General features: G+C 37.9%; 1 protein-coding gene and 1 long non-coding RNA gene across 2 annotated transcripts; one reads left to right on the top strand and one right to left on the bottom strand.

Moving 5' to 3' along the window:
• Nucleotides 1–27,772: 27,772 nt before the first annotated feature.
• LOC126954514 (uncharacterized) lies at nt 27,773–53,938 on the bottom strand. Its single transcript, XR_007725623.1, has 4 exons — nt 53,562–53,938; nt 38,071–38,513; nt 36,443–36,581; nt 27,773–30,633 (listed from the first exon to the last, which is right to left on the bottom strand). It is a non-coding gene; the product is annotated as an uncharacterized LOC126954514 (long non-coding RNA).
• A 34,576-nt stretch (nt 53,939–88,514) lies between these two features.
• On the top strand, nt 88,515–142,089 carry NEIL3 (nei like DNA glycosylase 3). The gene is made up of 10 exons (XM_050790004.1): nt 88,515–88,784; nt 100,846–100,958; nt 114,540–114,674; nt 114,962–115,175; nt 118,640–118,714; nt 120,351–120,517; nt 130,577–130,746; nt 132,464–132,884; nt 139,583–139,757; nt 141,422–142,089. The coding sequence occupies exons 1-10, from the start codon at nt 88,629–88,631 to the stop codon at nt 141,602–141,604; spliced, it is 1,809 nt and encodes a 602-aa protein (XP_050645961.1). The 5' UTR covers nt 88,515–88,628; the 3' UTR covers nt 141,605–142,089.
• Nucleotides 142,090–144,179: the final 2,090 nt, after the last annotated feature.

The raw sequence follows: 144,179 nt of genomic DNA, 5'->3' as shown, positions 1-144,179 counted from the left end.
ATTGTTCAAAAATGGGTATCAATCTTAATGTCTTGGTTTTTCATCATTGTACAATGGCTATGTCAGTTGCTCACATTCGGGAAATATGAGAACTCTGCATAATTTGCACTTTTTCTGTACGTCTAAAATTATTTCAAAATAAAAAGGGATTTGTTTTTGTTTTGTTTTGTTTTTGTTTTAATGGTGCTCATCACTTGTTTAGCATTGATAGCCAATCTATATGAAGGGAATTTACAGTGATGAAAATCTATTCTATTAAGTACTGTGGAGAGAACAGATAAATGAAAAGCACTTCAAAAAGTGATTTAGCAAAACAATGAATAATGCAAATTGTATGTATGGGTCGACAGCTGAAGTGCTTCAAGAATGATCTTAACAGAAGAATAAATGTTGATCATTTTACTGGAACAGTAGACACAAAACTATCCATGTGCATATAACGATAAAATAATTAATAAAGGTAGCTAATGTTTATTGAATCTTACTTGCGAGGCACATAAAATCTCCCGACAAGCTGATGAGTTAAATATATTTTTTGGCCTCTTCACACAGTCAAATAGCTTCCCCAAGGTTACACAGATAATAAGAGGCTGAGCTGTGATTTTAACTCGGGCTGATGAAGCTCCAATCCAATGCACTTGACCACTAGGCTACATGATATACTTTTGATCTCTGAGCTTTAAGTTTATTCTGTGGCAGAAATGCTAGGTTTGCATTTTACCACTTTCTATTGCTACTAATGAAAAGCAGTAGGCATCCATGACTAGAGAAAGAGCTCCTGTTAGTGATTGTAAAACAGTTTTTTCTCTTTGAAAAGCAGAAGATGATCACAACCTTGAGTTCACAGTTACCACTCTCTAACCCTTTCAGCTACATTGATCAGATAACTCTAATGTCACAGATGTGCTGTGACAGCAGCTTCATCCAACTGAGCAATAGGCCCTCTCCACAAGTGAAGCTCAGTCTAATATTAGAGGGTGCCATGCTTGACCAATCAATACAAGCAGAGGAATAAGTCCTAGCCAATTTAGTGGCCATTCAGCTGATTGTAGTTTGCCTTTTGTAATTTTGTTATTTTGGGCTTTGTTTTATGTATATAAAAACTTTAAAATGGCCCTAATTTTCCAGTCCCTGGAATTTCAAAAAGAGCATGTGAAGGTTTCCAAAAATGCAGCCTATAATTGCAGTCGTAGTGTTGTGCTTTAACATACAAGCACATTCATTAATGAGAAATTTGAAGGAAATAAATGTCTGGTCCTCATCTCTACAGAAACAGCACACAAAAGTTATAATAAATGCAATATTTAATATAAAATAATTATATCTTGTTCTACTGCTATTATCAACATTAGTCTTCTCCATAGGTAAATTTGCAAAATATGCCATTAATCTGTTGAATAATAATATCTTTTTAAATCTAAACATCTGACTTTTTCCCAAATTCATAAAATGAAAAATCAGAGGGGTTTTCCAGTCTGTAAAATGTGGGAGAAAGAAGAAATTAACACGAGTGCTTAGCCACAAGCCCTCTGAACATTCCTAACCCACTGGACTAGAAAATCTTGAGAGGGCTGACTTCTAAGATATGCAGTACCTAGTGGTGAGGGCCAACCCGGAGAAGTCATAAAAATGCTAAGCCAACTGTTAATTCCCTAATCAACCCACTATTTCAAGCTCTGGTAGAGGGAATAGAGAAGGGTCATTTCTGACCATTGAGGGACTTTTTTCTAGTAGTTTCTGCCAAAGCTCGAAATAGCAGTCACATGATTTCTGGTCAAAATGATGAACTTGTGTGAACCTCAAAAACATTGCAAGTTCATCTCAGTTTGGTGATCTAACTGTAAATAGTTATTAAATAAGAAAATAATTTTAAGTCCATGGAAAAACACAACTCATTCATGTTTCATTTCTCTTTCATAAAAAATGTGATATACGAAAAACTGAGGGTCTGCTTTAATTTGACAAGAATATATTTTCTTTAGCTTTGATTTGATCTGTTCTAAAGATCTGTATACCTAGGACTCAAGAATCTCTGATTCAATGCTAATTAGCTGAATGCTACAGGCAAGGCGTTTAACATCTTTGGCCTTTGGTCTGTGTCTGCAAAATGAGAGTGTGTAAATAAATTCTAATGCACAGTTTAGTCACCAAAAAAGTTCTAAATTTAAATTTTGTATTTGCAGAAAATAGACATCGACATTTTAGTGTTGATGGGGATGAGTTCTTTTAAAATTTTATAAGTTATGAACTACAGCTTTGTTTTTGTTTTTTCTTAAGTGGTTAGAAAAAGAATTTTACAGGTGACTTAAAGTGGTGTCAGTTAGTTCATCCACATCAATAACTGCTGAAAGAAAAGCAGCTTTCAATATTAAGTTGAAAATTGGAAGCTGTAGGTCATATTGACTGCTTTACTTTTCTCTAATGATTCTGTTTTGTACTATGTTGTATGTAAAAAAAGACCTTTTTCTAAAAGTCTCTCTTGAGTACTAAACACACGGTTGTTGAAGCTTTATCATGAGGCTCTCAAGAAAAAGAGGGTAGAGGAAGTATTTTATTTATAATTGAATCACAAAAGGTTATGCACATTTGTAAGGGATGCCTTCTAAAAATCTGTTTTGCTCTTAATATTTATTAAACTCATCCACACATAAAACTCCTTGCTCTTCTATCTTATCTGTCTCTATTTCTTCCTATAATTCCCTATCCTAATGGCTATGAAAATACGGGCACATGACTGGAAATAAATCTTTAAATAAAGAAAGAAAAGTCATTCAAAGGAGAATGGAGATTAATAGACAGCATAGTTGGTTTCCTGCTTGTAACAGCCTCAGCAAATTTCTTTTTCCTCCTATTCTCTCCTGAAAAATGGAACCACAGAAGACCACTGAGGCTCAGTGAATATTCTTTATGTTTTTTCATGTAAAATAAGTAAGAAACTTTTTGATGCCCATTAGCTTTAATAGAGGGCAGAACTTTACTTCTACCGATCATAATTCTTTTACTTTTAAGTGAGAATTCGGACTGACTATACCATATGTGAACATTGACACAGATACTGCCAGATGGCAACCACATCAAGGTTCACTGTAGTCATTGTGGTTCTGAAAAGTCCGTTGGAGTGATGGCCATGCCCACTTTGATATCTAAATGTACTTCCAAATTCAATCAATGTAGGCCGGGCGTGGTGACTCACACCTGTAATCCTAGCACTTTGGGAGGCTGAGGTGGGTAGATTACTTGATGTCAGGAGTTCAAGACCAGACTAGCCAACATGGTGAAACCCCATCTCTACTAAAAATACAAAAATATTAGCCGGGTGTGGTGGTGCACATGTGTGGTCCCAGCTACTTGGGAGGCTGAGGCAGGAGAATTGCTTGAACCCAAGAGGTGGAGGTTGTCGTAAGCCGAGATCGCACCACTGTACTCCAGCCTGGGCAATAGAGTGAGACTCCATCTCAAAACACATACACACATACACACAAACACTAAATCAATCTATAACTAGATGTATATTTTTCCCTACAAAATAGCTCATGTCTTTTGACTCCCCCAATAATGTTGATTCCACTACTACTCTTCAAATCAACCAGGTGGTTAAACATTGAGTCATCTTTGATTTCTGCCTTTCCCCAACATCTCAAAGCACTGCTCATCAAGCCCTGTGTCTTTCCTCGTGATATCTTTATCTCTTCACCATATTTCTTCTTCTCCAGCCACTGTGTGAATTCAAAACCAAATCACCACTGAGTTCCTGGCACACTGATTTATTTACCTATTCATGTAGGAATGCCAGTAAAAAGTAAGCAGTCAGAGCAAAATAAGAAAAAATGTAAAGACTACGTTATTTGCAGAGATATAAAGAGAGGTAGGGGGAGGGACCGAGATTTTAAATGATGGACGTAGAGATTAAATAGAGGTAGGGATGGGTTAGGGACACAGATACGGTGCAGATACAGATTCCGGTGGAGAGATTTTCAACAACTTGGTACCTACAAAATTGTAGCAGTATACTTGATAATAGACATCTTTATTTTTTCAAAGAAAACATTAATAAGTAAGCTTGAAGATTCCTGGAAAAGGGATATTCAGATTTAAATAAGATCCCAAGGTCTTCTGGAAGGGAAAAGATCAAAACTCAACATCTCCCAAAAGTTTTTATGCAAATTGGGATGGACAGAGAAGGCCCAACCAGGACCCAGTGGCAAAGAAGCAATAAAGAAAGCAAAGGGCAACAAATTCCTAAGATAAAATCCCTGTGAGAATCGGAGTCAGGTAACAGTGGCGGTCCCTGAACCTGGATGTGGCTATTATGAGAAGCTATCTGTCTGAGTCTATGGCACATCCACTCTGGCCCCAACTCAGACCTGTGAGCTGCAGATTTTAACCACAGAAAGTTGGTAGTCATGGGGCCAGAAAATGTACCCCAAAGTGAAGGCCTCAGAAGCAAAGTTTCTCTTTGACTCTCTTCTGCCCTCCTGTGTCACTCTCATTCTGCCCTGAGGCAAGGCACAGAAAATAGAATTTCTCTTCCCCAGGGTAGATCATACAAAACAGAACCCTTTTTCCCCAAAGGCAGCCATAAAGTGAAAAATAGTACTCTAATTTTCCTCACCTTTCTGTGTCACAGCTGGCGATAATGAAATTCTCAGCCTGGGCAACATATCAAGAACCCACCTCAACAAAAAATAGAAAATAAAAATAAATTAGGCAGGTGTGGTGGTGCATGCCTGTAGTCCTGGCTATTCACGAGGCAGAGGCAGGAGGCTGGCTTAAGCCCAGGAGTTCAAGGCTGCAGTGAGCAATGATTATTCCATTGCTCTCTCATCTGGGTGACAGAGCAAGACCCTTTCTCTAAAAAAACAAAAAAAAAGCCTATAATCCCAGCACTTTGGGATACCAAGTTGGACAGATCACCTGAGGTAAGGAGTTCAAGACCAACCTGGCCAACATGGTGAAACCTCTTCTCTACTAAAAATACAAAAAATTAGCTGGGTGTGGTGGTGAACGTCTGTAATCCCAGTTGCTTGGAAGGCTGAGGCAAGAGAGTCATTTGAACCTGGGAGGCGGAGGTTGCAGTGAGCCGAGATTGTGCCTCTACACTCCAGCCTGGGTGATAGAGCAAGATGCCGTCTCAAAAAAAAAAAAAAAAAGAAGAAAGAAAGAAAGAAAGAAAAGAAAGAAGAGAAAGAAGAGAAAGAAGAGAAAGAAGAGAAAGAAGAGAAAGAAGAGAAAGAAGAGAAAGAAGAGAAAGAAGAGAAAGAAAGAAAGAAAGAAAGAAAGAAAATTATTTGACCTACTTTGTCGATTATGAGTCATAAAACCCCATTCCAGAAGAGTCAAGCCCCAAAAGTCCAGGAAGAATCCAAACCGATGGGCCTTGCTGGGTTTCCCCCTCATTCCACTGCTGTAAGATTAGACCCTTTTTGGCTGGACACAGTGATTCACGCCTGCAATCCCAGCACTTTTGGAGTCTGAGGAGGGAGGATCACCTGAGGTCAGGAGTTTGAGACCAGCCTGGCCAACATGGTGAGACTCCACCTCTACAAACAAAAAACAAAAAAACCAATAAAAACAAAAATTAGGTGGGTGTAGTGGCACGCACCTGTAGTCCCAGCTACTCAGGAGGCTGAGGCAGGAGAATTGCTTGAACCTGAGAGGCAGAGGTTGCAGTGAGCACTCTAGCCTGGGCAAGAGAGCGAGACTCCATCTCAAAAAAAAAAAAAAGATTAGACTCTTTTTGTTCAATTGTATTTCTGCAAAGTTGTCTCTGCTTCATAGAATCTAAGCATCAAATCACATCAGATAGCTTCTAGTATCTTTTGAGTCTTCAATCTGAAAGCTCCCCTGTCATATAAAACTATGATGAAATAAATGTGTTATGCTTTTCTCTTAATTGTCTTTTTTTATAGGGGATGTCAGCACCACCTTTGTGATGAGGAGGAAAGGGATCACCCTTATCTGCTTCTACATTCTCCTCATGAGCAACTCAAATTACAGTTTGATTAAAAACTAAACGTTGGGAACTCATCTATCTGGCACGGAGGGACAATACCTGCAAATGAACACCAGGAAAGAAGCATTCTTCTTCCCCTCTGAGAATTCACAGCCGGGGCTGAACTAGAAGGATGTTCCAGTAGATGCCAGAATGTTCATTTCAGTGGCTACACAGGCCTCATTTGCCGCAGGGTCCACATCAGACCTGCGAGTGCTGGCAGCACAGGAAGAGTGGCAGCTGCATTGAAAGTCAGCCCCACTTCGCGAACAAAGGTTTCCTTCCCGTGCCCTTTCCTTTTCCCTTTTCCTTTCCTTGTCTCTCCTTTCCTTTTCTCTCATTCATAACACAATAGTAATCAAGACTGCTTGCAGACCGAGTAAGTCTTGGGGTAAGAAATCGACAGATTTCCTGTTAATGGAAGGAAAAGGAGATCAGGGAGAGAGAATGCTAACTTTGTATTTGAGAAGTCTACCTGAGTCAACTTTCACACCCAAAACGTTAAAAATGGGCCATTTGACATAAAGAAAATGTTAAAACCCTCCTGGGAAAATGGTGGCAATTTGCACATTGCAAATAATGCAACTTTTAATGCTGAAGTAACGAAGATGTTCTATCGAGTCTGAAGACTTGATTCTATTCTTACACATGACAAACTCTAACGGATGACCTGAAAGCTTTGATATTTAACCTATGGTTCTCATTTAAAACAGAAAAAAGTCATTACTGGATAATCAGTCAGACTGTTTTTTTATATGCCTTGATCAAGAAAAGTTAGATGTTGTCAGTGCCTTTGAAAGTTCTGCTAGAAAGCAAGATGTTCCCAGCAGTTTACTTGAGCAAATGGCTTCTGTTTAGCCTAACGGTTTCTTAGGTTTCACTTTTAAATCCTCTCTTAAACAAAGCAAGTCACTGTCATTCAAACTTTCCCCAAGTTGTGTGGGGCTCTACTGCTGTTGTTTAACGAAATTCAGAGGCTAGTGTATTTAGATCGCAGGGAAGGTAGGTCAGGCAGAGCAGTTAACTTGGCTGACAAAGTTGATGGGTCAAAAATGTTTTATGTTTTAAATGTTTCTTCTTTCTCACTAAAAAAACTCGGTGTAAAAATGTTTTGCTTATAGTGCTCTTCTACTCATTTTGCATAAACATTTGTATATTTTAATTCTGTTCTAAAATTCTAATTTCTTCTATAAATTAATCAAATATGAAATCTAAGCCAGCAAAGTATGTTAGAGGAACAGTGAGTCAAGTTTTATAAAAGTTAGGCAAATATGAAAGAGAGCTTTAATAATGTATGATATTTGGAGGGAATGGAGTAGGAAACAGTAACAGCAACCACTTCTCTTAAGGGTATTTATTAATCGTTATTATTATTAAATAAACACATTATTGTATGTTCTGTGTGCAGTTCTTTCTTGATGGGAATACTGACAATACCTATATTATTATGAAATTAAACTTACCTCTTTTCAAAAATAAATTCACACACCGTGACCCTGAAGTATGAAAGATCACAAGATATGTGACAAAAAATGCATTCAGCAAGGACTGGTAAAATGCTGGAAACCCCAAGGGACGTGAGTTGTATTTCATGGAACTGAGTCTAGGATTTGGAAATTATTTTGCAATTATTTATTGTTGGTCTCAGGAGTGTATGTTTCATGTATTTCTTCCTTTTTACCCAGAATGTAATTTTGCTTGGTGGTGACCATGTGAGAAAAATAGCACTGTGGGAAGCGTTCTTGTGCAGTTTTCATTGTAATCTGATCAATACAATAAACAGTTTGAAAGCTATTCATCATACAAAAATAAACAACTATTAGGTAGCTGTTGGTCCAATGCTCATAAATGTGAACAATTTACACAGGAAAGAAAGTACACTAACAGAGGGGAAAAAAAAAAAAAAAGCCATAGACTAATAACAAATTATCTCCTAAGAAAATGTTTTATTTGAGATCCCTCCCCCAACACACCTCTGTTACTCCTAGAAAATTCTAGGAGTACCTGTAGCAGTACCTCTGTTACTCCTAGAAAATTCTTTCTCGTTGTGTAAGTCTCAGCTCTCCTGTCAGCAACCCCAGGAGCCTTTGCTCATCAAACTGCTCATCACTCACAAGCTGAATTCAATCTCTCTCCTCCATACTCACATCCTACAGTATGTACATTTCTGTCATTAAAGCATCAGGAAAAATGGCAATGAACCAATCTTCATGAATGACTTACATACAAATTAAAACCTGGATTAATCATGGGGAAAAATCAGGTAAAAATTAAAGCAGGATTATACTTGGGTTTTCACTGGCAGGGTGTTCTAGGATGGAATTATGTGTCGGTCACCAATAAGTAGCTCTGGCATGTTCACCCCGTGCCTGTCACCTGAATGTTGTTCGCCCCAGACTCACATTTATCATTTTCATGCTTTGATATCAGAAACTGGGAAGTCATATTTGACTCTTATTTTTTTCTTGCTCTATCTCATTCAAGCATCACTTCTAATTTGACTTCTCTACTATTTCTTACAAGTGTTTCTGCTTTTCTGTATCTCCTGCCACTTGACTGGCTCACGCTCCGTTATATTTTACTTCAATGGCCTGATTCTATCTAGCACCTTATCTTCCCTAATTCATTTTGAAACACTCAAACATCTCCCCAATGTAATACAAATGTACAGCCGGGAGCGGTGGCTCACGCCTGTAATCCCAACACTTTGGGAGGCCGAGGCGGGTGGATCACGAGGTCCGGAGATCGAGACCATCCTGGCTAACACGGTGAAACCCCGTCTCTACTAAAAATATAAAAAATTAGCCGGGCGTGGTGGCGGCGCCTGTAGTCCCAGCTACTCAGGAGGCTGAGGCAGGAGAATGGCGTGAACCCGGGAGGCGGAGCTTGCAGTGAGCCGAGATCACACCACTGCACTCCAGCCTGGGGGACAGAGCGAGACTCCGTCTCAAAATAATAATAATAAATAAAAACTTAAAAAAATACAAATGGGCAAACGTCAGCATACCCTTGTTTAAGACACCGAAACGACACATATATAACACTTCCGTGATCTGGCCCATGTCGTTGTCTCTTGCTACTCTGTCTCAGACGTTAATTTATCAACTTAATAAGTTAAAAAATTAAAAAAAGTTAATTTATCAACTCAAAAATACAAGTTAAAAAAAAAATATGTGCCAGGCATTGGGCCATACATTAGAGCATCTTCAGAATTTAACATAGTGTTTTCAACATAAGAAGAACTCAATACATATTCTACCCCCTAAATATTTCTTGAAGGGGCTGTTTCCATTCCATGCACACTGATGCCAGGCCGCCCAAGTCAGGGTCTTACTGGGATACTCAACAACTTCCTATTTCTAACAGCTGACTCTGATCTAATCTCTACCTCCTATGGCCAGAGGGATCTTTTAAAATTAAAATTCTGCTCATGTCATTTCCAAACCTAAAATTTTGCAAAGGGTCCCCAATGCATCTATGAAAAATTATAAAATCCTAACCTGATTCATAAGTCTTTACATGTACCTTCCTTCAGGCTTACTCTCAGTTTCTCTTTCTCCCTCTCTGCATCCCTGCTATCCTGGAATAACGGATATTCCATTGCTTCTCTTTCTTCTTTTCTTTATTAAATCCTACTTATCCATCAGGTCTCAATTTAAACACCAATTTCTTTGTGTGACAGTCCCTGGCCCTCTTGACTAGGTTAAATTATTTCTCCCTGCATTACCACAGCATCGCTTCGTAGAGCTCATCACACTTGTAATTACTTGCTTAATGTCTGTAACTTCCTCAGAGATGCTTTCCCTAATCCCCTTGATAAGGGGAAGTGTAGGTAATAAGCACTCTCAGAGGTCACTGTATTTCTCCCTAGCATACACCACAGCTCAATAATTGTTTTGTTGAGTTGAATTTCAGATATATCTCCAGTCCTCAAGGAACTTTGAGGCTTGGCTGTAGCAGTACCTCTGTTACTCCTAGAAAATTCTTTCTCGTTGTGTAAGTCTCAGCTCTCCCGTCAGCAACCCCAGGAGCCTTTGCTCATCAAACTGCTCAATACTCCCAAGCTGAATCCAGTCTCTCTCCTCCATAGTCACATCCTGCAGTATGTACATTTCTGTCATTGCACTTGCCAGAATCTACTATAGTTATCTGTTTATGGGTCTGTCTTCTTGGAAAGCAGTCTCCTTGAGATAAGGGATGATATCTTATGTTTTACATTCCATACACAATAAATATTTATTGAATGAATGCATGAGTGAGTACATGTAAAATAGGAATTAGATGACCTCTTGCTGCCAAGTAATATGCACCTTCTAATAGGAATGAGGACCATCCCCACGGCAGTGCTGTGTGGAATGATGGACAGGGCCTTCATGGACCCACCCTAGCTTTGACATTGTGTAGATATAACCCTGACTAGATTGAAATTGTTTTTGAGTCCCTTATAAAATGAGTTACCAAAAGAGCATTTAAACTGAATTATAAAATATAAATAAAATTATACTAATCATAAATCTGTACAATGAGAATTATATTCCCCAGAGATATACATAAACACATACCAATATGGATATGGAAACAGATATACGTATAGGTATAGGTATAGTGGTGGTAGAATCATAACCCCCAAAGATGGGGGTTCACATCCTAGTCTCTTGTGCTTTATATGGCAAAAGGGACCTGCAGACATGATTGTAGTGACGATTGTTTTGCAGATATGGTTATGGTAAGGATCATGAGATGGGTAGGTTATCCTGGGTTTTCTAGGTGGGCCCAATATAATCACAAGGGGCCCTATGAACAAGAGGCAAGAATGTCAGGGTCGGGGAGAGATCTGAGGATTCTACACTGCTAGCTTTAAAGGTGGAGGAAGGGGCCAGGAGCAAAGGAAGGCAAGTGGCTTCTATAAACGTCAAAACACAATGGAATAGATTTTCCCTGATAACCTCCAGAAAGAACACAACCTTGTGAATACCTTCATTTTGGCCCAGTGAGACTTCTGACCTATAGAACTGTAAGATGATAAAGTTGTGTTGTTTTAAGCTGGTAAGTTTGTAGTAATTTGTTACAGCAGCAACAGGAAGCACATACATACATGTATATGTCAATGCATGTGTATTTGTATATGTGTATATAGTGCATATTTGCTAGTACTCCAGTACCATTGCCTTTACTTTGTTTAAGAATCTAGAGGCACCAGGCACAGTGGCTCATACCTGTAATCCCAGTAGTTTAGGAAGCAGAGGCAGAAGGATCGCTTGAGCCAAGGAGTTCAAGACCAACCTAGGCAATATAGAGTGTGAGACTCCATTTCTACAAAAAATAAAAAGTTAACCAGGTGTAGTGGTGTGTACCTTTAGTCCCAGCTACTCAGGAGGCTGAGGGGGGAGGATCACTTGAACCCAGGATGTCAAGCCTGCAGTTAGCTATGGTTGTGTCACTGCACTCTAGTTTGGGTGACGGAGTGAGACCCTGTCTCAAAAAAATAATAAGATCTAGAGAAAGAGACAGATAACAACAGTACATGTGTCATCACATACTTAGACATGTGGTAGGTGCTAAGAAAAACCACAGTGACCAATGTGAATATTGAACATCCACCGTGCTTTCCTTGTCAAGAGAATTAGGAATTACATTTGCATGTACACACACTTTTCCCACTAGTCCAAAGTTATAGATGCAGAGCTGGTCATGAGGTTGATTTTGTATCATTTATACACATTCAGTAAATAATTGTTTGAAGAGAAGTGAGAGCACAGGAATTTTTGAATATGCTACTTTACTTGCAAATATATTTTACTTACGTTCACATTGCCAAGGCAGAACTAGAGAGTCTTCAATCATGTTTCTAAAAGAAACTACTGCTGGGCACAGTGGCTCATGCCTGTAATATCAGCACTTTGAGAGGCCAAGATGGGCGAATCACATGAGGCCAGGAGTTCGAGACCTGCCTGGCCAACACAGTGAAACCCTGCTCCTACTAAAAATACAAAAATATTGGCCGGGCATGGTGGCATGTGCCTGTAGTCCCAACTACTTGGGAGGCTGAGGCACAAGAACTGCTCGAACCCAGGAGGTGGAGGTTGCAATGAGCCAAGATCACACCACTGTATTCCAGCCTGAGAGACACAGGGAGAAACTGACTCAAAAAATAAATAAATACATAATAAAGAAAAGAAAAGAAACTCATGGAGATTATAAAAATAAACGTTTGAGCCTAGTAGAATCTTAAGAGAGTTTATCAATTTGGAATATTTCAATATCTATTATGAGATATCCTCCAAGTCTCCATATATTGCTCTATGTCCGAATATTATGCTAATGAGCACAATTAATCTCCTTTCCATCTAAGAAATTTTATTTTTAACTCGTTAAAATATTTGTGGTTATTCCTCATAGAAGAATTAAACATAAACTCCTTTATATATTTTAAGGTAACATTGTTTCAAAAACAGTAATAGTTACATAGGTAAGTATTTCTTCATTATATCTAAAATATCGTGACTGCTTTTGTTGTGAGAAATAAAACCATCCCCCTTGCTGACAACGAGTCACATTTCTTCCAGGGAAAAACTACCCACAACCCTGCAGAACTGCACAGTGTGTGTTAAATATAACACAGATCATTAACTCAGAGTACTGACAGTCATTTGTTGGCATTCTCAAATAAAAACTGTAGCATATTGACGAGTTAATGGGTGCAGCACACCAACATGGCACATGTATGCATATGTAACAAACCTGCACGTTGCACACATGTACCCTAGAACTTAAAGCATAATTAAAAAAAAAAAAAACTGTAGCATACCTCTCACAATCCCAACCATCTGCACTATTTTATAATGTGTTGCGAGTTCTTGTTGTTTTTATTGGCATAATTAATTACTTGTTGTATAACAGGAAATGTGCAGGAAACACACATGGACCATTCCTCAGAACTTGCATCACACATTACTTTTTAATACACTCATTCAGGAGATATGTAGTGAAGACCACAGAAGACAGATACTAGAAGAGGTTGTTTTTTGTTTTTTGTTTTTTTCCACAGTTTGCTCAAAAAAGAAACTATGAGCAATTGAAATGATGGTCTTTTAATATATGTTAACATTGTGGGTCAGAAAGTCTGAGGCTAATCTTTTATGCCCTGCAAGGGTTTTGTGATTAAAGGAGAAATAACTACTTGATATTTTTTCTGGTCTTGTAAGATTGGATTTATATTCCCAAATAATATCTAGGAAGAAACAGCCTTTAAAGGATTTAATCTAGAGAAATAAATCAAAGAACTGAAGTCCAACTTAAATAGTTGATTGAATTTGAGATATCTAAGTCTAATCTTAATTCTGGTGTAGATCTCTTAAGGAAAAGACCAAATCAGTAATTCTTAAATGTTACACAATATCTATGTTTAATGACTATGTTCACTAGAATATTCACCCAAATTTTCTAAAACGATCTGAGAGTTACGTTCTTACATCTTACCAGGAATTCCAGGTACAGAGAATACTTGTTGGAATTGAGTTATGGATTTAAACTGAAATTAACTTCAGTTATTTATGAACCTACAGAGCATTCATTCATCCTATGTGGGACTGACTCCTGATTTTTGGAAGCGTCCTTCTGTTTTAATTACCTCTTATTTAGAAAACAGTAGTTGATTTGATCAATTCATAGTCAATCCACACATCTCTATACATAACTTAAATAAATATCATCAAATCTTTTAAAACACCCTCAGCTCAATACTATGAAATGAGAAATGATTTTTTAAACTCTGAGCAGGCAGGTGGCACTTTTTGTTCATAAAGAAGAAGCCCGTGTGGTAAAGTGAAGGACAAATAAAATGTGATGACTGTTGCTCAACAGATAACTTGGAAGCACAAGTAAATCAAATGTTAGAACTTGTATTTCCAACTTTGAATGTTTTCTTAAGTAAAACATTAGCAGAATTATCAACAACATCTACACACTCTTGGGTATTTCCACCCAGATAAATCCTGCAACTCACAGCCACTCAGCAGTGACTTGAAGCAGCAGAGCTACTCTTAACATTTACACTTGCTTGACTAGAAGATGTTGAAATACTCACAAGATATTCTCATAATATTTAAAACAAATTTTTAAAAATATAACTTTCTATAGCAGCAGAATATATTATTCAAAGATGTTATATTCTATTAAATTATTTCCTAAATATTAATAGATGATATGCAAAAATGCATTCTGTGTCAAATATGCCTGGGAAAATCTTCATATAAAATACTGATTTTTTTTTTTTACTGCAGGACTTATTAGAGTCTTGAAATGTTAATGAGTATAGTGAATTTCCAAGAAAAGAAAAGATATAACATGCAGTGCTTCATCAGCTAGGACAGTCAGCCCTAGTTCTCTTGACTCTATAATCCTGCCTTCTGCATCAGATAAAGGGCTCCACGTTGAAATCATATTGCTTCCAAGTACAGCCAAATATTCTAAAACGATCTGAGGGTTACATTCTTACATCTTACCAGGAATTCTAGGTACAGAGAATACTTATTGGAATTGAGTTATGGATTTAAACTGAAATTAACTTCAGTTATTTATGGACCTACAGAGCATTCATTCATCCTATGTGGGACTGAATCCTGATTTTTGGAAGCGTCCTTCTGTTTTAATTACCTCTTATGCGCCCCATCGGGGAGGGAGGGGTTCCTGTGCTATGGTTATGGGGAGGGCCAAACACACAACAGCTAACACTAGTTGGACAAACTCAACAATTGTGCATGGGTCCTCTGAGCTCACAGCCTGTGAAGCAGGGCACTCCCTTCCATGCAGGACCACATGGGGGTGGAGCTTGAGAGCAGAGGGAACAGCAAGGGACTGGCGGAGGCAGATTTTGCAGTATCAAGATGAGGTGCCCCTTGGTTTCCACAGGAGAATGCGATTGGCTTGTTTGAATAATTTTGCAGGCTGGCAAAGAACTGAAACCCACTACTCAAGGATAAGCAGGAGCTGTGTCTGGGCCCTTTGGTAAGAAGGGTTGCTTGGCTAAGACCTTATCTGCAGAGCAGAGTCAGAAAGGAAACTTGCAGTTAGGCTCTTCAAGGCCCACCTGGCAACACACGTCAAGGCAACACCTGGGCCTTCCACCACACCCCCTTTCATCCACACCTGGTGCAGGTGGTTCGGTAAGGCTTATCCAACCCCTAGAACCAGACAGGGGTGGGTGGCCTTCGTGTAAATGCATCACAGCCGCCACCCACAGAGATTAGTTCAGGAATAAATTTGTCAGCCAATTCATGCCAATGAAAGTCAAACTGAGAATTTTGTAAGGGGATTTTGTAAGAATAGGAAGGAGATGTGCTATTTTCTGATGAAGCAACTGCTCTCGGTGAGAGTGATGTGAGCCTGGTGTTCTGAAAGACCTGATGCAGAGCCTGAGAACGAAGCCACCACGTGAAAAGCAGCGCCTAGAAATGGACATGGAAATAGAACAAGGTCAGCTGACCTTGCTAAATCTGTATCCAGTCATCCCTGAAACCTTTACATCTGGACTTTCCAGGCATGTAAAACATTCCTTTTCCATTTCTGATTAAGCTGATTTGAGTGGAATTTTGTCACTTACCATTTTAGTAGTCCTTACTGATATATGAACTAAACTGAGTTAATGCCTGTACACCTATAATGAATGGTTTTGCATGAGGACCACTTCACCATGTTCCCTCTGGAAATATTTTAGAGAAACTCTTCAATTTCCTCACTCATAATCTGAACTAAATTATGGTTCCCTTTCCAGGTCACCTCATTAGCTATCTCTTTGAGTAATATTATTGTTATAAAAGCTAAAGCAGCATTACCACTACTACAAAATAAACAATCTCTGATGGCCACATGCACAAAAAAATAAGAACATGATGAGAAAGAAATGAAGGATAACTACCCTAACGTGAGTCCCTTTTAGAAGATAGTAGTTGATTTGATCAATTCATAATCAATCCACTAATCTCTCTATATAACTTAAATAAATATCATCAAATCTTTTAAAACACCCTCAGCTCAATACTATGAAATGAGAAATGATTTTTTTAAACTCTGAGCAGGCAGGTGGCACTTTTTGTTCATAAAGAAGAAGCCCGTGTGGTAAAGTGAAGGACAAATAAAATGTGATGACTGTTGCTCAACAGATAACTTGGAAGCACAAGTAAATCAAATGTTAGAACTTGTATTTCCAACTTTGAATGTTTTCTTAAGTAAAACATTAGCAGAATTATCAACAACATCTACACACTCTTGGGTATTTCCACCCAGATAAATCCTGCAACTCACAGCCACTCAGCAGTGACTTGAAGCAGCAGAGCTACTCTTAACATTTACACTTGCTTGATGAGAAGATGTTGAAATACTCACAAGTTACACTTACTAAATCAAAGAAATGGCAGTGCTCACTGGCTACCTCCAAATGTTGACAAGGGACACAGAGGTAAATGTGGCAGATGCTTTCAAAATGCTAAGCTGTACATGAAAAGAAAATGAAGCCAGGTTTCTAGTGTTTCTTTATGCATCTTGATCTACATTGGCTTATCTATCAGAAATACAGTTTATAAATATAAAAGAAAAAATATGCTGTCAAAAAGCAATTAATTGAGATTAATCTGAATTTAGAAAGTAACAGTATCAGATGACAAGGAGCCTTAAGGCCTGACTTAGTCATTCCTTAATATTTTACTCTGGTGATTATGAGCACTGAGTCAGTAACTTATGAAATATATTGATCTGCTAATTTTATCATTTCCTTGATGAATGTGAGAGAATTTCAAAGGAAGGTTATAAAGGCACTCACATATACTTTGTCAGTGTACCAGAAGGTTTGCAATAAATGCAGTGTATAGCCAGGTGCAGTGGCTCATGCCTGTAATCCCAGCACTTTGGGAGGCCAAGGCAGGAGGATCGCTTGAGCTCAGGAGTTTGAGACCAACCTGAGCAACATAGCAAGACCTCATCTCTACTAAAATGTTTTTAAAACAATGTTTAAGGTAGCCAGGCACTGTGGTATGAACCTGTAGTCCTAGCTACTCACAGGCTAAGGTGCGACGATCATTTGTACCTGGAGGTCAAGGCTGCAGTGAGCTGTGATGGTGCCACTGCAGTCTAGCCTGGGTAAAAGAGCAAGGCCCTGCCTCAAAAAATAAAAATAAAATAAAAATTAAAAATATATACATATATATACACACACACACACAGCAAATATAACATATAACTTTTAAAATACATTTTAAGTATTAGAAGCCTAATTTATTAATAGCACTATAGAGAAAGGAGTGAAATTTTTTAAGTACTGTTTATAGGTGCAAACTATGTTATTAATGTAATCTGAAAGCTATAAAATGGGAGAATGAATGGGAAATATTCAAAATGTACCTTCAAAATACATTCAAAATACATTCAAAATGTATCTTCATTTCTCTCCCTTCATTCATCTGAGTTCACAGAGGGTGGAGCCTATACAGGCTTGGAGTGAAGAACTGTGATGAGGAAATCCCTGTTGATTCCCTTTAACATTCATTTACAACCAAAAGTCTCTGAACAGTTATTTTCTTTTTCTTCACAGAATAAGAGTTTCATAATATATAAAGCCCTTTTTTCTTTCTCTCTCTCTTTCTTTCTTTCTTTTTTTCTTTCTTTCTTTCTTTTTCTTTCTTTCTTTCTTTTTTTTTAATGGAGTAAAAGTGCTAGCCCATGATGTTAGCCAGTAATTCAGTCGGTATGTTTGAAAAAAATCCTCTGACTTCACAAACTTTTAAACCAATACTTATAAGGTAATATGTAAAGTGAAAATGCGCCTGTTGCATGAAAGCTAACTGCATTGTCTCAAGTATAGAGCTGATTGGAAGGTACTGTTTATTGGCTGAATTGTTACATTATATTAAAACCTATACTGCAAAAGAATCACCATTTAATAGTAACACTACATTCTTTCAATTGCTCTAGAAACAATTCAACTTTATATTTTTGTTACAGATAAGATGTTTGCAGTCAATTTTTATATCATTATTGCTGCTGGATTAACTCTTATATTTTTCTCAAGTAAGGCTATGGTAAACCGGGGATCAGATCCAGCAGTCTTTCTGTGTTTAAATCTAGAACAGTATTACTGGGATACAAATGAACGCCTTCCACCTAGCTTAATTATGTTTGAGCTGCAAAGGAATGCATATGCTGTATCTATGAATTTGCAAATACAAAGCAGGGGCTCCCTCTGCATAGCCATCTCTGCACTGCTTTTGTCTCTTGGATTTTTTTATATAGATAATAAAGCCTGATCCTCTTTAAAATCAAGAGAAGATAATTGGAACGTGAGGCTAACCACATGTAATGCAATGATATTATTTCCTAACTACTCATAACTTTGAAATAATAGTAATAGCAGTAATAAATGTGTTTTTATGAAACAATCTATTAGGCCACAATTTAAAAGTTATAAAAATATAAAATATTATAATTGCAAGTGAAAATTATAGCAAAGTTCCTAAACTGAGGACACATTGAAAATATCACCAACTAAGCAATCTTTTTTTCCTTACTTTTTTTTTGTTGTTGTTGTTGGAAACAACGTGCTGCTCAACCTCATGGACTCAAGCAATCCTACCTCAGCCTCCCAAGTAGCTGGGATTAAAGGCACAAGCCACTGCCCCTGGCTAATTTGTGTGTGTGTGTGTGATTTTTTTGTAGAGACAGAGTCTTGCTACGTTGCCTAGACTGGTCTCAAACTTCTGGCATCAAGCAAAACTCCCTCCTCGGCCTCCTGAAGTACTGGAATTACAGGTTTGGGCCACCATGCCTGGCCAGTTATGAAATCTCCTTGTTACATTTGGGCCATTGAAGAGATAAAATGCAGAAAGAATTCTGAATGTGTGTCCTAAGAATGAGAAGACTATGTATTAATTACATCAGATCCTACTGTCAGCACCAAACAGCTGACTTCTGCACATGAATCAACCAATAGCCTAGCTCTGCCCGTGGTCATCCTCAACTCCAGTGATAGGTATTTTGTCTTAATTTCTACAACCCATCCCAGGATTCTGCCTCCAAGCTGCTGCATCAAATCTTTCCTGAGTTTCTAGCCCACCTCCCTGCCCTGTGGACGTCAACCTCAAGACTGCAGTATCAGTTCTCAACCCAGTTTCCAGCCTGCTGGTCCACCGTACAGATTTCAAACTTGTAATACTCCACAATCACAGAAGCCAGGTCCTTAAGGGGTGTGTGTGTGTGTGTGTGTGTGTGTGTGTGATGTGTGTTAATCTCCTCAGGCTGCCAATAAAAATACCATAGATTGGGTGGCTTAAATAATCAAAATTTATTTTCACATAACTTTGGAGACTGGGAGGTCCAATATCAAAGCTCTGGAAGAGGTCAGTTCTTGGTAGGGTTCTCTTCCTGGCTTGCACGTGGCACCTTCTCACTGTCTCATCACAAGGAGGGGAGAGAGCAACCTCTCCGGTGTTCCGTCTTGGAAGAGCACTTAATCCCATCAAGAGGGCTCCACCTTCATGACCTCATCTCAACCTAATAACCCACAAAGGACCCATCTACAAATACCACCACACAGAAGGTTAGGGCATCAATATCCGAATCGAGGGAAGTGGGCACAGTCTAGTCCATAGCACACCGTCTCTCTCCCCGCCTCTCTGTCTGGATGAAAGGTAGGTAGACAGATACACCAATATGCTATGGTTTTTGTTTCTCTGGAGAACCCTGACCCCTACATCTCGCGCACTTTATCCTCTCTGAAATCCAAACTCCATAATAGCATCCTCTGACCAAATCAGTGCCTCAAAGTCATTCACTTTTTTTTTTTTTTTTTTTTTTTTTTGAGACGGAGTCTTGCTCTGTAGCCCAGGTTGGAGTGCAGTGGCACCATCTCAGCTCACTGCAACCTTCACCTCCCGGGTTCAAGCAGGTCTCCTGACTCAACCTCCCAAGAAACTGAGATTACAGGCGTGTGCCACCACGCCCAGCTGATTTTTTGTATTTTTAGTAGAGATGGGGTTTCACCTTGTTAGCAAAGATGGTCTCAGTCTCCTGACCTCGTGATCCACCCGCCTCAGCCTCCCAAAGTTTTGGGATTCCAGGCGTGAGCCACCGCGCCCGGCCTCATTCACGTTCTTACTGCCATTCCAGCTGCTCTTCATCTTCAGCGAGACCTCCAATCCTTAGGCCACTTTACTTTTTGCAAAATGATCAAATGCCATCCAGCTTCAGTCCACCTTCAGCTGGGTACTCAATGCTGACATTGTCACTTTCTCAGAAGTTACTCCAGATTTTCACCTCAGTCTGCAAATCACTAAAGTCATCAATGGCTTTCATTTTGCCCAACTGATCACTACTTTCCTCTTCTCATTTTAAGATTTTTGTGCCTTTTTACTCTATTGATTACCCTGTGTCCCTTCACATTACATTTGCAATAAATATATTTTAAACAATATGTGAAGATTACTTTTACTACAATATATGTGCTACAAGAATGCCATGGCACTCCATGGCCACTTATCTTACTTGGCACTCCAGCGACTACCACAGTTTCTGGTCAGTTGCAAATGGTTAATAAAATCTTGTTGAACGAATAAGCCCTCTCATGAGGAAACATTCTACATAGACTGACAATGACAGTCAAATGACAGGGTGAGAGAAAGGGGTTTTTATTAATTTATTAATGTAGAAAGTGGAGGAAATGCTGAGGCCAAAGTATTTACTTAAGGGTAATTCTGCCTCCTTTTATCTTCAATGAGTGGCAGCAAAGAGTTCATTCAGCCTTTACGAATGATGAAGTAGAGATGCCAAACCTCCGTTCCATCCTACAAATTGAGGGAAGGATCCATAAACTTTTATGTAGAATGAATCTTGTAGTAAAAGTAACCATCTCGTGTTTTTGAAAATCCATTCTCAGCATACAAGGTGTCTAGAGACACAGCCCGCTTAGGGGGAAGACTTGACAGGAAACAGCAGATTTCAATTGTAGTTCTGATTCTGGCTAATTTGTTGTGCTTTCTAAGAGAAGTTCGTTAACTTTCTTAGAATTCAGTTTCATTACTTGTGAAAGGATTGGATTTGATTATTTCTAAGGTCTCTTTGAGCTCTAAATTTCTATGCTAGTCTGATGAGATTTAAATTTTTAAAACTCTTACTTGTTACTCATTCTTTAAAAATGTAAAAATTATCATACAGCACTTTTTCTTGCCAAAAAAAGTTTCTTTGTCAGCATTTCAAGATGCTTGCTTATACATAAACCTTTATACATCCTAATGCAAAACACTGCTAATTTTTCAGTTACTTAAATCTTTCTAGTCTTCATAAAGACTAGGCTGTATTATTTATTATTTTAGTGGGACTAGTGATGAATAATGTAAACTAAGTCTTTAGAGTTGGGATGAATTTTACCTAAGTTTTTCTTCTTAAATTGGATGTTACAGGGATTTATGCTAGATTATTATATGAAACTAAAACAATGCAAATACAGGTATATAACATCTATTAGCACCTTGTATTTATAAAAAACATATTGGCTGGGCACGGTGGCTCACGCCTGTAATCCCAGCACTTTGGGAGGCCAAGGCGGGTGGATCACAAGGTCAGGAGATCAAGACCATCCTGGCTAACACAGTGAAACTCCATCTCTACTAAAAATACAAAAATTAGCTGGGCGTGGTGGCGGGCACCTGTAGTCCCAGCTACTCAGGAGGCTGAGGCAGGAGAATCGCTTGAACCCGGGAGGCAGAGGTTGCAGTGAGCCAAGATCATGCCACTGCACTTCAGCCTGGGTGACAGAGCAAGACTCCGTCTCAAAAAACAAAAAACAAAACTGAAAACAACAAACAAACAAAAAAACCTTATTTTTAGAGTAATGTCCATTCACTCTACTATTTTAATCTTCTAAATTGAGGATTAACATTACCACCAACATTAATACATGGTGCATTTCAGCACTGCGTTTCCTTTCAGATCTAAAAGTTGCACACTATAAAAAACAATCCCAATACAAAAAAGGAATTCTAAACCTTCGTAGACAGACAGTTATTATAAGCAATATTTAATAGAGTCATATTATACAAGTATGTTGAAATTAAATTTTTAAAAGTCAGAACAAAATATGGAATGTCACATAAATTAATTTCATAATCTTGATTCAACTCTCTTAGTCTCTTTTCCCCCATTTGTCAAATAAAAGGGCTTAGATTCATTGATTTGAGAAAAAAATATTTTGCAACTCCATGAGGAGAGGAGAGTAATGAATAAATGACCTGGAATTTAAGCTAGACCTGAAATGCATAGGGTCATCACAGGAGAAGACAGAGAAACAGGACTCCCAGGCAGAAAGTCCAGCTCAGATGTGTCTTGAATAGTTTCTTCACTACCCAAACCACAGAGCATTGACCAGGCCTTCAGCAAGGTAGCTTGACAAGTCCCTGTGTTCATATTTTGCAGAGAGCATTGCCTAAAAAGAGCCACATATTTTGGTAGTGGTGTCTCCATCAACCCACAGGGATGCCCCAGGGACAAGTCAGGGAAATAAATACGCCAATTTCAGTCATGGGCACAGACAGGGTGGAGAAGGGGAGAAAAGAGACCTGGGGGGACAACAGGAGACAGCATCACAGAACAGGGTGAAAATGCAAAATTAGCCATGTTTGTTTAGGATGTGCAAATAAATAAACAAAAAGCATTGCTTGAAAAGTAAAAGCAGGCTGGGCGCGGTGGCTCACGTCTGTAATCCCAGCACTTTGGGAGGCAGAGGCAGGTGGATCACGAGGTCAGGAGATCGAGACCATCCTGGCTAACACGGTGAAATCCCGTCTCTACTAAAAATACAAAAAATTATCCGGGCATGGTGGCGGGCGCCTGTAGTTCCAGCTACTCAGGAGGCTGAGGCAGGAGAATGGCGTGAACCCGGGAGGCGGAGCTTGCAGTGAGCTGAGATAACGCCACTGCATTCCAGCCTGGGCAACAGAGTGAGACTCCATCTCAAAGAAAAAAAAGTAAAAGCAATAGTCATTCATCAACAACTGGCAGCATCTTGGTGTACAACTCCCCACTGCTAAATTTGTATGGCAAAAAAAAAAGCCCAAAAAACAAAAACTGGTAGAACCAAAATAAACTCTATAGAAATGAAAAGTGGAAAATTAAAGAAAATTGAAAACTGGCATAATTGAAATAAGAATAGGTAAAAATCCTGAAAATAAAAAATATAATCAATGAAAAGTTTAAATCTGAATAGCCTAGACAAACTATTATAGAGATTTTTTATAAGTTGAAAGAAAGTAATAAGAAATTCACACAGATTGATTCACAGAGAGAAAAACCGATTATGATCATGTGAGAAGAGTTAAGAGGCCCAAAAGATGGATTATAAAGAAATGGCATGTATCTAATTACATATGCTGAAGAAGAGAGTAAAGAGAATGGTTAAGACCTAACTTTTCAAGAGGTAATAACTCAGGATGTTACAGAATCTACAGAAAAAAACAGGAGTCCTCAGATTCAAAGTACAGTGTGAACAATGTTCACACTCAATAATCAGTTATAGTTCCATGAAACAGGAACAATTAGAAAATGGAATTTGTAAAAATAGCCTTTAAAGTGGTATTAAAAAGTCAAGTGTGTGGAAATAAATCTAATGAATGTATAAGGACTGCATGAGAAAATCTATAATGCATTACTACTGAGAGAAATCAAAGAGGACCTAAATAAAAGGAAGAGCATGGCATTGTATCATTTCTATTGCCACAATAATGTTGCATCAGAAACCGCCAAAAGCTTTGTGGCTTCAAAGGGCATGCGTTCATTTAGCTAAGTTCCCACACTGGTTATTTAGTCAGATGAGACCTTCTGGGCCAGACGGAAGTCACCTGCATATCTGAGGTTGACTGGCTGTAAACTAGGGTAGGGATTCACATACTTGGCGGTCAGGAGGCTGCCTGTTGGGATGACTTAGTTCTGCTCTGGGAGTTTTTTGTATCTCTTCACTGAACTAGCTTGAGCATGTTCTAATCATAAAGGGAAAGGAACAACAAGGAAAACAGAAAGGCAGAAGTGCTTTTCAATCTTCGGCAGCAAGTTTGCTAATATCGCAGTAAATGAAGCTATTTACCACTCTAACTCTTGAAAGGAGCTGCAAAGGTACATGGCAAAGAGTGTGACTGCAGGGGGAAGCAAGGAGTTGGTGCCATTAATGTCATCAACCTACCACAACCATGATCGTGGACAAGAGGACTCAAATTATAAAGTATGTCAGTTCCCCCAATGCCACGGTGTTCTAGGATCATCTTTTATTTCCCCTGCCACAGTCCCAGACCAGCCACTTCAACAACGAACCCTGAGAATGGATTTGTAAAATTATTTTGCAGTATCCATTGCATGCCTACTTTACAAAGAGTGGAATATGTAAGTGTACACGTAATGTTTGACCTCACCAAAAAAGCCTCAACAAATTTCAAAGAATCAGTGTCAAAGAAAACATGTTGACTAACAAAAATCAATACAGTATTGTGCTTTTGAAAAGTAAAATTTTTTTCCAGCGATACTTAATAAGGAGAAATAGACCAAGTTATTATTATCAATAAAAGGAAATATAACTACAGATACAGTAAGATTTTTTAAATGTAAGTGAATGCTACGAACACCTTTATGGAAATGTATTTGAGAACCTAAAAACAGTTATAATTTTCCAGAAAATATATAAATGACTGGGTTTTTTTTTTCTGTATGAAATTGAAAAGGTGAATGTACAATAGTCATTAACAACACTGAAAATAATCAAAACTTTTGCCTTGTTCCCCCCTAAAATCATAAATACTTTATAATCTATACCAACTGTTCTAGGGAATCAAAAAAGATGAAAGATCCTTCACAAATACTATTTGGCCAATATTAACTTGATATGCAAATTACACAAAGATAACACAAAAACAGCAAATATTTTAGACAAACTGCTTTGTGACCATAAATGGAGAAATTCTAAATAAAATATTAGTAAACTAAATTCAATACAGTATATTTTTATTTTTAAAAAATCCATGATTACTAATAGGCTATACACAATCAGATTTGACAATAAGATAAAAGATTAACATATGACTCAGTAACATCCTAATAACAAACTAATAGACACATAATTTGAAAAATAAGATTATATTAACCATAACAGTCAATACATCAGAGTATCTAATAGAGGAACACCAAATACATATTTTGGCGAAAGGCCAAGTGCCCAAGTGTTAAAATCAATACGTGACCACAGCTGAGATAAAGCCAAATATGATTACCATGATGAACTTCTAGAATGCAATCTGAATAAATCCAAAACCTCACAAAAAATATAAATTTCATTATAACTTTATTATTTAAAATGTTTTTATCCAGGTAATAACACGGATGAAAAAACTGTAAAAAATAATTTGTAAAATATTTGTTGTCAAATTTATTTTTTATTTCATACTGTAAGAAAAATTATTTCTTCACACTTTCAGCTGCTCTGTTAGGTTGCTTGTACAATTGTAGTTTAAGGGGAAACATTCAGGTCCTAAAGGTGGTTAAGTATCTAAAAATTAGAGTTCCTAGGTTCATTCCTTCAATTTTTTAAATACTATGCACTAAACAATTGCACAAAGATTAAAATTATTATTTAATCTCTAGCATTCTGTCTTATAGTATTTAAATTGTGTGAACATTTGTTTGTTCAAAAGTATTGATATTAATTATTTAATAGCTAACATGCTTTCTGTTAATATTCTAACTTTATTTTCAAATTCTAATTTAATTTTCAAATATATTTTTCTACGTATCTATTTGAAAGTTTATAATAGCTTATTCATGACACTAACATTTTACAGTCATTATTAATTGCTATAGCATTGTACTCTTGCAATAATTTAAAAACATTTTACTTCAAAATAACACAGCATTTTACCACAAAAAGAACATGAGAATTTTTACTCTGAGTAACATCTAGAATGTTTACATATACTTGAAAATGAATATTCAGATATTCACAATAAATACATAACATGTCTTCTTTGTACTACTGATGTGTAACTTTATTTATATATGAAAGAAACCTTTGAGATCACAGAATTATTGATCGTACTCAAGTTCAAGTATGGAAGAAATTATATCGAAGGTGGCTTTAAGGTATTTTGTCTTCTAAAAACCAAGGTTGAAGCCACCCTGAATAGCTGGTTTGGCCAAATATCAAAGCCAAACAAAATATCCAAGCAACTCTAATAACTAGAAATAAATTTAACAGGAATTGTCATCATAACTTGTTGAGTTATGAGGTAATTAAGGACATGAATAGATAGAAATAAATCTTGCTCATGGATGAAAAGTTATAATATTATGAAAATATAATTCTTTCCAAATTAATTCATAATTTCAATCCGATTTCAAGCAAAATTCTAATGAAGGTTTTCATAGAACTTGACAATCTTATCCCAAAATTTACATGGGAGAGCAAGAGGGAAAAATAAGGTTAAAAAAACATAAGAAAGACCACAATAGGAGGCCATCTTGAGGAAAGAAAATCTTTTTCTCATTTGGAACGATGGTACCACATGAGTTTGGCCATCATTCTATGGGTTTTGTCCTAACAGATATCAAGCCTTAGTAGACAAAGATAAATTAGACCAATGAAATGGAATGCAGGAGGAAACTTGATGTAGGACAGAGGAGGCATGAAAAATAAGTGAAGACTAGGTTTTCCAATAAATGTTATCAGGAGAATATAGTAAAAGTATGTAATGAAAATAAAATTAAGATTTTGTACATGATAAAATATAAATAGAAACTACAAATAGAATGGATCTACAATCAATTCTAAGTGAATTCAACACCTAATCTACAAAGCCTTGAAAAGAAAATATAGTGGAATATCTTTATGACTGCAAGGTTGAGAAAGATTTCTTAAATAGGATCCAAAAAGCTCAAAATATTGAAGAGAAGGTTGATGAATTTAAATACATAAAATTTTTAACTCTTCAAGTTGATACCATTCACAAGTAAAAAGACTAGCCACCAATTGGAGAAGTTATTGGCAATTCATGTAACTAACAAAAGAATTAGATACAATAATATATAAAGAATTCCTACTAATTAATAAGAAAATAGGCAGAAAAAATTTTAAAAGGATATAAATAATTCAGTGATGAAACCAAGTGTGCAATAAGTGTATGAAAAGATAGTCAATTTCATTTCTAAGTAGGGAAATGAAAAAGAAAGCAATAGTGAAAAACATATCCATCAGATTAATAAAACTTAAAAATATTTTATAATATCATTGACAAGGTTGTGGAAAAATAGAAAACTTACACACATTGATGAAAAGATAAATTTATTTAAAATACCCTGGAGGGCAATAGGGCAATGTCCCAGTGAAGCTGTAGATACGCACAACATTTAAATTTCCAGGTGCATACTCTTCTAGAGAAACGGAGCACACATGCGTAAGCAGACAGATGGAGGGATATTAACATATCATGTTTATAATAGTGAAACATTGGACACAGGCCTAACAGCTCATCAAAAATAAAAAAGAATGGAAAATGAACTGTGGTATATTCCATCAATAGCATAGTATACAGCACTTAAAAGGAATGAATCAGAGATCTACGCATTAACATGGTGAAAACTCAAACATAGAATACTGAACAAATAAACATAAATTAAATAATATGCATACTCTCATTTTATTTTTATAAACACTGAAAATAGACAAAAATGTTACATTATATTTTTGGATCAATTATAGAGTAACAGTATAAATGCATATGTGAAATTAATAAACACTCTAATGATATAAATATATCAGGATATGAATGGAGGGAAGGGAGGTAACCAGGGAAGAGTAGCCAAGGTACTACAATTCTTTCTGTAATATTTTATAGCTTTAGGCTAGGCACAGTGGCTCATACCTGTAATACCAGCACTTTGGGAGGCTGAGGCAGGTGGCTCACTTTGAGCCCAGGAATTTGAGACCAGCCCGGGAAACAGAGTGAAACCCCGTCTTTATAAAAAATACGAAACATTAGCCTGGCATGGTGGTGTGCACCTGTAGTCCCAGCTAGTTGGGAGGCTGAAGTGGAAGGATCACTTGAGCCTGGGACATCAAAGCTGTAGTGAGCAGTGGTCACAGCACTGCATTCCAGCAGGGTGACAGAGTGAACACTGTCTCAAAAAAAAAAAAAAAAGGAGTTGTTACAGTAAACACTACATGGTTTCCCTCCTACATGTCTGTAAAACGCCGCCTTTGATTAATAAGCAAGGATACATAGGAGTAACACTTAGCTCATTTAAACCAATCAGTAAACTAAGAGATGAAGTCATTTCTATTTTGTTGCGTTCAGAAAATAATTTTCCTACCAAAAATAAGACTTGTCTAAAATAATAATAACCTGGACAAAATGTGGCTGATGGCTTAATGAATCTAATAGCAACGATTAGAGATTCCTTTGAAATTGATAAATTATCAAATTTATGTATAATGCTTCTAAATTTATGTTTAGGTAAAAATTATAAGACTTGTTTTAGAGAAAACCGAGGGTTAAAATTGAGTTATTCTATTAAAACATGTTATTTAAAAAAATAACTTGTAATCATTTAAATAGTTGAAACACAATGATTTTAATTTACAAAATTATTTATCTTGTAAGTAACTATGATTATTTTCCCTAGACTTCCAGCTGCACTTTCAACTACGAGTTCAGATATTAGCTAGTGCCAACATTTCATATTTATAAAATCGCATGCACCCTGTTGCCATTTAGCGTAGTGAATACCCATTTGTAAACAAAGTGGTGATACATTATGATAGCCAAAGGGCAAAGCTTTACCTGAACAGAGATTCATCATTTTTTAATGCAGCACAGCTTGATACTTGCGATATCATCAAGCACTCTGAAAGGTTCTTGTCAGAGATTGATGACCTAAACAATTACTGAAACTTAATAACAGCGTTAACAACTGCAGGTCGATCTCACACACCACAAAATAGTGCTTGTGTTTTTCTCCATGCTTCTTTTTAGCCAAGTTATATTAATATTTTGACCAGAGAAAATGTTGGACAAAGTTACAGTTTTTTATTATTCCATATTAATAATCATAGAGGGCATAGAGATTGCTGTATTAGCAGTACCACAGCAAAAATAATTCACTTGCAAAGCAACTATAAAACATTATGCAACAATTCGTTAATGGGTTTATCAAGATAGCTTTACATTGACTCTCTGACACATGGAAAGCACTAAATGGAAATCTAGAGAGAAAATAATATGATGCTGGCCAGTATGTTTTAATGTTAATTATGTCCAAAAAGTTTATGTAGTATTTTATTCATGCCACTGGTAACATATGCCTATGAGATAACTGTATCAAAAAAGATGATTTTCTGGTTGTCTTTTCTTTTTCTTTTTCCAGAAAATGCTTTGTTTCCTATTATGAATTTGATAGTTTGATGAAAGCATATTTTGTTGGAAGGTACCTCTACTTGAACTAAAAAAAAAGTCCATGTATATTTTATGTAGCTGATTTCAATAATGTCACTGAGAAGTATTAGAAGTAACGGTGTGACTCCTATGAACCAAGCATTATTAGCTAAAGACACAACTTCTGCAATACTCCAAAAGCAACTGAACTGTAACCACCATGGTTGATTCACACTCAGTTCATAACTTATTGTTTTTATCCTTTTTCAGAGCTCTGTGCATGTACATAAAATTTAAGAGCACAATGGAATAAAATACAAATCACTGAGTGACTATTTAAAATTTAAATTTTGTTGTGAGCATTATCAACAAAGGCGGGCCATTAAAAAGATTATTTCTTTACTGGTGAATTAATGATTGAAGGACAACCAGTGGAAACTATTCTGCAGACAGGCCAATAATGAAAATATAGCTAAAGCAGTAAAGCTTGCCAACTACTGATGAGACTCAGGAGAAATTTCTTAACAGATGTTTCCCTGAGCAAATATATACTTTGCCTACTCTGATTATGGTGGCCTTGAGAATTCGTGATTTGATTCAACACTCAGCTACTCTTCAGCAGCCTCATAAAAATATGACTCGTACAAAGGATATATTCTATATTTTCCTTTCCTAAGAACCAATATCTAACATATTTACAGTTTTCAGTCCCATATGGTGAAGCGGTGGTCCAACAGCACTGTTTACAACACTATAATTAAGGTGTGTCAGCATTTTATTATGAAAGGAAGGAGGCAAAGCCTTTTTGGATTTTTTTGTGTGTTTTCATTTTATAAGCTTCCCTTAGTTGAGTGCCCACTGACTGCAAGCCTGCTTTGACCTTTCATTTGCTTCCTGCTAAGATTTTTTTTTTTTTTTTTTTTTTTTTTTTTTTGAGATGGAGTCTCGCTCTGTCTCTCAGGCTGGAGAGTGGTGGTGCGATCCCGGCTCACTGCAAACTCTGCCTCCTGGTTCAAGCGATTCTCCCACCTCAGCCTCCTGAGTAGCTGGGCCTACAGGCGCCCACCACCATGCCCAGCTAAATTTTGTACTTTTAGTAGAGATGGGGTTTCACCACGTTGGTCAGCCTGGTCTCGAACTCCTGACCTCAGGTGATTCACCCAAAGTGCTGGGATTACAGGCGTGAGCCACTTGTACCTGGCCGAAAGAGGGGGAAAAAAAAGCAAAACAAAACAAACAGGAAATTGTTACTGATAGATACTTTAATCTTGCAGATTCATGTCTAATCATTATTATATTCTGAAGACTTCTTTCTTTTTTTTTCTTTTTGAGACGAAGTCTTACTCTGTTTCCCAGGCTAGAGTGCAGTGGCGCAATCTTGGCTCCATGCAACCTCCGCCTCCCAAGTTCAAGCAATCCTCCTGCCTCAGCCTCCCAAGTAGCTGGGATTACAGGTGTGCACCACCATGCCCGGCTAATTTTTTGTATTTTTAATAGAGACGGCATCTCACCATGTTGGCCAGTCTGGTCTCTAACGCTGGACCTCAGGTGATCCACCTGCCTCAGCCTCCCAAAGTACTGGGATTACAGGCATGAGCCACTGAGCCCGGCCAAGACTTCTTTCTAGAAGGAACATGAGCAGGAAAATATTGGAGAGGTTTGTGATAGCAATAAATGTATACAGAGAAGAGTGAGGGAGTCCCCATTGCTGAGTCTCATTATAATGCCTGTCTTGGGCATCTCTGCATTTTTACTAATATCTATTTGTATGTATTAAAGCCCTAGTAGTTTTAATCCTTTATTTCTAAAAATCTTTCTCATTGCATACAAAATTGTCTAATTTTGTATGCAATGAGAAATATTAAAATATGCACTTACTAGTTGTGGGACTTTGGGCAATTTGTTTATTTGTGCCTCCACCTCAAATTCTCTGAGTATTGAATGTAGATAGGAAGAATATCTACTTCATCAGACTGCATGGAAATTAATCCTGCACGTGTTCATGCTCAGTGTCTGGCATATGATTTTCACCCATATCCTCTCCATCCTTACCTACTACGACTCCATTGTAGTTACCAGCAAGGTCTCCCCATTCTGCAGTTTTCTGGCTTAAAGTGCAGGTATTGAACTCTCTATCCAAAGCCAATCCTTGATAAACATTCTAAACTGTTCTTTTTTCTTTGTGTTCTAACACAAACTACAAATTAACCAAAGCAATGGTTAATTCGATTAATACATTATCCTCTAAGATTAATCATTAATAGGCCGGGCGCGGTGGCTCAAGCCTGTAATCCTAGCACTTTGGGAGGCCGAGACGGGCGGATCACGAGGTCAGGAGATCGAGACCATCCTGGCTAACACAGTGAAACCCCGTCTCTACTAAAAAAAAAAAAATACAAAAAACTAGCCGGGCGAGGTGGCGGGCGCCTGTAGTCCCAGCTACTCGGGAGGCTGAGACAGGAGAATGGCGTGAACCCGGGAGGCGGAGCTTGCAGTGAGCTGAGATCCGGCCACTGCACTCCAGCCTGGGCAACAGAGCGAGACTCCGTCTCCAAAAAAAAAAAAAAAAAAAAAAAAGATTAATCATTAATAAATTATCCTCTAGGCTCTGCGAAGGGAAAAGACCATGTCTATTTTACTGACATAGCGCCTCATGCCTGGCATAGAGGTATGTGTTTCATAAAATATTAGTCTTTAGAGCTATCGAATAGATTTTTTTCATTTGTATCCTCAAATTTAACAGGCAACAGATTCAATAACATAACGTTTAGAAAACTAGCATTAGTGCATTATAATCTCAGAATCTAACTATTTCAGTGTGTCCTGATAAGCAAGAACATTCAGATCTTTCAAGTCAAGGATTTGCCTCTTACTAAGAGATAATTCACATGTGCCATCCTCCCTTGCCAATTGTAACATTCTCAGCCGTGGAAAGCTGCCAGAGTCATTAACCGGCTCTGCATTATGCTATTTCTCTTGCTGTCTACCCTGTCACCTCCATGCTTTCTTCAGTCTTTCCTCGCCTTCAGACCCCCCTCACACATATGCTATCAGTAACCGGTGCCTCGTCTTCCTCCCGCAGCCTAACAGGCTGCTATTCTGCTATTGCCCTCCTGGGAGCGCTGCTGGACCGTGAGCCCGCTCTGGATGTTTCCAGCCGAGTTCCTGCCAATCTCCAACCAGCCCAGGAAGAGAAATAACGCACTCTGTTAGAGCAACGGTGTCTGCTTTTAGCCGGTGCTATAGGCCATGGATTTGACTTCTGATTCCAAACGACAGCTTGTTTATGTGAGATACAAATGCTGGGCACCCTAAAAGTAGCTAAGTTCTTTTTTCTAGGTGGTAGTTTTGCAAAGCACATGCATTATCAATGCAAACCTATTAGTCTTAGCTCTTCATTATACAGGACGATGTAAGCCTCATTTTTGACTAAATTTTATTAAAACACTGGTGCTTTTTTTGCCTTTTAATTCATAATATTTTAAATACAGATGAAATAGTAACCAGTTTGTTAATTCTATCATAGAATTATGTATTAACAACAGTTTGCCTCTGCATTTCACTGCATTAGTAGTCCTCATAGTAAATATTGTCCTAAATATCTAAATATGTGTCTTTTAACATTTACATAGCCAATGAGCGTTGTGTAGCTCTAGAAAGGTTCCTTTTGGTAACTTCAATCAACGACACTGTGCAGCACTTAGTATCCCTGTCACATGTCTTTGCCTTTTCTTCCTAGTAACAGAGTGTCTAAATTTGCTCCTTTTACATATTATATTTATTTACAGTAAACCATATTTTAATTTTAAATACTTTTAAATGTAAATATGGTTTCTGTTGTCCACATGGTATCTGTGGTACAAATGAGTTAGTTGAATTAAACAAGACAACATTTTTTAAAAGGAATAAATATTCTTTCATAAGTGAGCTATGTATTATCATGACTATTGCTATGGAAGTGCAAAAAGCAGACTAACATTTCCAAAACATAAATAGGGTAATGCCACATCCTTGCTAAAATCTTACAGTGACTTCCCACTGAAATTAAAACAGTGTGTAAAATTTTGCATGGTTTACACTATGGATGTGATGTACGCCCCCCCACCTCACTCTCCAGCGTCTTCTTGCTGTGTCCTGCGTTCCTTTTTCCTGCCCTACACCCAACTCCTAAGCTCACACTGCGATGCTCTTCTTCCAGTTCCTTCCAAAGTATGAGGCCGCACCTGCTCTGCCTCAGCCCTTGCACAGTTTCCTGTATCTAGAATGCCTTCCCCGCCCTCTCCTGGCCAACCACTCACCTCCTTTCAGGTCTCAGCTTAAATGTCATTTCATCAGAGTCCCATTCTGACTTCCCCTCCACCGCCGTCCCTCATAACACCCTCTGCTGCTCTGTCACAGCACCTGTCATATTTGTGGGGTTTGGTAGGCAATGGTGTGAGTAGATGCCTCTCACTTCCACTAAAGTTGAAGTGGGGACCATAGCTTACTGTGAAAACTTGGCTTGTAAACAATGGCTAATTAGGCTCATAATGGCCCTCTGCTAACTTTGTGGCCCTATTTTTCTCATATGTAAAGTGTGATGATGGTTCAATGAGTATATATACATATTATTTATATATATACATTTTTATAGATGACATATATACACATCGTGTATAGCTTTGGAAAAAATACCTTTAGTAACTTTTATCAATGATACTGTGAAGCACGTCATGGTGCCTATCACATATGTTTTCACATACTGTGTATATATAATATGTATATGAGAATATAAATAAATATACACGCATCACTTATAAAAGGTCCATAGTAATTATTACGCAAGTGCTTACTTATATGGTATTTTGTTCATTACCAAATGTCCAATGGCTACCACATAGTAGCCTTCGAAAAGTGTCGTTAACTGAATTCAAGAATGACAATATTTTCCCTGTCCTTATAGGAAACTAGATACCAAACATTTCTAATCCACTGGGACAAGAATCTTAATTTTCTTGAGAGTTGTGGAGTAAGAATAGCAGTGAGAACAAGTGGGATGGGGAATGCAGAGGACAGACCTTTGAAATCCGTTTCCATTCCCCCTCGCCATTCTCTTCTAAACTTCAGGGTTCAGAGCAAATCTGGTATATAATCAGGTTATGATCTGTGATGGCTATTTAATGCAGTTGTTTATCTAATATCTTTTGAGCACCCACTGTGTTCTAGGCATGATTCTAACTGTCACAGCTATAACATAGAATGAAACCAACAAAAATTCCTACGTTTGCAGAACACGCCCTCAGTAACAGTGGGAATTAAATGAGAAATCTTTAGCCCATTCCCATCTCTTTGTGGATTTCTAAAGTAAATGTGATGGAATATCTTAAAACTCCTCCCTGGAAAATTTCAGACCTGTTTACTCAAGGCTCCTAAAGGACTCTGGAACTTCGGAACTGAGGTCTGGAAGTACAGTCATGGAGAATCTAACTAAATTAATGAAGCGTTTCCCAAAGTGTACACTGTAGTAATGGGTGTTACTCAAAATGCACTGTCTATGGACAAGTATGAAAACAACGGTTTAAACAAGAAGCTTTTTGATAATTATTATTACAGCTTTTCTTCCTTTGTTGTGATTCACTTTATGTTAACTCTGGGACTTTTCTCACTAATGTATCTATTGAAATACCAGTTCCGCTTTTTCCTACTGTGTGCACTTGGGCAAATTACTAAACCTTCCTGTGTTTCAGTTTCCACATCTATAAAATGGGAATTATAACAGTTTTTGCCTCATAACATTATTCAGGATTATATGAGTCAATACATGTACATTGTTTCGTACAGAACTTGGCACAAGGTAAGTACCTAATAAATGTTATTTTTATTATTATTTGTTTATTATTTATTTATTTATTGGAGACAGGATCTCTTGCTCTGTAGCCTAGGCTGGAGTGCAGTGGTGCAATTGTAGCTCACTGCAGCCTTAAACCCTGAGCTCAAGCAATCCTCCCACCTCAGCCTCCTGAGTATCTGGGACTACGGGTTCATGCTGCCGTATGCAGCTAATTTTTAAATTTTTTGCAGAGACAGGGTCTCACTCTGCTATCCATGCTTAAGTTCCTGGCCTCAAGTGATCCTCCTGTCATGGCCTCCCAAAGTTCTGGGATTACAGGTGTAAGCCACAGTCCCTGGCCAACATTTGTTATATGTGTCCTGATTACACTGATAAAGTCTTTCTTACAGAAGTTGATTTCTATAGAATATCCTTGAGAGATATTGAACTTCATCAGGACATAAAACATGCTGAAAAAGCCAATGAGGTTCATTCTGGCAACTTCAAAAAGGAAGCCTAGGACAAGAGATTCAGTCAAATCAGCCTTTGTAAGGAAGGCAAGCGGGGGGGAATCAGTCACCCACACTACAGCCAAGTGTGAGGGCCACTATCGTAACAGGAAAATCCTGTTCTAATCCAGACAAACACAATGACATTATAGTAAAATGTATTTGCACATATTATGTGGCAAATGTCTGCACAGGCTGTCTACATTTAAGTGTAAGAGATCTAATATTACCCTAAGATCTTTCATGCTTTCTCCAAAAGTTGTGAATATGAACATATAAATGCAAATAGAATCTTTACAGTGACTGTCACTAACCCTTAACCTGGTTTCTATATATAATTAATGAATTTAAAGTGAATACTCCACATCTATATGACATTTAAAGCAATTATTCTCTTGTCTCCTTCCCAAGGAACTCGTTTAAATTCCTTACTCCCAGATCTCCATCCTATGAACTTTAACTTCCAAACAAGCCACCAAATATAACATAAACATCTTGCAGGTTGCTATGGTTTCAATGTTTGTCCTCTCCAAAACTCATGTTAAAATTCAATTGCTATTCCAAGAGTTTTAAGAGGCACGACCTTCAAGAAGTGATTAGGCCATGAGGCATCCACTCTCACAGGTGGAATCGGTGCCTTTATAAAAGAAAGAATATGGCCCCCTCTTGCTTTCTTGCCCTCTCTTACCTTTCTGCCATCTGCCATGACATGACACAGCAAGAAGGTCCTTGCCAGAAGCCAGTCCCTCAGTCTTGGACTTCCAGTCTCCAGAATCATGAGCCAAATTACCCAATCTCAGGTATTTTGTTATAGCAGCACAAATGGACTAAAACACAGACAGAAAAGATGTAGATAAAGTTTTATATCTTTCATTTTCTTATTTTCTGTACCAAATCATTATAATAGCCAGGGTGGTTGAGAAAAAAAGAGTCAAAGGTGTAAATGAGTTTGAGAATAGAAGTCAGATAAGGAATCCGGAATCCAGAAGCACAAACATTAGGAATCAAAACAAGAGAAGTAAGAATACAGAAGCAACAGAGATGAAGGCTTGGTTATGTGTTTATATAGGGTTTGGAAAAGAGCACAGATTGATAGCTTATGCCTGCTTTAACTTGTCATACACCCTGGCTTCCCCTATGTGGTCTGGGGTATATAAGTCCCCCTGTAAACCTGTGCTTGGGCTCTGCCAACACTAAGATACCTCAGACCAATCTTAGTGATTGATAACCAAAGATGAACTACATCCTATCTGAATGAGGAAGAACATTACAGGGCTGTCGCTGGAAATATTGGAACCTCTCTATGATCAGTTATTGCCAGTGATTTCTTTCTCCTGCTCTTCTATACTCTTTACACATATTAGAAGCTTATGAGTAGATCTTTGGGATATTTGTGAGTCTTATTAAATCATTGCACTAACTTTGCTGAAGCATTTTTCTCCATTACTAATATCAAAAGCAAACTATGATGTTTAGCTCTTTTGGTTCTCAAGCTCTTTTGTCCCAGAAATGCAAATTATAGTTATGTACTCCTTAGATCTAAATTCTACTGCAACAAAAACCAGATACCTCTTCTGGTTCATTGTAACAATATTTTTTATCTGTCATATTCTGTTATGTAGTTGGGGTCAGATGGTTGTTAGTTCTGTGATATCATTGGAAGTACCCATTTTCAATAAATCAGACAATATGTGAAATAACGTGTAAAACGTTGCTCCATATTCTATTAAGGTTATCATATCACTTCTGAAGATTAATGTATATTGTTCAGAGAGATTTGGGAAAGGTGCGAATCTTCTAGATACTCATCAGATGTGAAGATGTATTTTCCCTGTGAAGCCATTGATATTCATGACCCCACATACGCTTACAAAAGCAGTTAGAGGGCTTCACCTTGAAAAGGTGTTTTTAAGTGCCAACTAATTCTTACACAAAAGGCCAGACAATAGTTGAAAACTCGACTCTAATATGTAGCCACTTTATTTTCCTTATTACCTAGATGGAAGAGATTCTTCTCTCATTAATGCTTGAGGAATAAATATTTTTAGGCAAGAATTAAAGGGACTAATGTATCAAATAATAAAAAACTTGCAAGCATAAGTTAAAATGTAAAATTTAACAAAATAATTTACCACACAATGAAAACCTCTAAATAAGATATCAGAAAGATGTTTTTTAAAAACAGCTTCTTCTCTTATCTAAGCCTTTTCCCCTTTTATTGACTTCTTTTTCAAGTAATGAGTAAGTCCTTGCTTGGAAGAGATAAACAAGCATAAATAAAACAAACACAATGAAAGTTAGTTTATGTATATATACCTTTGAATCAGATAGCATTGCCAGCCAATTGAGCTTTCTCCTGTGGTTTCTGTGGGGTCGATATTTTTCATGCTGTGTATGTGCATTTATCTTCCAGTTGATCTTCCATAATAAAATGAATCCCCCAAAGCTTCAAAGCCAATTAACTTACAGTGATATTTTTCATTTTTTTCCTTATGAACTTCTACTTCAGTAAAAATACAGTTACTGATAAAAACAACAAAATACAAAAAAAGGGAAGGAGCTATGCTTCCACCAGAATCTATATTAACACATCTGTCCAATCAGCCATGCTGTTGCTTAGCAGGCATCAGTAGATCATATGACCAGCATCCTCCATTTGGCCCAGTTTTCTCAAAGAGAAGAAATGATGCTTTCTTACTCGGGGTGAACTGGATCTTCCACACCATACTGTTAAAAAAATCAGCTAGGTCTTGCTATATCTAAAATACAAATATATTAATGAGTCATATACAATTATTGATTAATTGATGATAATATAATAAGGCTTTATTAGAACAGAAAAATGCATTACCATAATGTGTACAACTCAATCTCAAAATCACTTTGGACATGAACCAGCTGCCATTTATTTTCATGATTTAAGAATATTAAAAAAGGGGACAGTAAGTATCATAAACTTCATTCTGGGGGAATCAGAATCATCCACTTGATGAGTTTTTTTTTTTTTTTTTTTTTTTTTTTTGAGACGGAGTCTCGCTCTGTCACCCAGGCTGGAGTGCGGTGGCCGGATCTCAGCTCACTGCAAGCTCCGCCTCCCGGGTTCACGCCATTCTCCTGCCTCAGCCTCCCGAGTAGCTGGGACTACAGGCGCCCGCCACCTCGCCCGGCTAGTTTTTTGTATTTTTTAGTAGAGACGGGGTTTCACCGTGTTAGCCAGGATGGTCTCGATCTCCTGACCTCGTGATCCGCCCGTCTCGGCCTCCCAAAGTGCTGGGATTACAGGCGTGAGCCACCGCGCCCGGCCCACTTGATGAGTTTTATGAGGTATGATTTATAAATACACACTATGAGAATTAAGCCAAATATTTACTGCTTATAACTCTCATTAACAACAGATCTGTCCATGGGTTTGCTTGTTCCTGATCTAAATGTGGCAGTTCTCACTGTTGGGCTCTGTTAAATATTGTCGACTAGTTTGTTCAACCTCGATTCCACCCTATCTCTAACTGAGATCTGGGGAAACTAAACAATGTTTATCTATTGCACTAGGGTCCTTGATACAAATCAGATTCCTCAGATTAAATGCATTTGAGTGAGGTGTGGAAGGTGAAAGCGACGCCAAAACCATTTTCTTGTCTTTTTTTGATGTTTTTCTACAAAGAACATGGAAATTTGAAGATTTTCGGCTTCAATCACCGAATGTCTTTTTCTTTGCTTCTTTTGTTTTTACAGGAAGTTCTGTCAGAGGCAGCAGTGGCATCAGCCTTGAAATCCTCATCCTGCGTCATAGGCACTATCAAGCCCAGCAGCTGTCTAGTAGAGCAGGTCCCCTGTGGATCTTGATTGAAGAAGTCATTTCTGGTGGCGCAACTACAATCTATCCTTCCAGTATTCCTTAATGGAAGCCTACAATTTTCTGTGTTTTTTGTCTTTTATGTTTTCTCTTTTTTAAATATTCTTTTTTTATACTTTTTTTTTTTTTTTTTTTTTTTTTTTTTGATGGAGCCTCACTCTGTTGCCCAGGCTGGAGTGCAATGGCACAATCTCAGCTCACTGCAACCTCCATCTCCCAGGTTCAAGCAATTCTCCTACCTCAGCACCCCCAGTAGCTGGGATTACAGGCACGTGCCACCATGCCCAGCTAATTTTTGTATATTTAGTAGAGACAGGGTTTCACCATGTTGGCCAGGCCAGTCTCGAACTCCTGACCTCAGATGATCCACCCGCCTCAGCCTCCCAAAGTGCTGGAATTACAGGCATGAGCCACTGCACCCTGCCTTTTTATACTTCTATTTAAGTTCAGGGGTACATGTACAGGTTTGTTACATAGGTAAATGTGTGTCATGGGGGTTTTTTGAACAGATTATTTCATTATCCAGGTTTATTTTATTTATTTATTTATTTATTTATTTATTTATGTATTTATAGATGGAGTCATACTCTGTCACCCAGGCTGGAGTGCAGTGGCGTGATCTGGGCTCACTGCAACCTCCACCTCCCGGGTTCAAGTAATTCTCCTGTCTCAGCCTCACGAGTAACTGGGATTACAGGCACCCACCACCATGCCCAGCTAATTTTTGTATTTTTAGTGGAGACAGGGTTTCACCATGTTGGCCGGGCTGGTCACGAACATCACTCAGGTATTAAGTGTAATACTCATTAGTTATTCTTCCTGATCCTCTCCCTCTTCCCACCCTCTACCTTCTGAAAGGCCCCGGTTTGTGTTGTTCCCCTCTAAGTGTCCATGTGTTCTCATAAATTAGTTCCCACTTACAAGTGAGAACATGCAATGTTTGGTTTTGTGCTCCTGCATTAGTTTGCTAAGATTAATGGCCTCCAGCTCCATCCATGTCCCTGCAAAGGACATGATCTTGTTCTTTTTATGGCTGCATAGTATTCCATGGTGTATATGTACCACATTTATCCAGTCTACCACTGATGGACATTTAGGTTGATTCTGTCTTTGCTATTATGAATAGTGCTGCAGTGAACATATCCATGCATGTGTCTTGGTAACAGAACGATTTATATTCCTTTAGATATCTACCCAGTAATGGGATTGCTGGGTCAAATGGTATTTCTGTCTTTGGTCTTTGAGGAATCACCACACTGTCTTCCACAATGGTTGAACTAATTTACACACCCACCAACAGTGTATAAACATTCCTTTTTCTCCACAACCTTGGCAGCATCTGTTACTTTTTGACTTTTTAATAACAGCCATTCTGACTGGTGTGAGATAATATCTCATTGTGGTTTTGATTTGTGTTTCTCTAATGATCAGTGATGCTAAGCTTTTTCTCATATGATTGTTGGACACATGTATGTCTTCTTTTGAGAAGTGTCTTTTCATGTCCTTTGCCCACTTTTTAATGGGATTTTTTTTTCTTGTAAATTCATTTAAGTTCCTTATAGAGCTGAACATCAGATCTTTGTTGGATGCATAGCTGGCAAAATTTTCTCCCATTCTGTAGGTTGTCTGTCTATTCTGTTGACAGTTTCTTTTGCTGTGCAGAAGCTCTTTAGTTTAATTAGATACCATTGGTCAATTTTTGCTTTTATTGCAATTGATTTTGATATCTTTGTCATGAAATCTTTGCCCATGCCTCTCTCCTGAATGGTATTGCTTAGGTTGTCTTTTAAGGTTTTTGTACTTTGGGGTTTTACACTTACTTCTTTAATCCATCATTAGTTAATTTTTGTTTATGGCATAAGGAAGGGGTCCAGTTTCAATCTTCTACATATGGCTAGCCAGTTATCGTACCACCATTTATGAATAGGGAATCCATTCCCCTTTGCTTGTTTTTGTCATGTTTCTCAAAGAACAGCTAGCTGTAGGTGTGTGGCCTTATTTCTGCATTCTCTATTCTGTTTTACTGGTCTATGTGTCTGTTCTTGTACCAGTACCATGCTGTTTTGATTACTGTGACCCTGTAGTATAGTTTGAAGTTAAATAGCGTAATGCCTCCAGCTTTGTTCTTTTTGCTCAAGATTGCCTTGGCTATTTTGACTCTTTTTTGATTCCGTATGAATTTTGAAATAGTTTTTTCTAGTTCTGTGAAGAATGTCAGTGGCAATTTAATGTGAATAGCATTGAATCTATAAATTGCTGTGGGTAGTATGGCCGCTTTAATGATATTGATTTTTCCTGTCTATGAGCATGGAATGTTTCTCCATTTGTTTGTATCATCTCTGATTACTTTGAGCAGTCATTTGTACTTCCCCTTTTAGAGATCTTTCATCTCCCTAGTTAGCTGTATTCCTAGGTATTTTATTCTTTTCATGGCAATTGTGAATGAGTTGGTTCCTGAGTTGGTTCTTGGCTTGACTGTTGTTGGTGTATAGGAGTGCTAGCAATTTTTACACATTGACTTTACATCCTGAGACTTTGCTGAAGTTGCTTATTAGCTTAAGAAGCTTTTGGTCTGAGACAGTGGGGTTTTCTAGACATAGGATCATGTCATCTACAAACAGGGAAAGTTTGACTTCCTCTCTTCCTATTTGAATGTCCTTTATTTCTTTCAATTGCCTGATTGTCCATAACTTCCATTACTAGGTTGAATCGAGTGGTGACAGAGGGCACCCTTGTCCTGTGCCAGATTTCAAGGGGAATGCTTCCAGTTTTTGCCCATTCAGTATATATTGGTTGTGGGTTTGTCGTATATGACTCTTATCATTTTACGGTATGTTCCTTCAATGCCTAGTTTATTGAGAGTTTTTAACGTGAAGGGATGTTAAATTTTATCACAGGCCTTTTCTTCATAATCTTCTTGTTTTTGTCTTTAGTTCTGTTTAGGTAATGAATCACATCTATTGATTTGTTTGTTTGTTGATTGATTTGTATGTTGAACCAACCTTGCATCCCAGGGATGAAGCCTACTTGATTGTGGTGGATAAGCTTTTTGATGTGTTGCTAGATTCATTTTGCCAGTATTTTGTTGAGGATTTTTGTATCAATATTCATCAAGGGTATTGGCCTGAAGTTTTGTTTTCTTTTCTTTTTTTGTATCTCTGTCAGATTTGGGGTTTGACAGTAGACCCTGTTTTTACATTGAGTTCTGACTCATACAGTAGGACTAGAAGTAGTTGTACTTGAGAGATGGGAATTTGGGAGTGACTGGAAGACTAGTTTTGTGAAACAAGGATGATCCCAATGTCATTCAAAAATGGAAAATGTGTAGCACATGACACAGAGCCACTCATAGGATCCCCTTCAGTCACTTGAAATAAAGTGCCTACTGAAGGGAAGGTTTTGAAATGAAATGACCATTGTGATAGAGCATCCCGGAGAGTAAAAAGAATACAGAACTCTGGCTGTTTCTCATTATATTGGACAATTTTTAAATTAAACAAAATAAAAGACAAGCTCTGGGTTTTCAATTGTTAGTCCAACACATGGTTAGAAGGTTGGGAAACATCTATCATGATCTCTGGCCGTCACATAACCAACATAGCCAGAAATCAGACATGGAGTTTGATGTCCATAATTTGCTATATCACAACAAAAACTGAATGCAAAGCCTTTCCACATCTCTTACATCAAAGCTGGAGTATTTTGCAACAGAAAGTGGAATCCGGATGGGGAACATTTTGATGGATTCTGTTGAACCTGACCACTCTGCATCCCTAAAGACCAGTGAATATCTCTTCACCCACAGAAACGGTTCTTTCTCCCCTCTGTGATGGAACAAGCCCTGGTTTGTTCGGAGACCCTGGCCACAACTGCACCTCACAGACACTACCCCTATGACAAGAGTTAGATCCCAGGTTGTCCTAGGGAAGCAAACAGAATCTGACATGGAAAGAGTTATGTTTCCATATCAAATAGATCCATGATTTTGCTAATATATATATATATATATATGCTGGAAGCTGAAGGATATATGTAAGAATGGGTTCTAATAAGGATAGACGAAGGAAAAAGAAACATAGATCAGACAAACTGTATCAATATAGGTATACCAACCAGAGATTATAGACTCAATGTGCCAGCTGAATCTTCTCACTGTGGTATAAAATGTTGACTTGGTTAGTGGACTAAATGGTGTTCTGCACTAAATGAAGGTGACATGCCTACCCTTATTTAGTATAATACAGAAAAAGGGATTTTAAGACTTAGAATGATAAGAATGGAAAGAGTTTATTTTATGTACTAAATTACTCAATCTATAGAAATTTATCCTGAGGCCCCTCAGAGGACCCTCCATTTACCTAGGCAATTTAAAAATCAATTGGTAAACAAAAATAATTAAAGACAGAAATATGGGCCAGGCATAGTGGCTCATGCCTGTAATCCCAACAATTCAAGAGGCCAAGCAGGAGGATCATTTGAGACAAGGAGTTCAAGACCAGTCTGGGCAACACAGTGAGACCCTGTCTCTACAAAAAATAAAATATTAGGTGTGCATAGGGGTTTGCATTTGTAGTCCTAGCTATTTGGGAGGTTGAGCTGGAAGGATCGCTTGACCTAGGTTTTTGAGGATGCAGTAAGCTGAGATTGCACCACTGCACTGCAGCCTGGGTGACAGAGACAATTTGTATCAAAAAAAGAAAAAATAATAAAATAAAAGACAGAAATATGTTATAAGCCACTAGGGAAAAAAATGAAAAACTGTGAGTTTATACCAAAATATGTATCTCTATTATACTCATATTTAAAATATATATACTTATGAATACAAAATACATAAATAAATAAAGTAAATAAATAAGAAGATAGGGGCTCTTGTTTTATAAGAACACCAACTGCTGACTGATAAACCCCAGAGGGATTGCTGGAGTTGGAAAAAGGTCATCATTTTTGTCATCATTACAGTAAAGATTGAGATAGGCAGAAATCATCAACTGATGCTATAACTAGGGGGATAAATTTTTTAAAGAGGCAAAATATTTGTGTGATCTTAAATTGTTTTCCTATAGATTATTCATTACAATGTAAAAAAATAGTAACTCTATAGTATACAAATCAAATGCCTTGACCAGATGATAAGGATGCAAACGGATATTGTGTGACTCTCGATTTGATACCCTGAGAAGGCCATCAAGTCACAATATCCCTTATGTAGTATCCCAGTTGGGAAGACATAACCCAAATCTAAACATGAGTAAACATCAAAGTCAAAATGAAGAACATGCTGTTTTATTTTTTGAAAATGTGGGAGAGGACTGCACTCTGCATATAAAGGAGGCAAAGAAAGGCTTTAGACATCTTTCAAATTAAATGAATCTAAAAAGACATAATTAAGTGCAGTACCTACGCCTAGACTACATTTTATACTGGAAGACAAATTCAATGAAGGACGTTACTGGGTTGCTTGGTAAAATAGAATGTAGATGACAGATTAACATATGAGTTAGTATTACATTTACTGAAGGTGATAACCACACAGTTGCTACACAAGGATACATTTTTTTCTTAAGAAATGAGTACTTAGTGGGAAAGGACCAGGAGGTATGCAACTTATTCTCAGATGCTGAGGCCGAGACAGAGTCGCTATGATAAAGCAAATGGAGCAACATGTTAAGAAGCGAATCTGGGTAAAGGCTGTACCATTGTTCTTTGTATATGCCTATTTTTGCAACTTTGCTATAAGTTTGAAATTATTTTCAAATAAATTTAAAAATATATGTTAATAAAGATATACATAAAACACCATGAAAGGTACTATACTGGGTATCCTGAGTAGGTCAGCAAGGAAGGTGGAAAAGGCTGCCCTTGACACAGGCTTACTGACTTCAGTGAAGACAATTGGGTCCCAGAGTGGAGAAGACTAAATGGCAGCGCTTAACTGCTAGAAACAAGATGCTCACGATTACAGAAATAGGCAGCAGAGACAGAAAGATCATCAGAATAATTTTTCCCATAGGAATCTTTGGTAGTTACTAATTAACCATGGTGTCTCTTGGACGGAAATAGGCAGACTACTAGAGTCCTATTAGATCTGAATTTAAAGACTCTAGTGTTGTAAGCAGAAGTCTGATTTTCCCATCATAAAAGAGTAAAAGACCCTCTCCTCTAATTCTTAGACATAAACTACTTCTCAAGACCAAAAGTCCCTCAAATACAGAGTAAAACAAATTCCTAAGGAAAGACTTTTTGATATTGCCAAATCTTTTCTCTGGTCTCCCTGCAAAGGACACAGAGCCCCTTACCATGGGCCTGAAAAAGGAAATGCCCAGGCCTTTCAGGGATTACTGAGCTTGGACTAATGCGTGGGGTCGTAAGGACCCCAGTATATTACACATCTGTCTTCTCTGCCCAAGTTTAGAGTCACTGGAGATGTAGACAAAAGACATTAAAGAACATTTTTGATATCAATTAATACAATTGGAGATTTTTTGTCGGATATGGTCAAGTAGGTTAGGGAACTTATCATTCCAGGTTCCCAACCCCAGAAATACCCGGACCCCAGCATAACCTCCCCTCAAGCTCATATGTTATTACATGACAGTGGTCTAATTAACAGCCCAATTGGAGGCTATTACTTCAGCTGTCTAAAGGTTTTGCGACAGCCAGGTGGGAAGGGTTCCCTCGCAACACTCCATCTGGCCTGAGCACCGCGGTGAAGCCACAGAAGTTCATGCCATTTGCAGTGGAAAGGAGCGTGGCCCCTTCTCTTCCCTCATAAAACCCGGGATTCAAGCTGCAAGGTGGGAAGCTCACCAGCAGCGACTCTGGCTTTGCGGAAGGTCCCTGTTTTCGCTTTTTTCCCTTTTCACCTAACAAAACCCTTCCTTACTCCCCCTTCAAATTGTCTGCAAACCTAAATTTCCATGACCGTGTGGCAAGGTCCCTGTCTTTAGCTGAACTAAGGAAAAGTCCTGCAACACTTTGAGACTAAATTCAAGTGACTATTTTATGACCTGCTTGGCCACTTGGCCTTTTAATATGAATTGCTGATTAAATAAATTGACCAGACGTGGCATGATAGCCATTTGAATGGTTCACTGAATTTTTTTAAAAAGAGCTACAGAATTGATATTAAAGCAACAAATGGGCACTGTTTACCTGTGGAAGGCTGCAAATTCTGTTTCATTTTCAGGCCAGGGAATACGTGAGGAGCTATGAATCATGTTAAAGATATAAAGGGATTACTGATAAGGCATACATTTTTTTCAACCTAGCAGCTGTACAGAAAAATTTTCTTAATAATGCTTGCATTTAATTACATAAAGAGTGGTAAAGTCTCTTTCACTTTATCTCAGTAATGAAGGCTTGATTCTGAAGATAATCCAGACTCTTTCCCTGTCAAGGCCAGCATGTGGGTAACAGTGAATTCAATTCCCAGGCTTCACTATCCTTAGACGATAAAACAAGAATAATTTTTCACATGCATTATAAAGATGAAAAATAGTACCGTAGGGCATATTTTCTTTAATATACTCTAAAAATATAGAGATAGCATGATAGACAGATGTACAAAAGAAAAAAAATTAGCCTCTGAGCCATTTCTAGAGTTCACTGTAACACCATTCAACAAAAATTAAAAAACATGAAAGAGTCCGTTCCTTAAAAAAAAAAAATTAGTGTGTTAAATTTTCTAGTACTGAGGCTTATTTGTGTGGGATTTAGCCACAGCCTCTGATGGCTTGCAAGATTACTGGTTTTATGGAAATAATTAGGAAGCCCAGCTCTGCCTTGTAAACTAGAGTCTTGAGGTTAATTAAAGTAAAATGAATGCTGCGTAGAGGAGAACCACCAATAAAGCTTGACGGTCAGGTGTGTAGAATTCTGTCATCTGCTGAGAATACAGGCAAAGAAAGCCAGCATCATAAATTAACTGGGTATATGTTTAGACTTTTTATAATAATCTTCAATCAACCTTGACATTAGATACATTATGTCGATGGTATATAGTTGTATGCTACACTGATTTTATTCACAGTGTTTAGACATTTCCAAAATATTTCTATGGAGTCGTAATATATGGTGAATATTTTTCTCTATTTTTTTAAAAGAGAAACTGATGTAAAGCTTTTTGCACAGGCTCACTGATTTCAGTGAAGATGTCAAAGGTTAGCTAATTTAGTTGGCCACCTCTAACAAAAATTATATTTCAAAAATGGTTTATTTCCAAAAATCATTCAAAAAGATGGTAGCACTACCCCCAAAATAGTGCAAATGTCCTACCCCCAAAACAGTGCAAATGTCCTACCTCTGGGAAAGACTGAGAGTCAGGAGACTTGGGTTTAGAGCCAGAATCTGCCTATTCAAAGGAGAGTGAACTGAGCAAGTCTCCTAAACTTTCTGAGCCCCTGTTTTTAAAATACGAAATAGATACAAAAAGCAGTATCTTGTTGACTTCCTGAAGTTTTTATGAAGATAAAATAAGAAATATGAGTGCACTTTCTACTGTAAAGCACTATGTACATGTTAGAAATTTAGTAAAGAAAACATATTCCCTTTTTTCTTTTAAATAAGTAAGTTTTCTATTAATTTGTTATATGGAAGCAGCTTTGTGGGAGGCAAGGAGTTATCTGTTGTCTCTTTACAAATGCAGTAAGTTATAGCCCTCTGCCAGACAGTTGAAAGTTCACAATAATAGACAGAATAACACGAGATTTCATAAACTAACCTACAGTAGAAAGTAATGTAAGTCAGAAATGGATGAGTGTATGAAATGCCCATAGAAAGTACTATTTGTGAGATGTAGACACAACTAAAAAAATAATCATCTCAATCGTAGTTATTTAAAAGATTTCAGAAAATATGTAATCAAACTAAATGAATGTTAGTTTGCGGCAGAGTTTTAATAGTTAACACAGCTAACCTAGAGTCAATAGAAGTCTAAAGAGTATTAACTCTGTACTTAAGAGCCCTGGGAAGTTTCCTATATGGCAGTGAAAATGCAATATACCATTCTGGGATGCCAAAATGCAGAAATAAGGTAAAATAATATTACACTAGCATTGTATTTCTATCCATTCTGAAATAAGCATTGAGGGAGGAATGTGAGGGTTTAAGAGTATGAACTTTACAGTACGGATTTGTAACATCACTATTGACAGATCACAAGCATTATTTTCCTTAATTCCTAGTCTAGTATATTCTAACCAATATCTAAGTGAAGCACATGCATTCTATGTTTACACTGTGAAAACACATACAATTTAAAAGCTGTTGGAACCCTCAAAACTCTTTAAGCCTTGAGAGAAATGTGACTGTGATCTGAATCACATAGAATGTAGTTACAGCTTCTGCTTCTTAGATTATAGAATAACTCTCTTTCTCATTGCTTTTGTGTTGTAAATGACTAGGAGAGACCAGAGACTACGCCTCTTCCTCTTCTAATCATTGACTTTTGTTACAGATTAACTGCCTCCTTTACTGTCTGCACCTAATTCAGACCAGATCATGCAAAAAACCCCATGACTGTCACATGTTCAGTGTGGAAATCAAATATGCCTTTCCTGAAAGAAAAAGACCACCTCAACCAATCAGATCATTGTAACCATGCATTAAGCCTTATAGTCAAAGATGTTGAAATTCTGTTAAGCTTGCCTAAGTGTTATCTACATAGATGACCCCCAAAATTCCACATTTTGGAAAGCTGATTTCCATTTTTTGGAATCTTTGCTTCCCAGATGGCCATCCTCAAGCTTAGTGCTTGAATAAACTCTACAATTAATAATATTTTCTGAATCTCATTACAGTTGTCAATACTGAACACACAAATGCATAAGCACACCCACACACACTTCTTAATCAGATAAGAAATTAAATTGATTTTTCATGGTTGAATTCACTCTGCTCTCCAAGTGGTTACCTTTCTCATATAAATTCGAACCAAAATGGCTATGTCCAAGATTGTGCAGTACCAGGTTACACTAATCCCTGTCTGGATAATACTATAACCAATTAGGACTCCAAGTAATTTGAGAGTTTCTCATTTAAAAAAAAAAAAAACTTCAATAATTTCATTGAACTCATTATAATAGATCTAAAAACTGAATGAATCAGTATATTTTAGCAGAAAGTATCAGCATACAGAATTAAAAATAGCCTGAAGCATAAAGACATGATTTTTTTTTATCTTATCACAAGTGTAATGGCCCAGTGGGTTCACCTTGCCCACTGCCTAGACAGAGCCAATTTATCAAGACAGGGGAATTGCAATAGAGAAAGAATAATTCATGCAGAGCCAGCTGTGCAGGAAACTGGAGTCTTATTATTACTAAAATCAGTCTCCCTATGGGTTCGGGGGATCAGGGTTTTTAAGGACAAGTTGGTGGGTGGGGGGAAGCCAATGAGACAGGCGTGCTGATTGGTCAAGTAAGAGATGCTTCTTGTACTTAGTTCCTAGGTGGGAGCCACAAGATCAGATGAGCCAGTTTATCGATCTTGGTGGTGCCAGCTGATCCATCAGTTGCAGGGTCTGCAAAATATCTCAAGCACTGATCTTACAAGCAGGTTAAGGAGTGTCAGAATCTTGTAGCCTCCAGCTACATGACACTTAAACCGTAATTTCTAATCTTGTGGCTAATATGTTCAACCTACAGTGGCAGTCAAGTCCCCAGGCAAGAAGGGGATTTCCCTTGGTAAAGGCCTGTTATCATCTTTGTTTTAAACTATAAACTAAGTTCCTCCAGAAGTTAGTTCAGCCTATACCCAGGAAAGAACAAGGATAGCTTGGAGATCAGAAGCAAGATGTAGTTGGTTAGGTCAAATCTCTTTCACTGTCTTAGTTACAATTTTGCAATGGTGGTTTCATAAGCAGGCTAGAGATAGGTAGTTATGATATAGAAGGGCTGGGATCCCAGCTAAACCCCACCCTTAAGCCTGGAACCGCAGCCCTAAGTGAAAATAGCCAACCCCATTTTTCTGCCAAAATGTCGTTGTTTTTCTTTTTGGTCTGCCCTACCCCTATCCTGTGCCCATAAAAAGACTTCAGCTGGCAGAGCAACACAAGCAGCTGAGGATGAGGGAAACAAGTGGCTGAGTGTCAAGCTGAGAAGCATGCAGAGAAGCAAATGAGATTCAGAGACTACAGATAGATACAGCTAACTTCAGATGGCGAAGCTTCAGGGAAAGATGACCTTCCCACACCATCCCCTTTCCAACTTTCCATTCTGCTGAGAGCCACTTCCATCACCCAGTAAAATCCTCTGCATACACTACCCTTCAATCCATTCATGTAACCTGATTCTTCCTGGATACTGGACAACAACCTGGGTGCTGAGAGGGCAGGGGCTGCGACACTGCTGTGGGGCCTGCACAGAGCCTGCTCCTGCCAGAGAGGACCAACTGGCCGGTTCCAGCGTTCATTTGCTTTGGTCCCACACTCACTTGCTTGCATGCTCCCTCTTGCAAGGAGTGGACAGCAGCGGACTGAGTGAAATGAGTCATCCAGTTCCCACCCGTGAAGAGGGTCAAGGTCAAGGAAACAATCTCATCTCAGTTGTAGGGTCAATTCAACACCACAACAGTGACAGAATGTTAGCTCAACATCACTTTGAATCATTTTGGCTTTCTTTCTTGGTCAAAAGAGGACGGTCAAAAGAGGACTGCCAAAGAGGCAAAACACAACCTCACATAACTAAATCCCAAGCAAGAAAGAATTGTTGAAAGAAAAACCTTTAGACAAATAAAATTTAACAGAGTTGAATTGAGCAAAGAACAAGTCATGAACTGGGCATCCTCCTGAGCCAGAGTAGACCCAGAGACTCCAGCACAAGCATGTGGTGACATAAGACTTATGGACAGAAGGAAAGTGACCTACAGAAAATGGAAGCAAGGTACAGAAACAGCCAGGTGGGTTACAGCTCAGCATTTGCCTTATTTAAAAATGGTTTAAACACTTGCCCCCCTATGATTAGCCAGAACTCAGTGACTGGCACAAGAGTAGATTTGAGTCCATTTACACCTCTATTTAGGTTATAGTTCACTATGTACAGAGAAAGCCTTAGGCTCAATTTAAAATATGTAAAGAGGCAACTTTAGACTAAATTTCATTTAACAGAATGGAGTGGAAGCAAACACATATATTCCTTTATGTATGTTTGCCTTTAAAAGAGGAGTGAAATCCTTCTCAGAAATCTATCTGGTCATTTCCCCTTAGGTTTCATCTTCCAGAGCTGAGTCACATGCTGACTCTAGACAAATCACTAGGAAAGACAAATGAAATTGCCAAAACTGGCTTTGACCTGCCATGTTTCATCCATAGCAGTTCTGTTGTCAATCAAACGCAATAGGGATTCTGTTAACAAGAGAGAAAGGGAGTGAATTTGAATAGCCAATTAGTAGAGTCCACCTCCATGGATAGCCTCACTCCAAGACTGGTCTGAGCTCTGACTGAAGTGTATGTAAAAACAAGAGTATATTTAAGAATAAAGATAGGTCTGAAAACATTGTTCTGTAAAGGGCCAGATAGCAAATATTTTAGGCTTTGCAGGCTATGTAATCTCTGTTACATATTCTTTGTTATTTTTACAGCACGTTAAAAAAATGTGCAAAACACTCTTAGCTTTCCTGGCATATAAAAACTGGTCATGGACCAGATTTGACCTTACTGTGCCAGCACCTAGACAGACACATGATATAATCATTGCCTTTCATGCAGTTAGTTAACAAAAATTTATGGAGTGTCTAATACGGTCAGTCGCCAAACTAAGTGTTGGGGATACAGATCTGAGCAACATAGAGTGTATTCCCTGAAAAACCTCATAATGTAGTGGTATCTCCTCCCTCCCCACCCAGGAAAAGTCAAAATGTAAGCCTACCTTTCATTTTTACACAGTAAATATCCCAAACAGTTTTTTCTGCAAGTGTGGTGCATAATTTTACAGATAAATATTTTTAAAATAGTACAAAGTTAGTTACAAAGTTATTAAGCTGAGAAAATCACAAGTTTCTAAAAAAATTACACATATTTAAGGCATGTATGTCCTACCTACAAGGAATATATATGAAGGATACAAAGTAGCCAAAACAGCATAAAAATATCCTATGATACTGATGTAATTTCTAGCCCTGGTACTATTTCCTGTGTCAAAAAAACACACAACATATATATATATAAAATATATATATCAAAAACATATTATATATACATATTATGTATGTTATATTATACATACATAACATGTATAAATATATTATATTTATACATACATAACATGTATAAATATATTATATATTATATATACATTATATATATATTTTTGTCAACTGCATCAAAGGCAATGATTATATCATGTGTCTGTCTAGGTGCTGGCACAGTAGGGTCAAATCTGGTCCATGACCAGTTTTTATATGCCAGGAAAGCTAAGAGTGTTTTGCACACGTTTTTAATGTGCTGTAAAAATAACAAAGAAGAATATGTAACAGAGATTACATAGCCTGCAAAGCCTAATATATTATATATTATATATACATATTATGTATAAATAATATATTATATATACATATTATGTACAAATATAATATATTATATGTCTATGTTATTCATACATATATGCATATGTAATATATTATGATATATAATATATATTGTATCTTATAAAATATGTATCCTGAAACCTAATATCATGAGTTTTAAAACAGTAGTTGTCAAAAGAAAAAAATCTGTATACTAAACATAATAGAACCCAAGATTGTCTGCTATAAGTAAATTTCATCCAATTCTTAATGTAAGAGATTAACATTTTATTATGGGAATTTCAGCACCTTTAGAGGGATTTTGCAAAATCAGTATGGAAAACAGACAATCTTTAGGGGGAAAAAAAAAGCATTTAATCTGAATCCATCTGACTGTGTCAGTGTTTGAGGAGTATTTGAGCCCGATTTAAAAAGTCTTTACCAGTCTTACCTAGAATACCTCCTTGTACTTAAGAGATATTCTCAATCCACTGCCTTGAGGCCATCAGAGGATCCTTCAGTTACTTGTTCTTTTCTTCTTTTTCATGTTGACTAAAGAGGCACACTAAGCAGTCCTTCTAAGCAAAACGAAACAAAACAACAAAAAATAATCACCAAGGCATTTCTGAAAAAGAATCAAACTGTCCTTTGGAAAACTGAAATTGCACTTGGGAACTGCGTGTTTCTGTCTTTAAATGTAGTCAACAAAATTGTTGCTCGCTTAGAAATGATTTGTTTGTGATAAGTGAGCTTTCTTTCCGTAGATGAAGTCCCCAGAGTGAGTTTCTGTCACCAACATTTCCCTTCCTTGGACTTGAGAAATTACAGTCTGCAGATAACATACTTGCCTAAGCAGCACAAAAATGTTCCTGACTGCGAGGAACTTCTGAACAGCTTTGCGAAATAGGATTCCACGAAACTCCCTGGGGAATGCCCCGGAATGTTTATGGGGACCCTAATCCTCTGCAGATGCACATTAAAATTTGCAGCAGGTTTCTCAATGGGCCTTTCTGGTGTTTTTGTGCTGAGGAAGTTTAAGTCTGTCTTATGGTTCTAAATATCATAAAAGTGCTAAAGTATGAAGTGTTTATCATAAAATCTTCTGAACAAACATGATTTGATAGATCAGCTCTAAAAACATGTACAACTTTAATAGAAGCAGCAGGCTGGAGTCACTGAAAAGATTAGGGCTCTCCAGTCAGAAGATCTGGTTTAAATCTTGGTGTTGTTGCTTATCATCTCTGTGACCTTGTGCAATAATCCTTTAATGAATCTTTCTTTCCTCATCTGTCTAATAGGAATAATGTGAGCATCAAATATGAGCGTGCTTTCATTCATTTTGTCATGAAGTGAGTATTTGTTGAATCAGGCATTATGTGTGTGTGTCAGGCTCTAAACTGAAAAGGAGCAGAGACCCCCCTCTTAGGGGCCTGCACCTCTCCACACCCAAGCATGGAAATAAAGGGAAATCTTGAGCTCCTTCAAGGGAAATTCAAGTGCCTAGCTAGTCCTAAGAAGTAAATAATCAACTTGAAAAGCAAGAAAGTAATAGTAGCCTAAAACAACAGCCAAGAAAGCTTCAATCATGGGATGTTTGGTTCTCCTACAGAAACTGAAGATAACAACATATGTCTCTGAGTTGTTTTCCAGAAACCCAGACCCCCACCAAATGAACCTGCTGGCATGTAGACCTCAGATAAGAAGGAACTGAAGTCTGAACTCGGACCACTGTTCTTTGTTTTACATTTCATTCTGAGGGGCCAAGAGGGAGTCACATCCGGGAGCCAGAGCTAACGTTCCAATCTGCTGACCCCACATTTTTAAACAAGGTTTTTCTTACTTATCTAATTGCAAATTAGAAAATCTTTGAATCTATTTATGATACGTAAGCCCTCTCTCCCTTAAAGCTATCCATCTTTTTAAGGCCAAAACCAATGCAAATATATTGACATACCATGTTGCCTATAACTTCTGCTTTCCTGAAATTTACCCCGCCTTTAAAAACTCTTACCTGCAATCCATCAACGAGGCTGAGACTTAAGCGTGAACTGTCTAGTCCTCATTGCTTGCCGCCCTACAAATAAACACCTTCCTTTCTACTGATGCAAACTGTGGTGTGGCTATCTGGTCTTACTGTGCTGGACAAGAGGACCCCAGTTTGGTTCTGTAACAAGACTAGCTGCTGGGATACACAATAGGAAGACAGCCATAGTCTAGTCTTTTGAAAATAAAAGTGCCTGGGAAACTGTAATCTACACATGCTGGTTACCATGATAAGAAAAACGATGTAATGGGCTAGGCGCGCTGGCTCATGCCGATAACCCCAGCACTTTGGGAGACCGAGGTGGGTGGATCACAAGGTCAGGAGTTCGGGACCAGCCTGGCCAACATAGTGAAATCCTGTCTCTACTAAAAATACACAAATTAGCCAGGTGTGGTGGCACATGCCTGTAGTCCCAACTTCTTGGGAGGCTGAGGCAGGAGAATTGCTTGAATCCGGGAGGAGATTGCGGTGAGCCAAATCACACCACTGCACTCCAGCCTGGAGACAGAGCAAGACTCCATCTCAAAAAAAAAAAAAAAGAAGAAGAAGAAAAATGATGTAGTGTATTTGAGGTGCATAGCAATAACCAATTCCTTTTCCAGTAATAAATAACAAATAAAAGTCACAACTTGACATTGAAGTGATTTTAAAAAATGCATATCCACACCAGTTTAGAGTTTTGCGTTAATATATGAGGTCCCTCAAATAAAGCAAAATTCCAAGAGGTAATAAAGAAATCAACTTGGCTTCTTCTGCCAGACTGATCATTCCTTCCTGGTTTTGGTTACTGATTACATCACTGAAAAGTCAGTTAAGACACTGCTCTTACTAGCAGTGAAATTTGGATACGGCTTAAAAAATTGCAATTCAATAAAGCATTAAATTAGATTGCTGATGAGGTATATTCAAGGAGACAATTTACCAATGTTTATTAATCATATCTCAAAATAAAAAAATATGTTTCTACCAAAAAACTTAAGGACATCTTTTATCTACTAAAGAAAGAGTGAAGATATTTTTAAACACTAATTTTAATGTATAGATTATTTTTCAAAAATCATAGGTAAATACTACAGAATCCATTATCAAAACTAAACTTCATACTTTAAAAACTATCATAGAATTTCAGAATTGAATTTGACCTTAAAGGTCACTTTTTAGAAAGGGTAATAGAATTGAATTTGCCTTTAAAAACCACTTTTTAGAAATAGGAAATAAAGGAAAGGGCGTAGTGACTCACGTCTGTAATCCCAGCACTTTGGGTGGCTGAGGTGGGTGGATCACGAGATCAGGAGATCGAGACCAGCCTGGCCAACATGGTGAAACCCCGTCTCTACTAAAAATACAAAAATTAGCCAGGCACGATGGTGCGCGCCTGTAATCCCAGCTAATCAAGAGGCTGAGGCAGGAGAATCACTTGAATCCTGTAGGCAGAGGTTGCAGTGAGCCAAGATTGTACCACTGCACTCCAGCCTAGGCAATAGAGTGAGACTCAATCTCAAAAAAAAAAAGAAAGAAAGAAAGAAAAAAGAAAAGGAAAGAAAAAAAAATAAAGGGAAATATAAGAAGAAAAAAGTAAAATTTTCGCATAAATACACATAGCTTTTTAGCTTTCTTTTCTTTTTTTTTTTTTTTTTTTCTGTCATCCAGGCTAGAGTGTAAATGGTCTGATCATGGTTCACTGCAGCCTCAACCTCCTGGGCTCAATCAATTCTCCCACCTCAGACTCCTGAAAAGCTGGGACTACAGGTACACACCACTATGCCTGAATAATTTTAAAATATTTTGTAGAGACGGGTCCCACTATGCTGTCAAGGCAGATTTTGAACTCCTGACCTCAAGTGATCCTCCTGCCTCAGCTTCCCAAAGTGCTGAGATTACAGGCATGAGTCACTGTGCCTGGCCACACACAGCTGTTTAATGGCAAACTAGGGGGTCTGAACATGATCACATGTTAATTCAAGTTATTTTTTTCTATAAATGATTTATTTTGGTTTATAAATAAATAATATAAAAAAGAATGTGAAAAACATGACTGCAATGAAATAGCCTACTGAAAAGCTTTGAAATTAGTAACGAATATTAATAAAAATACTTTTTTGTTTCTGTTATAATCTTCTTTCATTTGTTAGTTGATTCAATACTTTTATTTTGAATAACTACTAGTATTAATCTCTGTACATACCAAAATAAATAAGGCACATTGCTGTTTTTTTAGGATCACCCAATGTGGAAAGAGGTAAGCACAAAATCAGACAATATAAAAAAAAGGATAATAAAGACTTCATTGCCTTTAGAAACTATTACAAAGTCAGAGGAATAGCAAAACCCATGAATCACGCTCTATATGCTACCAGTGTACACCATGGAGAAAGGAAGAGATGGGATTAACTGGGTAGCCCCTGCATACAGCTGGTGAAGCTGGATTAGTTTAGCATGGGCAGTAGGTGAAGATGAATGGAGCAGATTCAAGGATGACAATATTAATTTCCTTGTCATAACATGGAAGTAATGCCTATCTCATAAAGTGGTTATAAAGAATAAAAAAGGGGCCAAGAGCAGTGGCTCATGCCTGTAATCCTAGCACTTTGGGAAGCCAAGGCAGGCAGCTCACTTGAGCCCAGGAGTTCAGACCAGCCTCGATAGCAAGGTGAAACCCCGTCTCTACTAACATCGTGAAAACCTATCTCTACTAAAAATACAAAAAATTAGCCAGGCATAGTGGCACGTGCCTGAAGTCCCAGGTACTCGGGCAGGAGAATTGCTTGAACCCGGGAGGCAGAGGTTGCAGTGAGCAGAGATTGCACCACTGCACTCCAGCCTGGGCAACAGAGTGAGACTCCATCTCAAAAACAAAACAAAACAAAACAAAACAAATAGTTGGCTGAAAATACTAAGTAAACCATGCTGTAAACAGATGTGTTGTCATCTACACTTTCTTGTTCCAAGAGAGTCAGCCTGACATTTGAAACTTTGAAGCCAGGCTTTAACTTCTCTCTAGTTAGGAAAGTCCTAGATAACATCTTTTTCTAATAGAAGGCTGTTTCATTTACATTGAAAATCGGTTATTTAGTGTAGTCACTTTCACTGATTATTTTAGCTAGATCTTCTGGATAACCTGCAGTAGCTTCTCCATCAGCACTTGCTGCTTCACCTTGCACTGTTATGTTACGGAGATGACCTCTCTTCTCAAACCTCATGAACCAACAACCTCCACTATCTTCCAACTTTTCTTCTGCAGTTTCTTTACCCTTCTCAGCCTTCACAAACTTGACTTAGGGTCTTGCTGAGGCTTAGACTTTGATTTATATATACATATATGCAAAGAACCTGATGTTCAATGTCCATGAACTTTATAGACAGTTATTGCTGTTTGACTATTTCTTTACATAAAATTCATTTTGTGTTTCCTTTTCTTGTCTTTAAAGTGAGTTTTCTTTCCTTCACTTGATCTATTTATTTCAAAAGCACTTTTAGATGTTTTTCTACTTAATTTTAGTCACCATCAGATTAAATTACACAGCTGACCTTTTTTTTCCTACTAGCCATATAATTGTAGGGAAGTACATGTGCCAAAATATTACATTACTAAATATTTGTTATTATCTAAGTCAATGCCAGAATGTCAAGATGGTATGAGGCCAATGAGAAAAGCTTGGAAAACTTACAAATGTGAGGTGGATTTCATGTTACCCGGTAGGAAATGTGTATTAAAGTCCAGGCCAGAGAGTATGTGATAAGAAGGAGAAGAGATTAATGCAACATATTTGGGCTTTAGTTGTTAACATAAAACATAAATACTTTCAATGACTGAGACTAGTTAAAAGAAAGATCAGCTTCTGTACAATAGATTCTATAAAGAAAAAGAACACACACAAATGATATGCTAGATTCCCTTGCAAAATTCTAATAAAGATGAAAATCGCCGGGCGCGGTGGCTCAAGCCTGTAATCCCAGCACTTTGGGAGGCCGAGACGGGTGGATCACGAGGTCAGGAGATCGAGACCATCCTGGCTAACACAGTGAAAATCTCTACTGAAAAAATATGGGGCGATGTGTAGTCCCAGCTACTTAGGCAAAAAACCCGGGAGGAGCTGGCAACTGAGATCCCTATCCAGAAGGGGGACAGAGAAGACTCCGTCTCAAAAAAAAAAAAAAAAAAAAAAAAAAAAAAAAAAAAAGATGAAAATCATTATGGATGTAATTATTAGAAAAAAGGAAAACTGGCACCTATGAAATAGAAGTCACAATTATATTCAATAGCAATCACAATTTGCAAATTTTCAGGTTCTTAGTGAATTGTTATTTAAGTGAGTGGGAACAGCAAGCTTTAAGAAGTAGAGACTGAGAAAATAAGCATACTACCAAAAAAAAAAAAAAAAAGCCATCTGCAATTGTAAACTACAGAAGGAAGATTGAGGATTCTAAAACAAACTCAGGAAATGTGCAGTTAGTAGCACTCAGAAATAATGCAAGAGGAGAATAAGGCTGATGTGAATGAGTATGAAAATTATGAAAGCCCTTGAACAAAAGTAAGAAAGCATGTGTCAAATAAAGCATCACACTAGAAATTGCTACTAAAACAAAGAGCTAAGAGCAAGAATAAACTATTAGAAAAACTATCATTATGATGGAGAACTAACTTATAAAGTAAGTAAGCAGAACAAAGTTGTAAACATGTTCAGGGCAAATAAGCTATGTTGAACAAGAACATAGTGTAATTTCAGTTCCACTATATTAAAAGAACATAGTACATAATATACTTTGAAGAAAATAAAATACCTTATTCGTGAATTCTGCTAGACTTTTTAAGTACCTTCATTTACCTTGTGAAAGGACCTATTCTTTTTCATGCACAGTAACAACTGATGGCAATAAAAGGTATGAGTTCTTTAGAATACTTTACGTTTAGCCAGGTTCACGAATGAGGATTGGGTTTTACGATCTTTTCGTGAAATATTAGAACACTTATTAAAGGATAGTATACTGTAGTTGAAAGATAATTAGATTAGGACCCAGGTTCAAGTTCAGTTTTAATCTTTTATCAGCTGTGTGATTTTGGACAACTTTTTTTTTCTTTTTCTTTTTTTTTTTTTTTTTTTTTGAGAGTGGGCCTCATGTTGTCACCCAGGCTGGAGTGCAGTGTTGTAGTCATAGCTTACTGTAATGTCAAACTCCCGGGTTCAAGCTATTCTCCCACCTCAGCTGGCTGAGTAGCTAGGACTACAGATGCATGGGACTGTGCCCAGCTTCTTTTCTTTCCTTTTCTTTTCTTTTTCTTTTTTTTTTTTTTTTTTTGTATAGACAGGGTCTGACTATCTTGCCCAGCAATTCTCCCACCTAGGGCCTCCCAAAGTGCTGGAATTACAAGCATAAAACGACCATGCCCAGCCTGGGCAAATAATCTAATCTCTTTTAGGATCAGCTCCTTCGTCTACAAAGTGTTTGTACTAATGATTCCTTCAGACAGATACCTTCAGATTTAAATATAAAGCAGTTCTGCACTATTCCCAGGACTGATGCATAGTGACTCTCTCTTTTTCCTTCAAATCTTGATGGTTCTGGCAAAGCTTGAACTCAGCAATGTCATCGCTGAGCTATATAAGAAAGAAAAGAATACCTACGAATAGGCGTGTTGAGCAAATCCATTAATGATGAAAACACATCGCCAAAAAGTGGTAGTACCGCTTTTTCATCAGATTCCTTAAGGGGATGTTCACAGTATAAAAGGCTTTAACTTTTGGTAGCTGACAGCAGTGGACAGTATTGCTTGCAATCAGAGATAAGCTCAGTGTGAACAAAACATCTAATGATTCGGAAACAGAAATAGAACAGTAAACATTATGCAGAGTATAGTGCCTTGCCCCCTGTAGGCACTCAAAAAAATAATCCATGGTGATTATGACAATGATGAACAGGACCAGGTCCCGCAAACAGTGTCTAGAGCCATTGACAAAAGGCCATGCACTTAGGAGGGGGATTGCTGCCTTTGTGGCGTTTACTGAGTATATTTCCACTCACTGGGTTACAGGGCAGTGATGAGAGATGCGTAGGGCTTTGAGAAGACAGGAAATGGCCTGTTTTGTGACACAAGTAAAATGTCGACAGCCTGTCATAAAACCATTTTCAATTTCTGGCCTGAAACCTTATTTACATTTTTTTTCTGAAAGATACGTTTTTTTTCTTAGAGATACTAAATAATTTTAGGAAAAAATGTCTTCTGCAAGTTATTTTTATCAGAAAGCTAGAACACAGTTTATTTAAGGACATAGTTTGAAAGTTGCTTTACCTATCTGAGGGAAGGCCAGGAAAGGCTCTATTTTCCAATAAGGAACTGACCCGAAGAAAGTGGGGAAAAGGCTGAGTAAAGAAATAAATGGAATTAAAAGAATCAAGAGGTGCTCCTTTGCATTTTGTAATTTTTCTGCAGTAAGCGAATGGTAGAAACTTGTCACTTGCCACTACCTCTTCTCCCCTTCTTCCTGGATAATATAACTCCAATTTTGTTGGAGGTTATTATCAACGTTCCAAGTTTAATATGTAATATGTAAATATATTCACTTTCACAAATGCCTTTGCCGTTAAGGGAAGCCATGTTGCCAGTTCTGGCTAATAAGATACAGACAGACATGCCTAGGGCCAGCATCCTTGTCAAGATAAGACAGAGTCTTGTGGGAAAGGGTTATGTACCGATCCGTTTCTTTCTGCCTGGAATGGGAACAGAAGGCCTGGAGAGGCAGCAGCCAGCTTGCAAACATGGGCACTGTCTTAGTCCCTTAGGACTGCTATAACAAAATACGCTAGACTGAGCAATTTATAAACCACAGAAACGTATTGCTCACAATTCTGGAGGCTGGGAAGCCTGAGATCAACCACCAGCAGATTCCACGTGTGGTGAGGACCCATTACTCATCAATGCCACCTTCTAAGAGTTCTCACATGGCAGAAGGGCAAACAGCCTCCCTCAGGCCTCTTTTATAGTGGCACCAAGCCCATTTGTAAGGGCATAGTCCTCACGAGCTCCCAAAGGTCTCACCTCCCAAAGGCCTCACCTGTTAATGCTATCACACTGGAGATTAAATTCAAACATAAAAATGTTGGGGGGTACACAAACATTCAAATCGTAACAAGCACAAAGGTAGCAACACCCTGAGGAGGGCAGAGTAGAGAAATAAAAGGAGTTGGAATCCTTGATAATTTTGCAGAGCTTCAGTAATAGCAGCCCTGGACTACCTATCTCTACCCCGAAGTGTACATGAGAAAAATTTACACTTTCTGTGTTTAAGCCACTATTCATCAGGATTTTTATAGTTCAAAACCAAACATAATACTATGTCCAGTAAAGGCCTACTTCATTTTTGTGTTTTGCTTTATTGTGCTTCAAAGATAATGCATTATTCTTATTTTTCTTCTTTTTTTGGAGACCATGTCTGACTCTGTCACTCAGGCTGGATTGCAGTGGCACAATCATAGCTTACTGAAGCCTCAAACTCCTGGGCTAAGGTGATCCTCCTGACTCAGCCTCTGGACTAGCTGAAACTACAGACATGCACCACCATGCCTGGATAAATATTGCATTGTTTACACATTGAAGGATGGTAGCAACCCTGCCTAAAGCAAATCTATCAATGTCATTTTTCCAACATCATGTGCTCAATTTATGTCACATTTTGGTAACTCTAACAATATTTCAAACTTTTTTGCGATTATTATATCTGTTATCGTGATCTGTGACCAGTGATCTTCGAAGTCACTACTGTAATTATTTCAGGGCTCCACAAATTGTGCAAATATAAGATAACAAATTTAATAAATGTTGTGTGTGTTCTGACTGCTCTACCCACTGGCCATTCCCCCATCTCTCTCCCTCTCCTTGAAATTCCTTAAGATAAAACAATATTGAAATTAGGCAAATAAATAACCCTCCAATGGCCTCTCAGTATTCAAGTGAAAGAGTCACGTGCATCTCATCTTAAATCAAAAGCTAGAAATGATTAAGCTTAGTGAGAAAGTCATGTTGAAAACAGCAATAGGCCAAAAGCTAGGCCTCTTGCACCAAATAGTTCGACATGTGAATGCAAATGAAAAGTTCTTGAAGGAAATTAAAAATACTACTCTAGTGAACACACAAATGATAAGAAAGCAAAACAGCTTTATTTCTGATTTAGAGAAAGTCTGAGTGGTCTGAATAGATCAAACCAGCCACAATATTCCCTTAAATCAAAGTCTAAGCCTCAGCAAGACCCTAAGTCAACTTTGTGAAGGCTGAGAAGGGTAAAGAAACTGCAGAAGAAAAGTTGGAAGATAGTGGAGGTTGTTGGTTCATGAGGTTTGAGAAGAGAGGTCATCTCCGTAACATAACAGTGCAAGGTGAAGCAGCAAGTGCTGATGGAGAAGCTACTGCAGGTTATCCAGAAGATCTAGCTAAAATAATCAGTGACAGTGACTACACTAAATAACCGATTTTCAATGTAAATGAAACAGCCTTCTATTAGAAAAAGATGTTATCTAGGACTTTCCTAACTAGAGAGAAGTTAAAGCCTGGCTTCAAAGTTTCAAATGTCAGGCTGACTCTCTTGGAACAAGAAAGTGTAGATGACAACACATCTGTTTACAGCATGGTTTACTTAGTATTTTCAGCCAACTCTTTGTTTTGTTTTGTTTTGTTTTTGAGATGGAGTCTCGCTCTGTTGCCCAGGCTGGAGTGCAGTGGTGCAATGTCGGCTCACTGCAACCTCCTCCTCCTGGGTTCAAGAGATTCTCCTGCCTCAACCTCCCGAGTACCTGGGACTACAGGCACGTGCCACTACGCCTGGATAATTTTTTGTATTTTTAGTAGAGACAGGTTTTCATCGTGTTGACCTGGCTTGTCTTGAACTCCTGACCTCAGGTGATCCACCCTCCTCAGCCTCCCAAAGTGCTGGGATGACAGGCATGAGCCAGCGCGCCTGGTCTCAGCCCACTGTTGAGACCCAATATTAAGAAAAAAAAAAAAGTTTCCTTCTGCTTTTGAACAATATACCTGGACACCTAAGAGCTCTGATGGAGATGTACTAAGAAGTAAATGTTGTTTTCATGCCTACTAATGCAGCATTCATTCTGTAGCCCATGTATCAGGAAACAAATTTGACTTTCAAGACCTATTATTTAAGAAATACATTTTATAAGGCTACAGCTGCAATAAATAGTAATTCCTCTGATGGATCTGAGAGGAGACAATTGAAAACCTTCTAGAAAGGATTCATCATTTTAGATACATTAAGAATATTCATGTTTCATGGGAGTTGGTCAAAATATCAGCCTAACAGTAGTTTGGAAGAAGTTGATTCCAACCCTCATGGATGACTTTGAGGGGTTCCAGACTTCAGTGTAGAAATTGACTGCAGATATGGTGGAAATAGCAAGAGAGAACTAGAATTAGAAATGGAGCTTGAAGGTGTGACTGACTTGCTGCAATCTCATAATAAAACTTGAATAGATGAGAAGTTACTTTTTATGAATTAGCAAAGAAAGTTTTTGGTTTTGGGTTTTTTTTAAGACAGATTCTCTCTGCCACCCAGGCTGAAGTGCAGTGGTGGGATCTTGGCTCACTGCAGCCTCCGCCTCCTGGGTTCAAGTAATTGTTTCTCCTGTCTCAGCTTCCCAGGTAGCTGGGACTACAGGCGTCTGCCACCACACCTGGCTAATTTAGTATTTTTAGTAGAAACAGCGCTTTAGCATGTTGGCCTGGCTGGTCTCAAACTCCTGACCTCAAGTGATCCACCTGCCTCAGCCTCCCAAAGTGCTGGGATTACAGGCATAAGCCACTGCGCCAGGCCAGAAAGTAATTTCTTGAAGTAAAAACACCACCTGGTGAAGATGCTGTACACACTGTTCAAATAACAGGATTTAGAACATGAACATAACTTAATTCTAAGTTATTTAGAATAACTTGGTTGGTAAAGCAGCAGTAGGGTTTGACAGGATGACCTCCAGTTTTTAAAGAAATTCTACTGTAGGTGAAATGCCATCAGTTTGCATGATACACAGAAATCTTTTGTGAGAGTCCACTGATGTGACAAAATTTATTTTTGTCCTATTTTAAGAAATTGCCACAACCACCCCAACTTTCAGCAACTCCACCCTGATCAATCAGTGGGTATCAATACTGCGGCACGATCCTCCAAGAGCAACAAAGAGATTACAACTTGTTTAAGGGTCAGACGATTGTTCGAGTTTTTTAGCAATAAAGTATTTTTAAATTAAGGTATGTAATTTTTAAAAAACAGGATGTGATTGCACGTTTAATAGATGACAGTATAGTGTAAACGTAACTTTCATATTCCCTGGAAAACCAAAAAATTCTTGTGCCTTGCTTTATTACTATATTGGCTTATTTCAGTGGTCTGGAAACCATCCTGCAATATCTCCGAAGTATGCCTGTATACGTTATTGGTGGAATTGTTTTGAAGTTTAAAATATAAGAGGCTTCGTAACCTAATTTAGGATCATCCCTAATGGGAGCTTTTACTTTGTCAAAATTATGGTTAAAAGAGTCTGCCTAGGAGGAAAACAACAAAGTAACGTTCAAGGACCCCAGGAATCCACCCTTCCTCATTCTACAGGTGACTCAATCTGAGGCCAAAATCTACTTAAAACATATAGCACTGCCCACTCAGGCAGATTGCCCTCAAGACCCTTGGTCTTTTAAAGTCAAAATAATTCTACCTGAACCTAATAGGTGAAGGACAATCTGAGACACCAGAGCCAGAAAATAGAGGCATCTGTATCAAGTATCGAGCGAAATTAAGAATCAGTTCCTCCCTGTGGCGGAGTGCTGGGACCCAAGTTCTGCAATTCCAGTCCTAACTTGATTAAGCCTCAACCCTGCCTTATCTACTCATCTTGCCTTGAATTTCTTCCTGGAAAAGTCTGCATTGACAGCTGGCAATCACTAGCCTTGATTCTGCCAGTTTCTTGGCCTTTCTAAATGTCTGCCTGCTCAACCACTTAACCGCTTAAACCTAGTTGTCCCTGTGTGGCTTCAAACTCCTGTTAAGTAGGCCCAGTGTTCTCTTATCCATGGCCTTAATGTCTGTCTATCTTATCTAGCTGAATGAGAAGAAATTACAGGGCAATCAAGGCAACACAATGCCTCCGCTGATCAATATAGAAAAGGGCAAATTAAGAGCCTTTTAAAATTTAGGCAGACATTCTGTGAACTCTATAAAAATATCACAAGGCTTAATGCTGAAGAGCCTCAAGTAGTATTTGCAGAGTGTGTTTCTTGAAGTAAATGTCAGTGATCAAATAGATTTGGGAAGCAGTGTTCCATACTTTCCCCTCAGAAGTTCAAATGAGCAACAGTGGATGAAGATCCTCAGAAATCCACATAGAGGAAACCACTTTATTTTTTAAAAATTTAACCCAATGCTTCATAAAATACTTTTTTTACATTTTTTCAAATATTCTCTGGAACACAATTTGAAAAGTGCATGAGGACAAAGTTTTAAAAATCGATGGGAAGATATCTCTTGGTTTTAAGTTGGAGTCCAGTAGACTTAATTCTACAGTATATTCAATAAATAATGTCTGAACTGGATTAAAGTAACTAGTAATAAAAATCCTGAATTTGACAAGAGACATTTGTTTCCTTAAACTTTAGACATTAAGGTTTAAGTAAAAAATATGTATTTGACACCATTTGATTCTAGTTAGCTAAATATCACTTTTTATTATCAATGTTCTGAAAAATTCATGGTTAGAAAATCTGAATTTTAGAAGAAAAAAATACAGATTGTCAGTTTGATATCTAGGACCAAAGTTCCTCTGTAACCTAGTGACACTGTTCGAATAGTAGCAAAAGCAGCTAGGAAGAAAATGTCAGCTTTTTAAAGACCAAAGCTACACATTAAATTGAAAAAAAAAAAGTAATGTTATTGTATTAGTATTATTTATCAGTGCATACACATGCACATAAACACATATATATACCCATACTTATACATATTCATGTGTACAAATATCTTGATATTTGCTAGATATTTGCATACACATATAAACACTTGGGATTATTTATTTGATTTATTCTCATCATCAGGAGAGTTTTTAAATGGACATGAAAAGAAAGCTATAGAATGAGAAGTACAAATCTGAAATACTAAATAAAAATGTTAGGAAGTTTAAGATGCATGGATTATGTATGAATCACAGGGTGGGGAAGAATTGATATTTTCAGGCCAAATGCTGATGAAAGGAGTTCTAGTACATAAAACAATTTAAGGCTATATTTATCAAACCTCTTTAATTCATGAGTATAGACATGAATTAAACTCTTCTTAGAGTTGGAGATGAGAAGACCTGAAAAATCCTTTTTCCAAACCTTCTGCTTTCATGAATAATGAACCTGAGACCACAAAACACAGATGGCTTGTCCTTAGGTGAGAATGCATCAATAGCTAACCTAAAATCAAAACCGTGTTTCCTAATTCTCAATCAGGTTTCTTTATCACTGGATAGATACAAGTTGGTGGATTTTTCAAGCTCAGAACCGCTCTCCTGTCATGCAATACATCGCATGTATTGGCATCCATCTGGGCCCTTTGGGTCACCCCTGTGGGACTGGCGAACAAGGTGAATAGACACAAATATGTTGATGAGGTTGAGTCTCATTGTCTTCTGCCAGACTCTATGAAACCGTAACATGCTAGATAATAGCTTATAACTAGGGTAAAATCAAATCCTAAGCCTGACACAGACCTCATAGGAAACACTGGAAATTATTGCCTCCTTTTTCATTTTATGTGAAACTATATGTAAGATTTGCTAGCTTGTTTGAATTTTTTTTTTTTTTTTTTGCAGTTGCAAGATTTAATAGCGTGAAAACAGAGCTCCCATACAAAGGGAGGGGACTCAAAGAAGGTAGCCTTTGCCGGATAGAATGCCTGGGTTTATAATCCCATCATTGTCCCTCCTGCTGTGCTCTCAGGAGATAGATGATTGGCTATTTCTTTACCTCCTGTTTTTGCCTAAATAGCATTTTGGTGAGCTCTCTGATTGGTCGGGTGTGAGCTAAGTTGCAAGCCCCGTGTTTAAAAGTGGATGCGGTCACCTTCCCAGCTAGGCTTAGGGATTCTTATTCGGCCTAGGAAATCCAGGTTTCTTTCTTAAATGTTTGACAGAATTAACCAATAAAGCCATTTAAGACTCAAGCTTTGGCCAGGTGCAGTGGCTGACACCGTAATCTCAGCACTTTGGGAGGCTGAGGAGGGAGGATTGCTTGAGCCCCAGAGTTCAAGACCAGCCTGGGAACAGAGTGAGATTTCATCTCTTAAAAAATTTAGCCAGATGCGGTGGCATGCTCGCGTAGTCCCAACTACTTGGGATGTTGGGGTGAAAGGATCACTTTGGCCCAGGAGGCTGAAACTGCAATGAGCTTAGATGATGCTCTTGCACTTCAGCATGAGCAACAGAGCAAGACTCTATTGCAAAAAAAAAAAAAAAAAAAGACTCAAGTTTTATTTGTGGAAAGACTATAATTATAAATTCAACTGTTATTATGGGACTATTTAGATTTTCTATTGCATCAGTTTTGATAACTGGTGTTTTTCAAGGAATTTCTCTATTTTATCTTAAATTGTCACACATATTGGCAAAAAGTTAATAATATTCCACTATTATCCTTTTAATATACATATTATTTGAACAAAAATTCCTATTTTTCGGAAAGTAGTAGTTTTGATTTTCTTTTTAACTTTTTTGAACTTACCAATCTAGCTATAGTTTTATCAATTTTATTCATCTTTTCAGAGAACCAACTTTTGGCTTTGTCAATTTTCTCCCTTGTTTGTTTTATATTTCTTATTTCCACCTTATCTTTATTGTTTTTGTGTCTTTTTATATATTTGGGTTTAAATGCTTGCCTTTTTCTACCTGCTTAAGAAAGCAGAAATTTAGAGTGATCTTAAACCATTTTGCTTATTCAATTTTAGAGTTTTCCTTTTAAGTACTGCTTTAGCAATATCCCTCAAATTTTCTTGTTTTAATTTCACTCAAATTAAGTTTTTATTTAATTGTAATTGTTTTCTTTGACCCATCTGATATTTAAAAGGCAGTTCTTTTCTAATGTTTTGGCTTTTCGAAATACCTTATGTTATTGATTTCTAATTTAAGTCTGTTATCAGTTAACAAAGTTTATAATATGAAGACTTTTATATGTTTCATTTTCCAACATATGGTTTATCCTGGAAGTTGCATAATATGCCTTCATAAAAGGTGTTCATATGTCCATTGGAATGGTCTGTATCTGTCATTAGTTCCACCAGCTTTTACTTTAGGTATTTTTGCATCAACATAGTACGTCTTTAGGTTTAATTCTCAGGGCAGCCATATGAAGAGTGACGTCATACTTCCTTTTGATTTCTTACCCAGTGTTGCCAGTCTAACACACTTTCTTAGCCTTTCTGCATATATGAATAATTCGGGTTTTGTTCTTGTTCTGAAGCACTGTGAAAGAATAAACTCTTCATCAACACGCTCTCACGATGTCATTATTTCCTCAAAAATAAACTGTGCACTAAAGCTATTTTGCACAAAATCTACTTCTAATTAAGCAAGATAAGGAGAGAAGGTATTGTGTAAAAAATAACTAACAATCAAGATGTCACAGGCATCTGCCAAAAATCAGAATGGATGCTGGTAAATATCTTGTAATATGTGGTGGAACATGCTGATTGACCACTCAATACCCATTCCCTCCTTTGTGTTTACTAAAAGAATCCTATTTCTGTTTTTATTAAAAGGACCCTCATTTTATTTTTATTAGCAATGCAACAAAAACCAAAACAAAACCACACCTATCTCTCCGGCTCTGTTTCAGCAAAAGTTTGGTCAACGAAATTAGCTGAACTCTGCCAGGAATTCCTCTGCCCTTTTGTCTGCCTGACGTGGGCACCTGCCCTTCCACCTCATAACTTTCTTATTCTTCCTGCCTCGAATAGAGAAAGGAGGTTACTGATGGAGAATAACACCTTACAACCATGAAGTCATCATGAAGAGGAAGGAGCAAAAGATGAATTAAGTCCAGGATATTGATGACCTCATGAAGCCACTATACCAATCTCACTGACCTGTATCCAGACTTTGTATGTGAGAAAAGGAAACCTACATGGTTAAGCCAACAAAGTTGTGTTTATTTTACAGTCAGTGGGACATAATCTCTAACTAATACCAAAAAAGAAAGGAAATTCATGAGTCTATCAGAAACCATATTCAAACTTCTGCCTGAGTTACATTTTTCGATTTTCCCCTCTTCTAGAATAGTTTCTCTGAAGAATACACTTTAAAGGTTACAATCTTTTTGTTTTTGTTTTTGTTTTTTTGAGACGGAGTCTTGCTCTGTCGCCCAGGCTGGAGTGCGGTGGCGCGATCTCTGCTCACTGCAAACTCCGCCTCCCGGGTTCCCGCCATTCTCCTGCCTCAGCCTCCCGAGTAGCTGGGACTACAGGCGCCCACCACAATGTCCGGCTAATTTTTTGTATTTTTAGTAGAGATGGGGTTTCACCATGTTAGCCGGGATGGTCTCGATCTCCTGGCCTTGTGATCCACCCTCCTGGGCCTCCCAAAGTGCTGGGACTACAGGCGTGAGCCACGCCCCCGGCCAAAGCTTACTATTTTTTCCTGCAAAGAATTCAGTGCGGACTTTCCCCCATTATGCGGCAGATGATTTCTGGTTTTGGTAACCAGAAATCGTCTGAGTAGTGTTTCCCTGTCTTTGAAATACCACTACTTTTTCTAAAATGAGACATTAAGTCCAGGCTATCCTGAAGAACATTGTTGACTGCCCTTTTGTAAAACAACTCAACTTCTTACATAGTTTGAAAGACATTCCCAAGGTGAAATTTCTACAAAATTATTTCCATATCTGGAATCTCTGCAAATATGTTTCTGTAACTGCCTTGGCCTTTTCTGTCTGAGCTGAAGTTATGCTTAACCCTTTTCTTAAGGAGAGTTTTAAATTTGCAGTGCTAATCCCTTTCACATTAGCACGCAACCTCAGAATCAAGTTCTAACATGCATGTGCTGAGGAATTAATCAAAACCTTTTATAATCAAGCTGTCACATAAATGTCTACTGATGCAAACTTCCACATGTAAGATAAACAGTAATTCCAGCCAGCATTTAGGATATGGCTCTGGATGCCCTAGTGCAGCATTAATAAATGAAAAGAATGGGCTGTTTCTCAGCTTTGCTAATCTAAATTAGAATATTTTGTAAAGCTGAGTGCTTACCCCTGAAGGACTATAAAACATGACCGTGTACATGCGTGCGTGCGCGCACACACACACACACACACACACACACACACCCCCCTCCCTTAGCAACTTCCAATTGCTTCATGAATAAAACCAGTGGAACAGAAAAAAAAAAAAAAAAAAAAAAAACTAGGTGTCGGTATTTAGCAAGTAAGCAAAAAGTCTTGAATTTTAAATGCTGCATAGGTTTAGATCTGATAAACCTTTCAAGTCTAATAGATAAAAAAAATCAAAATAGAACCTATTGTGGCTTAATCAGTAGTTCAAATTCATTACAGGCCAATAATTATTAGATCAAAAAATGCTAAGGAATCTTTGTTGAGGCTTAATGATTAAACTAGGAACCCCGTCTGCATAAGATGAACAATTTCTAAATATCGTTCTTGTCTTTAAAAAAAAAAATGGGTTCCAAAACATCTACAAATTTTATACATCTGAGTTTTTCTGTTGATTTTGGTGGTTGACTAAAACTTTGGGCAAGAAGTGAGTGATCTTTTATTTGGCTGCTGAAACTGACTTTCTGTTCCATAGGAATATAAATCCATTTTACCACATTATAATTACTGTGTTCTCATTAGGACATTATACAATAGACTGGATTCAGTCACCTCCTGAAAGTTGTACTTGTGCTGTTACATATGTAGGGATAAATATACATATAGCTGACAAGTTATCTCCCAAGTGTATAAATATGATTGAGAAGGCTAGAGTGTGCCCAACTGTCTTAAACGAGCTCACGATATTTATATCTGACCTTTAGTTAATGATATAACCTGCTTCTATATGGTCTGTCAAGCTCAGGATTGAGTATTTTGCTTAAACTTTGCACACCTTTGATTGCTTCATGCTAGCAAAGTCCATCTGTTGCTGTCATTGCACAGCTATCAATTTCAGTGTTACCTTGCTTCAAATCATGCCTTAAAACAATCAAGTCGACTTGGAACATCCACAGAGTAGATAATGTGGCATAAAGACATCATTCAAGCATTTCTGTTTTTTAAAACTCCAGGTCCACAAGACTTTTTCTGTTCCTGCTTCTGCTTTGTAGCAGTCAGGACTTAACTTAGTTTCTGCTCTACCTCTCAGCTGCCACCTCCTTCTCTGTCCCTTGCTTCCATTTCTCCAAATGGCTTGCTGCCCCTAAAAACAAGGATGCAGCTTGTTTATTCTTAAGAGTTTTCCAGCTATTCATGATGTGAACTGGCGATCACTAAAAACAGCAACAATGAATCCACATGTAAAATTATTTCAAAACTCTTGGTCCTTGGTCTAAAATAATAGTCTCTGCCTGAGATGAAATCTAGTAATATTTCTGTTCTCAGGTTTTGTTTCTTGAGAGGAATTCCTTACTAAACACTTCGTCTACATCCAGACTCTATCAATGAAGATAATAGTGGCCCCTTTGCCTCAAGTAGAAATTCTGATTTTTAAAGAATAATTAGGCCAGGCACAGTGGCTCATAATCCCAGCACTTCGAGAGGCTGAGACAGGATTGCTTGAGCCCAGCAGTTTGAGATCAGCCTCAGCAACATAGTGAGACCCGTTCCACAATTATTTTTTAATTAGCCAGGCATTGTGGCATGTAGCATCTGCTACTCAGGAGGCTGATCATAGTTCAACGCAGCTTCAAACTCTCTGGCTCAAGCAATCCTCCCACCTCAGGATTGAGGTGAAGTGAGCCTGAGAGTTTGAGGCTGTACTGAACTACGATTGTGTCACTGCACTCCAGCCTGGGTGATAGAGCAAGGCCCTCTCTCAAAATAAAAATAAAAACAATTTTTTTAATTTCTTAAATTTTTTTTGAAAAAAACAATTAGCTTGATATTTCTTCTCCCTGGAACAAATGCAGTCCTCATTAGAAATCTAATTTTTACAGTAATCACCCTCTGGAAACTCATCCTTTTTTGTCTTTCAATTTACCCATCAAAACATAGCTTATGTTGACATAGTTACTTTGATTTTTTTGCATTAATAATCTGACAGGAATTTGGGGGGAAACTGACTTCCAAAATGGTTGGCAACCAAAACATCAAATGAGTCAAACATACAAAAGTGCCGATGTTCTTAATCCCTTCCAAAACAGCCAAATACCATGAATTTCAAAATTCTGCTATGAAGCTTTAAAGTTCACTATCTTATGATGAATTACAGAAAATATTTAACTCACTAAATCAGTTAATTAGTCACTATAATTGTTTACTATAAGTGGTACTAAGTGACTTAGGATGGGTCCCCTAGGTAGCCTCAGGATGGGGATGGTCACCAGAAAGACGAAGGTGAGGGTTAGAGGGTTAGAACCTTTGGCCTTGCCCACTGACCTCTAGAAAAGGGCATGGAAATGAGATTAGGATCCAAAAAACTCTTGAACAACAGAAATTTGATGAGCTTCTGGATTGGTGAACACATCCAGACGCTGAAGGAGTGGTGAATGTCACAGCACAGCTTTGGTATCCCTTCTTTTCACCCTTGCTAATTAAATACCTAATACTTAGTTGAAGTACAGCCTTTTAACGTTTGATAAATGAAATTTTTAAAAGCAGGTAATCTACATCTTAAAAAAGCTCTTCCAGAAACAGAAAAGAAGCCTGGAGCGCTGGCTCCTGACTGTAATCCCAGCACTTTGGGAGACCAAGGTGGACAGATCACCTGATGTCAGAAGTTTGGACCAGCCTGTCCAACATGGTGAAACCCCATCTCTACTAAAAATACAAAAAATTACCTGGGTGTGGTGGCAGGTGCCTGTAATCTCAGCTACTCAGGAGGCTGAGGCAGGAGAATCACTTGAACCTGGAAGGCGGAGGTTGCAGTGAACTGAGATCGCATCATTGCACTCCAGCCTGGATAACAAGAGTGAAACTTCGTCTCAAAAAAAAAAAAAAAAAAATGGAAAGAAAGAGATTGTACATGTCACTTTATATCACTAGTACCCTGATATTAAAATTGGATAAGGACAATATCAAAGAAAAAGAAAAATAATTCACTTCTGAACAGATGGAAAAATACTAAATAAAATATTAGCCACATAAATTCAAAATGTATTAAGAAGAATATAGTGTGAATAGGTAGGGCTTATTCCAGGAATGCTAGAAAAGTTTACTGATCAAAGCTCTATCAGTGTAGTTCATTATAGTAGAAGACTAAAGGAGAACAATTTATTATCTCAATAGATGTAGATAAAGCATTTAACACAATTTTACACTTATTTAATACAAAACAAAAGAAAAACTAGGAAAACTGGGAGCAAATGAGATGTCCTTTACTTGTCTTATGATCTGTTTCTATCCACAGGATACTTTTGGCACTAAATGTGTGGGGTTTGTTTCTCACACCAACCAATTGTGTGATTTTCCAGATACCAACTGGGAGTTCAACAATTCAACTTTGACACTAACCACCTAGGGTTAGAGCAAATCCCACAGTTTAAGGGTTCAGTCCCTCAAGACTGCCCCAACTCCAGATGCCAGTTGCAAGTCCCAGGCCTCCTGTACTTTCTGATGGCTATACATTAAGAATTCCCGTGACCTCCTCTGAATGCTTGATAATTTTCTAGAAAGGCTCACAGAACTCGGGAAGGCAGATAACTCACATTTACTGGTTTATTATAAAGGGCACAACTCAGAGTAAGGTATTGGGGGAGGGGTGCAGAGAGGCTGCACACACTCTCCTGACACCACTCCCTCAGGGCCTGGATGTGTTCACCAATCCAGAAGCTCATCAAATCTCTGTTGTTCAACAGTTTTCATGGAGTCTAATCTCATTTCCATGCCCCTTTCCAGAGGTCAGTGGGTAAGGTCAAAAGTTCTAACCCTCTAACCCTCACCTTAGTCTTTCTGGTGACCGGCCCCATCCCGAGGCTACCTAGGGGACCCATCCTAAGCCACTTAGAACCACTTATAGTAAACAAAAAGTATTTAACTTTTTAAGAAAAAGAAAACAAGATTGTGCTTACTGAAGAAATTTTTAACTCAACAAGACAAAGATACCATATATCTCAACTACTGTTCAAGGTACTACTGAAGGCCCTGGCCAACACAATAAGACAAAGAAAATAATTACTGACCTTAAGAATTGGATGGCCAGGCACTGTGGCTCATGCCTGTAATCCCAGCACTCTAGAAGGCTGAAGCGGGTGGAACACCTGAGGTCAGGAGTTCAAGACCAGCCAGGCCAACATGGTGAAACCATGTCTCTACTAAAAATACAAAAATTAGCTGGGCGTAGTGGTGTGCATCTGTAATTCCAGCTACTAGGGAGGCTGAGGCAGGAGAATCACTTGAACTTGGGAGGAGGAGGTTGCAGTGAGCTGAGATGACACACTCCAGCCTGGGTGACAGAGTGAGACCCTGTTTCAAAAAAAAGGAATTGGAAAGGAAAAGATGTGACTGCCATTGTTTGTAGATGCTAAGATGATCTCTACATAGAAAATCCAAGAGAAAAACCAAATTAGTGTATCTAATAAAAGAGTTAAGTAAAATTTCTAGATACAAGATAAACTTTAAAAATTATTAGTGTTTTTCCACACCACTAGTCTCAAAATATTAGTTCCTCTAAAAATTAATCAATAAAACTGTTAGGCTTGCTGTGGTGGCTCATATCTATAATTGTAGTGCTTTGTGAGACTGAGGCAAGAAGATCACTTGAGGCCAGGAGTTTGAGACCAGCCTGGGCAACATCACAAGATCCTGTTTCTACAAAAATAATAATAATAATAAATAAAATAAAATAAAAATACAACTTTGAAAAATATATAATCCTTATTTTTAAAAAGCAAGACAGGTTGGGTATGGTTGCTCATGCTTTATAATCCCAGCAACTTGGGAAGCCGAGCTGGGTGGATCACTTGAGGTCAGGAGTTTGAGACCAGCCTAGCCAACATGGTAAAACTCTGTCTCTACAAAAATACAAAAATTAGCAGGATATGGTGGCGAGTGCCTGTAATCCCAGCTATTCTAAGGCTCAGGAAGGAGAATCACTTGAATCTGGGAGGCAGAGGTTGCAGTGAGCTGAGATCGCACCACTGCACTTCAGCCTGGGTGACAGAGTAAGACTCTATCTCAAAAAAAAATTAATTAATTAAAAAGCAAGCCAACTCATTTTATGAGCCTATTATGACCCTGATATTTATTTATTTATTAGCTACAATTATCTACTTCACATACAATATAACGCAGAGGCTAAGAGTGAAACTACCTTTGCAAAAATTATAACAGTGAGAAAAATCTAACCTAACTGACTCCATCTTGCTTCTAACCTCACAAGCTAATTGCTCTCACTCATTTCTGGGTGCAGGCCAAGGTAAGTATGGAAGAAATTCAGTTTTCAGTTCAACTTTGAAGCAAGGATGATAATATTCCCTCCCAAAACTGACCCCCTCTGGGGACAGAAACTGCCTTTGCAAGAACACTGAGAGGCTACAGGGTTAGGGTTATGGGAGGGGCCGGAATTCTGCAAAGATGTGGACATATTTAAATAAAAAGTAGCCATTGCTCCCTAGCTTACTTTTCTATAATTCCTTACTGCTCAGGAGTCATGTAGCCAGATGTCACTAGGTTTGTAACTTCTCTTGTTGCTCCTATAGATAACATTACTATTGATTGGTTTTTGAGATATTTTTCAGACTTTACATTCGGGCAGACCAACTGATGCCACCTGGACCTGTGATTCATACCCAGAAACTGACTCAGCACAAGAAGACAATTTGGATGCTCTGATGATTTCATCCCCAACCAATCAGCAGCACCCGTTCCCTAGCCCCTTGCCTACCAAATTATCCTTAAAAATCCTAGGCTCCAAGCTGTTGGTGAGGCAAATATGAGAAACATCTCCCATCCTTCTTCTCAGCTGCCTTGCAATAATTAAACTCTTTCTCTGCTGCAACACTGCTGTCTCAATACATTGGCTTTAGCTGTGCATTGGGCAAGAAGAAACCCCTGGGAGTGTAATAAGAACAAGATTGCCCAGACTCAAATCTTGGTTGTGTCATTATCTGTATGAATTTAGGCAAGTTATGTATCCATTCCCTGCCTCAGCTTTCTCATCTGTAAAATGAGAACAATAATAATACTTATCACTTGGGATGCTGCAAGGATTAAGTGAATCATACTTGAAAAGCACTTAAATATTCATAGTACAAAGTCAGTGCCTCATAAATATTTTCTATTATTATAAGTATAGAGCTAAGTTATTAATCCATTAGGAACTACTTGCCTTAAAATTAAAATATTTTTAAGAAGAAAAAAAGTTTTTTAATATATAGAAATGCTAATATGTTTTTCTCTTCCCCAATTGCATGTACACCTTTCGCATTGCAATCAAGTGCCTTTTATACAATTTAAAACAATAAAAATACAATAGAAAATAATATGGCACTCAATATATCAATCTATGAAATAACTAGGAATTAAGCCAATAAAGCACACCACCTTCACAGAGAAACTTATAAAATTAATAAACTTCATCCAATGAGACCTTAATAAAAGAAGACACATTAACATTGTGAAGCTATTAATTTTTTCTTAAACTTATCTATAAATTTAATGTATTTATAATTAAAATCTCAGAAAAATTTCAGGAGGAATATAAAACTGATTCTAAATATAACCTGGAAGTTTAAACAGTCATAGAAAGCTAATATAATTTTGAAAAGAAAGACTAAAAGTGGGAACTCATTTTCCAAGATATGAAGACATATTATAATACCACTGTTATAAAAATAGTATTGAACTGGAGCAAGAACAGATAGACCAATGAAACTGAGGAGGAAGAACAAACAGACATATATAACTGTGAATTCTGCATGTAATGATGGCACCATACATAAAAGACCTAAATGTAAACATAAAAGTTTTAATAAAAGTTTTTTAGGTTTTCTGCATAAGAAACCATCCCAAAGTCTCAGTGGCTTCCAAAAATAAACTTTTCTTTTGAGATGGAGTGTCTTTTATGTATGTATGTATTTATTTATTTATTTTTTGAGTCAGAGTCTCAAGTCTCACTCTGTTGCCCAGGCTGGAGTGCGGTGGCTCGATATCGGCTCACTGCAACTTATGCCTCCTGAGTTCAAGTGATTCTCCTGCCTCAGCCTCCTGAGTAGCTGGGATTACAGGTGCCCGCCACCATGCCCAGCTAATTTTTGTATTTTTAGTACACTGTTTAACCAAGTTAGCCAGGCTGGTCTCAAACTCCTGACCTCTGGTGATCCACCACCTGAGCTTCCCAAAGTGCTGGGATTACAGGCGTGAGTCACCATGCCTGGCCTAAAAATAAACATTTTATTTCTCACTCACAAATTTATGATCAGATAAGAGAACTCACATTCAATTGACTAAGGTAGTCAAATGGCCTGACAACAGTATGGTGAAGTCTTATCCTCTAGAGAAAGACACATCAATGATAGCATTAATAAAACTGCTGTAAGGAAGCAAGTGAATGCAGGAAACAATAATCAATTTAGCATAATAAAACTATGAAGTTTATTAAAATAGTGTGTATGAGAACATTTTTATGACATTGGTACTACCTTGGATTTGGGGGGAAAGAACAAATCATAGTATAAAATGTTGATAAAAATAAATCAAAAGTAAAAATTTATGTTCAGGATAGAAAAAAAATAGCTGACATATGATAGAGGAAGAAAATAAATTAGCATTATACAAGAGATTATTTTCTAGAGTACGACAAAACCTCATATGATTCAGTAGCTTATATACTTGAAGAGAGCCAGAATTATTATCACTATTATTTTCTGTATTGATCACTATTGTAGCTCCAGTGCTAAGATAAGTGCCTGGCAATATTGTTACTCCTCACTGTTAAACCTCCTTACTGTGTATCCTGTTTCAGGATTTGCTTCTGATCTATTCCTCTCTAAACCAGATATATTAGTTTCCTATCGCTGATGGAACAAATTATCACAAATTCAGTGGGTTACAACACCACAAATTTTTTCTCTTACTGTCCTGGAGGTCAAAAGCTCAACATCAGCCTCACTGGCCTGGAGTCAAAGAGTCAGTAAGGCTGGTTCCCCCTGGAGGCAATGAGGGAGAATCGGTTTCCTTGCCCTTTCTGGCTGGCCCAGGTCACTGGTGTTCCTTGGATGGTGGCTTCTTCATCCTTCTTCAAAGGCATCAGCATAGCATCACCACCTTCCTTCACTAACTCTGCTTCTGTTTTCACGTCAGCTTTTCTGTCTTTGACCCTCCTGTCTGCCTTTTATAAGGACCCTTGTGATTACATTGAACCCACCAGGACAATGCAGGATAATCCCCCATCTCAAAATCTGCAATTTAATCACACATGCAGAGTCCTTGTGTCACATGAGGAAACATATTTACAGGTTCCAGAAATTAGCACTTGAACACTTTTTGGAGGCCCCTATTCTGTCAACCACCCCAGAGGATCTCAACCTTGGCACAATTGACATGTTTGCCTGGATAATTCCTTGTGATGGTGGCTTGTCCTCTGCATTGTAAGATATTTAGCAGCATCCCTGCCATGTGCTCCTTAGACATCAGTAGCACATCCCCATCTCCTAGTTGTGACCAAATGTCACCTGAGGGGCAATATTGCTCCTGGCTGAGACCCCTTCCTTTATCCTGTTCTAGTGATCTTTTTAAAAAGCAAATCCAATCATGTCACTTTCCTGCATAGAATTATTTGTTGCCTATTAGTTTCAAAACAATATTCACATTTCTTAATATATCATATTAGATTACTCACAATTGGGCTTTGCTCATTTCTCTTGGTTATTTCGCTGCCCTCTCTTTCCATCCTCTTGTCCTCCATATATGCTTGCAGTTCCCCTGAATATGAGGTTCCCTCACATCTCCTGGCTCTGTAAATATCTTTTCCTCCATCCACCTAGAAAAGACCTTCTGTTGTTCATCTGATGAACTTTTACTTACTTCTCTTTAGGAGCCAGCTTAGATGTCTGAGAATCTAGGTTACTTTCTCATGTACGCTCTGAGCACGTTACCTCAATTAGAGAGCTAGTGTTTATTTCCTCCTTTCCTGGCACTAGGCTGTGAGTCGTTTAGATCTCTGACCATTATCTGTTTTTAAGGGTTTAACCCTCTTCCTGGAACATAGTAGTTCTACAATAATTGTTTTTGGAATGATGGAGTACATGGTGGATTTCATGCCTCAACTTGAATACACTCTCTGGTGGCTGAAACTGAGGAAGAATGTTGCTCCAAAATATGAATGGGTGATAACTTGCTTTTCTATTTTAAAATAGAAAAGAAATTAATTCTCCCATTCTCTTGCATGGAGAGAACCCCTCAAGAAGAAATGATTTTGTATTTTGTCACTATTTAGTTATTATTTTTTCCAAACTCAGAAGCTATTTTTCTTAATATGTTTGAATTTTTAAAAATTGGAAAAAACATCTCTTCCACCAAGAATTTGGCAAAAGAAAGCTAGAATTAAACACTGCGATCATAGATTTCACAACACTATGAAAAGCCTAGGTATGTCAGAGCAGTTTCCTGTATCAGGAGGGCACGGTTGATTCTGCAATTTAGATTTTTACTTTGCAGGCAGAAAACTGTCACCTGGGCACTTCCAGCCTTCACTGCGTAACAAAAACACTGATTTGCAAAGTCCCAACATTTGGTGTATGCTCCAAACAATAAAAGTGTCAAAATGGTTTCTGTGGCTGTGCATTTTAGTATTCTTCCGATAGTTGAATGTTAAAGTTTCTCTTAAATGTTTAGAAACTGGAGACTCTTTAGTAAATACCACTGAAAACACCTGCATAAAATGCTTGCTAATGAGGTTTCCTCACTTCAAAGCTCAAATTGAGAGGGTGCTGAGAGAGGATGGATGCTATCTCTGTACCTTTTAAATATATCCAGGTAATTTATGTAAAATGCCAAAATTAAAGGCATTTCCCCCATGCTATACTTTTATCACTCCAGCTAAAAATCTGCCCACAGACACTATAAGAAGGGTATAAACAAAGTTTTGTTGTCTGAAATACGTGAAAACATAATATGCTAAAAGAAGACTTAGATTGTTGTTAGTTCCCATATAAGGCTAAAATGTTTTCTTTTCTTTTAAACCACCTTTTTTTTTTTTTTTTTTTTAGGCTGTTGCTAAACATATTTGGTTGAGAGCCAGTGTCACAGAATTGATGTTGCTGAAAATATTTGGCTAAGACTACAGCTTGCCTGGTTGAATCCTAACTCTGTAACCTTGAGAAAGTGGCTTCACCGCTCTATGCCTCAGATCTTTCATTTGTAAAATTAGGATAGCAATAATAGTTCCAACATCAGAAGGTTACTGTAAGGACTAAGAGTCAATATTTGGGCCACATTCCATGGCTCATGCCTATAATCCCAGGACTTTGGCAGACCAAGGCAGGAGGGTCACTTGAGGCCAGGAGTTCAAGACCAGCCTGGGCAACATAGCAAGACCCTATCTCTAAAAAAAATATGTATTTTTCAAATTAGCAAGTCATGGTGGTGAGTGCCTGTAGTCCCAGCAGCTCAGGAAACTGAGGTAGGAGGATCACTTGAGCCCAGGAGTTCAAGGCTGCAGTGAAATATGATTGCATCACTGCACTTCAGCCTAGGTGCAAAGTGAGACCCTGTCTCTAAAAAATAAAAATAGATGAAAAATAGTCAATATTTGCAAAACACTCCGAACCTTTCCTGGTACATGAAAGCACTAAGTAAGCCTCTGGGACTATTATTAGAGAAAACAGAGGAATTTTGTACTAAGGACTCTTCAAAGTGTTAAGAACTCAGCATTGTGCAGGAAACTCTACCCACCTACTATGAGCAACTGTGAGATCCATCTATTCCTTAATAAGAATAAGCAGATAAGGGGCCCAGACTACAGCTCTTCATAGCCTAAAATGCAGCCCTGGATTCTGGTTAGTAAATGTATTAAATACTTCCATACTAAATCTGGGTTTCAAATTCAGTAAGAAGTTTTGTGAATTTGTGGGTTTGGGATCCCTACACTTGTTGAAAAATTTCACTGGCTGCGTATTATCCTAGGAAAATGAGTTCTACTTTCCTTGATTTGTGTTCTTGACAACATAGTTCCTAGGAATTTTTTCAGTGTCATCTACCATTACTTACCTACCTGACACTTCTGCTTTAATCATTGTGCCCAAACTACATCACATATTTTTCCACATTCCACTTGCTTAGAATTCCCTTAATTGACTTTTCTACTTCCCTAGGGTCCCCACTTCTGATGGGAACCCTCTTAGCTTCCATCTCTTCTCTGATCATATTTGTTAGATTACATTGCTTCTGAGCGATCGGTTCCTTCGATGAATTCTCCTAGTACCTGTATCATTTTTTGCACATAGTATGAAATACTTTTCCTTTTGTTACATTTTTGAACGCCTGTATCTCTAACTATATTGTAATTTCTTTGTGTACAAAGACTCCTCTATGTCATATTGTACCCCAGGGCCTGGCTCTGTGCCCCAGACAGAGCACGCATGGAGTATATTTTTTTATTAATAAAATCATTGGAAGTAAAATTTACATTTATTTTTAGCTCCCATCCATCTCCTTTTGGCAAATTGTTATCCCTTTTAACGCTTTTTCCACTAGTATTACGTATTTATGTGCTATATATTGCTTATTTGAGATCTCGAAGAAAGCTCTCTTTCCCAATGTTTTGGAAATTTTTATTTCATCAACACTTACCTGTGTTGTTAGTGAAAAAAGTACTGATCCAGGAGCAAAAAAATGTAGGTTATCTTAATAATGACTAACCTGAAATGAAACTGTTTCTTCATCTGTAAAATACTAAAGCTAATATCTTCCCTGACTACTACACAGGGTTATTGTGAAGACAAATACATACAAAATGCAGTCTTGTGTTGTGTGACAATATTTTGATAAACAATGGGCCACATATCCTACGGTGGTCCCAGAAGACTGTAATGCAGCTATTGCCTAGTGATGTCATCGTAGCTATCCTAACATCACAGTGCAATGCATTACTCATGTTTGTGGTGATGCTGGTGTGAAGAAACCTACTGCACTGCTGTCATGTAAACAATTATGTACAGTACATAATATTTGATAATGATAATAATTGACTATGTTGCTGCTTTTTATATATACTATACTGTGCATTTTATTATTATTTTAGAATTTACCCCTTGTACTTATTTTAAAAAAAAAGGTTAACCATGAAACAGTCTCAGGCAAGCCCTTCAGGAGGTATTCCAGAAGGCATTGCTGTAAGAGATGACAGCTCCATGCGTGTTACTGTCCCTGAAGACTTTCCAGTGGGACAAGATGTGGAGGTGGAAGACAGTGATATTGATGATCCTGATCCCGTGTAGGCCTAAGCTAATGTGTGTGTTTGTGTCTTCATTTTTTCAAAAAGCTTACAGGTTAAAAAAAAAAAAAATTAAATACAATAAAACTTATAGAATAAGGATATAAAGAAAATAGTTTTGTACAGCTGTACAATGAGTTTATGTTTTAAGTTGAGTGCTATTACAAAAGAGTCAAAAAGTTTAAAAAGTTTACAAAGTAACAAAGTTACAGTAAGCTAAGGTTAATTTATTACTGAAGAAAGAAAAATACTTTTTATAAATGTAATGTAGCCTAAGTGTACTGTGTTTATAAAGTCTACAGTTGTGTATAGCAGTATCCTAGGCCTTCCCATTCACCCACCACTCACTCACTGACTCACCCAGCGCAACTTCCAGTCCTCTAAGCTCCATTCATAAAAAGTGTCCTATGGAGGTGTACCATTTTTAAATCTTTTATACTGTATTTTACTGTACCTTTTCTATGTTTAGATATGTTGAGAAACACAAATACCATTGTGCTATAATTGCTTACAGTATTCAGCACAGAAACATACTGCAAAGGTTTGTAGCCCAGGAGCAATAGACTATACCACATAGTCTAGCTGTGCAGTGGGCTGTCCCCTCTGTGTTTGTAAAAGTGCATTCCATGATGTTCACACAATGTCAAAACTGCCTCATGACAAATTTCTCGGAATGCATCCCGTCATTGAGCCACGAATGACTGTAATGTACACAAATGACTGCACATACGGTTGGTCTTATTTCCTAGGGAATACATCAAGATTACTGGCTTGTTGCTCTAATAGAGAAAGCGTGTCACAGAGTAACTTAATGTATTACTAATTTTCCATAACATTTAGTTTAAAAGAGACCTTTGAAAACATCAAATCTGTATTCAAAAGAATGACAGTGAAGGCCTCTGGGGACAGATGGTCCAATTTTTCAACCTTAAGTTAATAATAATCATTCGATTAAACAAATATTTGTTGAATATCTATTATATACAAAAAAAGCATCCCGGCTGCTATGGGAAGTGTAAAGATGAGCATCTCTTCTGTCTTTAAGGAATAAGAGTCTAGTTTAGAAGGAGACCAAAATGTACAAAATGTACACAAATTACTTTACCACAAGGTAACTTTGGTAAGTTCTTCGGAAGAACTAACTTCAGAAGATATGAGGTTAATTCTGACTGTATCAATAAGGTTTTTTTAGAGGATATCCATAAAACTGGGGCTTAAAAGTTGGAAAAACTTAGCTAGGCATGGTGGTCCCAGCAGTTTGGGAGGCTAAGGCAGAAGGATCATGAGATTTAGAGATTGAGACCATCCTAGCCAATATGGTGAAACCCTGACTCTACTAAAAATACAAACATTAGTTGGTTGTGTTGGTGCATGCCAGCTACTTGGGAGGCTGAGTCAGGAGAATCGCTTGAACCCAGGAGGTGGAGATTGCAGTGAGCCGAGATCGTGCTACTGCACTCCAGCCTGGGTGACAGAGTGAGACCCCATCTCAAAGGAAAAAAAAAAAGTTGAGAGAACTTCAACAAACTGGGAAAAAGAGGAGGTATTAAAAAGGCGAGAATAGGCCATCGACGGTGGCTCATGCCTGTAATCCCAGCACTTTGGGAGGCCGAGGTGGACGGATCACCTAAGGTCAGAAGTTCAAGACCAGCCTGGCCAACACGGCAAAACCCCATTTCTACTAAAAATACAAAAATTACCTGGACATGGTGGTGGGTGCCTGTAGTCCCAGTTACTCGGGAGGCTGAGGTGGGAGGATTGCTTGAACCGGGAAGGCAGGGGTTGCAGTGAGCTGAGATCACACCACTACACTCCAGCCTCAGAAAACAAAAACAAAAACAAAACAAACAAACATTAAAAAAAAGTGCGAATAATAGCATGAGCCCAAAAAAAAAGTACAAAGTATATTCTGGGAATGGTAGGTACAATTTATCTTATTTTTTTGGAGTATTTCATAGTTTTCAAAGTGCTTTCACATAAGCTATGTTGTGTATGGAAATTAGAGCAATCATATGCAGGTGTATAGAAGAAGTATTATTTATTGTCCATATGAAGAAAGTGAGTTTTGGGAAACATGAATGACATATATATATATAGTTATCAAAGAGCACAATTTAATAAATTTAGCAAATTTGTTAAAATTAATAAATTGTACTTAAGAAATTGTGAAGGTTCCTCTGGTAAAAGTGCACAAGAGAAACTGCAAGGAGGATGGCAGTTAGCAGGATCGTGCCATAGTCCAGCTGAAACGTAGCAAGGGTCTGCACCAGGGTAGGCTTGCTTGCAATGATGTGGGGAGTCTTTTTACAGACACTGTAGATACATAGCATATGCAAGTTTGCTTTTGATCGGATGTAAGAAGCGAGAGCAAAGAGATATACTAAAGGACTCAGAGATTAGTCACATATAAACAAAATCTGCGCCGGGTGCAGGGGCTTATGCCTGTAATCCCAGCACTTTGGGAGGCTGAGGTGGGTGGATCTCTTGAGGTCAGGAGTTCAAGACCAGTCTGGCCAACATGGCGAAACTCCGTTTCTACTAAAAATACAAAAATTAGCCAGGTGTGGTGGTAGGTGCCTGTAATCCTAGCTACTCGGGAGACTGAGGCAAGAGAATCGCTTGAACCCGGGAGGTGGAAGTTGCAGTGAGCCATGGTCATGCCACCGCACTCCAGCCAACAAAACAAAACAAAACAAAATCTGACTCGGCCTTTCAGTCACACCAGTGAAATCTCTTAATACCTTCAGTGTCAGTCCCCAACTCTTACTAATTAAAGATAGTATTTGACCCAAATGTGCACAGTACCCAACACCTTAAAGAGAAATGAGATGAATCAGATAAATGAACAGGTTGATATTTTTAAAATTTGTCCACAAACTCTTTGATATCCCTCCTTTCAAATCACAGCTAAATTCCCTTCCCCTTGTGTATGAACTGTATTTAATGGCTGGCTTCTAATGAATGGAATAAGGAGTAAGTTACCATAATAAACTAGGTAATAAAGGGTGACTAAGTAATAAAGGGCATTGCAACTTTCTCCTTGACTTCTCTCTTGGATCACACACTCAGCTGCCATTTCGTTAGAAGAGCCAAGCAGCACTGTAGAGAGACATATGAGGTGAGAAACTGAGGTCTCCTGCCAACAGCCATGAAAGCCACTGATCTCAGAAGTGGATCTTTTAGCTACAAAAAGCCTTTAGGGCACTTTAGCCCTGGCTAATATTTTAACTGTAACCTCTTGGGAAATGCTGAGCCAGGATGACCCTGGCTAGTTAGACTATTGCCAAATTCCTGACCCACAGAAATTTTGAAATAACAAATGGAATAATTTATGAGGTAACAATAAATAACTAATACAACTCTGAAAAAGGAAAAGGTATATAGGACTTTTCTCCATCAAAGGACAGAGATTATTGAACAAGGGAGTAAAGTACAAATAGTCCTGAAACTGATCCAGCCAACTTTTGACCACTAATCTCTCCCTGCAAAGAGAAAGATTTAATACTTTTCAAAATTTCAAAGTCAAGTCTTCAGTATATTCAAATGCAAGTCTCTAGTATACAGATGCTCCTCAACTTATGATGGGGTTATGTCCTGATAAACCCGTTGTAAACTGAAAATATAGTAACTAAGTCGAAAATGCCTTTAATATACCTAACCTACCAAACATCATAGCTTCACGAGGCCCTCCTTAAATGTGCTCAGAACACTTACATTAGACTACAGTAAGGAAAAATCACCTAACACAAAGCATATTTTGTAACAAAGTGTCAAATAGTTTATTGACTACTGTACTGAAAATTAAAAACAGAATGGCTGTATGAGTACTCAAAGTACAGTTTCTACTGAGTGTGTGTCACTTTTGCACCATCATACAGTCAAAACACTGTTACGCTGAGTCATCCTAAGTCAGCAACCACCTGTGTATATGCTCTCCTGGTTTAACTGCAGTGCGGTGCTATGCTTACGAAATCACTTAGAAATTGACATTCTGTTTTAATGTGTTGTATTTCAGTTTTCAAAAAAGAATACACTTTATAATTTATAAAACAATATGGAGTCATAAACCTCATAGATTTATATGTATGTATGCATCTTTGGTTAGGGTTGTGGGTAAATTTGAAAAGCTACGCATTACCCTCAAATTTATATGAAGCTCTATCTTTAACAAAGCAAACAAATGGGTGCATGTCGCCTAACAAAATGGGTGCATGGACTTGGGTAGGGCTCACTTAACTAATAATGGAGTTTTTAAATATAGACACTAGAATATATTCTGCTGTTTGTTCCAAAAACCCTCCTCTTCGTTTCTCTCATCCCACCCACGTCCAAATATAGCATACCAAAAACAGGGCCAAAAACTAGATTGTCTGTAACATATCTGTCCTGTCCCAGACAAGTACAGATTAAGAGGGCCAGATCAGAAAACGTGTGTATACTAAGTAGCTCAAAGACAAGGGCAAAACTTTAACGCACAGAAAATACATTCAGAACTTTCCGAGTCCCAATTTCCTCTGCTTTTACAGGTCAGCCTAGTTAGTTGTCCTCCACGCCCCACGCCCCACGCCCCACGCGCGTTTGCGTTTTCTTAATAAACTCATAGCAAGACCTAGGGCGGCGGCGGCGGGGGGGGGGGGGGGGGGGTTGAGCCACAACGCATGCGCCGTAGGGAGCGACCCCCCCCCAACAACAGCCAAGACGCTGCTTGGGCGGGGCCTAGGCCGAGCCTGGGCCGGGCCTGGGCGGGGCCAGGCGCGCGCCAGATTTGAATTTCCTCTGCGAGCAGTCAGTGCCCGCGCAGAGGTTGAGTTGCATAGCAGTACTCGCACCAGGGCCTGCGAGCAGTGGGCCACGGGTGCCGGCCACAGAGATGGTGGAAGGACCAGGCTGTACTCTGAATGGAGAGAAGATTCGCGCGCGGGTGCTCCCGGGCCAGGCGGTGACCGGCGTGCGGGGAAGCGCTCTGCGGAGCCTGCAGGGCCGCGCCTTGCCGCTGGCAGCCTCCACGGCTGTGGTCTCCCCGCAGGTGAGCTACTCCTGTAACCGGCCATGCAGTCAGCACGGGGAAGTGGAATAAAGACTCCATCAGGGTTCCAAGGTTTAAAGTGTCATCTCTTTGCTCTGGCCCAGGTTTCGTTTCCCAAAGTTTTTCGTCAATTTACTGGAGGGAGAAGTCTGTCCTAGGGCGCCTGCGCAGGAGAGAAGGGCTAGCGCTCTGGGCAGAAGCTGCCTGAGCAAGATGCCCTAGGGGAATCCAGTGAAGGTGTTTTATCCGAGTCACCTTACTTAACTCCTTTATGATACCCACATGGTTTCCCATGTCTACAGCTGCATTTTTTACTGTTGATAGTATCAAATCTCTGCTACCTCTGATTTGTTTTTTCGTCCCATTTTAAGCTTTTAGCATAAAATTCTAGTTTCTTGCTTGCCTAATATTCTGCAATTGGTAAGTATATCACAACTAGTATATAATTCTAAAACTACACGTAGAAAATGTAGCACTAACTTCTCACTCAGCTTCATATTGCCATCTAATTAAGGGGCAATGAAACCCAGTTCTGGTTCCCTTAAGTGAATTTATTTCTTTTTAAAGTAAACGAGCACAGCTTCTTGCCACTCAGGCATTCATTGCAGACGATGTGGTATTCATTTGGACAGAACTTGTACTAAAAATATTTTGATTAAGGCATCATGTTTTAAAAGCCCTTTAGATGTGTGGATGATTGTATTTCATGGATACATGGATACATGCAATATTACTGTATTTCAATTTCTTCTGCAAAGCTTCCTCATAGCCTTTGGTCCTAGAAGAAAAAGTTGCCTGCTATGAAATTAGCATATGCTTACAACTTGAAAGAAATGAGGTTCTAAGTCTAAGAAAATATATTTTCAAACTTGGGAAAAAAGAATAAATTTTACATCTCCTTCCAATTGCCCTTTTGTTTATTTTGACTTGATACGCCAGTAAGTACTCTGTACCTATTTTTTTTTTATTATTGTTACAGTGTTTCTAAAATCGTTTCAGGGTACCAAAGATGGATTTTATATGGTTTCTTAAGAATATTAATATTTATGAAAATTACTCATTCAACAAAATTTGAGTACTCGAGGCACCTGGGGAGCAAAAACAAATACTTCCTCTTTTAGAGCCTATACTCTAGTTGGGAAGATACAAAGACATTCATTAAATAATCGCCTAAAGAAATATAAATTAAGTTCTGTGAAGGAGAGATACGTGGTTCTTTAAGGGCTTGTAGGAGGATCAGGGAAGGCTTCCCCAGGGAAGTAGCAAAGCTGAGGTGTGGGCCGGGTGCAGTGGCTCACTCCTGTAATCCCAGCACTTTGGGAGGCTGAGGTGGGCAGATCACCTGAGGTTGGGAGTTCAAGACCCGCCTGACCAATATGGAGAAACTCCGTCTCTACAAAAATAAAAAAATTAGCCAGGCATGGTGATGTGTGCGTGTAATCCCAGCTACTCGGGAGGCTGAGGCAGAAGAATCGCTTGAACCCAGGAGGTGGAGGTTGCAGTGCACTGAGATCGCATTATTGCACTCCAGCCTGGGCAACAAGAGCGAAACTCTGTCTCAAAAAAAAAAAAGCTGAGGTGTGCAGGTCGAGTAGCAGCTATACAGCTCAGGGACTGGAAAAGGAAAAAGAAAAGACTGAAAGAAAGCCAGAGTAGACACTGCCCTCTCATTTAGGAGATAACTGCAGAAATCCAGGTGACAAATTTGGTGTCAAGTGCTGGTGGTGGAGATGAAGACAAGAGAATCACTATTTTAGAAGTAAAGATGGGAGGGCTAAGCAGTGGATATGACATGAATATGCTTAGGGATATCATCATTTACATGATTCAACCACAGCGTATTTTGTGTTAGGTTTTATGCTAGCTCCTGTGGATACGAAGATGAGTAGGATATGCTTTCTGCTGTGAGAGTCAACCTAATGTTTTAAATAAATATCACCTCATTGGTTTTTAGGAAAAATAGCTTAAACATTTCCTTTTAAGTTTTGTTGTGATTATCTCTGATGGTAAGGCATGAGATGCTCTTATATTTCATTCAGTCATGAAAAAGGATAACCCTATGATAAAGGATTAACCTGATTCTACAGATGAGGCATATGAATCTCAGAGTGAGTTTAAATCAGTTTGCTCAAGATCACATGGCTAGTAAGAGGCTACACCAGGGTTTGATTTTTCTTTAAAACTCCAAAGCCAGGCCGGGCGCGGTGGCTCAAGCCTGTAATCCCAGCACTTTGGGAGGCTGAGACGGTGGATCACGAGGTCAGGAGATCGAGACCATCCTGGCTAACACGGTGAAACCCCGTCTCTACTGAAAAATACAAAAAAAAAAAAAAAAAAAAAAAAAAAAAAAAAAAAAAACTAGCCGGGAGTGGTGGCGGGAGCCTGTAGTCCCAGCTACTCGGGAGGCTGAGGCAGGAGAATGGCATAAACCCGGGAGGCGGAGCTTGCAGTGGGCTGAGATCCGGCCACTGCACTCCAGCCTGGGCCACAGAGCCAGACTCCGTCTCAAAAACAAAAAAAACTCCAAAGCCTACCCTCTTAACATGCCGTAGCTCCTCTCAGCCATAAAAGATTCAGTAGGATCTTTATTGCTTTTTTAGCATACAATGGTAGGAACACCATAATGCTCAGTATGTAGTAGTGGTTATTTATTAAATAGAGAAGTGCAACCTTGGATTTTTAGCTGTGTCTACCACCATTTTTAGTTTTGTTCGGTTTAGTGAAATCTCTTATGTCTATTCTGATAATTCTCTTCTAACAGCTTCCATCACCATGTTTGGATTGCACAAAAGAGTGCAGCCTGATGATGTAATACAAATGCTTCAGTACTGGTTAGGCAATTATTAACATCACTTGGCAGCAATATTCAGTAAGTTATACCCCACACATAAAAAGCCCGGCATTTAAAGGTATTATTTTTGATACCTTAATAGAAAGAGGCATTAAAAATTGGAATAGGTCTCTATGATTAGGATCAGGAATCTGGTTCTATGGACACTGGATTTTAAAATCAACATGGAAGGAATACACTCTTTGAGGCTGTTGGTAAACTTCTAAATAATTTACTATGGCTTCATCTTCTGGGGCTTTGATCTAAAAAAAAAAAAACATAATTATAACCTTTTGTAAACATGAAGAGTCTTTTGCATTTTAGAGGGATCCTTAGTAAATTTCATTAAAACATGGTAGGTTGTCACAAACCTCTGGCAAGATCATTAGTGTAACAGATGATCCCATGTCTCCTAGGCATTTATGCCAAAGAGTTAAAGCTATTTAAATGTTTCTGCTACTGGCTTGCAATGATTAGTTTTCACAAGGCAGCATTTAAAAATAATTTAATAACTGCATACTGCATTCTTTACAGTGCAGTAAACATGGAAAAAGTTACCAATGAGAGCTAAAGAAATATTTAATGGGTATTCAAAATAAAATATTTAAACCTCAGATAATCATACCAAAAAACAAACCAAGAAACACTACTTCAGTAGCTATTGCTGCAATGAAGTGTTACTCTGTCATATAGCATTCTTCTTTGTTCCAGTGTAAAGTTTATCGAGAACACACTTGAATGCATGTCTCCCTGTGACAACTGATCCTCATTTTGAGAAAACCTAGCCATAGAAGATCCCAGCATCTGCTAGTCATGGGTGCACTATATTATTGTTCTGAGTTATGATCCACTGTCTTGTCAGCATAAAATTGTGCAACAGTGTAAGCAAATTGCATAAAACTCTGCTGGAGATTGTGGAACCTTATGGTAAGAAACAATGTTGGAATATAAATGCACATAGCTGGTTAATGAGCTTTGAAAAGTCAATCCTTTGATTTTAATTGTTGGGTGGATACAATATTTTAGTGAAATATTTAATCTGCATGTGTTTTCAATTTCACAAAACAGGATATGAAACAGTTTATTTATAAGCATTCATTTTATTTGAAACATGGTCTGGTTATTTCCATCACTCCTTAAAATTTGATACATGTATTTAATATGCCAGCTATGTGTCTTTATATATGCTTCACAGTGTCAGGAACTGAGGAGACATTTAATAAAAGTTGAATGGATGGAGAAGAGCAAGGTTTTGAATAGTGCAAAATGATTAAAGATTTAGAAATAAATTCCATTTGGAATCTTTCATTATGAGAATGTGTATATTTTGTTGTGCATGTTATATGGAAATTCCTACTACCAGAATATAAACCATGTAGTAAATTTTCCATCTTCAAAGTGCGGGGAAAAAATCATGGCTCATTTTATTGCCATTATTTAAAGAAATGAGCTAATCTACAGAGATTCATTTTCCAGTAAAATGAGGCTCATTTCTTTAAGCATCTGAAGGGGATACCTAAATAATTTAGAGAGCATGCATTATATACTTCCTTACCTTCTTAAATGGATACTGATAATGATTTCTCCTTAATGACTCAAGATCATCATTATCAGTATCCAGAATCCTATGGAGTTATGAAACAAGGGATAACAGAGAACAGATAACATTCTTACAAAGGAGGAAAAAGGGGAGGTGATTTTCCATGGCCATTGTAGCTTTTTATCCAAGATGAACATATTCGGTATGCTGTAGAGACAAGAACATCTATCATCTTGATTTTGAATTCCCATTTCTTTGTTACTTCCTCGTCTGGAGATGCTTATTGTCACATCTTAGCTTATTTGGTCAGGATTAAATTAAGCAGCATATAAAATTCTTAGCTTAGTGCCTAGCAAAATAAACATCCTGGGAATTGTTCCTTTTTCTTCTAGATCAGAGCTTTCTCACCAGACCCACTTATCTGAGGAACACCCTGTTTTTATGAAGGGTTTGTAATCATTTGATGCCTTCAGATAAGGTACAAAGTCTTTAATCTCTCAGTAAGTGCTTGAAGGCCCTGCACTTAGAAAATTGTAGAATATGTTTTGATGACTAGGCCTGAGGACCCCTATTTTGATGTTTAGAAATCATTTTAAAATTATGTTCCTTGATGACTTAGACTGGTATACAAGTGATCTCTGTATACCAGTTTAAAGTATTGTTGTATTGGGGGGAAAAGCATGTAAGGAAAAGAGGAGAGACTATGAAAGTAAATATGGTATTTTCTTCTCTATAGGGAAAATACTTAACTGCACTAGAGTTGAAACATTTATCTATGGAAAAGTCTTATTCTGCTCTGAAAAGTTTATCTTCCTTGTCCACCCATGGATAGGCAGGATAAATGGTAATCAGCACAATAAATCATGTGCTGTCTCTGAAAATATATGTTGTTTTGAAGATTTCATATTATTAAGCTACTTGAAAATGGGAAGGTGAACCCTTCTCAATCATACTTAAAATTGTGTCAAAGCAGATTTTCATCTTTATTTCAGAAAAAAATAAAAAGGATGAAATGTTCAGATAATACAGTAATAGATTATACGGGTCAACATGAGACAGTCAAATGTATATTGGGCAATTGTGTATAGTTATAGCAAAGATAACAGGCTTATGGAAATTAGTTTTTGAATTTGGGCAGCAAAAGCTTGTAGAGAGAAGGGATAACCCTAGATTCTGTGGTAGGACAAGTGAGTATCTTATAAATCTTAGGTTTATTGCAAAAGCCTTGCCCAATTTGTACACAATAGCTATTAAAACAGGTAGAACAAACCATTACCTGTATACCAGAATTTTACCTTAAGATGGAGTTTTAAAAGGACAGTGAAAGATATATGCCGGTGCTTGCAATGGGCAATCATAAGTTGAAAATTTTATTTTATCCCAAGTATATTATCCAGAGCTGATTATTTTAGAAATGATAAAGTACCAGGAATCCACTGACTTGGGTAAACCATCCGCATGATAGACAACTGAATAAAAAAATCTTTATATGACATTTCAAAACCAAAATTAAGCACAGTAGTACCACCTATCCACAGAAGGTGCATTCGAAGACACCCAGTGAATGCCAGAAACCATGGATAGTATCGAACTCTATATATGCTATCTTTTTTCCTACACATACAACCTATGATAGTTTAACTTATAAATTAGGTACAGTAGGAGATTAATAGCAGTAATTCTTAATAGAACAGTTATACTGTAATAAAAGTTAAATGAATGCGGTATCTCTCTCTGTCTTAAAATACCTTATGGTACTATATATACCGCGAGTAACTGGAACTACAGAAAGTGAAACCTTGGATAAGTGAGAACTACTGTATTGGATTAGATCTTTTTAGAGCAACAATTTAAATGCTAAGTAAACATGTCAAATAAAAACCAGGCATTCTAGGACTGGTGGCTAAACACAGAGGAACTCCTCCCTAAACCTTCCCATATGGTTCTTTTAATTTTATGGGAAATTCTGGTAGAATGGAAGTAAAATAGAATTTTACTTCTATTTTACTTCCGTTAAGACTTTTAGTAGTCATGAGAATTTGGTCCTCTTATGTTCTCACTCCATTACAGGTAATTAGAAAATAAGATATTGGGATGTTAATGAATTTTAAAAGGAGATTAAGTAGATGGTAGAGTAGAAGATTTTGCCAAGATATCTTGGGAAAAGTCAAGCAGGATGGGGATGGTGGGAGGGGAAGCAATGAGTGTATACTTTAAAGTCACACTTGGTTTTCAGAGCTAAAGGAGGAGGCATCTATTTAATCCCACAAATGTTCACTGAACCCCAGGCATTGTGTAAAGCCATCAAGGATATTAGCTAAACTTGTTACTGTCCCCAGAAAGCTTATAGACCGATGGGAGAGAAATGCAAGTCACAGGCAAATAATAATTCAGTATAGTAAGTACTATGACAGTGGTTTAGAAAATACTATGTGAAATTTGGCAGGTAGAAAGCCTCAAGATTATCCTGCTGTCCAGGTGGGGAAACCCTAGCCCCAGAGAGAATTACAAACCATATATGTGAGCAAGAGAGAGGTTTTACTAACATTTCATTTTAATACCCAAACACCATCAGGTATGAAAAAAGGAATTCTTAAACATATTCAAGCCAAGGTCATATGGCATCTGTAGCTAGAAGAGTTTCTGCTGCACTGAAGTCATTTGATATTTTTAGGTTAATGTTTTTCTGTAAGTTAATATCTACCTGTGAATTCCTTCACTTGCTCTTCTGTCAACATATATGTTACAATATTAACATTCATCAGGCAATAAACCTCTTTTTTCAACATTTATAATTTCAGAGTTTTGATTTTTTTAAAGATCATATCGTATGTTGTTTTTAATTGCAGAGAATAGAGTAAAACACCAGTAGAACAAACAAGACATGTATTACACCTTTAAGACTTTAGTTGGAGGTTCTCTTTGAGGCTCTGTCAGCTAGGACAACATATTTCAATTTCCATTGACAGCCATGTGAAAATATATAATGGTCTCATGCATTTAAGTATATTGGGGGCTTTGTATTTTTGACTCTTTTTCCTTTCACAAGAGAATTTATTTACAAGGGAACGTATTACCTTTTTTCTTGTTAATAAGTGGCCCAGTAACCATAAGATTTGAAGCACTGTCCACCAAAACTTTGTTTGCTAAATGGCCACATCATTTTCCACGGTTAGAACTTTTTTTTTTTTTTTTAGATGGAGTCTTCGCTCTGTCACCCAGGCTGCAGTGCTGTTGAGAGATCGGCTCACTGCAGCCTCCACCTCCTGGGTTCAAGCAATTCTGCCTCAGCCTCCCAAGTAGCTGGGATTACAGGCATGCACCACCAGACCCGGTTAATTTTTGTGCTTTTAGTAGAGTTTTCATCATGTTGGTCAGGCTGGTCTCAAACTCCTGACCTCAGGTGATCCGCCTGCCTCAGCCTCCCAAAGTGCTGGAATTACAGGCGTGAGCCACCGTGCCCGTCCACCATGGTTAGAACTTGCTAAAATCTCTGATAGATGACAGCAGATTTGCAGATATAGATGTCTGCTCCAGGATAACCTTTGATGCCTTGAGGCGTAAAATCCTGGAAATAAAAACTTTTTAAAAAAATGCCTATCCCCCAGCATTGGTTATGGGAGATGTTTCAGCTGTGCTTTTCATAAACTGTACATGGAACCATATTCCCCACAGTGTAGATTTTACAGAATCTTGAGGCAGGATCTTATAGGCTCATTTATCACATAGGAATTCCCTGGGGGAAAATCTCTGGTAGAAATCAGGACGGCTGGTTTTGTGTCTCTTCCTAATAAACATTATTAGGAGTCCTAAGCATTTTAATATTGGGGTAAAAAGAAGTTGAGGTTTCCATTAAGAACCCTCATTTTTGTCAGGTTTTTCCTGTTTGTTTTTTCAATTGATCTCACCTGAAATGTATGTCATATGGTGGTCTGAGGTTCAATGGTTCAAAAAATTTTACACTTATTATTTCTGTAGGTATTTTCATTTGGCAATTACAACAAAACTCAGTGGGGCAGTACTGCTGAATTCGATTTGGGTGTTTTGATAATGGGGTAGTTGTCTTCATGGAGTAGAAAACTTCCCCAGGAAATTGGCAGAGTTTTCAGAACTGATAGAGTAAAATTAGAAAATCTGTCTACTACTCTTCCTCTTGCTCTCTGGGCCATGGCATAGCAGGGCCTTTGCTCTGTCATTCCTTTTGCCAGGAGCATGGCTCACTTATTTAAAACTTGCTCAAATTTCAATTCCTTGATGAAATTATGATTGCTCCTTTAAAATTGCAACCTGTTGCACCCTCCCCCAATCTTGATCTCTCCTTTACGTCTCCATCTCTTTTCCAAATCTCCTAACATACTGTGTTATTGTATTTATTGCCTACTCTTTTCCCTTACTAGAACATAAACTCCATGAAGGCAGCTGGTTTAGTTGTTTTATTTATGGATGCATCCCGAGCCTCTAGAACAAGGCCTGAGACATAGTGGAAGGTCAGTAAACTTTTCTAAAATGAGTTTATCCAAGTAAACAGCCATTTTTAACGGGGAGGAGGATCATCTTTCCAGATGTCACGTGCCACTTTTGTTGTAGACAAAGCCAAGTGAATAACATGAACTGTTATAGGTGTTGACTTTTGGTGTTTTTAACTAAATGGTGTAAGTTCTTGCCAAAGCTGTTAACTTGGTGATGTGAGCAGACTTCACATGAGACATTTGGGACTCATGTGCTATCTTATTAGGTGTTGTGACAGCACTGTCTGTTTCAAGGTTATTTCTCTGTCTCTGCTAGCAGCCATTATAAAACCTGGTAAAGTCAGAACTAAGTAGTAGAAAGAAGGTCCAGGCAGGGAGAAGACAAGTAGTGAGTGCAGGCCAGTCAGATAGTTTCCCATCTTGGAAGAAGGGAAGTGAGCCAGTCAGGTGCAGTGAGAAACAGTGATGTGGCAGCTGACGCAGAATTTCATAATTGGCCTATCAGACATTAGATAGATGTTGAGTTTCAGCTTTAACTTTTTAAAATTTATTATTTTTATTACAGTAGGCTTCTGGGGGAACAGGTGGTGTTTCGTTACATGGATAAGTTCTTTAGTGGTGATTTCTGAGATTTTGGTGCACCCATCACCCAGGCAATGCACACTATACACAATGTGTAGTCTTTTAGCCCTCATACCCCTCTGTCCCTCCCCGCAAGTCTCCAAAGTCTAATGTGTAATTCTTATGTCTTTGCATCAGATTTAACCTATAAAACTTGAAGGGGTAAAGGAGATTAAAGCACAGGAGTGGCAGTAGTAGCAAATTCTTTCCTACCCAAGAAGTGGGGAATGCTACTATATATGAGAGAGAGAGAAGGGTGTGTGTGTGTGTGTGTGTGTGTGTGTGTGTGTGTGTATAAAATGGGTTAACATTCATCACCTGGCCTCTGCTGGGAGCTCTAAGAAAAACTAGAAGATTTCACAGGGTATGGCTAAAACAAGTTGCTAGTAAAGAATATTGGGAAAAGATAAGAGATTGTTGACATTGGAATGGTGGGAAAACAAGGCTCTGATCATTGACTTATAAATGAGGGTTCAAAATGTTAATAAGAACTTAAATCTGAGATCCTGAAAATGTACAACCTAATCTATATTGAGACGAAAATCTATATCTGCTTTGTATATCATCATCTTAAAAGTGTCCTGGGTAGTTTATAAGAACTTTTTACATACTGATTGGTTGTCATGGAAACCTACCTTAAAACCCACTATCATAATCTATACTTGGCCTGAAGTGTATTTGAGTGACTTAAAGTCCCTTGTTAGGGAGAAAAGCATCAAGATTCTTGGTGCTTCTCAATTCAGGGCTTTAAAAGATTGACTTATATGAAAACAAGGCAAATGTGTTTTTTCCTCACTGAGTGCTCAAGCCTGCCTTCCCAGTGCTTGATAATTATTGATAGGTACTGGAGTTCATCCCAGAAAGGGAAACCAAAGACTGAGCTTTGAGGACATGGTGGCAAAAACCTACGTCTCCAACAGGTTCTTTTTTGTGCAGAGCAGGAAGTGATTGCTGTCATTTTTAATTACTCCTGTGCATTTATCTGACATTCTAAGCCAGTGATTGATTCTCCAGTCCTTAAACAAAGAAGGTTTTATATAAAGCTCATCGACTGAACTGTAGGCAGTTGGAAAATTCTGGCATTGACTGTAGCTATTTCAACCTTGAGTGGGTTTAGTGGAATAATGTCTCTCATCTCTATCTTTTTTTCTTTATCTCCCTGTTATCTCTCTTTGAGCTAAATACTGTGACTGTATCTTAACAAAGTCCAGTTTAGTGAAATAAAGAATAGAGTGGACATGCCATCTTAAGCATTTAGAATGACAAATGTCTGTAAAACCAAAAGTTTGAGAATCACTGAACAATATCATTTCACTTTAAACTGAGGAAAAATTGTGACTTGTTTCTAGACTCTATATCTAAAGCTGTTTTATAATTATATCTTGACATTTCCCCACTCCCATTGCCTACCAAGGTTTCATTCAGAATCTTCTGAGGATCCTTAGGCCCATTAGAGAAAAACAAAGAAGAAGTGAGAGGTAAATGCGGATATTACTTTAGATTGAGTTAATACATAGATGTAATTCTGTGTACCCTGTTTTATCTTATATGATAGTTATGCATGTCTTAAGTTTTACATTTTTTATTACATTTTGAGTTTAAGTTAAATAATGTTTGTAAAACATATCTAAATAATAAAAAATAATGACATAAGAAACACCAGTATACATAACACCCAGTTTAAGAAGAAGGGCATTACTAAAATCTAAACCAAACTCCCTTTCTTTTCTTCTCCCACAGAAGAACCTGTATTTTATATTTTTGTTTTCTGTTTATTCATGTTTATAATTTCCTCAAATATCTTATAGGATTCTGCATAGGTGTTGTAATTCTAACAATGTATTGTTTGGTTGTGCAAGGCTGATGGGGGAAAGGGAATATGAGTTGATTTTTTCTTTATTCTTAACATTGTGGTTGGAAGAGGACAGGTCTCAAATTAGATACCCTTACTCAGGGGGCCCCAGGTTTTTATCTCTGATCTCCTGCACCCTCACAAGACATAAAGATTGAAGCTCTCATTCCTTAGTTTCAATCAATGCCCTTAGGGTACATGCTGGCTTCAGGACTCTCCCTACTACCTCTCAGGGTTCTCTCCCACTTTTAGGTTTTGACCTTTTATTATCTCATACTAGCTTAACAGTTCACTGGTGTAGTTAAAAATACTTTGTTTTCATATTTTATCATCTATCATTTGTAGCTGTTTTTGTCTGACCACTCTTTGAGGGAACTTGGCTATACTTCTAGAAATGGAAGAACCTGTATTCCAATTTTTAGTTTTAAAACATTCGTGTTGTATTCCTGTGCTTTCTTTTCATATGCACAGAGCTGTATGGTCCTGGAAGAAACTTTATTTTGATTGTCTGCCAATTACTTTTTTTCACTTAATTTTTTTGGCCTCTCTCTCCCTTTAAATGACTGCATAGTAATTTGACAAAATGTATGTAAACAGCCGATTACATTACCTGACTTGTTGGAGATTATTCTTCTCATTGGAATGCAGCTGGGCATGAAGTAATATAAACACATTTAAGAATTAAATTATAATTTTGCTTAGAGTGTGTGTGTATATGTGTTTATGTGTGTATATGTATTTTCTACTAGGCTTCTGCACTGAATAATAATGATGCCAGCAGCCTGTTTAATGGATACGTTTACAGTGGCGTGGAAACTTTGGGGAAGGAGCTCTTTATGTACTTTGGACCAAAAGCTTTCCGGTAAGATAAGCCTGTACAATGCATCTTATCTCTCTTAAGTTTAAAGATGCGTAGAAGGCTAGATGGAGCTTGCTGGGTGACACATTTAATCGTATAGGAAGTACTGTGTTTTTAAGAGAGTTCCAATATGAGAGGTTGCAATTCTATCATGGAAATCAATAAGCAGCCGAAGAATAAATTCTGATGTCATCATTACTTGGAAGACAGTCATTTTACAGAGCTTCCCAAGATGTAGTAGAGCAACACATCTGTTTTGCTAGTCCCCAAGCTCCCTATACCACAGTCTCTCCTTGTTTTTACCAAATGTGTATTGCATTCAGTGACATTGGTTACTTTATATTTGTGACAGGCCCTAGTTTGGTTTAAAAGTATCACTTGATTTTTAAATATTTTTCTGGCTCCTTGCTTTCTCTGAAGCCTTGAATGGAATTTGGAAATTTACTTGGAGAAGGTAAAAACTTTCCAGAGAAATAACAGGTTCTCCATTGTTTCACAGTTCCCATGGAAATTCATGGCTAATATACTGGCAGAGAAGGACTAGCAACCTACTTCCTTGGGTGACTTAATGGTAAAAAAGTCAAAATATATGTAATTGTGATGCATGATGACATATTTAATTTTTGCAGGAAAATGAAAGCGGCCTTTGAGTTAATATGTCTACCCAATCTCATTCTGTCTTTTCTGAGTTTAGCCTAAGCTTTTGCCAACTGTAAAAACTGGTACTGCTTCCTCAAATCGTTTTTAGTGCTGTTTAAAGATACTGTCCACAGTTATCACCTTCTTAAAAGACCCATTCTTGAACCCGATGCTAAACAGAGGTGAATAGTTGTCACAAAGAGATGATACTATATGATTGTTCTTTGTTGCATCTCATCTACCACATATTTAGAGGAATCCAGGGTTTATGTAATTGCTTTTCCTTTGAGGTGTTCTCTTTTCATTGTCAGCAGCTGCTGTCCTTGGACAACATTGTCACTTCATGGTTTTTCTCAGTCTGGAATTGATAACATCAGCATATGCCTAGTTGTTCATGCAGGAATGATATATTGCAGGTTACATTACTGCTGTAGTATATTGATGTGCTTGAAAACTCGTAGCTCTGGATAGAGTAGTACACAATGGAATCTGTACACGATAGTTGAAAACATTGATATGTTATTGATTCTCTGGTGTTAGGTACAGATTTATTTCTGTAAGATGATAGGGGTTTTTATCAAGTGCTCTCCACCAGACTGATAAGGGGGAAGTCATTTCTCAGTGCAGGGCTGTCAGTAAGTGTTCCATGAAGTTCTAAACAAGGACAATCACTTCTTCAAACTCATTGAACTAGTACCATCCCTGGAGAGTACCTATGTCAGTATATGGGTGGGAAAAATGCAGTGGCTTGCTTCCTTTCAATTTCCTGCAGCCATAACAACTATGGGATCTAACAATTCAAGGTCAGTGGCAGATCTGCTGTTGGAATCTGAACCTAAAATCAGTTGCTCCCCTTTCACAATGTAACATAAGTTCAAAAAATGTACTTCCAACTTGTGCTTCTTAGAGGAATGGATAACTCTCTCAAAGAAATATGATCTCTTTGTGAGGCTGCAGGTCTGTGCACCTGCAATAGAAATGTAGTCTTCATTTTTGACTTCTGCCTCTCTCCCACCCTGGCTCGTCTGCATTTGATAGAGCATATAGCAGGAAACATGTTTAAAGGTTGCTCACAGTTTTCCCTTGATACCCAACTTTTCACAAGCAAAATTGCCTGCAGAGTTTAGTTATAAAGTATGTGCATCTCACAGGTCGGGCCATGAATCTCCTGGGATTCATTTGTTAATGAAAGTAGAATAGAAGCATAGCCCTCTAAAAGAATCTGCCCTGTAAAAACCCACACATCAGAAAGATACATAATAGAGAGTGATTACTTCTCTACCTACTAAGTGATATATTTAAGTGCTCCTAATAGTGCCAAGGAATACTAAAAATTATTTGCTGTACATTTATTTTAGGAGCCCTGTTGTGGTATTATGTGTGATTAATACCTGTACAACTTCTGAGCACTTTCCAGTAACCCTTCAACTAAAACAACACAAACGTCACTTGAAGTTTTTGCTATAAATGTAACAAGTACTCAGTAGAAAAAACTGAAAAATAATGAAAAAATAAGTGTAAAATAATACATTCTCAATTCCACTACCAGGTATAATCTTTATTAACTTTGGATGCATATATTGCCACATTGCCAGTATAATGTGTGCAAATATTTATATGCATGTTCACCCAGCTGCACTCACACTTAAGCTATCATTTTAATCAAAATGGACATAGCTGGGCATTTTGGACTAAAATTCAAAAAACAGATAGATAGATAAATAAATATATTTTTCCAAGACTATTTGCTGTTTCTAGTTTGTGATTTACTCCCTCTGGCTTTTGCACTTATATGTGCTCAGAGACTAGAAACTATATTTGAGATATTTTGGAGGCTTTGCCATTTTAGAAATGCCTTATACATGATTGATTTTATAATTTATTGGGGTTTAAGTGAGTATGAATCTCAAATCAGTTATGCAAGAGATAATATAATGATTCTTTTTAGTTTGCTGAAATGTCTTTATTGAATCCATCATATACTACTTATAAAATAGTTTTACAGCTTCAACATAGTTTCTGTACTGTCACATAACATGTTAGGGGAAATAGAAGTGTACTTTTACTCTGCATAATACTTTAAGATTCATTCATATTGTTTGAAGTATCAGTGGTACTTTCTTTTACTAAGTAGTCTCCCATTATATGAATGTACCATATTTTGTTAATTCATTCATCAGATGATGGACATTTGGATTGTTTCAAGTTTTTAGTATTAAAATTGCTATGAATATTCACATACATATGACATATATGTGTGGACATATATTTTCACTTGTCTTGGATAAATACGTTGGATTAGAATTTCTAAGTCATGGGCGGGCGCGGTGGCTCACGCCTGTAATCCCAGCACTTTGGGAGGCCAAGATGGGCCGATCACGAGGTCAGGAGATCGAGACCATCCTGGCTAACACAGTGAAACCCCATCTCTACTAAAAATACAAAAAAAAATTAGCCGGGCACAGTGGCGGGCGCCTGTAGTCCCAGCTACACGGGAGGCTGGAGAATGGCATGAACCTGGGGGGCGGAGCTTGCAGTGAGTGGAGATCGCACCACTGCACTCCAGCCTGGGCGACAGAGCGAGACTCTGTCTCAAAAAAAAAAAAAAAAAAAAAAAAAAAATTTCTAAGTCATTTGGTAAGTATATGTTTGACTTTAAGAGGAATTGCCAATTTGTTCTTAAAAGTGGTGGTACCATTTTGCATTCTTACCAGCAGAGTATGAGAATTTCAGTTACTCAGCACCTTTGCCAGCATCTGGTATTGTCAGTCGTTTTAATTTTAGCTATTCTAATAGGTGTACAGCGTATCTCATTATGATTTTGATTTTCTTCTCCCTACTAACTAATGATATCTGATGCAAAGTGTTTATCTGCTGTTTGTGTATTTTGTAGGGTGACGTGTCTATTAATTTTTTCTCTTTTTATTGGATATATTTTAGTATTACTGAGTTATAGTATTCTTTATATATTCTAGATGTAAGCCATTTATCAGATACATGTTTTTCAAGTATTTTCTCCCAATCGGTGGCTTTTCTTTTCATTTTCTTAACCATGTCTCTTGAAGATTAAAAACTTTTAAGTTTGATGAAACCTAATTTATCCAATTTTTCTTTCATGGTTCATTCATACTTTTTGTGACCAGTCTAAGAAATATTTGCCTAATGCAAATTAATCAAGATTTCCTTGTTTGTTTTCTTCCGGAAGTTTTATTGACTTAGTTCTTCTGTTTAGGGTTATGATCTATTTTGAGTTCTTTTTTGTATATGGTACAAGGCAGGAGTTGACTTTGTCTTTTTGCGTGTGTATTTTCCAGCACCATTGTTGAAGAGATTATCCTTTCTCCATTGAATTTCTTTGCAACTTTGTTGAAAATTAGTTGACCACATATGTGTGGGTCTATTTCTGAACTCTCCATTGAGAAGAATATCAGATAAAATGATATTCTTTTATCATTTTTTGTGTCTGTCCTTTCACCAGTAATACACTGTCTTAATGTCAGTTTAAATTAAGTTGTGTCAGTCCTCTGACTTTATTCTTTTTTTTTTTTAATTGTTTTTGTTATTTTAGTTATCTTTCTACATTTTAGACTTAGCTTGTTGATTTCTACAGAATTCTTTCTGGCATTTTGATTGGCCTTGTGTTGGATCTATAGATCAATTAGGTGATAATTCACATGTTAACCTTATTGTCTTCCACTCCATGAACACAGTGTATTTTAAGAAGTATTTAGATCTTCCTTCATTTCTTTCAGTATACATTAATAAGTATTTAGATCTTCCTTCATTTCTTTATCAGTATTTCATAATTTTCAGATTCGGATGTATTTTACATTTGTAACTAAGTGAGTTTTTTTGGTGCTATTGTAGAGGGTATGTTTTTAAAGTTTGACTTTCTAATTGTTCATTCACAGAATATGGAAATACAATTTTTGTGTGTATATTGACCTTGTATCCTGCAACCTTGCTGATATGATCTGGCTCTGTGTCCCCACCCAGATTTTATCTTGAATTGTAATCCCCACGTGTTGACGTGTGGGGGGCATGTAGTCCCCATGTGTCGAGGGAAGGAGGTGATTGGATCATGGGGGCAGTTTCCCCCATGCTGTTCTTGTGATAGTGAGTGCGTTCTCACTAGATCCTGTGGTTTTTTAAGGGGCTCTTCCCCCTTCTCTTTCTCTTCTCTCTCCTACTGGCATCTGAAGAAGGTCCTTGCTTCCCTTTCACCTTCCGCCATGATTGTAAGTTTCCTGAGGCCTCCCAAACCATGTGGAACTGCAAGTCAATTAAGCCTCTTTCCTTTATAAATTATCCAGTCTCAGGGAAGTTCCTTATAGCAGTGCAAAAAGGGACTAATATACTTGCTAAACTCATTATAGTTCTAGTAGCTTTTTCTTGTATACTTTTAGCATTTTCTATGTAGATAATCATATCATCTGTGAACTAAAGCAGTTTTATTTTTTCCTTTCTAATCTATATGCCTTTTTTTAAAAAAAAAAATATACTGGGCAAGTTCTAGGTACATGTGCAGAATGTGCAGGTTTGTTACCTAGGTATACATGTGCCATGGTGGTTTGCTGCACCTATCAACCTGTCATCTAGGTTTTAAGCCTCGCATGTATTAGGTGTTTGTTCTAATACTCTCCCTCGCCTTGTCCCGCACACCCTATATGCCTTTTATTTCTTTTTCTTGTTTTATTGCACTTGCTAGGAACCCCAGCATGATGTTGAGTAGTAGTGGTAAGAGCAAATAAGTTTGTCTTGTTGTCTATGATATTAGCTTTATTTTCTTTTATTAAATCAAAAAATTTCCCTTTTATTTCTAATTTGTTGAATTTTTCAAGTAGTTTTTCTGCATCTATTGAGATCTTTATATTGCCTTTCTTCATATGTTTATTTGTGGAATTCTACATTGATTGATTTTTAAAGTTTGAATGAGCCTTGCATTCCTGGAATATACTCCACTTTGTCATGATACATTATCCTTTCTATATGTTTCTGGATTCAATTTGTTAATATTTTATTGAGCACTTTTGCATGTGTCTTCATGAGAGGTATTGCACTATAGTGTTATTTTTCTGTTACTGCCTTTGTCTAATTTTGGTATTAGGGTAATGATGGCCTCCAAATGAGTTTTATCTGATATTCCAGAACATTTGTGTAGATTTGTTATTGGTATAACATCAACTGGTCTAACATATTTGGAGTTCCAGGAAGGAAAGAGAAAAAAACAAAACTGAAGACATTTTTAAAAGAAGTAATGGCCAAGAATTGTGCAGGATTAACAAAGCTATGGAACAAGGTTACATAATTTAACATTCTTGTAACTGTCATCCTAGAAGAAAGAAAGAACAGAAGACATCTTTGGATTTAAATGGCCAAGAATTTTCTAAACAAACCACAGATCCAAGAAGCAAAAGAACCTCAAACCAAACCAAATGTCCCTTACACATACCTAGCCAATGTGCTAAAAACCAAAGACGAAGAGAAAATGCTGGAAGCAGAGAAACATTACAAATTAATACAAAGGAATGAAGCTAATAAATACATTTACAGAAATTGTATAAGACAGAAGACAACCGAGCAATGTTTGCTGAAAGAAAAACCTCTCAACTCAGAATTCTAAATGCATCTAAAATGTCTATTAAAAATGAAGGTATAATAAAGACTCTTTTGAAAAAAAACAAAGAAACTAAGAGAATGTAGTACCAGGAGACCTACAGTGCAAGAAAAGTTAAAAGTCTCTCCAGCATAAGGGATATAATAACAGATAGAAATCTGAATCTACAGAAAGAAAAAACTGGGAATGGGAAACTTGGAAGTAATTTTAAAGATGTTTTTCTTTTATGTTCTATATCTAAAGCAAGCATAATAACAATTTATTGTGGACTTTATAACATATGTCAGAGTAAAAATGCATTGCAACAGTAGTACAAATAATGAGATAGGAAAATGATGGTACACTACTTTAAGGTTGTTGCAATATACGTTTTGCATATCATTTGAAGTTACACTTACCACAGTGTAAGATGTGTATTATAAAACCTAGAGCAACTACTAAAAAAAAAAATTCAAAAAGTGGTAAAAGTAATAAGCTGCTAATGGAGATAAAATGTAAGTTTTAAAAACGCTCAATCCAAAAGAAGGCATTAAAAGATGAACAAAGAACAGATGGAACAAATAGAAAACAATAGTAACATAGTAGATTTAAATCAAAGCATTAAAATCACATTAAATGTAAATAATCTAACCATCCCAATTATTTGGCAGAAATTAACTGAATAAAAACACAAGACCCAACTATAACGTGCCTATAAGAAAACCACTTGAAATATAAGGATGCAGGTTAAAATAAAAGGATGGAAACAGAAATACTATGGAAACACTTATCAAAAAAAAGCTGGAGTAGCTAGAATAAAAGCAAAGTAGTTATCAGATCAAGGAATATTACTGGGTGTAAAGAAGGACATTAAATAAAGATTAAGGGGTTAATTCATCAAGAAAATATAGTAATCCTAATAGAAATTCAAAAGACGTAAAGCAAGAACTGCTAGAATGGAAAGGGCAAAGAGAAACTAATATTGTTGAATAATTCAACACTCTCTTGTCAGTAGCTGATAGAACAAGTGGGCAAAAATCATTAAGGATAAAAGACCTGAGCAACACTATCAGCCGCCTTGACCTAACTGACGAGTAGAGAACATTCCACCCAACAACACTGCTTTTCAAGTGCACATGGAACACTCAGCAAGATTGACCAGATTATGGACAACAAAATGAGTCTTAACAAATTTAAAAGTATTGACATCCTGAAAGAATCCTGACTGCAACAGAATTAAACTAGAAATTATTGAGATACCTAGAAAAATCTTTCTTTTTTTTTTTTTTCTTTTTCAAATGCAGTCTCACTCTGTTGCCCAAACTGGAGTACAGTGGAGCGATCTCAGCTCTCCGCAGCCTCCACCTTCTGGGTTCAAGTGATTCTCCTGCCTCAGCCTCTTGAGTAGCTGGGATTACAGACGCCTGCTACCATGCCTGGCTAATTTTTATATTTTTAGTGGCCACAGGGTTTCACCATGTTGGCCTTGCCGGTCTCGAACTCCTGACCTCAGGTCATCCACCTGCCTTGGCTTCCCAAAGTGCTGGGATTACAGGCGTGAGCCACTGCACCTGGCTGAAAAATTTTAAGTATTTGGACATCATTGTGCTTCTAAACTCATGTGTCAAATAAATCACCAAGGAAGTTAGAACATATTTTGAATTGAATGAAAATGAAAACACCAGATCAAAATTTGTAGGACACAGCTAAAGCAATGCTTGAGGGAATGTTCTAGCATTAAATGTTTATTATAAATAAATAAAATTCTCTAAGATTTAAGCTTCCATATAAAAAAACTAGAAGAATAAGAAGTAATTAAACCCAAAACAGACAGAAGGACAGAAATAATGAAGAACAGAAATCAATGGAATTTAAAAATGAAAGCAATAGAGAAAAAAAATCAATGAAGCAAATAATTGGTTCTTTGAAAAGCATAATAAAAATGAATGACACCAAAAATTGGTACTTTGAAAAGTGTAATAAAAATGATAAACTTTTAGCTCAATGCAGTCCATTGTAAACATGGGAGACATATATAATTTAAAATCTTCCAATAGCCGCATTAACTAAAGCAAAAAGAAATCAATTTTAATATTGTATTTTATTAACCTATGCAAAATATTTCAACATATAAACAATATAAACAATTATTGATAAGCTATGTAACATTCTTTTTTTATACTAAGTCTTCAAAATCTGCTGTGTATTTTATAATTAGAGTACACATTAATTTGAACTAATCACATTTCCAGTGCTCATTTGCCACATGTGGGTAGTGGCTACCATACTGGACAATACAGCTCACAAATAAACGCTATGAGGAATGACAAAGGGAGCATTACTGCAGATCCTCAAGTTGTTATTTGAATAGAAATAGGACACTGTATATTACATAACAAATTTATGTCCGTGAATTCAACAACTAAAATAAATGGACAGATTCCTTGAAAGACACAGATTATCAAAACCTACTCTAGAAAAGTAAATAATACGAGGTTTTTTTTAAGTTTTAAATGAGTTGATAGTCTAAAACCTCTCAAGAAAGAAAACTCCAGGCATATTTAAGGAACATGCTCTGTTTTATCTTTTTCATCTTTTTTTTCTCTTTCTTATGTTTGGATAATTTCTATTAATCTATATTCAAGTTAACTTATTCTTTCCTCTGCTCTGTGCAGTCTGCTGGTCTGCTTATTGAAGAAATGTCTTATCCCTGCTGTCATGTACTTTTGTTTCTCTGCTGAAATATCACACCTGTTCAAGTGCCTTTATACTAGATCCTTACATGTGTTAAATCATTAACATATTAATAACTAACATACAATATAAAATTTGATTAAGAATCAATATTTTAAGTTTAAAATTAATTTAACATTACTTTTAAATCACCTGTCTCATAGGTCTGAACATCTGGTGCATCTTTGGGTCTGGCTCTGTTGACTGCTTTATCTCTTGATATCTTTACCTCTTGATACTTTTTTAATCTTTGTATATATATATGTGTCTTATAATTTTTTTTGAATCCTAGACATTGTCTATAGAAGACGAAAAGCTAAATCCCAGACACCATATATAGACGAATAAGAGCTAAATAATATTTAAGCTCAGAAACAGTCATGCTTCTTCTATTAGTCATTAGTGTCAGGGATTGAGTGAGTCTAGTAAAGTAGTTGACCTTGGTTTGAGTTTTGCTTTGTTTGGGTTGTCTTCAGTGCACCAACAACTCAAAACTCCAGCTGCTACTGCTACTTTATGCCTTGTGTGTGGACTGGGTTGGCAGTGGATGGTTTCTCTGTTGCTGCTCGACTGTCAGCTTTCAGCACATCTTGCATATTCACGTCACAGAGAAAGTCTCTCCATGTTCTTACCTCTCCACCATGTAGGCTGCTGTTGCTTTGTGACTTAGTGGGAGGCTCATGATGGAGATAGTGGGGATTTTTACTTCTGGACTAGCTCGAGACTTGGGCAGGCCTTTGTGTATGTAGAACTGAAGGTCGCAGTTTTCTTAGGGTTACTGTCGCTTGCCCTCCTATGGCAGCCAAGCTCTGCCTTGCATCTGTGGGTGTACTTGGGTCTGAGAGCTTCCTCCCTCTCTTTTAGTGGGAGCGGATTTCTCTTTGTATCATCACAGTATTTTGTGCCAAAGCCGATTTTCTGTTTCAACTCTAGGGACAGATGACTTTTGCTTCTACCTCACCCTCAACAGGCCAGGGTACCTTTGCCTGGGCTGGGTGGCCGAAGGGTTTCCTGCTGCTCTCCTGTAGCAGACTGCTTATGGTTGTTATTCAGTATGAGACATATTGTCTGGGCAGAGGAAGTTTCCTGTTCCTCCCTCAAGGACAGATACGATCTTTGTTTCTACCTCTCCCTTGGCCCTAGAAGCTTAAAGACTTTTTAAAAAGACTTTGGCTTCGTCTGAAAAAAGTGTCCAAGAAGCAGACAGAGTTTCATGAAGACAGAGGTCATGCCAGCATGAGCAGCTCTTTCAGGTTTCTTGCTGTCACTCATATCTTTCACATGGGCCCACGAGTGTGTACTCTCCTTGTGTCTGGAGTTCCAGGGATTCTAAACTGTCACACCAGCCCACATTCGGTATCTAAAAGTTTGTTGAAAATTGTGCAGTTTTCTGCTTTCCCATTTGTATGGTAGCCTTCTCTTCCTCTTGTGCTCTGCCATAGGTGAAGCAATTTGTGTATTCTGACTTTCCTTTCCATGGAGGGGCTTGTCACATTTTGGAATGCAGCTTACCTGGTTGCATTGCAATCCCATGTCTCTGATGGGCTTAAAAAAATGTATGATTTTGTAGATAATGTGATTTTTTTTTTATCCTTGTTGGAGTGGTAGCTATGTTCACTTTCAGCCTTCTGTATTCTAAGTAGAAGCAGAACTCCTTTTTTATTTTTTTTTAGCTTTGTTAAAACTGTATCTTTTTACATTCTCTTTTTTCAAATTCCCAGCATAGGTTTTACACTATTATATTCTACATTTTACACTCTTTATTACCCTTAGGACACTTCTGATCACTTGAAAATTTTTTTTTTTTTTTTTGAGACGGAGTCTCGCTCTGTCACCCAGGCTGGAGTGCAGTGGCCAGATCTCAGCTCACTGCAAGCTCCGCCTCCCGGGTTTACGCCATTCTCCTGCCTCAGCCTCCCGAGTAGCTGGGACTACAGGCGCCTGCCACCTCGCCCGGCTAAGTTTTTGTATTTTTAGTAGAGACGGGGTTTCACTGTGTTAGCCAGGATGGTCTCGATCTCCTGACCTCGTGATCCACCCGTCTCGGCCTCCCAAAGTGCTGGGATTACAGGCTTGAGCCACCGCGCCCGGCCTCACTTGAAAATTTTTATAGGCAATTGCCTTATTTGCAAAATGTAGTTGTCATTAATGTGAAACTGTGACAGTACTGCTTTGTTTATGCTGTTTGTGCTTGCTTAAGGATGTTCAGATTATTCTGACAGTGATAGCTGGGAGAATACAGCTGATTCTTAAAATAGGATCAGGGCTTATTTACTAGTTTATTTAGGAAGCTGTTTCTAATGAGAGGAATTTTCTTACTATTAATTGAATTTTTAGTTTGGGCACAATTTTCATATTAGAACTTGGTTGCAAGTGACAGAAGCCCAACTCTAGCAAATTCAATAATTATTTATTATCTTTTGTTGACTTTGGTACCAAAAACTTTTTTAAAATTTAAAAAATCATATGGAGTATCTTACAAAACCTGAAGAGAATACAGACAGGTTTCAAGGAGAACTAGAGCAAGCAAAGACTAAAAGCCATTAGGATTCTCTTCATTTCTTCACTCTGTTCCTCACCGAAATCTTCTGTAGTCTTCCTCTCTGCAGAGAGACCTTCCTTTGCTTTGCTGGGGCTCACGTTGGGAATCATTCCCAGAGACAGCTTTCATATTAGATCTCTTAATGCTAACAGGATCTCCCTGGGTCCTGCATCTTTAAATGTATCAGAAAAACTGATGAATCCAGCTTGGATACTGATGGATCTCGCTTGGGACAGGTGTCCATTTCTGAATCAACTGTATCAAAGGCACAGGATCTGAGAAAACGGCAGAGACCTGTTCAGGATAAGCCTAATGCCCACCCTTGGACCAGGCAACTGTGGTTGGCAGGTAGACTTCTATTACGCAGAATGAATTGTCTCAGGTAACCTTTTACGTTGGTAGAAGGAGCTTGAAATAGAAATAAGGACCTGATAACATTTTCCTGAACTAATTAATTATAAGGAATCTTGAAAAGCAAATGAAATCCTAAAAATGTCTTTTCTTTATGTAGTATGGGCCTATGTACTGGTTTTAAAACAAAAATCAGTATCAATTGTTGTTGCAGTATAGATGTTTACTCTGCCTCAAATATTTTCATAATACTGATATATTTTTTGTAGTTTAAGATCAAAGGTACTTAGTAATAAACCCATGAGATGTGTTGGTTTATTGGTGCTCAATTATAATATCTAACTATTGAATAAAACAAAATAAATAAAAATAAAGTAAACATTTTATGCACTTTTTTCCTAAAAATGAATAGATTTATAAGACAGAGCCATACTTATTTGATCTAAGGTTCTTGCTGGGGCTACTCCTGCATTTGAATTGGGTCTTAACCTTTGAGATTTTTTATGTGGATGTGGTTTCATTATAGAAAGTGATTTAGAATCCACTTTATGAGCCATGCAGCTGAAAAGATTTTAGATATGATGGCTTCTGGGCATGACAGTTGTACACCTTTCACTGGGGTTGCACCTCCGTAAGCTAAATTATGGAGTACTTACAGGCACACATTTTTCCTGTCAAGAACTATGGGGCATGCAAAATGCATTTATGATTGATAGCAGGGCACACAGAGTTTAAAACCCACATTTTTAAAGTTAGGCTGGTTAACCTTGTACAATACTATAACATGGTGCTTCGCAATTAGAAGCACAGAGCAGTAACATTTGCTGCCAAAAGAGCCATATTTATTAACTCAACAAAGCTATAAGGAGCAGGATTTGAAAGGTGGAACACAGTATTTCATCTTGAGAATCATTTCTGATCTTCATCATCAGAGATCTTACAGAACTACTTTAAAAAAAAAACTGGACATGCTAATCAATCCTATAAAATCTGAATGGTTATGAATTTTTCATCACTGCATTGTGGCTTTCAACTTAACCGTCAATATTTATAAATCTCCTCTTCCCAATACATATAAAGGTAAAAGAAAATGAAAAGAATTGAAGACAATAGTATTTTGACTTGTTCTCTCTCTTTTTTTGATACATAAGATTTTGCAAAAATAAAAAAATTGTTTCATTTCTTAGTGCAAAACAAGGGGGGAGAGAGTGTCTTAAACCATAGATATTATTTTGCAATAGGTAAATATTTCCAGTCCACTGTGGTTAGAAATAAGGAATTTGAATATTAGTGGCTTTGTAGAATTTATGAAAACACAAACTATAGGCAACTTAAACTTAGCCTTATCTCATCCCAAGCCTTTGAATCTGAGAAAATGCCAAGAGATGCTAGACTGTTCCGTGAATAAAAGATACTTCGTCTGACAAGAAAAGAGGAGCAGGGGTGTATTTTCTTGGGCTTAGTGTTGGTACCTTATTATTTCTCTGAGAAGTTATTTTACTTTTGACTTGAAAAACTGATTGTCATGTCTTCTATCTTTATAAGGATACAAAGTCATGAGAGAAAAATAGATAATAATCTTACTACTGGTTTCTGCCCTTTAAAAGTGCCTATCCTGACTAACATTTGTTTGCTTATAATCCAAAAAAATGATAGTACAGGGAAAAAGCTTGATAAATGATATACTTTCTGCCACTCAAAAATGGGTTTGATTTTGTTTCAGGATTCATTTCGGAATGAAAGGCTCCATCATGATTAATCCACTTGAGTGTAAATATAAAAATGGAGCTTCTCCTGTTTTGGAAGTGCAGCTCACCAAAGATTTGATTTGTTTCTTTGACTCATCAGTTGAACTCAGGTAAAAAAAGAAATAAATAAAAGTACTTAAGCTGCAGTACTGCAGAGCATGGTTTGGGATGTCACATGTGTGACTAAAGAAACAAATAAATAAATAGTTTGTAATTGATGAAACCTCATTTTAAAGAAGCCTTCAGATAATATAATTTGTAAGATCTTTGTTGTTTGCATATCTAACTCTTATACCCTGATTAACATAAAGTGCTTATAGCAAAGCTCGTTTTAAATGACACTTTGTGAAATTATAACCAGACTTATGATTAATGTGTTTTGTATTCCTTTCTATAGAAACTCAATGGAAAGCCAACGGAGAGTAGGAATGATGAAAGAATTAGATGTATGTTCACCTGAATTTAGTTTCTTGAGAGCGGAAAATGAAGTTAAGAAACAGAAAGGCCGGATGCTAGGTGATGTGCTAATGGATCAGAACGTATTGCCTGGAGTAGGGAACATCATCAAAAATGAAGCTCTCTTTGACAGTGGTCTCCACCCAGCTGTTAAAGTAGGTTTTAAGTATTTTTTAAATTATCTCTTGAGTTTTCAGCACTGTGAAGGAGCCAATGTGGAAGCCTTAACTCTGCATTGCAGTAACACAGTCTCCACAAACTTCAGGTGTCCCGCTTCCCACGTCTACCCAGGTCAATTTCTCGGTGCAGCCGGCTCTGACCACCGCACGTACAGTAGCCTTGTGCACACCCTCCCTCTCCACATTTCACTCTCTCAGTCTTCCTTAACTTGCCCTGCTTTTTGTTCTCTCCATACCAGGTATCCCTTTCAAACATAACCTATTTACTTATTATCCTGATGGTTTAAAAGCTGTCTCCTTCTCCTAGAACACAGTCTCAAAAGAAAACAAGGCTTTGTTCACTGAAGTATCCCAACATCTAGAACGTGGCCTGTGGTGTATGGTAGGCATTACATATTAATATTTGTGGAAGATGTGAATGAGCTAACTCACAACTTATTTTCTCTCTGGCATATTACGTACATGTTCTGCACACATTCGTGTATTCCTGATTACAGCTGTTGGTGACATTAGAAGCTGCTGTTGTAGTGTAAGGATAGCAGTGGAAGGCAGGCAGCAGGGTCCAAGGAATAAGTGATCAGTGAGGAAATGGAAACAAAATGCAGAGCCCTTCTTCACATAGGCCAGAGTGAAGGGAAAATATTGACCTGCTAGAGAGGATACCAGGACAAGACATGAGTTTGTTACTTTGTTTTTTTCTTGTTCTACAACTAGAGAGACTTGAACTTATTTATATGTTGTAAAAAAAAAAAAAAAAAAAAAAAAAAAAAAAAAGTGGTTGAAGGGCAGAGGTTCCACCTGTAGAAAAGGGAATGGCGACGAATACGGCAATGTTCTAAGAGGGTAAGAGAGGTGGGAACCCAAACCCAGGTAGAATACATACATTTTTTTCTAGGAAAGACCTCTACATTAGGGCTTTTATCAAGACCTGTTGTTACTAACTAAATTAATTTTTTAGCTCTTTTAGCTGAATTATTTTGTACATAATTCACTCTATTAACTAAATTATTAACTAAATAAATATTTACATAAACACTTTATTAAGTAAATAAATATTTACATAAACCCAGGTTATTTGTTTACTTTGCGCAGATACTTACTAGATAGTTTTAGTCATACCAAAATTAGTAGGAATTAAGCTTTAAAAGAAGCCAGGTAATGATAGGTCTAGATTAGATTCTGCTTTTTGATACTTGGAACAAGTGAGTTCAGTATGGAAGTAATGAAACAGAACTTTAACAAGAGTGAGCTTTTTAAAAATCACTTAGACCTCGATGAAAGATGTTTTTGAAAAAAAGAACCCAGGGTATTGTTGTTATCTGTGATGCACGGATAATTTACTTTTTATCTCTGCATCCAGCCAGCCATCCATCTAGGAGAAGATAATTTACCCATAATGCCTGGGGGTTTAAAAAGTAATGACATTGACCAGGCACGGTGGTTGATGCCTGTAATCCCAGCACTTTGGGAGGCCAGGATGGGTGGATTACAATGTCAAGAGGTCTTCAAGACCATCCTGGCCAACATGGCGAAACCCCGTCTCTCCTAAAAATACAAAAATGAGCTGGGCATGGTGGCACACGCCTGTAGTCCCAGCTACTTGGGAGGCTGAGGCAGGACAATCACTGCCCGGGAGGCAGATGTTGCAGTGAGCAGAGATCACACCACTGCACTCCAGCCTGGCAACAGAGTGAGACTCTGTCTCAAAAAAAAAAAAATTCTGAAGTTTAGCTATTGGCTTCTTAAAAGCACGTGTACAAAAATTACTGAAAAAGTGCAGTTTAACCTTTCAAGGTGTGACTTAATACAGTATGTAAGATATGGAAAGTAATAAATGCTTTGGATGCATGCGAGTTTTAAAGTTTATGTGAACAACTGAGGAATATTTATAATACTTTCAGGATGACTATGTTGATTAGATTTTCACTTTTATAGTCACTGATAAATGATTTTCTTTGTACATGTATGTGTCTGTTTATATGCAGCCTTCCCTCGGTATACACAGGGGATCAGTTCCAGTACTGCCTTTACCAAATCCACGCATACTCAAGTCCTGTGGTTGGCCCTAGGGAGACTGCTATACAAAAAGTCAGCCCTACGCTCATGCAGGCTGCACATCTCACAAATATTATATTTTTCATCCATGTTTGACTGGACAAAATCTACATCTAAGTGGACCTGCTCAGTTCAAACCTGTGTCGTTGAAGGGTCATATTCACACACAGAGAACAAGCACGAGGCATCAGACGGTTTCTTTTGGGATTACCATTGATAGCACATGTGCCAAATAATAATTCTACAAGGGTAACACTGAGATTTATGCTAGGCTGTGTCAGAAAAAAGTTCTTCAGTAAAGTCTGTGTCTGAGCTCTTCCATGTGTTAATAAGTACTTTGATATTAATGCATGTATATAAATGCATATCTTTTTTAAAGCTCAATCGTGACCTTGGTGGTCATCTATTCTTGTGCCTATTTTCCTTTCCCTTCTTTCTGTTTTATATTGTTCTTGGTAATTTTTTTTTTTCGAGTCCAGCAAGATCTTTCAAGGTGTCTGATACACAATGCTGAGACTTTGAAGGCGTCTCATACAGAATAAATATTCAATAAATGCTTGAATTTATAATTAAAATTTATAAATAGGAATCGTGTTTTTGTCAGTAATATTATCAGTTCAAAATAAAATTACTGTTAATGATACTAAATAGATCCATGAGAAATAGAGCTCTAGAAGATATGCATATACGATTGACTCTTGAACAACACAGGAACTGGAGTGCTAACCACCCCCCATTGAAAATCTATATACAATTTTTGACTATTCAAAAACGTAACTACTAATAGTCTACTGTTGATCAGAAGCCTTACTGATAACACAGTTCACACATATTCTGTATGTTTTATTGTTACATATGTATTCTTACAATAAAGTAAGCTTGAGAAAAATTGTTATTAAGAATATTGTAAGAGCCAGGTGTGGTGGTCTGCACCTGCAGTCGCAGCTTCTTGGGAGGCTGAGGCGGAAGAATGGCTGAATCCAGGGGTTTGAAGCTGCAGTGAGCTATGATGGCGCCACTGCACTCCAGCCTGGGCAATAGAGTGAGACCATGTCTCTAAAAAAAACAAAAGAATATCGTAAGGATTATATTTACTATTCATTAAGTGGAAGTCGATCATCATAAGATCCTCCTCCTCATCATCATTACATTGAATAGATTGAGGAGGAAGAGGAGGGGTCGGTCTTGCTGTCTCAGGGATGGCAGAGGCGGAAAAAAAAATCTGCGTATAAGTGGACCCTCGCAATTCAAACCCATGTTGTTCAAAGGTCAACTGTATTCAAAATCTATTTACAGTTCTCTTTCACAGAATTGGCAAGGCATATTATTTCTTACAGTAATGAGCAAGTCATGAAACTGGGCTCCACTGTTTTTTCCACTTTAAGGTTTGTCAATTAACGGATGAACAGACCCATCACCTTGTGAAAATGATACGTGATTTCAGCATTCTCTTTTACAGGGTAAGAGCAAAATTTTTCAACTATGTAAAATGTCAAATGTCAGTGGTTTCCTTTTGGATTGCACCAAAAAATGTGAAAGCTGTATATAGCCATCTAGTGGAAAGAGCATGGAGGTGCATTAAGGGAGAGTGATATTATGTGGGTATAATTAACATCTTGAAATTCTAGGTCATAGGTCAGTTCAAACTCGACTAACTATAATCATATTCAATTATCTTTATACCAGTTGGGAGCAGCCATTTTAGCATTTTACAGACCCTTTTCTATTTTTGGATACATAAAATATAGAAAATCTAGAAAAGCCGACCTACAGTAACACTTTCAGATAACCTTAGTTCCATCAGGCTTTGCCACTGACTGTAGACCTTGGTTCAGTCAAGTTTGCCACTTAACTATCTGTGTGGTTTAGATTATTTGGATAACTTTATCTAAGTTTAGTTTCTTCATCTGTAAAATGGGATAATAATGTTTCTCTGTCTACCACAGTTTTGAAAAGGAAGTACTTGCTGACTTATAAATGTGGAAAGTTATATACTATATGCATATATAGAATTCAATAAACACATTTTATCTTTTAAGCAAAGTATCACAAATACGTCTTTTCTTCACAGTCCATTTTCTGTATCCAAAATTTTCATTTTTACTATGTTCAGAAAGGCAGGTATTGTAGCATTCTTTATTAATTGGCCTAAAATGTGAATGAACCTCTTGCTCTGCAGATCTGTCTTGAGTAACTATGGCTATTTTTAAATTGCATCTGCTTATTTCTTCCTCCAGAAAAAGATGACCATAGAAAACTGCCCATTTCCACCCAGATTAAATTGGGTCTTCCAATACTTTCCTTAAATTAATATAAATTGTGTAATTTTCAGCTCATATATGGTAAGCTGTATTTCTGGGCTTTTAAACTTTCACACTGCTGATGGAAACCCAAGATATTTTCTTTGCAGGGGGCTTAAGTATTTGTGAGTGGAATGAAACTCACAAAGTATATCAAAATATCTTTTGAAGTAGAATTTATACCAAAATGGAATATATTCTCTGCTAGGATGGTATTTGAATGTTTATTTTCTTTCCTTCTTTTTTTTTTTTTTTTTTTTTTTTTTTGAATCTCTAAGGTTAAAAAAGAAAAAAAAAAATGTCCTTTTTCAGGTTAACAAAGAAAATACTCTTACTGAATTTTGTCCCCTAGAAGTAAGTTTTTTGGTTGTTGAAACTGAGTGAGCAGTTTCAGTCTTCTAAAAATAACCAGATTTAAAGCTAATCTAGCCTTTTCCCTTTAACTATATACTTATGGTTAATTTAAAAAGCCTTAAAAGTGTAAAAGACATTTTTAAATATAGAACTTTTACATCTCATTTAGATAAGAGGATAAAGCTATGCAAAGAGCAATTTTGAATACTAATGTCATAAAATGACTTATTTCACGCAAATTTTATTTGACAAATATTACCAAATCTTGTCAATACCTTTTTCTCTGATGAAAGAAAAGATTATATTGACATATGTACAAACGTATGTAAATTTGTAACAGATGGTTTTCAGAGATGACCTTCGAGACTGTGTCCTTGGCTCCTTGGCAGCACTGTTTTGTGGATAACAGAATAGTTTGGTTTTTTTTTTTTTTTTTTTTTAGTGCCGTAAAGCAGGACTTGCTGTCTCTAAACACTATAAAGTTTACAAGCGTCCTAATTGTGGCCAGTGCCACTGCAGAATAACTGTGTGCCGCTTTGGGGACAATAACAGAATGACATATTTCTGTCCTCGCTGTCAAAAAGAAAATCCTCAACATGTTGACATACGGTAAGATATTGAATTTAAAGGGATACCATTTGCCCTAACCATCTAACTAAAAAGCTAATAATCAGAGAATATAACTGAATAACTGTCAGGCTATTCAGAAGAGAACATAAATCAAAAGTATTTTAGTCCTTGGAAGGAAATAGTAAATAACGTCACCAAAGAACCTGAAGGAGCCAAAGGTGATTTATGGACCAGTTCTGAATTTAGGTAGAAAATCTCTGGCTCAGGGAATAATATGTAGCCTTTACCTTTAACCTAGTTTGTAAAGTGAGTACCTGGAGATGTCAATAATTGGAAAAAAATGCAACTACCTTCAAAAGTCTCTGCTTCACTTAGAAATAATATTATAAAACACGAGCAAGAGATTTTTACAGATTATATGTCTTGGTGAAATAATAAGACCACTTACTACACTCATGTGTGGTGGTTCTGCCAGTTGCCGAGTATGTCTCTTCCAATGATGCCTTCCAGAACTGGAGAAATAACCGCAGGACAGGTTTGAGGACTTACTGTGAGAGGTATTTGAGCTAAAACTCCATCAATCACCTGACCTGACTGGTGGTGGATCACAGTGACATTTTTGTCTCCTGGAATTAGTGCCAGTTCAGAGCCAGTGTCCAATAATCCTAAAAAAGTCTGATTGTTTCCTTTTTCCCCAATGTACAGTTACCTTGGTAACAGGCCATAGGACCTTTTGGGGAAATCTAAGAGAAAGATTATACAGTATAAAGCAGCTGCATAGCAGTATGTGTGATTTTAAGCCAGTAGTACCAGTATGATATGAAGCACATCAAATGCTGCACGGGTTCAGGGATATTAGAGGTTTACATGTGCAGGAAGGTTGGGAAGATCTCAAAGAAAGCATCATTTGAATGGAGCTCCTTGTTCCACTCTTTTCCCCCTTCTCCCTACTGTACTTTTAAAAAAAGTATCATTTGAAATTTACTTTTAAAAATAGAATTTTAATTAAATGATAAAGCAAACAGTATTTAATTGGAAAAAAGGAGCATGGCCACAAACCTTGAATCATTAATAAACATGGCATGGTGGAGGGATGATGAGAATACTGGCCAACCCCAACAGAGGCTCCACGTTGTGGAACAGTAAAAGCTAGTTTTACAGGGAGGATGTGATCAAATGGTGGTGGTCATTAGTAGTTTGGGGAATGGTGTTAACGGTCTTTCCTAAATTAGCGCATTAAGGACTTTTAGCTGATTGTAGCAGTTAACATGGAAAACAAAGAGACTGAAAACGCATGTAAAGAAGCTGGTGCAGAGTAACGGGCAAACGATGGTTACCAGCCTGGGGTCAAGTCACTGGACATAGTACCCTAGTAAAACTTTTTAAAAGTCAACAAGGACTGTGGCAGATTTGATAGGTAGGAAAATGCAAAAGTTTTCAGGACCAAATGATAAAAATATTCACATTGTGGGTCTGGGAAAATGGGCTGCAGCAGTGCAGATGCAGTGCGTGTTAGATATGGGAAAGAACCGTGGAATATCCAGGAAGACGTGTCTTAGGGGCTGCGATCCAGGATGAGAGAGGCTGTCGGCACAGTGCTGTTGATTGAAGCATTCCAACTTCTCAGTTCACTAAGAATGGAAAAGGAAATGAGCCAAGGTCTGAGCTTCAGCAAATACCTATAACTACAGAGTGGGCAGGAAAGAAAAAGCAAAGGAAACAAAACCGTAGGATTGGACATAGGAAGAGACTCAGGGCACTACTAGGCTGTGGGAAACCCAGGAGGTGGGAGGGGCCATCATGTCTGTAGAGCTCGGGGACAGGGGAGGGAGCTGGCGTGCAAAGGAAGTCCCAGCTTATGTCTTCATAAGTATGTCTAGAGCTGCGTGCTTTCTCTTGGTGTCCTTGTGTTTCATTTTCTGCATCACTCTTCTTGTTCTCCAATACTTTTCTCTAAACCACTCTACATCTTCTACTCATCTGCTTCACCCCTCGTTACTATTATAGACATCTGAAATAGATTTAGATAATAATATATATATATAAAAAAAAACACACTTATGGTTTTTTAATTTTTTATGAACATTCATACATTTTTTTAGGAGCAAGAACTTTCATAATTTTTTATGAACAGGAACTTTTTTTATAATATAGGTATACATTTATTTGACCAAATAACTAGATACTGCATTGAACACAATAGCTGGCAGATAGAAGACCTTCAATATATGTCTACTGAATAAATGATTAATGTTCTGTATTGGTTTTCTATGAATTGATATCTCTTGAGATTAAAAAAGTTATCAAATAATTATGTTATTTATCATATAAATACTTGTCAATGTCAAAGGTTCTTTTGAAACTAGATTTCAAAGACCCCACAATTCCCCAAAAGAGACCTATGAGTTAGGGAAGGCTGTGCTCAAAATGTTCTGGGCCTTGTAATCCCTCTTCCCTCCTGACCTGATTCTGTTTTCTACATTGGCACTCAGCTTGGAACTTTGTTTGATGAACCAACTATACACTGCGAAATAAATGTTTACATATTTTAAAAAGCTTGAAAACCGGACGATATGCCCTGTTCCTAGATTTTTCTGTGAATAAGTACATCCCATTTATTTTCTGGAGGAGTATTTGAACCTTTTTTATGTTGACTAAATTTTCTCATTTTAATGTAAAGTCATTTCAAGTTAAGTTGAAGTCTGAAAAGGCCACTACCAATTATTTAAATCCTCCTGTTTCTTCCGTCGCTGAAAGCTTACTGAACTCCTCATGAAGGCCTCCCCCAATTTTCCAGTTTCCACTGATCATATCACACTTTAAATACTGATACTATTTATTGTTGAGTTTTGTTTGTTTGTTTGTTTGTTTGTTTTGAGTCGGAGTCTCAGAGTCTCGCTCTTGTCACCCAGGCTGGAGTACAGTGGCGCGATCTCGGCTCACTGCAGCCTCCGCCTCCCTGGTTCAAGTGATTCTCCTGCTTCAGCCTCCCTAGTAGCTGGGATTACAGGCACCCACCACCATGCCAAGCTAATTTTTGTATTTTTAGTAGAGACGGGGTTTTGCCATGTTGGCCAAGTTGGTCTCAAATCCTGAGCTCAAGTGATCCGGCTGCCTTGGCCTCCCAAAGTGCTGGCATTACAGGTGTGAGCCACCATGCCCCGCCTATTGTTGGTTCTTAATTATTTGCTAGCTAATATAATTTATGTATGTGAGTATTATTTCCTTTAAAGAAAACGAAGGAGGTAGTCTTTACCTTCCATTAGGGACTTTACATTTTTTTTGTTATTTACTTTATTTATTAGGGCCTACTGTATGCCAGGTACTGGAAATACACAGACAGAATAGAACACTGCCTCTCAAAGTGCTCAAGGGCTAATGTGAGAAGTAAATGGTAAATAGATAAAGCACCGTGATGGACTTGCTGTAAAGGGACTTGTTTATCCTAAGGGGAATGGAAGTATGGAGGAAGAAACACTTAAGTCTACCTAGGAAGGACAAGGAAGTCTTTCTGAAAGAGGCGGTCTTTGAGTTTAGTATAGAAAGAAATAGTAATTCATCAAAGACAAGAGGTAGGAAAAGGATTTTCTGAAAGACGAAACAGCACATGGGAAAGTACACAGGGAAAACATTTGGAAAGCCGCCCACAGGGAGGATATTTTGTTCCTTCAGGAACACATATTCAGGTCTCTAGAAACCATCTAGTTTGGAAATGTGGCAATAGTTGGTTGCCAGTCAATGAGAATTTAGTGCTGTCTGCAAACCACTCTTTAAGCACGTGTAACCTGGCAGAAATTTTTGAGGGCATGGAGCAGTTAGAGGGCACTTGAGAGACATAAGAAAACCTGTGATGGGTTAGTCTTGGTAGGATAAACTTGTTCAGGGGGAAATCTGATTGTGTAGTTGTCATGTTTAAAACGTAATTTGAAGGTCTTGACTACAGTGAAACCCACCTCAACGTCTCATAAACAAAAATGGCAATTTATGGGTCATGTAGCCAAAATGAATATTGGAGTAATTCACAGAATTAATAGAAAAGCCGTAGGGACCAGAGCCTTGGAGGCTGGAACCCATGAAGGTGACCTTGGCTCTCCACAGACAGAACAAGTAGAGAAAAGGTGGGTCTAAGCTGCTTCCTGTTTAAGCCCCTTACCGCAAGCTTCATGATAATAAATTATTTCTGGTTTCAGCAAAAGAACTATATTCTTGAGGGCTTCTGGGAAGTTTTGGTGCTCCAAGAAGGATTCAAAGTAGACTGAATGAAATAGCAATCATATATTGATTAAAATAGAAGCTGGACAGCAGCTTTTTATTCAAGCCTTTAAATGCCACTTTATTTTGCATAACTTCCTTTTTAGTTTTATTAACATTTATATTGGTTTTTTTTTTTTTAAATCTACTTTGTTTAGACAAAGAAAAATCAATTGCTTCCCATGCCAAGGACTTGTTTCCACTGAGAAATGCAGAGATACCTTAGAGCAGGGGTCTCCAACCCCCAGGTCACAGAACGGTACTGGTATCAGTACATTAGCGCATGAGCTCCGCCTTGTGCCAGATCAGTGGGGGCCTTGGATTCTCATAGCAGCGTGAAACCTATTGTGAACTGTGCATGCGAGGGATCTAGGTGCCAAGCTCCTAAGCCTGCTGATCTCCCCCACACCCCACCCAAGCCCACCACGCCGATGGAAAGATTGTCTTCCACAAAACCAGTCCCTTGTGCCAAAAGAGGTGGGGACCGCTGCCTTAGAGGCACTGCCGTTCCCCACTTGTGTTTTATGCCCCTCCCCATTTCCCACCCTAGGGTAGTCTGAGACGATAGCTAAATCTGATAGTATTCGCGATCACTGGGAATGCATGGAGGGAGGCAGAAAGGTCCAATGGAGAGCCTTGCTGTTGCCTTAACTTTGATGATCAAAAGAAAAGGATCCCATTAAAGAGAGGTAGAAGAAACAGAGCTATAGGATCAAAGATGGGAAGTGATGGAGAGAATTAAATTCAACTGAGTCAGCTGGTACGGTGACTCATGCCTGCAATTCCAACACTTTGGACAGCTGAGGCAGGAGGATCGCTTGAGGCCAGGAGTTCAAAACCAGCCTGGGCAACATAGCAAGACTCCATCTCTAAAAATAAAAATAAAATTAGCCAAGCATGATGGTGCATGCCTGTTGTCCCACCTACTTGGGAGGCTGAGGCAGGAGGATCACCTGCCCAGGAGTTCAAGATCACAGTGAGTTATAATCACTCCACTGCACTCCTGTCTTTAAAAAGATTAAAATTTTAAAAATTTAAAAATAATTCAGCTGAGTTAGAGAGGGTGAAGTTTGAAGAAGGCTATTTTATTGGACCTCTAGGAAATAGGTGATTTTCAAGAAAGCAGTTGTAATCAATATGTAGGGGCAAAATTTGTTCATTAAGCCTATATTTATTGAATATTTATAGAGTACTATATTCCAGTGGGAGGAGATCTTTTTAAGAAAAACTTGGCCGGGTGTGGTGGCTCACGCCTGTAATCCCAACACTTTGGGAGGTCAAGGTGGGCGGATCACCTGAGGTAAGGAGTTCCAGACCAGCCTGGCCAACATAGCAAAATGCCGTCTCTACTAAAAATACAAAAAATTAGCCAGGCGTGGTAGCATGTGCCAGTGATTCCAGCTACTTGGGAGGCTGAGGCAGTAGAATCATTTGAATATAGGAAGTGGAGGTTGTAGTGAGCCGAGATCACGCCACTGCACTCCAGCCTGGGCAACAGATTGAGACTCTCCAAAAAAAAAAAAAAAAAAAAAAAAAAAAAAAAGAAAGCCGGGCACAGTGGCTCATGCCTGTAATCCCAGCACTTTAGGAGGCCGAGGCGGGCAGATCACAAGGTCAAGAGATGGAGACCATCCTGGCCAACATGGAAAACCCCATCTCTACTAAAAATACAAAAATTAGCTGGGCATGGTGACGGGCACCTCTAGTCCCAGCTACTTGGGAGACTGAGGCAGGAGAATCGCTTGAACTTGGGAGGGGGAGGTCGCAGTGAGCCGAGATCGCGCCATTGTACTCCAGCCTGGTGACACAGCGAGACTCCATCTCAAAAAAAAAAGAAAAGAAAAAAAACTGTCTCTACATACATGTATAAGCCACGAGGCAATGATAAGTGGTGATTAGTGTTCTCAAGAGCATCAGCCACAGTAGCAGATAGTGACAGGAGAGGGCTCCTTTTTGATAGGGTGGCAGATAAGTCCCTGGGGAGGACATTATTGAAAAGATCTGATGACCTGTAGCAATCTGAGGGTGGGAGAGAAAATTCAAAGACGGTAACCCAGAAAAGCATGAAGCCTCTGAGTTGTTCAAGGAAGAGAAAGAGGACGTGTATGACTGAACCAAGCAGAGGGAATGAGAGACAGAGGGAGCCTCTCTGCTTGGGAAGGACCAAGGAGCATGCAGTCAGCTTGGCCAAGGAAAGATTCTGAGTAGAATGGGGAACCTTTGGAGGGTTTTGAAAGGGCGTGAAATAACTGACTTACGTTTGAAAAGATTAATCACTCTGGCAACTCTTGCCAGTACTTTGAGCTGGGAAGCCACTGGGAGATTTTGAGCAGGAGGGCAGCATGAACTGACTTGAGTTTTCCGAGGATGATTTGGGCTGCTGTATGGATTAGTGACTGTCGTGGAAGCAGAGTGAAGCGGCAGCATTGAGGACTCAACAGTAGTGCAGGTGGTAAATGCTGGTGACAGGGAAGAGAGAGGAGGTGGTGGGATAAAAAGGTTGAATTTAGGATAACTTTGGAAGTTGAGGTATGGTTAAGGCCAGAAACTTGTATAATTTAAGGGGCCTTATTTATGAAAAACAATAAAAAATTATGACTACAACGTTAGGTCCTAATGTGAATATTTAGAATAAGAAATCACAACAAATTATATTTTTTAAACACCACAAACATCAGAAAAATGAGATATTATTAGTTCACTGCCTGACACAGCTGTGTAATTGTGTTCCTTCATGTTTTTGGCTGCAAACTCCTTGATTGCCTTTTCATATGACCACCAACAATATCATTACATCTTTTATTATGACTAGATGAGAAAACTTTTAGCTTCACAATTGGCTGTTGATAGTGACACATCTCCAGCTTCCTCTATCTTTTCTTTAAGCAGTTCTTCTTCTCTGTAAGGAAACCCTGAGAGCAGTGCCTTTCAAACTTTAGGGTGTGCCAGCATTTTCTGAAGGGCTTGTGAAAACACGGATTGCCGGGCCCCACCCCCAGAGCTGGGGATTCAGTGGGACCTGGGAGGGGCCTGAGAATCTGCATGTCTAACACATTCCCACATGATGCCCATACTGCTGGCCTGAGGACTTGACTTGGAGAACCCCAGCCCTTTGATCTTCCTCAGGTGCCTCAGGTCCCCCCCCCACCCGCCAGGTTGTTTCTGAGTATTAGGGGTAGAGTGGCCTGGCAATCTGGATTACGGTGGCCTGTGGGCACAGAACGATGCCATATCTCTTGTTCAGGTCGTTCTCCTCAGGCTTCAAGGCAGAGTCCACCTGCTCCTTGAGGTCACCAGGGCAATATTGTCCCTGGGCACTGAGCAGGTGTGAGGTGACGCTGGCAGCATCCAGGCACCAGGACTACTGCTGCCTGCAATCCTCTGAGACCCCAGCGTGTGGTTGAGTTATGGCTCCCATTCTCCATGCTGCCCACCCCAGTCCGCAAAGGACACATCAAGCCAAGGAAAATTAAACTTTTGCTTCATGTAAATTTGCATCTGCAGCAGATTCCACAGGATTTGCTGATGGACTGGAAGTGGGTGTGAGGAAAGTAAGTGTTAAGGATGACTTCTAGGTCTGGGCCCGATGAACTGAGTGATGCTGATGCCATTTCCTGACGCGAAATGGAATAGTAGAATTGCAGATTGGTGGGTCATGAATTTTATGTGTATTCGTTTCCGCTGGCTGCCATCATAAATTATGACCTTGGTAGCTTAAAGCAACAGAAATGCATTCACTCAAACGTTGGATGCCAAAAGCTCAACATCAGTTTCACTGGACCAAAATTAAGGTGTGGGTAGGACTGTGCTCGCTTTAGAGGCACTGGGGGGAATCATATTCCTTTCCTCTTCTCGCTTCCGGTGCTGCCGGCATTCTTTCACATGTGGCTACATCACTGCAACCTCTGCCTCTGTGGTCTCCTCACTGCAACCTCTGCCTCTGTGGTCTCCTTGCCTTCTCTTCAGTGTGTATCAAGTCTCCCCCTGCCTCTCTCTTATAAGGACACTTGTGATTGGGTTAAGGGGCCACCAGCTAATCCAAAATAACCTCTCTATGTCAAGATCCTTAATTACATCTGCAAAACCCTCCTTCTTTATAAAGTAACATTTATAGATTCCTGGAATTGTGCCCTATGTCTTTGGGAGGCCATTATTCATCCTACTACAACACATTAAGTTTGAGATTCTTCTTACACATTCAAGTGGAGATTGGGAAGAATTTATTATGAGTGATTAAGAAATGGAGCAGTAAGAAAAGGAAAGAATGTTTCCAAAGCCTCCATATGTAACAATAAAATTCTCCTTATGATCAGGGAAACTTATATGACAGAAGAAGATGAAAATAGGGAAAAGTTGGAGCCCATGGAAAATGTAAAAGTCATTTAAATTGTGTTTAATTATAGATAAATGCATCACGCTGCCTTTCAAAGTAAGTTAGTAGAGGACAGAGATTAGGTCAAGTAAACAAATTCTGTAGAAGATCTGATGTTCCATAGGGATAATAAATACTGAGTGGCATTAAAAGTCAAGGTAAGTAAAGATTAAAGAATCCTAATGAGATGTATCTTACTTTCAGATTTTCTTATTCTATTTATTATTTTACCAGACACACCTGAATTTTAAAACTAGGGTAATTATATGTAAGGAACAAAATGTCACAGGAGACAAGGTTACCTTTGAAAGGCAAAGAACTCATGTTCTGAAATGTAAGATACACAGCCTTTACCTGGAAGAGCTTTTTTCGGTATTAATGTTTGGGATGGTGAAGGGAATCCGTGATACTGCCATGGTTGCTTAACCATGTGACATGCTCTATATCCAGACCTATAGCTAGCTGTGCATTAGAGAGTAGGACTATGTCACAGCCATATAAAGGCATTTTGTGTAAAAATACATGTTCAATGAAGGACTTCAGATGGAGAATCATGATTTATGTTTGTGGCCAAAAATCAGGGTTTTATTGTTTGCTTGCTAATCTAATAATTGGCTATCCACCATGACACAGTTTTACATGAAGGGAAATAACACAAAGAAATATGTTTTTTCATCATTATGAATTAATGAATTTACATAGTGCTCAGCAGATGTTGTAGAGAAATTCTAGAGTTTCCTGAGTTTTCTGTGCACATGAAGTAAATATAAAACTTTCACATCTTTCAATCCTCTAATTTGTGCATAGGTGTGTTTTCCCATAATTTAATTGAATAAAGGTATTTTCATTTTGTTTGGGAAAAAGTACCAATTACTTAAAATATTATTTGAGAAATACTTCCTAATGTGATATCAAATATTTTTAGTTGGTTAAAAAAAAAACTACTCAATTATTTGACTCTAAATAACTTTTATTTGATGTTTCTCACTTTAACAACAATTAGCGGGGTCCAGGTGAAAACATTTTACCCTGGACAGGTGCAGTGGCTCACGCCTTAATCCCAGCACTTTGGAAGGCTGAGGCAGGAAGATTATTTGAGGACAGGAGTTCGAGACCAGCCTAGGCAACATAGCATTCCATCTCTACTAAAAATTTAAAAATTAGCCAGGCATGCTAATGTGCACCTGTAGTCCTAGCTACTCAGGAGATTCAGGTACAAGGATTGTTTGAGTCCAGGAGTTCAAGGCTGCAGTGAACTGTAATGGTGCCACTGTACTGCAGCCTGGATGACAGACCAAGACCCCATCTCTACAAAAAAAAAAAAAAAAAGACTCTAAGATACAGTTCTAACTTCTAAGCAATAATAAAGAGATAGCATTGGGGTATTAATGGTTCTGTAATCATTTCTTAAATACCCAGACAAGAACAAGGCAATAACAACATTAGTGATTAATTTAAAAAAATTATTTCTATAGCAGGCTACCGACTAGAAATACTATAATCAGTTGGACATCTAGCAGGGTGGATCATGTTATGGACTCTGTGGCTCAGAAGTCTGAAGAGCAGTGGACCTGTGTGGTGTGTACTTTAATCAATAAGCCCTCTTCTAAGGCATGTGATGCTTGCTTGACCTCAAGGCCTATTGGTAAGACTCAATTTTGATTTTGAGTTTGTTACATTTCTAAGAGGGTTAATTATACAAAGTCAAGAATATATCTTGCTCCATCTTGATATTCCATAAGTAAATAAAATTTCTTTCTCAAAAGTTTAAAGGAATTGCCAGTTTTTACATGTAAACCATGCTAATATTCTGTTGAGTAATTTTTTTTAACAGAGAGGGAAAGCATGTTTGTGCTATAACAGTATGTGCCTTTGTATCTCAAAAAAACGGAGATGATCACATCTGTTCTCTACTGTTTCTAATGAATTATTCAATAAAGCTTTGTTTTATGCAGATTTCAGCAACTTTCGAGTTTGTTATTCAGTGCAAGTGTTTCATAAATTGAAAGGGAGGGTTTCTGTAAGAATATCTTTGCAGGTGGAATAGAAAAACGCTGAATTTTTTATCTTCTGTATCCCCTCTACCCTTGTTATTAAAATCTTTACCCAGACAATTGTACTGATTTCATTGAAATCTTTCAAAATAACTCTTTATAGCTCACGATTTCATGCGTTTAGAGCATGTAAAACCTCAGAGGAAACCTGTGATTAAGAGCCATCTCATTGCTGCGGCTTCTATTGTGTTCTCAAAGTGTTATTTCTTTCTTCAATTAGAGATGAGAAAGTTCATTCCTGAGTTATGCACCCCCGCATTGTGTCAACTGTCATATTGTGGTTTGTTCCCTGGGCCGGAAAGGCAGACATCACCCCTTGTGTAGCTTTGCTGTGCTGCATCTCCTATTTCTACCTCTCCTTCTTCAGTATCCTTCAACAGAGACAGAGCCCACGGAAAAACACAATCTTAGGTTGCCACATTGATTTCAACGTTCTGAAATGCATTTATATGTCTCATTAACTGTTTTCTTGTTAATGTTTCTGAGTCAGAAAGACATCTTAATGAAAATATAGAATGTATTATAGTACATGTTCCAAAATCCTAGGATACTCTGTTGAAACGTTGTATTTAATAGATGTTTAGTCTGGCCCAGTGCGGCGGATCACAAGGTCAGGAGATCGAGACCATTCTGGCTACCACGTGAAATCTGTCTGTACTAAAAATACAAAATATTAGCTGCGTGTGGTGGCGGGCACTTTTAGTCCCAGCTACTTGGGAGGCTGAGGCAGGAGAATGGCGGGAACCCGGGAAGTGGAGCTTGCAGTGAGCCGAGATCATGCCGCTGCACTCCAGCCTGGGCGACAGAGCAAGACTCCGTTAAAAAAAAAAAAAATAGATACTAAGTTTTTGTAATTCATCTTTACTTGTTTTAAATAAGCCTTTCACTTTGTCTTATCTTTCCTTGTCATTCCTGGTAGTCTAGAAACAGGTCTTTAACTGCTGACCTAATGCTTCATAGGATATCATCTCTTAATTACCACTTGTTAATATTTTGCCTAATATTAGCAAAACTGATAGCTGAATCACCTTTAAATGCTTAAACATAATAAAAAGCAAATATAAATCTGTGTTAAACCCATGTCAGGGTTTCTATAAGTCAAAATTTTGCATTTTACATAATATTTCATTTCCTAGCCAGAAGATGATTAATTCTGACTTGTCTGAGCTAACTTGGTGTTATTAGTTCTATATATTAGTTCACTGTAATAAAGTGAAGTAAATGTTTTAATCAAATAAAAAGATGTTTCACATAATCAGTATGTTATATTTATAGGACTATTGCAGAATTACTTATCTCTCCTTCCAGATTCAGTGCTCAAGAATGAAGAAAATTCTACTGTCTTTAGCCACTTAATGAAGTACCCGTGTAATACTTTTGGAAAACCTCATACAGAAGTCAAGATCAACAGAAAAACCGCATTTGGAACTACAACTCTTGTCTTGACTGATTTTAGCAATAAATCCAGTACTCTGGAAATAAAAAAAAAGCAAAACCAGACACTAGATAAGGAGTTTCAAAACTCTCCTCCTACTAATGTCTGTTTGAAGGATACACAGCACCCCTCCAAGAAGAGAACAAACAATATAACTCAACTCTCCAGCAAAGTAAACATAGCACCTACAATCAGTTCAGAATCTAAATTATTCAGTCCAGCACATAAAAAACTAAAAACAGCCCACTGCTCATCACCAGATCTTAAAAGCTGCAACCCTGGATATTCTAGCAGGTATGATGCTTTTAACCTTGGTCTTTAAGATAATTGCTTTTTTTTTTTTTTTTTTAAAAAGACGAGGTATCTCTGTCTCCTAGGCTACAGTGCATTGGTGTGATCCCAGCTCACTGCAACCTCCGCCTCCAGCATTCAAGCGATTCTCCTGCCTCAGCCTCCCAAGTAGCTGAGATTACAGATGCCTGCCATCACACCTGACTAATTTTTGTATTTTCAGTAGAGATGGGGTTTTACCATGTTGGCCAGACTGGTCTCAATCCCCTGATCTCAAGTTATCCACCCACCTCGGCCTCTCAAGGTGCTGGGATTACAGACATGAGCCACCACGCCCGGCCGGTTGCATTAAGTTTTAAGAGGACAGAAATTGTCCCTTGCTAAGGAAGTTGAATTACTTTTGGTAACATGAATCAAACCCTAAAAGACTATTATAGTAGTCTGCCTCTTTTCCCTGCTCTAGATTATAATGTTATAAAAAACATAATTTCCTACATGTATAAAAAGTTGGGGTTTTTTTTTTCTGATAATAACCATACACATGATCAATACAGAATATTTGGAAAATATTGTACAGTATAAAGAAAAATATTTGTCACCCATAATCATACTGCTTATCAATAACCAGTTAGCATTTTTTAATATTTCCTTCCAATGAAAGATAGTCTTCCAAAAGGGGAACTATTTTTATAAAAGTTTAGTTAGTATACTATGTTCTAAAAGGAAGGGTCTCAGATACCTCTGGTGACCTTTCTGTTAAAGAACGTGGATGGATCTCAAACAGTCATGCGAGATGGTGTTTATTTTTATTTTTGTTTTTTTCTTTGAGACAGCATTTCGCTCTTGTCGCCCAGCTGGAGTGCAGTGGCACAATCTCGGCTCACCGCCACAACACCTGGCCAATTTTTTTTTGTATTTTTAGTAGAGACAGGGTTTCGCCATGTTGGCCCAGCTGGTCTCGAACTCCTGACCTCAGGTGATCTGCCCACCTCAGCCTCCCAAAGTGCTGGGATTACAGGCATGAGCCACTAGGCCTGGCGTTGCTCTTTATTTTAACTGAAAGTCCTGAAAAGCCTGCTTGCTACTTTGTATCTGAAATTCAAAAGTTGTAATTGTAACTAATAAATACTACCAGAGCAGATACATTTTATAGGACTTCCAGCTGCATGTCCAGGAGAACACCCTCACTTTTGTCGCCTGTGATACAGAAATTTGAATACATAATGTCATCCTCTCTTTTCCTTAATGATTATTGGCAGCTCCTGAAACAATTTTCTGTTGGCCCTCCTTCCCCCTTTATCTGGCCCTCCCAGTCCCTTTATCTGGAATTCCTAACTATGGCAACCCGATGTTACATCTCCAACAGAGGACACATTTCTCCACCGTTTTCTTTTCTGAGCTGCTTTCTTTCTTCCTTCAGAAAGCAGCTGACATACATCCAGCATTTTTGACTAAGGAGAGAATTTATAACACACAAATAGAGGGTCGTCCTCCCATGTATGTCTTTTCTTGCCAGTGGGAGACAGGCAGAGAAAGAGTTACAGTCATCCCTCGGTATCTTCAGGGAATTTGTTCCAGAACCCCCAGGATACCAAAATCTGCAGATGCTCAAGTCCCTGATATGAAATGACATAGTCCTTGCATATAACATGTGCACACCTTTTCATATATTTAAATCATCTCTGCATTACTTCTTATAATACTGAATTCAATGTAAAGGCTGTGTAAATAATTGTTATACTGTATTTTCTTTGTATAATTTTTTATTGTTTCATTTTTATTATTTCTTGTTTCCAAATATTTTTGACCCAAGATTGGTTGAATTCATGGATTGGAAACCTGCAGATGTGGAGGGGTGTACTTTGGTTGGGACCTAGAGTAATCTCAGGTGGAATTGTGAGATTCACTGGCTTTTCCTCTTACTAACTATGCCTTTACTGATGGATAGATGCCTCCTCTTGGCAGTGGGATGAGGGTCCATTTGGTGTAAACTCCTAGAGCAACCTGTAGGAATCCTTAAGCTTAGTTCATAACAAATTTGGAGACAGTCTTTGCTCAATAGATGTATTTACTCCGAGTTTCCTATTCCAACTCTCATTTCATCATCAGTTAATCCTGATGATTTATCCTTGACTGGCTTTTTTAATGTTTTGTTCATAATCATTTAGAGCTTAACTTTTGTTCATATGCTCACATTTGAATTAAGCTATGGGGGCTGAACTTTTAACTGACTGGATAAATTCACCACCTGTTCACTTTAACCCTAATTAATGCCTCGTGGTGGAAGTTCATGAAGGAGTTAATTAAGAATGTTTGAGTTGGGAGGCTGTCCTGGAGGAGAAAAGCATTTCCAAACAGTCTTTTCTGTTCCGTGGCTTAAGTGGATAGTAGAAGTGATCATCTTAAAATATTGTGGCATTCGTTGTACCTGGATGAAATATCTTGGCATATTTTTATTCCCTTAGTGCTTTGTAGAAAATCTCAGACAATTTCACTAATGAATTAGGGTTTTAAAAAAACATTAATGTAACCTTAAATTTAAATGATTTCTTCATAAGCCATTAGTAATAGGATCATATGATCAATCACAGTGCACCGCATTCCTTAGAAATGCTGCAGCCTGTGTGTGTATTGAATATAAGAACACCAGGACTGAGACTCCACAATCAATCAAGATCAACTAGCAGAATAAATGTCAAGTGATGAAATAAATTCACCCAGCAGCCCTTCTGCACCCAGCTACTTTACAAGGAATAAATTGCAAATTACTGTCATTTATTTCATTTTTCTCCTTGTCTGGCAGCTATAGTGTTCATCTTGTGGACAAGATGCCTAGCAGAAGCTCACAACATAATACTATTAAAGCAGGTGGTCCATTCATAATTTATAGCCAGTTTATTTTTTCTTTAATATTATATGATAATTACTTTGACTTTTGTTCTCTTAATTACAGTTCTCATTACCACACGATCCATGCAGCGTTGATGAGGCATATTTTCTGATTGGTCTTGAGATAGATGTGTATTCCATCCAGTTATTGGGTTATAAATTAGATGACTGAACCCATTTTTAAACAGTTAAGAATAATTACTAGAAGCAGTTTAAGTTGTCGATCCAATTATTGTAAACACAGAGCAAAACACAGTGATGGATTTTCAAAAAATGCTTGTGTTTTAGGTTGAAATTTTTCCTGAGTTGATGCAAAGACTCACATAGAAGGGTGAAATGACAATAACAAAATCATTAATATTTTCTCACGTTTGCTGCCATCAGGGGTGTTGAAGATTTGTCTTAATCACAGTGCAAGTACTGACACCGTGTCCTTGTCTCTGGGTTTGCTTCTGGGAGTTTTCAGTCTAAGGATTTCAGAACCACCTGGGACCATCCAGAATGAGTCATTTCACTTTTGTTTCAATTCTTGCAATAATCCCGTATGACAAAATCCACATTCAGTGAGACCGATTAATCCAAACAATTCAGACAATATTTTTATTATAATGAATCACCCTATCTATAAAATGAGTTAAACCAAACTTGTCCAACCAAAGGCTTGTAGGCCGGTTGGCTTTGAATGCAGCCCGACACAAATTTGTAAACTTTCTTAAAACATGAGTTTTTTGTGTGATATTTTTTTTAAGTTCATCAGCTATCATTAGGGTTACTGTATTTTATGTGTGGCCCAAGACGTTTCTTCTTCCAGTGTAGCCCAGGGAAGCCAAAAGATTGGACACCCCTAAGTTAAACTGTGATAAGTTGACCATGAAAAAATAATATTCACTTTAAAATTACAGACCTGTGCTTAGTAATGTCTTCCTTCTTGATGATAGTTTTTGTCTGGTCTCTGTTCAGTTTTATTTATTAATAAGTATTGAGAATCTATTATGCCTCAGGCATTGTTCTTGATTCTAATGACATGTACATGAGCAGACTATAGCCAGCAGGGCCAACTCCATCCCACCACCTGTTTGTGTAAAGCTTTATTTCCATTTGTTTAGATATATTCTGTGACTGCTTTTCGTGATGACAGACTTAGACCATAAGACCAGCAAGCCTAAAATATGTTATCTGAAAAGGTTTGCCAGCCCCGATCTATTATATTAATAGATCGTTTATGACCCAGCGTTAATATTCAAAATGATGGCCATGATCACTAAAATGAATGATTCTGTATGCTACGTTTAAATGAGAAATCTGCTACATTTTAGAAAGTTTTTAAATGATTAAAACAAAGAGAGGAACTAAGATGTCCTCAGTTAATCAGAACATTTAATTATCCTGGCTAATGCTTTCTATCATAAAATTAAGATTAGCTGTGAATATTTAGAGCCAGCCTGATTACAGGTGGCATCAGTATTTTGGTTATATTACTTCAGTGCTTCGTAACTTAATGTGCATACGAATCACCTGGGAATCCTGCTAACATGCTGATTCTGATTCTGCAAGCAATCTGGCGTAGTAGCTAACAAACTCTGGGTGATGCTGATGCTTCTGGTCAGTGGACCACACTCTGAGTACCAAGAAGTACCAAGATTGAACGTGGCTTTTTTTTTTTTTTTTTTGAGACGGAGTCTTGCTCTGTCACCAGGCTGGAGTGCAAAGGCGCAATCTCAGCTTACTGCAACCTCTGCCTCCCGAGTTCAAGCAATTCTCCTGCCTCGGCCTCCTGAGTAGCTAGGATTACAGGCATGTGCCACCACACCCGGCTAATTTTGCATTTTTAGTAGAGACAGGGTTTCACCATGTTGGCCAGGCTGGTCTTGAACTCTCGACCTCAGGTGATCCTGCTGCCTCAGCCTCCCAAAATGCTGGGATTACAGGCGTGAGCCACTGCACCCAGCCTGTGGCCATGTTTTTTACTTAATTTTTAAAGAAAGAAATGGAGTGGAAGGCAGAAATGAAGGCAGAGAGATGACATTTGGGCCTCTCCTTTCTACCGTAATCCTGCCTTCTACCTTGGCCCTTCTCCCCAGAAAAACCTTAAAATAGAGAATCCAAACCTCTCCCTGGATATGTGGAACCCTGGAGCTCTCTGGGTTGAAACAAGTAGGTTAGAAAATGTTCAACCGTTATCCAAAACAGCCACCTCTAAAATGATACATAAAACTGTTTTTATGTCCACACGATTTTTAATAAGAATGCATCATTTCATTAATTTTGTTAATATTCTTAATCTTTTCTCGTTTAATTTTGTTTAAGCATTGTTTATGAACCACTTGCTTTAATTGTGAAATCTGTTGTCTTCTCTACAACTGTCCAGATTATCTGGCTTCTCTTGAAGTTAAATGTTGGAGGAGATTGGTGAACTGAAAGGTTGTGGAAAAGAGAAGTCCTTTGCCTCTCAGCTTTCCTATTTCTGATTTGGTATTACCCATGACTCTAAAATACAACCACCACCCCCTACCCTGAAAAAGGTACCATCAAAACAGTTGCTGGTGAAGTACTTAATGATAACGATGTATTTAGCAATGCCTACAGCTGCTCTTCTTTTACAAATGGCTACTGAAGAAACCTTCAAAAATTGCCCTCAGCATGTTTGAGTTCATCCCAGCAAACATTTTCAAAGCAGTATATTTAAGCATGTTATATAAATGAATTTCAGTCAGTTTCATCACAAATAAAAGATTGCTTTCTCTGAACATTTCAGTTAGATATAATGTATTCAGACACCATAGAAACAAGTGTATAAATGCAGTTTAGGAAGCAAGGAAAAAGATAAATCACCTTTGATTTTTAAGTATTTTCAACAATTATTTAAGAATGATATTTTTGTTCTTTAGATATTTACCAAAAAGATGAGAACGGATTAACTGTTTTATCATTAAAAAGTTTTTAAAAATAGGAATATTAAGAGGGGGACTTCTGGTTTTAATGAATGTGAACACTTTCTCTTCAACCAGTTTATTAAAAAACTAATTCTCATAAAGGCCTCATTAAAATATGTACAACATAGAAAATGTAAATAAGCTTCTTTTCAAAAAGAAAATTCTGTTTATACAGCTACAGTACAAGGCCAGCTTCTGGCCTGTGTACACTGGGTATGAGGACAACCTCCAAATCCTCTTGATCCTAATTGTGGGGGAGAATAAAGCTTCCCTGCTAGCTTTACCAAATTCACATTTTTGCTCTCTGCCAGGCAGCCTGTTTCTTGCAAGAATATGATTGCGACTATTAGAGTAGCCTTGATCAGAGAAAAGCATAGAAAATTGTCTTTAAAGTAGACAGCAGAGAGAGTGATTTCTATGGCCTTGTCAGAGCCATTGATGAGAGTTTGCTACCGATGAGAAAATAATTAGAGAATATTGTGACTAGCCACTTTGGGACCAGTGGGAATGGAGAACCTGGACTGGAGAATAGTTCAGAGGAAATAAAAGTGGCTACCGTGTAATACTGAGTAAGAAAAGAACAGAATATCAGAAATGAAAAATAAAATTTGATTTACTGGATGCACAATCCAGCTGCTTTTGTTCTTTAGAAATTTAAATTACGTGTTTTAGGTACATAGGTAACTTTGGAAATAAATTAGAATTACCTGGGAAAACAAAGAATAAAGACAGCATTTGCATAATGACCTAATGCTAACGTGGTCCAGTTTTTGATAAAATCTCTTTGTACAAGTGAAATTCTGACATGTGGGGGCAAAGTGGTGTGAATGGTCCTTTAGCACTCCTATGCGGTGCTTACTTTGTAACCTGTCATTACAGTGAACTTCAAATTAATGTGACAGATGGCCCTCGTACCTTAAATCCTGACGGCCCTCGCTGCAGTAAACACAGCCGCCTCTGCGTTCTCCGAGTTGTGAGGAAGGATGGCGAAAACAAGGGCAGGCAGTTCTATGCCTGTCCTCTACCTAGAGAAGCACAATGTGGATTTTTTGAAGTATGTGTAAGATTTATCTAGCGCACTAAAATGTAATGAAATGCTTTGGTTATTCATGTATAACAAATAGCAATACTTTCCTAGTTTTACCTTTTACCTTTAAATTTGAAATAACCATATTGGCATTCGGTCTAAAGCTTGAATGTTGAGTAGCTTAAAATTCAGATGTTCAGCCAAAAGAAATTTAATAAAATAATAGCTATTATATTGTTAGAGTATATCATATTTATAGTCACAAGTCTAGAAGTGTTGCCCTTAGCTTGTAAAGTTAGAAAGACGCTGAGTGATTAGCAAATACTAGTAGTACATATGTGGCTAACAATCCAGGGTGAGAATTTGTTCTTCCTGACTTCAGTGCTACATCAAAACCTTTGCTTTATGCATTGGATAAAGGTTTATAAGAAAAACAACTTACATGCCTGGGATTTGCAGTAACCTTATCAAATCCTACTTAACCACCCTTGACCCAAAAAAGTGATGGCAGAATAGCAATTTAGCTACAGGCGATTCCTCATGCCTTCCCAGTCTGTGGATATGTCCCTAAAGATGAACCTAAGATAGGAGATAAGAACCTCAGGTCCATTTAGTCAGTCTCAATTCCAGTATTCCTCAGTGTGAGCATCTCATCAGGCTGAGTGTGATTCTAATGGTCAGAGATACATATTTTTTTCTAGTTACTCTTCATCTGAAATAGAACTGAAAAAAAGAAAATATTGATATGTTTCAGTGCTGGAGCAAAGATTTTCTGGTTGGACTTTTTGAAAAATCAAATGTCTGTCTTCAATGTGATACCTCCTTAAGGAATTTCCCAGGGAAAATTGGACAGTGATCTTAGACCTCAGTCTCTGAACACAATGTGACTCTACCCTACAAAATTCACAGATTTCCTCCTCAAGAAGCTTTTATAGATGTAATGGGAAAATATTATTAGCAATATTCGTAGTATTGCTAAAAATATAATAGCCTTTTTCATATCTCTCTTGAGGTCAAAATTAGTAAGAATAATATAATAGAATCTGTCTAATTTAGTCTGGGTAAGTCTTTATTCGATGCTTTTCCTAAGGAAGTTTAATATTAAAATCATGACAAATCTTTGATCTTACAGGGTTTCTTCTTGTTGTTGTTTGGTTGGTTGGTTGATTTTTTTTTTTAGAGACAGGGTTCTCACTATGTTGCCCAGGCTGGTTTCAAACTCTTGTGCTCAAGCTATTCTCCCACCTCAGCCTCCCAAAGTGCTGGGATTAAAGGCGTGAGCCACCACACCTCGCCTGATCTTACAGTTTTAACTGAAACAGACCTTTGGCAGGGATATTGGTGATTATAGCAAGATTTTGATAGTTTTCAATTATTCTTAATAAAGTGAAGAAACTTCTGTAAATATACCTTTAGACAAAGGGAAGCTCAGAATTACGGCCATTTTCTGCGTGATTCAAACAAATTTGTAAGAGACATGCTTCTTTTAGGATATGCTTCTTTTAGTTAGACATGCTTCTTTTAGTTGCCTTTTTTAAAGGCAACGACTAATGACTAGTCTATTTTACAATGTCGAATTAATGATAACAGCAGTGAAGACTATACGGCACTAATCGCATGTGCCTAGGGTTAGCCTGTACATCATGATAACTTTTATATAAACTTGTAAAATTTACCTTTTTTCCCTGCAGTGGGCAGATTTGTCCTTCCCATTCTGCAACCATGGCAAACGTTCCATCATGAAAACAGTATTGAAGATTGGACCTAACAATGGAAAGAATTTTTTTGTGTGTCCTCTTGGGAAGGAAAAACAATGCAATTTTTTCCAGTGGGCAGAAAATGGGCCAGGAATGAAAATTATTCCTGGATGCTAATATCTGTAGATTCTCTGGCATTTAATCTCTTCAAACTGTGTGTAATGTTTGGTCCTCTTCTGTTTCATAGAAAAGTTGTAGAATATCTATGATACACTGAAAAGTTACTGCAATATTTGAGAACTGTTCTTTTTTTTTCCTTTCCATCTTTGGTGCCATCTTTCCGTCATTGGCTATGTGTTTTCTTTTTGCCTTGATGAACGTTCTATGTGTTTCATCAGATACAGAGCGTATTCCATTTAGGATGTGTATTTAATGCATTTAGTGATGACAATAAAGTGTTTTTAGTATGCTCTTAGTCTCTTGTAACTGTGGAGAAGCAGAGTTTGTTTTTTTTTTAGGAAAGGATTATGCAACACAATAAAATAAGATATTCTGTCTGTAGTAAATATATTTCTCATGTACAACCACTATTTATAATATATGATTAAAGATATTTCTTGTTTTATTAAATAAAATTTAAGAAATAAGATCTTCTTTGTGAACAAGTCTATTTTTAAAATTCTGTGCAACCAACATTAAGTTGCTGTTAGATGCTAGGGCTATGCCAAACCTTGTATGACTTCAAATTTGTGTTCTCATGTAAAGTGATGGGGACGCAGACTGTAAAAGTAACATCTAAGAAAAGAAGTTTGGGTGTAGGTGTTTAAAAGAGAGGTTGATTTGTATTTTTCTAATGCCTTCTCCCCCCTGCTTTTATTTACATTTTAGCACAGATCACAATGATTGTTCCCTCTCAATAAAAAGTCACTCTTAAGGTGTTTCTGCATGCTTGTACAAAAACGTCCTTTCAAGCCGGGCGCGGTGGCTCAAGCCTGTAATCCCAGCACTTTGGGAGGCTGAGACGGGCAGATCACAAGGTCAGGAGATCGAGACCATCCTGGCTAACACGGTGAAACCCCGTCTCTACTAAAAAAATACAAAAAACTAGCCGGGTGAGGTGGCGGGCGCCTGTGGTCCCAGCTACTCAGGAGGCTGAGGCAGGAGAATGGCGTAAACCCGGGAGGCGGAGCTTGCAGTGAGCTGAGATCCGGCCACTGCACTCCAGCCTGGGCGACAGAGCCAGACTCAGTCTCAAAAAAAAAAAAAAAAAAGTCCTTTCAGAGCTGGTTGAATCTTTTTTTTTTTTTTTTTTTTTTTTTTTAAAGGACAGCATGAAGGTGGCTTGAACTACTTTCCCATTCTATCACTAATTTTTTCATTCAGAGCGATAGAAGTTAATAGCATATGAAATTATTGGCAAGAACAAAACATATTTTATAGTTTTATAAGTATTTTGTTTTGACTCTACACTGAAAAGACAGGACCAGCCTAGGATGAATGATCTTCACCCAAATTGCTCAACAGGGCAGTGACTCTACAGACCAGGAGCTGGACTGGACAGCTGACAGTCTTAGCTGCCCTGATGTGAAGTACGTAGGGAATACATTAAGAAGGAAACTGCAAGCTAATAAACAGGAAAAAAGGTCTACTGCAAAAAGGACTTCCATAAAGTCTGGTCTCCAAAAATGTGCATATTAATTACACAGAAATGTAGGTAAATGAAACAATAGGTTATACAATAAACTTACATCCCTATCCTAATAAGAAATGTTCAGGATCTATATGAGGAAACTTTTTTTTTGAGACAGGGTCTCACTCTGTCCCCCAGGCTGGAGTGCAGTAGCATGATCTCGGCTCACTGCAGCCTCAACCTGTCGGACTCAAGTGACCCCCTAGCCTCAGCCTTCCAAGTAGCTGGGAATACAGGTGTGTGCCAGCATGCCAGGCTAATTTTTGTATTTTCTGTAGAGATGGGATTTGTCCTACCGCCCAGGCTGGTTTCTTCTGGGCTCAAGAGATCCTCCCACCTTGGCCTTCCAAAGTGCTGTGGGATTACAGGTGTGAGCCACCACGCCTGGCCTGAAGAAACTTTCATCTGAGGCCCAAAGAACCAGATGCATTCTAGTTCAAACAAGCAAAAACAAGCTCTTGTTTGGAAAGAATGAGTGTTTAAATGACAGCATTCTTTCAAACTTCTATTATAACGAAATTTCTCATAAAAAATTGCAGTGGGGGTTTCTGCCTCCTTGTGTCCTGGTGAGCTCCGGCTGAACCCAACCTTCCCACAGATAACTCTAGATCCTGGACCAAATCAAAAGCACCGCTGGAGAGTGAACTAAAGCAGGCGGATTCTTGAAGGCTGTGAAATTTAGAAGAAAGAATTGACTGGAGGTGATTTCCCTTTTTTTTTTTTTTTTTTTTTTTTTTGAGACGGAGTCTCGCTCTGTCACCCAGGCTGGAGTGCAGTGGCCGGATCTCAGCTCACTGCAAGCTCCGCCTCCTGGGTTCGCGCCATTCTCCTGCCTCAGCCTCCCGAGTAGCTGGGACTATAGGCGCCCGCCACCTCGCCCGGCTAGTTTTTTGTATTTTTTAGTAGAGACGGGGTTTCACCGTGTTAGCCAGGATGGTCTCGATCTGCTGACCTCGTGATCCGCCCGTCTCGGCCTCCCAAAGTGCTGGGATTACAGGCGTGAGCCACCGCGCCCGGCCTCCCATTTTTTACAGCTTTTGTCCTGAGGGCAGAACAAAAACA

This window comes from Macaca thibetana, chromosome 5, assembly GCF_024542745.1.
Source record: "Macaca thibetana thibetana isolate TM-01 chromosome 5, ASM2454274v1, whole genome shotgun sequence".
NCBI lineage: Eukaryota > Metazoa > Chordata > Mammalia > Primates > Cercopithecidae > Macaca > Macaca thibetana.
This window is presented reverse-complemented; position numbering and strand designations above follow the sequence as displayed.

Excerpts from the sequence above, each read along its gene's own strand:
- NEIL3 (XM_050790004.1), top strand. The coding sequence starts at position 88,629 with ATGGTGGAAGGACCAGGCTGTACTCTGAATGGAGAGAAGATTCGCGCG. Across the intron at positions 118,715-120,350 it reads TCAGCATTCTCTTTTACAGG|TGCCGTAAAGCAGGACTTGC; the intron begins GTAAGAGCAAAA and ends TTTTTTTTTTAG. Across the intron at positions 139,758-141,421 it reads CACAATGTGGATTTTTTGAA|TGGGCAGATTTGTCCTTCCC; the intron begins GTATGTGTAAGA and ends TTTTCCCTGCAG.